Source organism: Bos grunniens, chromosome 4 (assembly GCF_055505025.1).
Source record: "Bos grunniens cultivar Pamir isolate PY7600 chromosome 4, Bosgru_T2T1.0, whole genome shotgun sequence".
NCBI lineage: Eukaryota > Metazoa > Chordata > Mammalia > Artiodactyla > Bovidae > Bos > Bos grunniens.
The window spans coordinates 31,040,791-31,184,969 of NC_141168.1; the positions used below are offsets into that span (position 1 = coordinate 31,040,791).

Consider the following 144,179-nt stretch of genomic DNA (forward strand, 5'->3'; position numbering starts at 1 on the left):
AACACCCAAAAAAGATGTCCTTTTCATTATAGGGAACTGGAATGCAAAAGTAGGAAGTCGAGAAACACCTGGAGTAACAGGCAAATTTGGCCTTGGAATACGGAATGAAGCAGGGCAAAGGCCAGTAGAGTTTTGCCAAGAGAACGCACTGGTCATAGAAAACAACCTCTTCCAACAACACAAGAGAAGACTCTACACATGGACATCACCAGATGGTCAACAGAAAAATCAGATTGATTATATTCTTTGCAGCCAAAGATGGAGAAGCTCTATACGGTCAGCAAAAACAAGACCGGGAACTGACTGTGGCTCAGATCATGAGCTCCTTATTGCCAAATTCAGACTTAAATTGAAGAAAGTAGGGGAAACCACTAGACCATTCAGGTATGACCTAAATCAAATCCCTTATGATTATACAGTGGAAGTGAGAAATAGATTTAAGGGCCTAGATCTGATAGATAGAGTGCCTGATGAACTATGGACAGAGGTTCGTAACATTGTACAGGAGACAGGGATCAAGACCACCCCCATGGAAAAGAAATGCAAAAAAGCCAAATGGCTGTCTGGGGAGGCCTTACAAATAGCTGTGAAAAGAATAGAAGCGAAAAGCAAAGGAGAAAAGGAAAAATATAAGCATCTGAATGCAGAGTTCCAAAGAATAGCAAGAAGAGATACGAAAGCCTTCCTCTGTGATCAATGCAAAGACATAGAGGAAAACAACAGAATGGGAAAAACCAGAGATCTCTTCAAGAAAATTAGAGATACCAAAGGAACATTTCATGCAAAGATGGGCTCGATAAAGGACAGAAAAGGTATGGACCTAATAGAAGCAGAAGATATTAAGAAGAGGTGGCAAGAATACACAGAAGAACTGTATAAAAAAAGATCTTCATGACCAAGATAATCACGATGGTGTGATCACTGACCTAGAGCCAGACATCCTGGAATGTGAAGTCAAGTGGGCCTTAGAAAGCATCACTACGAACAAAGCTAGTGGAGGTGATGGAATTCCAGATGAGCTTTTTCAAATCCTGAAAGATGATGCTGTGAAAGTGCTGCACTCAATATGCCAGCAAAGTTGGAAAACTCAGCAGTGGCCACAGGACTGGAAAAGGTCAGTTTTCATTCCAATCCCAAAGAAAGGCAATCCCAAAGAGTGCTCAAACTACCCCACAATTGCACTCATCTCACTCGCTACTAAAGTAATGCTCAAAATTCTCCAAGCCAGGCTTCAGCAATACATGAACCATGAACTTCCAGATGTTCAAGCTGGTTTTAGAAAAGGCAGAGGAACCAGAGACCACATTGCCAACATCCACTGGATCATGGAAAAAGCAAGAGAGTTTCAGAAAAACATCTACTTCTGCTTTATTGACTATGGCAAAGCCTTTGACTGTGTGGATCACAATAAACTGTGGAAAATTCTTCAAGAGATGGGAATACCAGACCACCTGACCTGCCTCTTGAGAAACCTACATGCAGGTCAGGAAGCAACAGTTAGAACTGGACATGGAACAACAGACTGGTTCCAAATAGGAAAAGGAGTACATCAAGGCTGTATACTGTCACCCTACTTATTTAACTTATATGCAGAGTACATCATGAGAAACACTGGGATGGAAGAAGCACAAGCTGGAATCAAGATTTCGGGGAGAAATATCAATAACCTCAGATATGCAGATGACACCACCCTCACGGCAGAAAGTGAAGAGGAACTAAAAAGCCTCTTGATGAAAGTGAAAGAAGAGAGTGAAAATGTTGGCTTAAAGCTCAACATTCAGAAAATGAAGATGATGGAATCTGGTCCCATTACTTCATGGGAAATAGATGGGGAAACAGTGGAAACAGTGTCAGACTTTATTTTTTGGGCTCCAAAATCACTGCAGATGGTGATTGCAGCCATGAAATTAAAAGACGCTTACTCCTTGGAAGGAAAGTTATGACCAACCTAGATAGCATACTCAAAAGCAGAGACATTACTTTGCCAACAAAAGTCTGTCTAATTAAGACTATGGTTTTTCCAGTGGTCATGTATGGATGTGAGAGTTGGACTGTGAAGAAAGCTGAGCACCAAAGAATTGATGCTTTTGATCTATGGTGTTGGAGAAGACTCTTGAGAGTCCCTTGGAGTGCAAGGAGACCCAACCAGTCCATTCTAAAGGAGATCAGCCCCAGGTGTTCTTTGGAAGGAATGATGCTAAAGCTGAAACTCCCAATACTTTGGCCACCTCATGCAAAGAGTTGAGTCATTGGAAAAGACTCTGATGCTGGGAGGGATTGGGGGCAGGAGGAGAAGGGGACGACAGAGGATGAGATGGCTGGATGGCATCACTGACTCGATGGACGTGAGTCTGAGTGAACTCTGAGAGTTGGTGATGGACAGGGAGGCCTGGCGTGCTGTGATTCATGGGGTCACAAAGAGTCAGACACGACTGAGCGACTGAACTGAACTGAACATTGTAGATTTTATACCAAAACTTCCTTTTTTGCACCTTTAAAAATTATAACTTGAAATAGTTGTTACATTGATTGTTAGTCTTAGTGTAGCTTTTTATAATGCTTCAGTAAAAGTAGAAAAACAATAATGGATTGTTTTGGCATTATATGAGCTCATTGCCCTATCTAGTTGATTCAGTCTCTTTTTTCCTCCTCTTATTATCTTAAATTATACTGTATTTCATATTCAGGTTTTTTTTTTATTTGTAGGACAAACTAATTGCTAATGTGAGGAAGAAAAGTGTAGGATCTTGAGCCAGACCCATCCCCAACTCAGCCTCTAACTGGGAGGTTATGAAGAACAAGATTAGAAGTTGCTTGAATATGTGTAGGGAGCATTTGGGTCCTAGAGTAATTGGGAACAATCACAACAAAAAAAGAAGTTTTGTACACGTCTCTTAGATATCTTCATCATAGTAGAATATGGACATTCATAGACTTTAACAGGAAAGGAAAAAAGAAAACTTTAAAAGTTTCTGTTGATAGAGGGTAAAAGAAAAACTAAGAACGTGTGGTAGTGTTACCAAAGTTAAATTTGGCTGCTCATGGCTCAAGAATCTGATACTGAGAGCCCAATATTGGGTAAAAGGAAAGAGCATTATTGAGGAAGTTGTCAACCCCAAGGAGAAGGTTGACTCATGGACCAAAGAACTGAGTCCTTACTCCCCATGGTTTGCTTGGAGATTATACAGGGGAAAGAGAAAAAAGAGCTACATGCTCGTGAGAAGGTTTCAGGGTATATGCTCAGTTCATGAACATCCATTTGTTTGGCTGGTGATGAGATAAGCAGGAGTCAACATCATCAACTCCTGGTTCCAAATGGTCTGTGGGTCTACATGCTTGTGGGCAGCATGTTTGTGGGCAAACTCGTCTGATGGGAGTTGGGTTTTAGTATCTGCAAAACAGTTCAAAAGATATGGTGCAGAATGTTTTATATAGCCCTTATAAAAAAACTGTCTTTGACTTTGTTTAATGGCTAAACTATCATTATTTAGTCTTGTTTGACAGTTTTCCTTTGTTTCTGAATTTTCTCATTTATCTGATTAAATTTATTATTTGGCTAAAGTTTTGTTTTTTTTTTTTTTACAGACAAGAGGCAAGTGGAGGACATGATGGGGGAGGGCCTGTCCCAGAGAGGCCCCATAAGGCCTTGTGCAGTTACAGTAGCAAGATGAAAATACTGTTTTTAAAAGTATTTAGTAAGAAAGACTAAAAAGTATCCTTTTGGCTTAGCAACAAAGAAATCTTCAGTTATCTGGAATGACAATTTAAATGTAATACGGTAAATTAGGGTGAAATGGAATGATGGAAGCCAGAGGCAAGGAAAGAAAAATTTTTTTTCCCTTAACATTTGTTCATTCAACAAATATTCAGCACCTACAATGCGCCAGACATTGGTCACAATTGGTCACATTGGTCACAATAGCAAACAATTCTCCTTGCCTGTAGTAAGCTTAGGCTGTGGATGAAGGTGTATAAATGTCAATTGCAAATGTAAAAAATAAAATAAAATAAGCAGAAACCTCAATTAAATAGAGTTGGATTGGATACAATTAGAATTACCATTAGATACAATGACATATTATTCTCCATAGTCAAACTGACCTTTCAAAACAGTCCTTGTGTTCTAAACTTTTCCAACATATACCTGATTTATATAACTTTATTGTTGAGTAAATTGTCTTGGGGTTTATGGAGATGAACAATTATGTTTGTATTAAGATTTGGTGGGAGTGATAGGTGGACATATCTATATGTCAATAAGGACTAATCATCTCTCTCATTTTTTGTATATAGGAAATTGATAACTATACTGTTTGAACCCCAGAGTGTTTTACTCCACTTTCAAAAAGATCAATTTGGTACTTTTCCCCATTTTTTTTAATTGAAAGTAAGATTTTTTTTTTCTCATTTTAGGGCAAAGGATAACTTGAAGGACTAACTAAAAAGATAGTTTAGATGGTGTATATTTTTAAAACTAAGAACATGTATACAGATTCTGTGTTACCAAGTTTATATGTGACAGTTGAAAAAAAATTCCCCTGTTATGATCATGGTGTTAAAATTTGGGGCTTTAGTAAACTTGGAGAACCAATAGTCATAAGATCAGTGGATAGTTTCACTCCCAAAGAAATGAATTGCTCCTATGTATTTCCCTGTAGGACCCAATATTAAATCCTGTCTCAGTCCTATATATTTATAAGGACGCTATAAGACGACCACCAAGGCTTTGGGCTATGCTAAACAGAAAGCCTATGAAAATATCTTCTTTAAACTTTTTTTTTCTTTCCAATAAGTTCACATTTGGATAAGTTAAAAAAGATAGTAATTACCTTTATGTTTCCAGAACACTATAACTTGGGTGATTGTTAATTAAGTTAGATATTGGGGAAAAAAATAGAGTTGGGAGACTAGAAAAGTGAGATCTCACACCCTGCTGACCTCAACAGGAAGAAGACAGACTTCCCTTTCCTGGCAAAGATATTTGATACAAATGAACTTACAAAACAGAGACTCACAGATTTAAAGAATGAACTTGTGGTTGCAGGGAGGATGATGGAGGGAAGGGATAGGTAGAGAGTTTGGGATGAAGTACACACTGATGAAAGTGAAAGAGGAGAGTGAAAAAGTTGGGTTAAAGCTCAACATTCAGAAAATGAAGATCATAGCATCACTTCATGGGAAATAGATGGGGAAACAGTGGAAACAGTGTCAGACTTTATTTTGGGGCCTTCAAAATCACTGCAGACCGCGATTGCAGCTATGAAATTAAAAGACGCTTACTCCTTGGAAGAAAAGTTATAACTTTTAGATAGCATATTGAACCTAGATAGCATATTGAAAAGCAGAGACATTACATTGCCTACACAGGTCATCTAGTCAAGGCTATGGTTTTCCAGTGGTCATGTATGGATGTGAGAGTTGGACTGTGAAGAAGGCTGAGTGCCCAAGAATTGATGCTTTTGATCTGTGGTGTTGGAGAAGACTCTTGAGAGTCCCTTGGACTGCAAGGAGATCCAACCAGTCCATTCTAAAAATCAGTCCTGGGTGTTCTTTGGAAGGAATGATGCTAAAACTGAAACTCCAGTACTTTGGCGACCTTATGCGAAGAGTTGACTCATTGGAAAAGACTCTGATGTTGGGAGGGATTGGGGGCAGGAGGAGAAGGGGACGACAGAGGATGAGATGGCTGGATGGCATCACTGACTCAATGGACGTGTGTTTGAGTGAACTCCGGGAGTTGGTGATGGACAGGGAGGCCTGGCGTGCTGTGATTCATGGGGTTGCAAAGAGTCGGACATGACTGAGTGACTGAACTGAACTGAAATGGACACACTGCTATATTTCAAACAGATAACCAACAAGGACATGTTGTATAGCACATGGAACTGCTCAACGTTATGTGAAGCCTGGATAGGAAAGGAGTTTGGGGGTGAACAGATAGGTATATACGTATGGCTGAGTCCCTTCACTGTTCACCTGAAACTAATCACAACATGGTTTATTAATTGACTATACTCCAATATAAAATAAGGTTAAAAGAAGACTCAATGAAAAGCCATGAACTCTTTGCTTATTAAAACTCTCCCACCTCTCTTTCCCCCTCTATACCAGCTTTCTTCTTCCCTTTCTAGTCCTTTTCTTGCATGTTTCCCCATGGTTGCAAACCTTGAGTTGCCACGTTCTACTAATCCCAAATAAACACATCCTTGTTGGAGAATTATCTGGTAGTCTTACTTGTTTCAGATCAACACAGAGAATAAGAAGGAAAAGTTGAAAATAGGTTGAGAAAAGATGTGTAATTGACCCCTTGGATAGTTTTCCTCAAATAACCAGCTGCAGAGCTCAAATTGTTATCACAATATGAATACACAATATGAATACACAATATGAATACAGGGATGGGAGTGAAAGGGAAGATGGACTAACACATGTGCTTTCTGCAAAAAAAAATTTTTTTTTCTTCAAATATGTTAGCTATTTCTTCCTGCAAATATATATGTACAGCAGATGTTTCAGTCCAAATAGCATTGGAAATATTTATGTGAATATTTATTTCATTCTAGTTTTGCACTGGGTGGTTTCACTTAAATGATTGGAGGGCAAAATCAAAAATAAGCAGAATATTCACATTTAACAGCATCTCATTAATTACGGTGGCTCAGTGGTAAAGAACTCAAATGCCAATGCAGGGGAGGCAGGTTTGATCTCCGGGAGGGGAAGATTTCCCCGGCAAAGGAAACGGGCAACCCACTCTAATATTCTTTCCTGGGAAATCCGACAGACAGAGGAGCCTGGCCAGCTACACATGGGGTCGCAAAAGAGTCTGACAAGACTTAGCAACTAAACAGCTCATTAATTACAGCATAAAATCATAGTCCTATAAATCATTGAAGTGGTTAATCAAATCTGAAAAGTAGCATTCCTTCTTGCTAGATTTATTTCACTGTAAAAACTGCGTTAGAGCTCTTGCCTTTAGGGGAAGACAACTGGGAACTAAAATAAGGGCCCTGTCCCCAGGAGCTTCCAAATCTACCAAACCCGCCTAGGTCTGCGAAAGGCTCTTCATTGGTTATTGGATTTAGGAAATGCGTAGCACCGCCTCTCCTCCCTCTGCCACCCGCTGGAGAGACTGCTCGAAATTGGCGGGAGCCGCCCTAAGTGGATCCGCGGGAATTCGGGGCGCGGGAGTAGTACAGCCGCCACCCTCCCTGCCACGCGCTGGATCCTCTCTAGGTATTCCGGGAAACTTTCAGCGCATTTTAGGCCTAGACACCATCTCACAGTTCGTCCTCCAAAGGCCCGAGAACCAGCCGCTCGTATGCCCTAGCGGTCGTGTACGCATGCGTGGGACTGGGTTGCTGCCGTGCGTGTGACGTCACGAGCGCGCCCGCCCGAATGCTTCCTAGTTTTTCTTTTAAGAGAGCGGGTCAGTCAATTTCCAAGTAAGTTTGGAGATCTTGACGTGGTTACGAGGTGAGTCGGGACCTGAACCGGTATTATGAAGAGCCTGGTTTAGTTTAGATCAACATTTGGAGGAGTTATTGCAGGGAAAATCTTCATATTTGTCTTTCTCGTGAGCTTACTTGTGTCGAGTATTTTAGCGTTTTGTGAGCAGCTGACTTCAGTTAATCCATGTCTCTGCCCTCAGACGGTCATCTGGCTTGAAGAAGCTTGGTGCGCACACACTAAAACTAAATATCGATACTAGTGCGTGTCCCAGGCAATAAGTTTGGGGAAAAAAAAGAATCTGAAAATGCGCAAGTTAACAGCAGTTCAGTGGTTTCTTTCGACTGCATAGGGGCTGGAGGGAGGAAGCAACATATATTTTGGAGTCATAAACTTTTGGGGCACAGTTTACTTACACAATGTTACAACTGCCAAAGGGATTTAAAAACAAGCGCAAAACTTTTCAGCCTCCTTTCGCTTCCTCAATAGTTTGTACATTTTAAAGCACAGTGGTAAAGGCGGTTGTTAGTGCCCTTTTCACAGATCCTAAAGCTGAATTATACAAGTAGTTCTTAAAATACAAGACTAATAGAAAATGGTTAAGTTTGAATGCTTTAGGAGGATGTGTGTATTGATCATCTAATAAAATTACAGAATAATTCACCCATCCTTCTTCTCCCCCAACAGTGATGACTAACTAAAAAGGAAAAGCAAATCAAAGACGCTTAAAGCAAATTATTTACATTTTGGATAAAATACTGGTTTTTGTGTTTTCAGCAGTAAGTTATCAACTTCCCTAACTGAATTTGCTTTCCATCACACTATGAAGCAGATCTGATATGCCACTTGAATTAATAAAAGAAGTCAATGGAGTGCCTGAAGTTGATCTGCTAAATAAATTACACAAAGTGGATATCAGATCCCTACAGCCTGGTAGTGATTATGACAAGAAATATATCCAGGTAAGAACTGACACAACTCAGAATAGTTACTGTTTGTTTTCTGAAGTTGGATTGTCAAGTGCCTTGGAGTGGTTTTTATTTGAACTTATCCTGATGTGAGCAACTGAACTTCTTGGATGCAGAGGTCAATAGTTTTTCTCAAATTAGGGAAATTATTGAGTAATGTTTCTTGGATTTTTTTTTTCTTGCGTATTATTACTCTTCTTTTTCTGGATGTCACTTACATGTATGGTTGCATGTTGGGTTCTTTGATATTGTCCTTCTGGTCTGTCAGGTACTGTTTGTCTTTCTTCAGTACTGTTTTGTGTTTTTGCTGAGGATTTCAGATTGTGGAATTTCTATTGATTTTGTCTTTTAAGTTGCTGAACTTTTTTGGGGGTTATAGCCAATATTTTTTATGCATATTCAGTGAATTTTTAAATTTTAGTTGTTGTGTATTTAATTTTGGGTCAAAGTTAAGAATGATGGGAAGCAGGTAAAGGGCTTACTGACAAAATGTGTCATATAGTAAAAGAGAAATGATGTCACTTTTCAGTTTTACCCTGTAATCAATATTCTTCATGTAGACATTTGTTATCTTTCATTTTTTTTTGTTTTCCATTTTCCTGATATTTTCTGTCATATGAAATAAAGTTCTATGTATTACAGCTGGTCTTCTCTACTTCATTGTATTTAAATTCCTAATCAAATGTTGTGGGGTTTTTTGTTTGTTTTTTTGTTTTTCAAATGTTTTTTATTATTTGCAAACTCACTTCACATTTGGTTGATTAGGATGATGCTTCTTGCATCAGTTCAGTTCAGTCGCTCAGTTGTGTCCTACTCTTTGCAACCCCATGAAGCCAGGCCTCCCTGTCCATCACCAACTCCCGGAGTTCACCCAAACTCATGTCCATCGAGTCAGTGATGCCATCCAGCCATCTCATCCTCTGTCGTCCTGCCCCCAATCCCTCCCAGCATCAGAGTCTTTTCCAATGAGTCAGTTCTTCACATGAGGTGGCCAAAGTATTGGAGTTTCAGCTTTAGCATCATTCCTTCCAAAGAACACCCAAATGGGCTGGTTGGATCTCCTTGCTGTCCAAGGGACTCTCAAGAGTCTTCTCCAACACCACAGTTCAAAAGCATCAGTTCTTTGGCGTTCAGCTTTCTTCACAGTCCAACTCTCACATCCATACATGACCACTGGGAAAACTATAGCCTTGATTACAGACCTTTGTTGGCAAAATAATGTCTCTGCTTTTGAATATGCTATCTAGGTTGGTCATAACTTTTCTTCCAAGGAGTAAGCATCTTTTAATTTCATGGCTGCAGTCACCATCTACAGTGATTTTGGAGCCCCCGAAAGTTAAATCTGCCAGTGTTTCCAGTGTTTCCCCATCTTCTTGCATACTTGTGTTTATTAATAAAATGATTTGATTAATTTTCTTTCTGATGGATCATTAATATTATTACTGTGCTGTACCTAACTTCATCATTCTTATTTTGGGTGTTTGGTATAGAAGAATTTAAGTGAAATATTTTTAAAATTCTAGCATTTTTATTGGTGTTATTAAGATAAACCCTTTTAGATATAAATGAAACGTCAGTTTGAATTCTTACATTCCTTTTTCTAACCTGCACATGTCTTCAGGTATCTCAACATTTCTTGAATTTTATTAAATGCATTTTGCTATGAAATTCACTGGTTTTTAGTATATATAGGTCTGTGAGTTTTGACAGATGTATAAAAATGTGTAACTGCAACCATAATCAAGCTGTAGAACAGGCTTTCACTCCCCCCAAATTTTATAGTCAGCTGCTACCTTAATTTCAATCCATGGCGACCACTTTTGACCAGTTTTCTCAGGTTATATAGTATTTTTTGCCTTTCAAGAATGCCATGTAAATTGAATCTTACAGTGTGTAGAGTCACACACGACTGAGTAGAGTCCTCAGTCGGACATGACTGAGCAACTGAACTGAACTGTATGTAGCTTCTTTCTTTTAAAGTATCAATATTATATGTTACACGTATCAGTATGTAGCCTTTTGATTGTGGCTTCTTTTTACTCCTTGCAGTTCTTCAAGTTGTTACATTTATCAATAGTATTACATTTTATTGATTGCTGGAATTCCACCATAGTCTGTTTATAACATTCCCCAGTGTAGCAGTACTTGGATTCTTTCCAGTATTTTGTAATGATGAATAAAGTAGCCTTAAAAACTTATTCTAATTTTAATTATGTTATTACAGTCTCTTGGATTTACATGTAACTACTTTTCTTTCACTTCAGGGAAAACTCTCACTTATCTCTTCTTTAATTTGTGGTGAAAATAGAAGAGCTGTTTTAAAGATTGGACTTCAAGGTAAATGACAAGACCATTTCTGCTTAACTTTTTGCTTATAATCTAGAAATGGGTAACATTATGTATACATACACATGTACCCTGGAGAAGGCAATGGCACCCCACTCCAGTACTCTTGCCTGGAAAATCCTATGGATGGAGGAGCCTGGTAGGCTGCAGTCCATGGGGTCGCTAAGAGTTGGACATGACTGAGCGACTTCATTTTCACTTTTCACTTTCATGCATTGAAGAAGGAAATGGCAACCCACTCCAGTGTTCTTGCCTGGAGAATCTCAGGGACGGGGGAGCCTGGTGGGCTGTGGTCTGTGGGGTCGCACAGAGTCAGACACGACTGAAGTGACTTAGCAGCATTAACAGCACACATATACCCACAAAAATCATTTTTAGTATGAACATCTATGGAGTGAAAATTTATTCTTTTACTCTAGCATCAAATATATGGATTGAAAAGTTATTATTTTCCTCTCTTAATCTTTTTCTTCAAAGTCTGTCCACTCCCCACTCCCCCATTGCTTCTGTTTTGCTTCAGATTCCTTTAATATCCTACCCAGATATTACAATGGCTAACTCATCTCCTTATTTTCTAGTTTCATTAATGTGACTCAAACAGCAAATTGTAAGATAATGCTATTTTCAGCATGTTATTTCTTTCCTAGGTGTTACGTGAGCTAATTCTTCTCCCTAGTAACCCTTAAATAATCTTGGTAAGAGTTTAGAATACTTGGAGACCAAAGTAAATCTATTCTGAAGTCTGAAATTAGTTGAATGAATGAAGAATGGCCTACAGCAGGGAATGGGAAATAAACTTTGAAGTATATTTCCAAAACTATTGGAAACCATATACATAACGGACACTGTTCTAGGTACAGCAATGTAGCTAGCAATATAACAATGACCAAAACAAAGTTCTTGCATTCATGGAGTTTACATTGTAGGGGAAGAAATAAATTCAGCAAATAATTGTACAAGGTAATAATTTACAGAAATTTGGTTTGAAGAAAAATAGAGCAGGGTGTGGTGGCGTGCCTGATGTATTATCCTTTTATATATTCCTAGGTTTGATTTGCTAATGTTTTGTTAAGAATTTTTGCATTTAAATTTATGAAAAATATGGTAGGAGTCTGTCTTTTCCTGTAGTGATTTTGATTGGTTTTGATGTTGGGGTAATGCTATCCTTAGTGAAGAGTTGTTTATGGTCCCTCCTTTCCTATTTTCTGGAAGACTTTACCTGGAATTGTTTGTTTCTTCCTTAAATGTTTATAGAATTCACTGGTGAAACCACTTGTATATGGAGATTTTTTCATTTGAAAGATTTAATTCTAAGTTCAGTCCCTTTAATTGACATAGGGCTATTGAAATTATCTCTTTCTTTCTTGAGCAAGCATTGGTAGATTGTGTTTCTAAAGGAATTTATCCAGGTCATCTTGGTTGTCAGTATGTTAGTGTAAAGTCATTCATGAAATACTTTTTATATGCTTTTATTGTTGGTAGGATCTATAATGATGTTGTATTTCATTGATTTGATAATTCATGACTTCTGTCTCTCTCTCTTCTTTTTTCCTGATCATTTTGGCTGGAGATTTATTGATTTTTAAAATCAGCTTTTGTTTTAATTGATTTTGATTTTTCTGTTTTCCTATTTTCACTAACGTTTCTTTTCTGTTAACCTGCTGTTAACTTCAGTCATTGTATTGTTAGCTTCTAATATTGTATTTTTCAACTCTTTAAGTTCCTGTTTAGTTTTTTTCATGTCTCTCAGTTCTCCTCACCTATTGTCTTCTACTTTTTTGAACACGCAGTTTTAATAACTGTTTCAAAATCTTCTATGTCAATGCTTTTATCACTGTTATTTCTGAGTTATTTTCTATTGATCCCCCCCAGCTCTCCACCCTGTTTCCTCCCTACCCCAGTTCTTATGTATTTTTCCTTTCTACATTGTTGGTACTTTTTTTAACTGAATGCTGGACATTGAGAATTTTATATTATCAAATATTGGATTTATTTGTAATTCTTTAAATATTATTTGTCTTCATTTTGGAATACTGTAAATTCTCTTGGAATCAATTTGATTAACTTTGTTAGGATGGGTCTAGAGCAGCGTTTATGTCGGGACTAATTTGCCCTGATAACCAAGGAAGTGCCCTTCTGACAAGTTTACCACGTGCTTTGTGTATGAGGATTCCACTCTGGAGCCAGAGCAGTTCACAGCACTGTGTGAGTCTCAGAATTATTCTGCCTCTTTCTTTCAAGTGGTTCTAATTCCTGTCTGGGATTCTTTCCTCCTGTGCTTTTGGAGATCAGTACTCAGCCAAAGACCCCAAGGCACTCATCTCCAGAGCACTTGTCTACGCTGCTGTCTTCTTTCAGCAACATGTCGCACAAATTCTATCCACTTTGCTGTCCTCAAATCTGAATTCAGTGAGGCTGCTGGGCTTCCTTTAGATTTTACCTCCATTTTCTGTTGCCTGGAATCTCCAGGAAATAAACTAGGGCTCTGGCTTTGCTTTCCTTCCCAAAGAGAATAGTTTCCTGCACTTCCTGTTGTCCAGCGTCTGCAAACTGTTGTTTATATATATAGTTGTTGTTTTTGTTAGTTTTCTCATTTCTTTAAGGACAGAACAAATCCAGTTCCCATTACTTTGTCATGGCCAGAAATAGACATCTGACAGGGCATTTACTATACTAAAGAAGTAAGTTATATCTTGATTAGAAGCCATTGTATTTTTATTTTTGAGAACATTAGTGTTTCAATTTATGTATCTACTTATTTTGAGGAATTGGATGACAGAAGTAAGTGAAAGGAGGTTATAGGCAGATGTGTGATAGTTTTTTCATTGCTGGTGATAAAGTAGCAGATTCAAGAGTTACAAGTTACACTGCAAGTTTTGGAAAGATGTTTCATGTACTTCATAGATACATGAACGTCTGAGATGAGAGCAGTTGGAGTAATTGAATGTTTGAAAGCTGATATTAATGAGACCTCTCTCAGATGTTACAGTAATTGAATCTTAGCATTTGGCTTTGCTTCAGTGATTCTAGGAGGTGACCTCTGGAGAACAAAGATTATGGAGAGTCTTCCCCAAAGCCAAGAATTTCCAAATGAGATTCTTCGTAGCATATCTGTTTCTTCTTTTCCAAATAATTCTTATTGTCAAAATCACAAAAAGCTCAGTTTTTACACACACACTGCTCTTTTACTCTTCAATGTATGGGTGCTACAGAGAACTCACTTGTTTAGGTTAAAACTTAAAGTTCTAATAATTATATATTACCAGAAGTTCAGTAAAAATAAAAGTATTTGGAGAGTGATGTTATACAGTATAAAAATTGAATTATTTTTATTTAGTTCTTATTCAGTATCTTCTTCAGTTCTTTTGATGGTAACCATGGGAAAGTAAATTGAAAGTGATCATTATGTGATGTTAATGTGGTATTTACAGAAATTTGTAAAGCATATTATAGTTGAAACTGTTATAATTTTGGTTTTAATGCCTAGTAGCATTCTGTACATTATTTTGGCAGTTCTTAAGGTGACAGAGTAAACTAAAAGTGAATTATAAGCATTTTAATTACTCTTCTTCATGATTTTATTTTGAAGTAACTATAGGTTTTAGAATTTAGTTGTCAGCAATTTTTTTGTGTCTATAAAAGTTCTGTATCTGAAGTGTTTTTCTGTGTGTGTTTCTCTATAGAACAAGATAATTCGAATTCAGAGATCAGCAAGATCAATATATTATTTTTTGGAAGCTTAGCCAAGGACTGTGCTAAAGTTTTCTATGAAGGGGTAAAATATTTTTATATTACTTTATCTCTTTAGAAATAGAATTATTGATCATGCTATATGTATCCTACAAGCCATTTTTTAGAAATTCATTATAGATTTGCAGATGTATGAAAAATTATACTTTTTTAAAAAGCAACATCCTTAAAATTGAACACTCCAAAGAGATTAGTGTAACTTATCATTGACAGAAAAAGGGACAATTTTTCCTCTCACTTAAGTTTAATTTTCAGTATTCAATAGACTGTCTTAAAGATGGGTACATTTTTTCTTACTTAAAAATAATCCTTACTAACTAAAAAATAATATGAGCTAAAGTCTATATGAGTATGTCTATAATATTTTCTATAATTATTATAAAATAAATGCCTGCTAAAATCCCCAACAAGATGATACCAAACCAAACCCAGCAGCATATTAAAAGGAGAGTAAACACCATGACCAAAGGGATTTATCCCAGAAATTATGTTTGGTTCAACGTAAGAAAATCATTATACTACATTATATTACATTGTAATAGCATCACTGACTAGATGGATATGAATTTGGGCAAACCCCAGGACATAGTGGAGGACAGAGAAGCCTGAGTGCTGTAGTCCATGGGGTCTCAGAATTGGACAAATTTAGCTACTGAACACCAACAAAATACATCACATTAATAATAGAACAAAGGGGTAAAAAACACAAATAATTATCTTAATTGATGCAGGAAAGGTATTTGAAAAATTCTACATACTTTTGTAGTCAGAACACTCAGAAAAATCGAAGGGAACATCGTAACATAATAAAAGTCAATTATGAAAAACCTATAGCTAATATACTCAATAGTGAAAGACTGAAAGCTTTCCTCATAAGGCAGGAACGTGAAAAGGATGCTTGCTTTCACCACTGCTATTCAGCCTTGTACTAGAACTTCTAGCCAGAGTAATCAAATAAGAAGAAAAGAAAAGACATCTAATTTGTAAAAGAAGAAGTAAAATTATCTCTCTTCTCAGAGTAGGAAGTCAAGACATACGTGGAATAACAGGCGAGTTTGGCTTTGGAGTACAAAATGAAGCGGGGCAAAGGCTAACAAGAGTTTGGCCAAGACAATGCACTGGTCATAGCAAACACCCTCTTCCAGTACACGAGAGATGACTCTACACGTGGACATCACCAGATGGTTAATACCGAAATCAGATTGAATATATTCTTTGCAGCTGAAGATGGAGAAGCTCTGTACAGTCAGCGAAAGCAAGACCGGGAGCTAACTGTGGCTCAGATCATGAACTCCTTATTGCAAAATTCAGACTTAAATTGAAGAAAGTAGGCCATTCAGGTATGACCTAAATCAAATCCCTTATGATTAAACAGTGAAAGTGACAAATAGATTCAAGGGATTAGACCTGATAGAGTGCCTGAAGAAATATGGACAGAAGTTTGTAACATTGTACAGGAGGTGGTGACCAAAACCATTTCTGAGAAAAAGAAATGCAAAAAAGGCAAAATGATTATCTGAGCAGACCTTACAAATAGCTGAGAAAAGAAGAGAAGTGAAAGAAAAAGGAGAAAAGGAAAGATATACCTATCTGAATGCAGAGTTCCAAAGACTAGCCAGGAGAAATAAGAAAGCCTTCTTAAGTGAACAATGCAAAGAAATAGAGGAAAACAATAGAAACCAGTAGACTAGATCAATTTTCATTCCAATCCCAAAAAGGGGCAATGCCACCAATGTTCAAACTACTGCACAATTGCACTCCTTTCACATGCTGTCAAAGTAATGCTCAAAATCCTTCAAGCTATGCTTTAACAGTAAGTACATGAACGAAGAACTTTCCGATGTTCAAGCTGGATTTAGAAAAGGCTGAGGAACCAGAGATCAAATTGCCAACATCCATTGGATCATAGAAAAAGCAAGGATATTCCAGAAAAACAGCTGCTTCATTGACTGTGCTAAAGCCTTTGATTGTGTGGATCACAACAAACTGGAAAATTCTTAAAGAGAGGAGAAAACCAGATCACTTCACCTGCCTCCTGAGAAATCTTTATGCAGGTCAATAATCAATAGTTAGAACCAGAAGTGGAACAACAAACTGGTTCCAAATTGGGAAAGGAGTATGTTAAGGCTGTATATTGTCACCCTGTTTAGTTAACTTCTGTTACATCATGTGAAATGCCAGGCTGGATGAAGCACAAGCTGGAATCAAGATTACCATGAGAAATATCAGTAACCTCAGATATGCAGATGACACCACTCTAATGGCAGAAAGCGAAGAGGAACTAAAGAACATTTTGATGGAGGTGAAAGAGGAGAGTGAAAAAGCTGGATTAAAACTAAATATTCAAAAAATGAAGACCATGACATCTGGTCCCATCATTTCATGGCAAATAGAATGGGGAAGCAATGGAAACAGTGACTGACTTTATTTTCTTGGGCTTGAAAATTACTGCAGACACTGACTGCAGCGATGAAATTAAAAAAGATGCTTGCTCCTTGGAGTAAAAGCTATGACAAACCTAGACAGCATATTAAAAAACAGAGACATCACTTTGCTGACAAAGGTCCATATAATCAAAGCTATGGTTTTTCACTAGTCATGTATGGATGTGAGAATTGGACCATAAAGAAGGCTGAGCGCTGAAGAATTGATGCTTTAAAACTGTGGTGCTGGAGAAGACTCTTGAGAGTCCTTTGAACAGCAAGGAGATCACACCAATCAATCCTATAGGAAATCAACTCTGAATATTGATTGCAAGGATTGATGCTGAAGCTTCAGTACTTCAGCTACCTGATGTGAAGAGCCAACTAATTGGAAAAGACCCTGATGCTGGGAAAGATTGAGGGCAAGAGAAGAGGGTGATAGAGGATAAGATGGTTGTATGGCATCCTTGACTCAATGAACATGAGCTTGAGCAAACTCAGGGAGAAAATGAAGAATAGGGAAGCCTGGCGTGCTGCAGTCTATGGGGTCACAGAAACGACTGAGCAACTGAACAAGTCTTCTCAGATGACCTGATCCAATATATATAAAATCTTTAAAAATCCAAAAAAAAAAAGCTGAGAGGGCTAATATATATGAATTTAGAAATGTCGTAGGGTACAAGATAGACACACCAAAAACAGTTCTACCATCCAATAGATGTGTTTGCTATGCTGTAAATGTTCTAGATCTGTGTTCTCAATATGGTAGCTACTTATCTTATTTGGCCAATGTGCACTTAAAATATGGCTTGAGGAACTGAACTTTGTATCATTTTAATTAAATAGCCACATATGGTTAGTTTTTACTGTATTGGACAGCACATCTACAGAAATTAACCACTCTGGTGTATAATACAGATTTTTTTTCTGCATGTGTATTAAAATGATTTAAAATTGTTTTTTAATAAGAATCATATGACATCTTTGATGTTAATTAGTGATCCTCTGGATATTTGCAGAACCGGTTTTGGCAATTAACTAATATTGAAGCATATAGCTATAAAAATTACTGAGTCATAGATGTCTCCTGATAAATTGTTTAGTATTAGAAAGTACTTCTAAAATGATGCTACAGAAATATTAGATATATGGTTGATTTATGGTTGTTACTAACAAGTAAATGATACAGGGAAAAACAATGCAAAACAACAAAGTCAGATGAGATTGTCTGTACTCTGTCTCTTTTTTCATTTACATTCATTTAGGTTCAGTAAACATTTATTAAGGGCTGACATTTTGCTTGACTTTGTGCTAGGCTCTAAAGAAACCAAAATGAATAAGACACAGTGCTTGACCTTATGGTGTCCACTCTCTCTGGTCTATTGGAAATCATTTAATGGTGGTGACTATAATAGAACTGGAGTAGCAACCTCAATAAACTGAGGATGAATCTGCCTGGAGGATTTGGGGAAAAGCATCAAACAGTAGGCACAGAGTTTTTAGTGGAACATTTTCTCTGTTAGTCTTTAAATTTTTTATTATGAAAAATTTCAAACATATGTATAAGTGGTAAGAATTGAATAATGACTGTCCATATTCTGAACATCTAACTTCAGTAGTAATCAGTATTTAGGCTCTTATTTCATCCATTTCATCTACTCATTTTACTGCCACAGATTATTTTGAGGCAAATAGCAGGAGTTATATAATTTAAACCCTTAAAATTTCAGCATATAAAAGAGAAAGCGTCCTTAAATTATGTATATATGTATATGTATGTATGTGTTTATGTGTATACACAAATGAATACATACACAATATAATTATACTACTGAAATGTTAACATCAGCTTTTATAAATCATGACATCATCAGCGCAGTCATGTATACACACACACACACACACACACACACACATCTGTGTATATTTCTCTTTTCCTATGTATTTGTATACATGCATAAGCACAATTTCATCATTATGCCTACAATAATTTATATATATATAATATCAAGTCTGTTCCAGTTTCCCTGATTATCTCCCATATTATTTTTCAATTTATTTTCTTCTACCAGGAAGAGATTTAAGGTAGAGGAATCAGTGAGAGCTTAACAGTAATTCAGAAACTGTAAAGACGAAAACTAATAAGGCACTTGTTGACTTGACATAGAATTGATTAGTTGTATATGTGTTTTGTGTTTGGAGTTTGGAGACTGACGTGAGAAAACATTGCTACTATTTGTGTCAGAGAATGTTTTGCCTATGTTCTCTTCTTGCTAAGTTTCTGTGAAGAAGTGGTAAATCAGTTAATTTTTTTCCTTAATTTTTAATTGGAACAAAAAAAAGAATGTAGTCATTTATTATTTCCTCAGTGAACAGCTGTTATTCAATCAGTGGTGTATCTTAAAATCTTACTTTAAAACTTGAGGAAAGCAAATAGTTGCCATGCAGTTCATGTTATAAATCTCCTAGGATAGTTCATTAGGCTGTTTCTCTCACAATAGTAACCAGAGTGACTTTTGATGCAATTTAAAAATGTTTGATTGTGATACAGTTTTAACAGTTGGTATACTGTGAAGTTCTGGAGGCAGGTATACTAAAAAAAAAAATGTACTACCTGACAGCCTTATCAGGAAAGTGGACTAGGAAATAAAAGTTTATAAAGCTAGTGTATGACACACACAATCAAATCTGCTTGAGGTTGTTTAGTTAGGGTAAAAATCAGTATCTCTGTATAGCTATTTTAATGAGGCACTTCTATGAGTGGCTCCAGTAAAGGCCTGTTACTGTTATTCCTTATTATTATTCTTGCCCTTAAAGGCATGACTTTATTTCAGCTTTGTTTAAATAATTAATATTTATGATGACAATTCTGAATTACTAAGAATTCAGTGTTTCATAAAGACACCAAATCATGTCTTTTTTTAAGAAAGATATTCTTCAGAAATGATGAGAGGGAGGGAGAGAGGGGAATGAAAGTGAGAATACTTAGTAGGTGTTTAACAGGGAAAGTTTCACTCCCATCACTTACTCCCATTATTAGATAATACCACTGCTATGCCATTTTTTTGGTATCCTTCCAGTGTTATGTATATATGTATACTTACATATGTATGTGTATATATATGTATATGTAAACTCATATATGTGCGTTATCAAATGACATCATACTATCCATGTTTTGTAAATTGCTTTATTTCACAACATATCTTGAACATCTTAGAGAAGTGTTTTAAAAAATACATGGTATTGAATATTAGGGATCTATTTGCTTATATTTTAAATACATTTTTATCTTTATCTTTAAAATTCTTATATTTATTCTTGTTTGAAAAGCAATATAAAAAGTTTATAATAAAATAAATTAGCATGTGTGCATTCTATAAAACATGTGTGATATATTAGATATTAGTATTTTTCCTAACTGATACGAAAGGTGTTTTCTGCTATTGAAATATATTTTAAGTAGGTATTCATTAAAATATGATAGAACTACACAACTAATTCGGAGAAGGCAATGGCACCCCCCTCCAGTACTCTTGCCTGGAAAATCCCATGGATGGAGGAGCCTGGAAGGCTGCAGTCCATGGGGTTGCTGAGGGTCAGACATGACTTCACTTTCACTTTTCACTTTCATGCGTTGGAGAAGGAAATGGCAACCCACTCCAGTGTTCTTGCCTGGAGAATCCCAGGGATGGGGCATCCTGGTGGGCTGCCGTCTATGGGGTCGCAGAGAGCTGGACACGACTGAAGTGATTCAGCAGTGGTAGCATGCAACTAATTAGTACTTGTCTGGTAACAGGCTATTGATAATGGTAAGTCAAAGTTTCTCCTTTTTAAAATATAATGGTGAGAAGACTGAGGTCACAATTTAGTTTAAATTCTTTCTGCATTTAAAATCATGAATGCTCATCATCTAAGAGGTCTAATTAGGCTATTTATTTTAGAGTTTTTTGTGTCTAGGGTAAAGATTGTTGCAAATCAAAGGTAAAACTTTTTGCATAAAAGGATGAACTTTATACTACAGTTCTTATACCATTCTTCGTCACTTGTTTTCTTAAGCTTAGCTCTGTGTTTAAGTACAGCAGTCCTAAAACATCTTTGCTAGATTAATGGCACATTTTGCAAGAGTACGAATGCTCTGATTGAAACTCCATTCATCTGAGGCTTTTTTTTCAGTTTTAGCTTCCGTTTAAAGAAAGTTTTAACATTAATATGTAGATATAAAATACAACTTTTTCAAAGTACTTAAAAATTTTTTTTCAAAGATCTTACCACAAAACTGACAAAATTATAGACGTTTGTTAATATATTTTTTTCCCACCCCTGTAAGATTTAGTTTTGAAAGGGCAGGTAGAATAGTACCTGGAAATCAGAGATCTGGATTCTTGTCTTGTTCTACAATAATTAGCTGTATGTGACCACAGACTGCTCATTTATCCTCTCTGGCCCTTATTTTCTTATCTGAAAAGTGAAGATATACTTGATTATATGATCTCTAAGGTCCTTTGCAATTCTAAAATGCCAGGTTTCTATGAAGTAAGTTTTGTGGTAGTTGTATAGTTTATGTTAAGATTTAATGGAGGTTTATTTTGTATAATATGTGTGTATGTTTCATGTGTATATTCATATGTTTCAGTGTTCATTGAGTTGTCTGAAGATTTGTTGAATGTTTTTTGTCTTCTGTGCTTGATGTCTGAAAAATCTTAACTGATAAAGACAGTTATGAACCTTGCCATCATGCAGTAATTTTCAGTGGAGAAAAGTGGAATTAAACAACTATTATGTAATTAATTATTTTATCCAGATGTGATGTGTACTGAGAAGATTGAGTAACAGAATAAGAAAAATCTCAGGAAGAATGAGCACAGGGGTACTAGGAGAGTAGATCATCCCTGCATGAGGACCCTGGAATGCTAAGGAATTATGGGAAGGCAGAATTCCATAGTTAGTCACACAAAATATGACTGTTGGACTGTGGTGGGGGTATCATATCATAAAACGATTTGAGACCACTTAAAGATTTTGGTTTTCATGCTAATATTGCATGTATTACTTCCAATTATGTCCTTGGTGTTACACAATACAATAGATGCTAGTAATACCCATGAAATACATTTCTTATATTAGAGAAATATTTTCTGTCAGTCACTGTACTATCAGTGATATCAGGTGCCTGACTTTTCCCTGTACCCTTTGACTCTTTAGCAGTGTTCTAAGGTGTAATAACCTAACAATATTTGCAAATTCCATATAGTAAAAATTACTTTAGTGCTTGGTAAAGTCAGATAAATTTTTCTTTTTGGATTATCAGTTGCTTCATATTTTCTCTGCCCTTTTCCTGCTCAGTCATGAGAAATTTTAATGTATTATCCATTAAAATTAGCAAATTAATATACTAGTTTTGTGATTTACATTTTTGATATCTATTGATTTGCTTCCTATTGCACCACTGATTGTGTTCATCATTAGGAAATATTAGCATGTAAAAACCATGTTTGTTTATATGCAAGTAAGTTGCCTGATTTTTTTTTTCTTTTTAATTGTTCACTTTTAAAGAACACTTATGTTAAAAAGATGTGTCCTGATTTCATTATCTCAGAGACTAATTTGTGGTAGAAATATTTCTTTTGGCTAAAAATTGTTTAGTGACAAGGACTCAGTCTAAGGCACTGTAACAAAAGGGAAATGACCCCTTTGTGATTCCTGAGTATTCTGAGTTAGTTCAAAGATGTCATTTCATGTTTTTTCACTTTTATAACATTGATGCAAAGATAGCGATTAAAACCTTATCATTTTTAGTAGCACGGTTATGCTTCTCAGGCTGATTTCCTATTTCTGGTTTCAGTAGACTGAGATAGGCACCCACTCTGATATATCAGAATATTTAGTCTCACTACTAAACTGTGTATTTCCCATTCTTGTTTGAATGGCTTCAGTATGCTCGTCTCAGAAACTTAGAACAATGTATATTAAATCTCATTTTCAACTTAGTCTAGTGAATGTTTATACAAACTGAAACAGCCTATTATATGTTTATCTTTCTTATCCTCTGTGTATTTGAATTAATTTGAGAGCCATTATGATTAATAAATCATTAAATATGAATCCTAGGCCACTTATTTTTCTCTTTGTGAAGTTCAATATTTCTTTTTTTACCAGTACTGATTAATTTATTCAGCACATATTTATTGACCACTGATTATGAACAGCAGCTTCCACCAGTCACTTGTATGAGACACCCATATGGATAAGACATTCTTTGTCCCAAGGATCTGACAGAGTTTTAAGGGCAGTAAAAATATTAAGAAAGTTTATAAATAACACAGAATATAAAAAATATTAAAATGATGTATAGGAGAGTTTAGAAGAAGGAAGAATTATTTTTCCTTCTCCCTTCTTTGGGGTACAATCTAAGATAAACCTCACAGGGAAGAAACATTTACAGCCTAGATTTTCAAAGATAGTTAGGATCAGATATGTGCAGAAGAGAAAAATGCTATTTATTATTAGTGGGGGCTCAGAATATTCCAAAAAGATATGTGGAAAAGCACTAGATATTTAAGAGAATATGATTTATGTAGTATTGAATGGCAGTATCTGGAGATAAAACAGGCAAATTCAGTTAAGATGAGATCACCCAGCCCCTTCAGTGCAATTTATATGTGTAAATTAAACACAAATTCATGTTTATAGGGCTTCCCGGGTGGCTCAGCAGTAAAGAATCTGTCTGCAATTCAGAAGATGTGGGTTTGATCCTGGGAGGATCTCCTGAAAGAGGGAATGGCAACCCGCTCCAGTATCTTGCCTGGAGAATCCCATGGACAGAGGAGATTGGTGTGTTACAGTCCATGGGTCGTAAAGAGTCTGACACGACTAAAGCGACTGAACACATGACACACACATTTATAATATAAATATATATATACATATTGGGGAGGGATAAATTGGGAGATTGGGATGGACATATACACATTACTGTATGTAAAATAGATAACTATAAGGACCTACTGTATAGCACAGCACTACTCAGCACTCTCTAATGTGATATATGGCAAAATAGTCCAAAAAGAGGGGATATATGTATATGTATAACAGATGAACTTTGCTGTACACTTGAAACTAACACATTGTAAATCAACTATACTCCAATGAAAATTAAAAGTAAAATTAAAAAAGGTATAATAAATTAGACATGTTATTTTTCCTTTCTTAGATTATTTTTGGTTATTTCCATTTTGTTGATTATATGCTAAAGGAAAAGTTGTAACTTTTTTGAGTTGTGTTGCTAATGTTAAAATAGAACACACTTGGAAAAAGTTTTATTATGAATACGGAGAAGGCAATGGCACCCCACTCCAGTACTCTTGCCTGGAAAATCCCATGGACGGAGAAGCCTGGTAGGCTGCAGTCCATGAGGTCACGAAGAGTCGGACACGACTGAGCGACTTCACTTTTACTTTTCACTTTTCATGCATTGGAGAAGGAAATGGCAACCCACTCCTGTGTTCTTGCCTGGAGAATCCCAGGGACAGAGGAGCCTGGTGGGCTGCCATCTATGGGGTCACACAGAGTCAGACACGAATGAAGCGACTTAGCAGTAGCAGTGTGTCCTGCTTTTAGTAATTTGTCTCTTTATTTAAAATTTTTTGCCATTGTAAAAGAAATATTTGTTATTCTGTAAAAGTTTAGTTTACCCAGAAAAATAGAAAAATGTGCATCTCTACCCCTAACATTTTCATTTAGTATATATCTTTATGTTTAAGACATTTTAAAGTAAAATAGAAAATAACATGAGATAGGTTATTTTTTGCATTTTGAAGAGAATATAGAACTGACAAACCAGTGACTTCCCTACTTCTGTTTATTTTCTTGTGTTTGATTAAACAACTTCACATCTTTGACTAAAATATTAAGTTTTCATTTAAATCAGAGTATACTGTTCTTAGGTACATTGGAAAGAATTTCATATTTTTTAGTTATAAAAGTAATTTATTCCTGAAGGAACCTTTAGAGCTCCCTAAAACAGGATAATGGGAAATCTTCAGTGGGAAGGAAAATTTTCTCCCATTTAACTATAGCATTAGCAGCACAGACACAATTATGTTTGCAGTCTCACCTGAAGAAAATAAGATGGAGAAATTTGCACAGCTAAAATATCTAGATAGAGCCAGAGATTTTAGAAAGACATTTTATGATCCTTCCTTTGATTCATGGATAGTTTATGGAGGGCCTACTTTGTGCCAAGCCCTCTAAATACAAAGCAGAATAAGACACCGCTTTGTCTTCAAGGTGCTCATGGCCCAGTTAATGGATCTAAATAGAGAATCCTGGGAATTGACACTATACTCTTGCAAATAAAAAATCAGTAATGCAGAAGACTTCTTTTTGGTAGAGATTAAAATTATTGAAGGAAATTGCCTAATGCTCAAGGATTTCTATATATCTTAAGGTTTTGGTGTTAAAATTAGAAGAGTAAGGTAAGAAAATATATACATATATTTTTATAATAGAGCAAGACAAAATTCATTAAATATGGATGTTCCACTATTTGGGAAATAAAACAGGGAGATTTAACTAAAAAACGAGATAGGAATAAATCTAGATTGACTTATTACTATTATAAACCTGAGTGGAAAGAAAATATCTTTGTTCTTATTAGTATATAAATGGAAGTTTCTTATTAATGTCTTCTACCTTGTATCTTTATACAGGTTTGTTTTATAACAGTATGGAGTTTTTGCACTAATGACATGTGCTTCTCCATGCAGTCTCTCTTGCGATTTAGTTTCATTTAATATCCATTCTTAGTACTGTTGGCTCATCACTATCTCTTCATTGTGTTTATTTATGTAAGTTTATGCACATAAAGTGAGATAAACATTCATTTTTGTTGCTCTATTTGATAAATAAAAATCTCTACGTGATTTAATTAGTGTTTTCCTGGTCCGTTAAGAGAGGCATTGTACTTGTCTATACCTACATTACGGATACCCGTTTTTGTAGGAGATGGTATTCTAAATCTTAGAGTCAGAAAACATTAAGTAAGTTTAGGGAAACATGTTTTCCATTTTACAGAAATGATTTCCTCTTTTACATAGTAATAAAAATCAAAATCTATGTGGCTTTCAGAATTATGTTATATTGATGGTTTTAAATTATTTTATTCTATATAGGACACCATTGCAGTGGCTGGATTTGTTGTTTTGTCAGCATCTTCATCTCCAAGCAGAGATGGTAAACATTGCTTATTTTTGAAAGCATCTGAGAACTTCAAATCAACTGTTTATGTAAGTGTGCAACTTTTTTAGTCTAATCATTTTATGATTTTAATGAGCTAAAGTGATAGAATAGAAGTATTTCTGTACATCTGCAGATAAACTATTTTGTCTGACTGAATTATTATAATTAAATATTTTAAGTTTAGAAAATAGAAATCCTTTTCTTAGCTTTATGTTTAGAATGACGCCATTCTAAACATTAGAATGACGCCATTTCTAAACATGAGAATGACGCCGTTTCTAAACATGAGAATGACGTCATTTCTAAGCATGAGAATGACGTCATTTCTAAACATGAGAATGATGTCATTTCTAAACATAATATCCCTTAAAGATAAGTAATTTGTTAATGAAATTCTTAAAACTTCACAGGCACTTTAAACCTGATCCTATTCTTTGCAATTGTACTGTCATCCTCTTTTGATGGTCTGCTTGATTTTGCCTTAAATTAATCAGATGCCCCTTTTTAGATAAAACTGATTTCCTCCTGTTATTGTTATTCAGTCGCTAAATCTTGTCCAACTCTTTGCGACCCTATGGACTGTAGCACTCCAGTCTCCTCCTTTCTCTAGTGTCTCCCAGAGTTTGCCCCTTTCTTTTGCCTTCAATCTTTCCCAGAATCAAGATCTTTTCCAATGAGTTTCCTGATCTTCACATCAGGTGATTACAGCTTCAGTATCAACTTTTCCAATGAATATTCAGGGTTGATTTCCTTTAGGATTACCTGGTTTGATGTCCTTGCTATCCAAGGGACTCTGGACAGTCTTCTCCAGCACCACAGTTCAAAATCATCAATTCTTTGGTGCTCAACCTTTTTTATGGTCTAATTCTCACATCCATATATGACTGCTGGTAAAACCATAGCTTTGACTGAACAGACCTCTGTTGGCAAAGTGATGTCTCTGCTTTTTAATACACTATCTAGGTTTGTCATAGCTTTCCTTCCAAGGAGCAAGCATCTTTTAATTTTGTGGCTACAGTCACCATCCGCAGTGATTTTGTAGCCCAAGAAAATAAGATCTGTCACTACTTCCACTTTTTCCCCTTCTATTAGATTGGTTCAAAAGTAATTGCAGTTTTGGACTGTGAATTTTAAATCATAATAACTAGACTCAAACACATCTTTATTAATCAAAATAGGAATAATTACAATCAACATATTTTTGCCAATAAGAAATAAGTCTCTTTATTCCTGTAGCATAAAAATCTGTGCTTCAGGATTCAGTGAACTCTTGGAAAGCATTTTCTGCTTCCTGCTCATTGTGGAAGCGTTTTCCTGCAAAAAATTGTTGAGATGCTTGAAGAAGTGGTAGTCAGTTGGATATGGCAGATGAGACAAAGCTTCATAGCTTTGTTTGTTGTTGAACAACAACATTGTGGAAGCGTTTTCCTGCAAAAAGTTGCCGAGATGCTTGAAGAAGTGGTAGTCAGTTGGATATGGCAGATGAGGCAAAGCTTCATAGCTTTGTTTTGTTTGTTGAACAAACAAAAGTTTGTTCAACTTTTGAAGTGTTGGTGCAGTCAGGTATTGTGGAGAAGAATTGGAACCTTTCTGTTGAGCAGCACTGGCTGTAGGCTTTGCAGTTTTTCATGCATCTCATGGATTGGCTGAACATACTTCTCAGTTGTAATGGTTTTGCTGGGATTCAGAAAGCTGTAGTGGATCAGACCAGCAGCAGACCACCAGTGACCACGACCTTTTTTTGGTGCAAGTTTGGCTGTGGTAAGTGCTTTGGAGTTTCTTGGTCCAATCACAGAGCTGCTCATCACCGGTCGTCATATAAAATCCACTTTTCATTACACATCACAAACCAGTTAAAACATGGTTCATTGTTATTTTGTCAAATAAGAGAAAATGACACTTCAAAACAATGATCTTTTTGATTTTTCATTCAGCTCATGAGGCACCCCTTATTGATCTTTTTCACCTTTCCAATTTACTTCAAAGGCCAAATGACTAGCATGAACAACATTGAGTTCTTTGACAACTTCTTGTGTAGTTATAAGAGGATCAGCTTCTATGATTGCTCTCAGTTGTCAACTTCTGACCACTAGCCTCTATGCTTCTCATCTTCAAGGCTCTTGTCTCCTTTGCAAAACTTATTGAACCACTGCTAACATATTGCACTGTATGTTAGCAGTTAGCAGTTCCTATGCCAAATGTGTTGTTGATGTTGAAAGTTGTCTCCTCTGTTTTGTGACCCATTTTGAACTCGAATAAAAAAGTTGCTTGAATTTTGCTTTTTGTCTAACATTATTTCTATATTCTAAAATAAATATAAATACCAAATAATAAGTCATTAGCAAAACCACAGTTAAAAATGCACATTAAAATGATGTATGACATAAACACATTTATTTAATAACGTATTCCAGTATCAAACAGCAAAATTCAGCAATGCAAAACTGCAATTACTTTTGCACCAACCTAATATTTGCCATCAAGTGATGGGACCAGATGCCATGATCTTAGTTTTTTGAATTTTGAGTTTCAATCTAGCTTTTTCACTTTTCACTTTTATCCTTACCTAGCGGCAATGGCACCCCACTCCAGTTCTCTTGCCTGTAAAATCCCATGGATGGAGGAGCCTGGTAGGCTGCAGTCCATGGGGTCGCTAAGAGACGGACACAACTGAGTGACTTCACTTTCACTTTTCACTTTCATGCATTGGAGAAGGAAATGGCAACCCACTCCAGTGTTCTTGCCTGGAGAATCCCAGGGATGGAGGAGCCTGGTGGGCTGCCATCTATGGGGTCACACAGAGTTGGACATGACTGAAGCGACTTAGCAGCAGCAGCAGGAGCAGGGCTTTAGTTTCTCTTTGCTTTCTGCCACTAGAGTGGTATCATCTGCATGTCTGAGGTTGTTGATATTTCTCCTGGTTGATATTTCCTCCTGTTTCTTTTTTTTTTTTTTTTTTTCTGTAGGTTGTCTTTTCATTTTTTTATGGTTTCCTTAGATGGGCAAAAGCTTATAAGATTGATTAGGTCCCATTTGTTTATTTTTGTTTTTATTTCTATTACCTTGGAAGATCCTTCGGGGTCTTGTCTTTGGTCTGAGATCCTTGAGCTTTGGTCCATAGCCTTCCATCTTGGACAGGTGCCAGCCCCTTGCCTGACACATGTGAGTGCCCAGTAGATGGTAAATGATTGGCTAAGTACTTATAATTTGCAACCATGTTGCAGAAGACACCAGAGTAAGCAGAGTGCAGTTTTTCCTTTGGTTTCAGTTTTCCCTCTGAGATCCATAGTGGTTTATGTACAAAATCTCCTGGTCAGTGTCTCTTATTTTTTTTTTTTTTTCTTTTTTTTGCCATTCTCCCAAATCTTCCCACCCTCTCCCTCTCCCACAGAGTCCATAAGCCTGTTCTATACATCAGTATCTCTTTTGCTGTCTCGTATACAGGGTTATCGTTACTCAAAAATATCGTTACAAAAAAAATAAACTCAAAATGGATTGAAGATCTCAACGTAAGACCAGAAACTATAAAACTCCTAGAGGAGAACATAGGCAAAACACTCTCTGACATACATCACAGCAGGATCCTCTATGACCCACCTCCCAGAATATTGGAAATAAAAGCAAAAATAAATAAATGGGACCTAATTAAACTTAAAAGCTTCTGCACATCAAAGGAAACTATTAGCAAGGTGAAAAGACAGCCTTCAGAAGGGGAGAAAATAATAGCAAATGAAGCAACTGACAAACAACTAATCTCAAAAATATACAAGCAACTCCTACAGCTCAACTCCAGAAAAATAAATGACCCAATCAAAAAATGGGCCAAAGATCTAAATAGACATTTCTCCAAAGAAGACATACAGATGGCTAACAAACACATGAAAAGATGCTCAACATCACTCATTATCAGAGAAATGCAAATCAAAACCACTATGAGATACCATTTCACACCAGTCAGAATGGCTGCGATCCAAAAGTCTACAAATAATAAATGCTGGAGAGGGTGTGGAGAAAAGGGAACCCTCTTACACTGTTGGTGGGAATGCAAACTAGTACAGCCACTATGGAGAACAGTGTGGAGATTCCTTAAAAAACTGGAAATAGAACTGCCTTATGGCCCAGCAATCCCACTGCTGGGCATACACACTGAGGAAACCAGAAGGGAAAGAGACACGTGTACCCCAATGTTCATCGTAGCACTGTTTATAATAGCCAGGACATGGAAGCAACCTAGATGTCCATCAGCAGATGAATGGATAAGAAAAAAGTGGTACATATACACAATGGAGTATTACTCAGCCATTAAAAAGAATACATTTGAATCAATTCTAATGAGGTGGATGAAACTGGAGCCTATTATACAGAGTGAAGTAAGCCAGAAGGAAAAACACCAATACAGTATACTAACGCATATATATGGAATTTAGAAAGATGGTAACGATAACCCTGTTTCATTCTTTATGATCATCCTCTCCCTCTCTCTTTACCCCCCACCCCATACATACACACACACACACAAAGGTGTTCATCCTCTCCCTCTCTCTTCACCGCCCCCCCGCCCCCACTGCCACCACCATACACACACACATACACACACACGCACAGTTGAAGACTACCTGTTTGGTCAAGGCTGTCAGGCAGAGAGGCAAAATTGGGTCAAGCCATGTGCCTGCAGGCCAACATCTACCTGTTTTGTTGTATTCTGTTTATCTGAACAGGGCATTATATAGACCAGTGTGGTCGTATGATATTAAAATTAATGAATTTAAACTGAAGCTTAGCTTAGACAATTTTGTAACTGTCACTGTGCATTTGTAAGCTTTATGCCATTCTAGTGAACTTTAATATTTTAAATTAAGATTGTAGGTTTAATACAGTAAACATCTGTAATCACATTGCACATGTTTGGATACAAATAAATCCTCTTGTTTTTTTCAGGTTTATGTTAAATCTGTAAGAGATTGTTCTACAGAATCAATGTCTTTGGTAAGATGATGTTCATTTTAATTTAGAAATGTACACCCTCCCACAAACACATACCTATATATACATACAAATATGTATTCAGGCAACTTTATAGCTAGCTATAAAGTTTGAAATAGTATCAGTACAATGGGAAAACATAATCTCTGCTTTTTTAATACACAATGATATTACATTTTAGTTATATATTTGCATAATAATTAATATTTGGTTTGTCTATTACCTGGAATATTTGCATATATTTTTGCAAAAGTTATGTATATAAGAAAATTAAAGTGGAAAAAAAGTTTTACTGTGTGAAGACACTAGGATTTTTGCTACTTCTAAATCTTAAGCAGTCATTTCTTTTGCTTTTCATCAGCTTATGTTTAAAACTGATTATTATGCACTAAACTGTGATTTGATAAATTATGTAATTTTCAGTAAAGAAGTTTTTTACACTTGTGACATATTTTGCTTTTCTTTTACAATCATTTTTCAATATTTAAAAAATATTGTTATCTCATAGCAATGAAAAGGTTCCCATTTTTTCAAGTAAACTACTTGTAGCTGAGTGAAACTAGAATGAAGGTAATATGTTGATAAAGTTTAATATAAAGTTTATGTTCTACCTGTTCTTAAACCTTTACTTTCTATTGGACAGAGTTCGTCAGCTTTGTTTCTAGTTAACAGTAACTTCAGGGTATAGGTTTTAAATTGTGAATACTACCATAATAGTATAATATAAATTTGTTATTTAGGGAAACAATAACCAATAAGAGGATTATACTTTTTTAAAAATATCAATTAACTCTGATATTACTATTTTTAAAATTGTTATAAATAGGTCAAGTTCAAATATTTGATTCATCCATGCACCTGTAAATAAGGCAGAAGTAAATGAAAGCCTCTGAACTTAGGAAAAATGGTTTTTCAGGAAGCTCAGGTATTCTGAAATATTAGCATATAATTTAGCTGCTATACACACATATACATATGTTTTACTTACATTGAGAACCAAATTACTGTCAAGAAGTTTATTGCTAGTTGTGAATTAACAAGTATATTATTTGGAAGACCATAATGGTTAGGGTCTTTGAGCTGTGCTGGCCTTCCTCTTCATCTCTACATTAAGGAGATGTTTCTTAAGATAATTTATTTGATCCAGTTGTTTTGGGAGCTGAGCTCCTCTCAGGTCTTCCTGTCCTATATGCTGACCATTATTTTTCTTTCATTTTTTTTATCATGGTTTGATGAGATTTCTAAGCTAGCTCTGTCCTTCTTGTGTTTGACCTGAGCCTTCTTGAAAAAACCAATTCATTTTGATTAGATTTAAAAAATTGTAACTGTTAGTATGATAGGTAACCTTATTTCAGTTGGGAGTGAGATTGGTGGGTGACAGAGCCAAGTGACTGAGCCCTTTTCAGGATTGTTTGACTAATAGTGTTTGTAATTTCCTCAGTTCTGTCTTGCCGCAGCAAAAATTTGAAGCAATGGACGGACAAGTGTTATTACAGCTCAGTGTTACTGCTTGGTTACAGCTCAGTTTTATTTGGCAAACAAAGGAAAATACATCCTCGAGGCATGAGGGCGGGCCAACCCAAAAGAAGCACAGAGAAGAGAGAGAGAGTCTCAATTTTGGCTCCTCATTTTATTTGTTTTTCTTTTCTCCTCCCCCTGAACCTGCCCTATGTAAATTGGGCTAGCCAGGAGGGCTGTTTGTTTCACCTGAGGTTCTCACTCCACTCCTCAGGCCTTCCTTTGTTCTATTTTTCTGGGCTTTTTCCTTTCTTTCTCAGTTAGCCACCACCATTCTGGACTCTGTTTTCCTATTCTAACTACCTAACATTCCTCCCTCAAGAGACTCAAGATGGGAGGCCCAATTCTTTGGGAATAGGGGCGTTGAGGTCTCTCTGGCTACTTCCTGATGAACTGGGATGGGGAGGGGCATTGGGCCTCCCCCTCTTGCTAGTCTCAAGCCTCAGAGTCCTTATAGCAGTGTCCATCTAAGGGTGAGTGATATTTTCAGTGGTCGGCTCTAGTTTTATGTATCCTTGTTGAACTGGCACTGAATGTTGTAGCTTGTTGACCTGGGCAGAGACAAAACGGGTTAGACAATTGATACTACATGGAGCAATCATAAGCACCATCAATATGGTGATAACAATGATTAATACGGGTATTAGCCAACTCCAAATTTCCCATCACCAGGAGAAGGATCCCCCAAAGAGAGATTGTAGTGACCCCTAGAATTCTCCTGCTCATTCTTTGAGATCCTGTAGGATCTGAATTTTTTTTTTGAGGACTGTAAGACTTTCTTTAACTTCAGTTCAGTTCACTCACTCAGTCGTGTCCGACACTTTGCGACCTCATGAATCACGGCACGCCAGGCCTCCCTGTCCATCACCAACTCCCAGAGTTCACTCAAACACATGTCCATCGAGTCAGTGATGCCATCGTCATCTGTCGACCCCTTCTCCTCCTGCCCCTAATCCCTTCCAGCATCAGGGTCTTTCCAATGAGTCAACTCTTCGCATGAGGTGGCCGAAGTATTGGAGTTTCAGCCTCAGCATCAGTCCTTCCAGTGAACATCCAAAACTGATCTCCTTTAGGATGGACTGGTTGGATCTCCTTGCAGTCCAAGGACTCTCAAGAGTCTCCCCCAACACCACAGTTCAAAAGCATCAATTCTTTGGTGCTCAGCTTTCTTCACAGTCCAATTCTCACATCCGTACATGACCACTGGAAAAACCATAGCCTTGACTAGATGGACCTTTGTTGGCAAAGTAATATCTCTTCTTCTCAATATACTATCTAGGTTGGTCATAACTTTGCTTCCAAGGAGTAAGCGTCTTTTAATTTCATGGTTACAATCACCATCTGCAGTGATTTTGGACTCCAAAAACATAAAGTCTGACACTATTCCCACTGTTTCCCATCTATTCCCCATCACTATGAAGTGATGGGACCAGATGCCATGATCTTAGTTTTCTGAATGTTGAGCTTTAAGCCAACTTTTTCACTCTCCTCTTTCACTTTCATCAAGAGGCTTTTTAGTTCCTCTTCACTTTCTGCCATAAAGGTGGTATCATCTGCATATCTGAGGTTATTGATATTTCTCCCAGCAATCTTGATTCCAGCTTGTGCTTATTCCAGCCCAGCGTTTTCTCATGATGTACTCTGCATAGAAGTTAAATAAGCAGGGTGACAATATGCAGCCTTGACGTACTCCTTTTCCTATTTGGAACCAGTCTGTTGTTCCATGTCCAGTTCTAACTGTTGCTTCCTGATCTGCATATAGGTTTCTCAAGAGGCAGGTCAGCTGGTCTGGTATTCCCATCTCTTTCAGAATTTTCCACAGTTTATTGTGATCCACACAGTCGAAGGCTTTGGCATAGTCAATAAAGCAGAAATAGATGTTTTTCTCGAACTCTTTTGCTTTTTCAGTGATCCAGCAGATGTTGGCAATTTGATCTCTGGTTGCTCTGCCTTTTCTAAAACCAGCTTGAGCATCTGGAAGTTCATGGTTCATGCATTGCTGAAGCCTGGCTTGGAGAATTTTGAGCATTACTTTATTATCTTACCTGGAGGTATTTACCCAGAAACAACATGTCTCATTCAAGATGACTCAAGCCCCTCCTTGTTCAGGGATCAGGAGATCTATCTCATGTCTATTTTGGAGTACAGCCCCTGCCAAGCTGTGTTTGCTCTTTAGAACTGTTCTGAGAAACCTTATCCCCGGAAACTTAATTTTGGGGGTGTTCATTGGTATGACACTCATCTGTAGTCCTGAATAGGTGTCTGAGATCTCCCAGGGGCTCACAGGTATACTGAGTGTCCTCTTCTGTTTTTTTCCACGGCTTGACTCATGAGTAGTGAATCCAGGAGTCGTGTCTGAGTACCTTGACTGCTGCTGGGGTAGAAAGTATTACAGCGTAGGGGCCCTTCCATGTGGGCTGGAGTTGAGCTTTTCAGACCCATCATTGCAGACTTTAATCAGGACTTGAGTCCCTGGAGCATATAATGGTAGCTGTTTAGAATCTTTTGGGCCCTAGTTGACACCCCACAAGTGTATATCTTGTTGGAAGTACACAATGGCCATGGTATAAAACTGGAAGGTCTGAGCCTCTGAACCTAGGAAGAGGTGACTGACATAAACAAAAGGTCTCCCATATAGCATCTCATGAGGACTAAGACCAACCTGTTCCTTAGGGGCATTACAGATGTGGAGGAGAGCTATTGGTAAAGCCACCTTCCATCCCAGGGAGGTCTCCTAGGTTATTGTTTTATTGCTGATTTTAAGAAATGGTTTACCTAACCCCTGTAAATCACTTCCCCTTTTATTTCCAAACTTATGTACAGTTATTTCATATATTTTCTTCTTTTATTACCATTTTAATGTCTTTGTATCATTTATATTCAAATTTGTCTTTATTTAGGCCTTAGTAAAATCTTCATAGCAGTATAAGAAAAACAAATATATGCCATAAGTTTTGAAGTGATTCTAGTTAAGGTTAAAAACTAGAACTAAAATCTCTTAAACTGCTTTTTTTTTTAAAGTTGTATACAGATTGCAACATTAATAATCAAAGATATTTATAAGAAAAACTAGTTTATACAGTAACCTTCATAAGCTGTGCATTTCCCTTTTTTTTTAAGCCATCTCTTTTTAGACACAAAGAAATAGATGCAGATCAATTTATTAACTTACAAATTGATCATAACATGATTCTAAAATCTAAATAAATACTTAATAATATTGATATATTCACTGTCTTTCTTTAGGCTCCAGCCACACATTATGTATATACACCCCTGAATCAACTTAAAGGTGGCATGATTGTGAATGTCTATGGTGTCGTGAAGTTCTTTAAACCTCCGTACTTAAGCAGAGGAACTGGTAGGTATTGGGTGAAGATTTTAATGGACTGAATCTGCTTTATTGGTTTCAACACAGCTCCTTTGGTACTCTAAGCCTAACAGGCTCAATTCTGATTTGTCATTGTCAAACAATACTGATGCAGATTTTTTTGGCCAGTTTTATTTATAAAATATGTGTTGTCTTTAGGTTCTAAAGAATAAAGAAATTAAAAGGATGCTAAACAGTAACATGACAGATATGAAAGTATATATGAAAGAATAAGATAGAAAAAGTAAATATATAGCCAATTACAGAATACTGTAATACTGTAATGATGATTTGTAAATCATTTTAATTCTGGTATAGAAGTTAAATAACAAATGTATAAAAAAGGACCACCTGTAAATACATGTTAGTGGGTACACAATATAAAAGGATAACATTGTAATGTTGTAATGTCAGTGATATAGAGTATGTGTTGGGAAGAGTAAAAGTGTAGCGTTTTTATGTGTGATAGTTTATTTTTTATCAGCTTGAGACAGTTTTAACTGTAAAATGTCTTATGTAAATTTTGAGTTAACCAAAAAGAAAATATCTATGGATGGTACTCAAAAGAAAATGGGAAAGGAATCAGACCTTATCTAATGACAAAAAAAAAAAAAAAATCAATGAAATACAAAGGAAGATCATAAGAGGAAACAGGGATCAAAAGAGCTACAAGTCAGAAAAGAATTAGCAAAATGGCAAGAGTAAGTTCTTCTTTAAATGTAAAAGGGTTAAACGCCCTATTCAAAAGACTTGGGTTGTTTTTAAAGTTAATTGAAAAGATATAACCTATTCTTAGCAGTGGCCACAGGACTGGAAAAGGTCAGTTTTCATTCCAATCCCAAAGAAAGGCAATGCCAAAGAATTCTCAAACTACCACACAATTGCACTCATCTCACACTCTAGTAAAGTAATGCTCAAATTCTCCAAGCCAGGCTTCAGCAATGCATGAACCATGAACTTCCAGATGTTCAAGCTGGTGTTAGAAAAGGCAGAGCAACCAGAGATCAAATTGCCAACATCCACTGGATCAAAATAGGAAAAGGAGTACCTCAAGGCTATATATTGTCACCCTGCTTATTTAACTTATATGCAGAGTACACCATGAGAAACACTGGGCTGAAATAAGCACAAGCTGGAATCAAGATTGCTGGGAGAAATATCAATAACCTCAGATATGCAGATGACACCACCCTTATGGCAGAAAGCAAAGAAGAACTAAAGAGCCTCTTGATGAAAGTGAAAGAGGAGAGTGAAAATGTTGGCGTAAAGCTCAACATTCAGAAAACGAAGATCATGGCATCTGGTCCCATCACTTCATGGGAAATAGATGGGGAAACAGTGGAAACAGTGTCAGACTTTATTTTTTTGGATTCCAAAATCACTGCAGATGGTGATTGTAGCCATGAAATTAAAAGACGCTTACTCCTTGGAAGGAAAGTTATGACCAACCTAGACAGCATATTAAAAAAGCAGAGACATTACTTTGCCAACAAAAGTCTGTCTAATCAAGGCTATGGTTTTTCCAGTGGTCATGTATGGGTGTGAGAGTTGGACTATGAAGAAAGCTGAGCACCAAAGAATTGATGCTTTTGAACTGTGGTGTTGGAGAAGACTCTTGAGAGTCCTTTGGACTGCAAGGACATCCAACCAGTCCATCCTAAAGGAGATCAGTCCTGGGTGTTCATTGGAAGGACTGATGTTGAAGCTGAAACTCCAGTGCTTTGGCTACCTGATGCAAAGAGCTGACTCATTTGATAAAAACCGTAATGCTGGGAAAGATTGAGGGCAGGAAGAGAAGGGGACAACAGAGGATGAGATGGTTGGATGGCATCACCGACTCAATGGATATGGGTTTGAGTGGAATCCAGGAGTTAGTGATGGACAGGGAGGCCTGGCGTGCTGCGGTTCATGGGGTTGCAAAGAATCAAACACGACTGAGGAACTGAACTGAACTGAATCTATTCTATATAAAAGTGCAAACTTTTAAACAGACTAATGTAAAATAATGTGTTCAAAAAGCCTGAATTTCAGTTTTCTGAGAGTTAATGTATTTAACAGACAGTGCACTTTCATCTTGGTTTAATTCAGTTCAGCATTAAATTTCACATTTATTATTCTGTTAAGTCTAATTTTAAACAACAGTTTGTAAAACGCATCATTGTTTTATGTGTTATTAATAAAAGCTATACTTTACTGTCAGTTTTAAGATGTAGCCATATTTTAAGATGTAAAAATATGAAACGGGTAGTAGTAAGGAAACATTTTCTTTATATACTGTGTGTCTGCTAACTGCTGTGGCTCAAGCTGAGAACACTAAGATGTTCCTAGTGAGTTAATATTCTTTAAAGATTTAATTTATTAAATTGTTGTTCAGTCACTAAGTTGTATCTGACTCTTTTGTGACTCCATGGACTGTAGTCTGCCAGGCTCCTCTGTTCATGGGATTTCCTAGGTGAGAATACTGGGGTGGGTTTCCATTTCCTCCTCAGGGGACCTTCCTGACCCAAGGATCGAACCCATGTCTCCTGCATTGTAGACAGATTCTTTACTGAGCTACCTGGGAAGCCCTAATTAAATTACATATGTAAATTTTATTATGAAATGGCCTCTAAGTTTACTCCTTGCTTTGTTGGATGGAGGAAAATTTTATTTTCATGTGGTCCAAATATTTTGTTAATGTGTAGGTACAACTTAGTTTATGTGAAAATGATTATGTGAAGCCTATTAAATCTAGAGATAAGAAGTTTTGAAATAGAAGGTAACTAAATTTGAAGAGCCCAAAGGGATGTTTTATTGAAAACCCTGATTTCTGTTGTTTTAGCAGGAGGGGAAAAAAACCCTAAGGTTGAAGCAGAGAAATTTTTGTTTGAATTTCTCAAATATTTTCATTCAACTTTACCTTTTTGCAAAGTACATTCCATACCCCATCATACCATTCAAAATACACATACATACTTTCACTTTTGTAGTTTCTTCTCATTGAATTTTCCCCCCTGAATTTTACATTGCTCATTCTGAGAATTCTGTTACTGTGATCCTCTTCCGATGGTGAGTGTTATCCCGCTGGCTTTCATTGGCCTGCCAAATGTAGGAATAAGCGACATATTGGTAATAATGTTCCTCTAACTTGGTACAAGATATAATTTTAAAATTTTTTTGCACTTGGTGTGTTGCAATTGCTTATCATTAAAAGTTTACAGTAAATTAATCAGCAAGTATATTATGTTAAAAAATAACATGAAATGAAATTAGAAAATAAAAAGTTAGCTGTTTTTAAAACAGCTGTGATGACTCAACATTAATTTTATATAGCATAATCATTTTCTTCTGACAGTGTTATTAATTCACGTGTATATAATGAAAGCACTGGGAAACTATATAATAATATGTTTATTATATATTCTATGCATCTTATATGTCTCTCGGATATCCAGTCCCTATATTTCTGTTTCTTCTGAGATACTAAGTTAAAATGAATGTCATCAATTTTTTCTGAATATATTCATTGAAACTCTAAAATATGTCTGAAGATATAGGGTGATATCTTTACAAGCAAGATAATAGCAAGATAGTAGCATTTGCAAACTATCTGTCTTTTCATTTTAGTTACACTTACATTTTTATTTCTGTTTGATAGAGTTCATCCTTCAACATGCTGCAGGAGAGTCAGACAGAAAGCTCTGATTTTTGTGTTCAGGAAAGGATCACCTTCATTAGTATTACCACTGAGAAGTACTAGAATAAATGTACAGGAATAACCCACAGCTGTGCCTCTTTTGTATGATATAAAGCAACCTTATTTCACAAATACATGGCTACAACCTAAATATTACATCTTAATGTACAAAATTGTTATGTGGAGGAAAGTTACTTTTATGCAACTCAAACTTAGGTAGGTGGAAAAAAATTCTATATCATCAGCCAGAATTTTTCATTAAAATTCACTTTATAAATGTTCAATTCAGTGCATTAGAGGCAATTTGGTGCAATTTTGCATCCTTACTACTTGGCTGGAACTTTTCTTGAAGACTTTCCTCCTCTGTGATAATGATTACACATGACCTGTGGCACATTGCCATCTTGTTTTAAAGCATTGCACAAGCTTTATTTCCTAAGCTTTGTATTCAGTCTCAGGGCAGTTGCAGCTTTTGCAGAAGTCTTATCAATCCTGTGTTAAAAGGACTACAGATACTCAGTCTCTTACTCATTTGTGATAAGATGTCATGAAAACCAAGAATATATCAGGGATAATGAGAACAACATGTATTAAAAGATCATTGTATCATCAAAATTGATTTTGATAATCACTCATTGGGGTACATGATATGGCCTCTTTCATGTAGGAATACAAGGTAATTGTCACCTTCTTGGGATTTTGAGATTTGTAGCAGTTAGCTCCTGTGAAAGCCTTAAAGTTACTTTCACTTTACAGAGCTGGATTTAGAGAGCTAGGTATGCGGTGTTTCATCTTGTACAGATAACATTGGGCATATTTTCTTAGATAACACGTGTAAAGGAATTTATTTTTAGCTTTGTCTCAGATTTTAAGAAATAGCTTAATACTTACTTTAAACTTGAGACACCTTTACTCTGTTCTTACTGTCTGTTCTTACTAAGTAAGGTGGATGGAGGCAGGCCATAAATCATTTCCATCCAGACCTGTTAACAGTGTATAGTGATGCTTCCTTGGTTAATATAATCCCCGCTCACAGAGCAAATGGGATGAGTAGGGAGAACTCTTGTTTGTGCTTATTCTTCCTAATATTTGAGCCCAGAGGAAGGGAGAGAATAGTCAGAGTATTCATATCATCTGTTTTTATTGTTTACCTCTCCTTTTTCCATTCTCTCTCCACCTTTGAGGCCCTAGAGGTCTCAGCCTTTTTGTGCCGTGTGGTATGGCCCATCACCTATGGCTTGCAAGCTTTCCTCAGGAATGCTTTATGTTGTGAAATTATTTTCATACCTCACCTTCCATCAAAAATTCTCAATATCAGAAAAAAACATCTTGGTTAAACTGACCAGTTTTGGATGTTACAGTGTTTCTAGAAGTGGACTTCTTGTATTCAATTTCTTAGAAAAAGGACACCTGTTGCAGCTCCTTCCTGAGCAGTATAATCAAATTACTAACATTGTATCTACAACATTGGATTTCTGAGAGCTCCTATCTATTTTACTTACTTCTGGTTTTTAGGTTAGAGTACTAGGATATAGAACCCCAGGACTTTATCTTTTCCTGTTTTGTTAAATGTTCTAGCTAACTCTGGATTACTAGTTTTGGTTTTGTAAAAATGCTGTTTTCACTTATGAAAATGTCTTAACCACTTTTGTATTAATGTCATGTCGCATAATTTTTTGAATATTTTTGTTTTGCATGAGTAATATTGGTTGCCTATTAATGATGATATAGCTAGTATCTTTTAATTTCACAAAGTATAATAATAAATTCCCACATTTTCTACATTTAAATGATTGAAAAAGCATTTATTAAATACTGAATGATTAATGACTCTTTGTTACTCCATATAATCCAGGAGCTTTTCTGATTCATCAAAGATGAAAACATCAGGTGTAACATAAATTGTGTATAATATTTAATTATATTTTTAATTTTTTACAATTGATAATGCATCTTTAGACATTTGACTGTTTTGTAGTCTTCAACCTTTATGTTATGAAAGTATGATGACAGCTCTGTAGAACCTGCTCTAGAAAAACACATATACATGTGTAAAGACTTAAACATACAATATCAAAGATTCATTCCCTGCTTCCTTTGAGCTTCAGATTGGAAACTCCTGATCTGTGATATGTTTAGACTCACTTATCTGAATATTCAGTTAATATCAAAGCTACAGCATATGTATTGGTTTAATATATGGCATTTAAAACAAAATAAATATATAGGTTTTTTTTTTCAGTTCACTCGTTTGCATTTATTCAACAAACATTGACAACTTTCTATGTGCCAGGTGTTATATTAGACATGAGACATTCAAAGATTTATGTAATTGTTTTCCACCCTCAAGAAATTAAAATTTACAGTTTATACAGATAATCATTACAATACAATAATTATAATTATTCACGATTTCACTTTGGTTTTAGTCTTTCCCCAATTTGTAAAATTCTAGTTGTCTATTTTATTGTTGAAAATGGACAGAATCATCATTGTGAAACATACTAAACTTTTTGAATGTGTATTTTAAAGCTGAATAGTGGATTTACCTTTTCTATGAGATGAAGGTTGTGGGCAGGCATGGAGTTTTCCATTTCTTTCAAGCTAAAGCATTATGTCTAGTTGAGTGAGTTGAGACTTCTCAATTGCTTGGCTATCTTACTTTCATGATGGGAGGGCAGCCAGAGCACAGCTAGTCATCACTTATCTCTTTAAGGATTTGGAAAGAAGAGCTAAGCCTCTCTTCACTGTTTTCAGGCTATTCTGTCTATGCCAGTAGGAAATATTTAGGTTTCCACTTGGAGAGTGAAGGTGAAGAAAGATCTTTCTTATTCTGTCACTGAACCTTTGTATGGATTGCTTTCTTATATTCAAGATGACTTCTTTGAGGTTTGTGGCATCGCCTCTTTCCTGTCCATATCCTAGGAATATGTCTCTCAGAACCTTTTCCTCTAAAAAATTATTAGCCCACTTACTATGTTTCATGAGTTTATAGTTTTAATTACTTCAGTGAATAATAATATCAGTGTTTTCTCATTCTTTGATGAAACTTGTGGTACATTCTTTTATTCATTCAATTAGAAAATGTCTTTGCTAGCTTGCATAGCATTATACTATAGTTAGTTGTTGTCTAAAGACGGAGACTAATAGGTTGTTGTCCATAGATAAAATAACTCTCAGAGAGTTTATAAGTGAGAGAGATCCAAAGGTAATCAGCTAGTTAATACAAGGCACAGTTGTATTATGCTGCGATTAAAGGAATAAACAAGGTGCTTTTAGAGTGGGAATGCAGAGATAAATGCTAACGGAGAAAAGTTTCTAGCAGATGTAGCCCTTTGAGCTGAACTTTAAAGGATATTGGATTTTGATAGAAGAGGAAGAAGAGGTAACATTCCAGACTTTGAAAATAGCAGCAACAGTTGTCAGCTTTATAATGAAAATGTGTACTTAGTGCTGAAACAGTCGACTTAAATATAATTTGAAGCAATAGAATGTCAGCAGTATATTGATGCATACTTTTATGCTCTTGTAGCGGGCTTTTTTAGGGATTGTTATTAAGGACCTATGATACACTGTGTGATACACTCCTTGTTTATATTCTTGAATAAAATTTAAAAAAAATTTTGTATTTAATTTATGGTTTTCATATGTGGTAAAACTGGCTTGTTCAGATTGTATTGGTTATATATACAGTCAACATCTTTATATGCTAGAACTGTCATGTATCAATCATTGGCAGTTGGTCTTTGCAAGGTTATTCAGAATTATTACAAATATATTTTAAGTGGACTTCCCTATAGCTCAGATGGTAAAGAATCTGCCTGCAATACAACAGACCCAGGTTTGATCCTTGGGTCAGGAAGATCCCGTGGAGAAGGAAATGGCAACCCACTCCATATTCTTGCCTGGAGAATCCCATGGACAGAGGAGTCTGGTGGGATGCAGTCCATGGGGTCACAAAGAGTCGGACACAACTAAGGGACTAACACACACTCATATTTTAAGTGGCTGTCAATGCAATACTTCATTATATTATATAATATATAATGTATTATATTATATATCCATCACAGGTCTAATGGATTCTATTAATATTGGGCTCACAAAAATTACTTCTAAGTTACAAAAAACTTTGATTTCTATCTGCATTTTTAAGATTTTCTTCTACTTCAGTATATTACTTTCCCTCCCAACTTCACATACATCAGTTAAGAAAATAAAAATATATTCTCTTTCATATTTTTCAGTTTGGTTGTCCTTTTTCAGTGATTTCTGGCAGCTTCTTACTCTTTTTCATCATATATGTTATAGATGATTTCCCCAGCATTTTAGTTTTGTGCTGATAGTTTTTGAAATATAAATGTTTATAGTGCTTGTGGAGTCATAATTTGTTTGTTTGGAGAGTCTTACCCATAGAAGATCTGCAAAAAGATTTTTTTCTTTAAAATTATTTTATAATTTTTAAAACTGGATGTATTGCCTCGAATTTTATTTTGTATGTAGTGTGCAATGATCTCACTTTTTGTTGATAACTGTCTTGTTTCAAAATCATCTATTAAATATTATGATGTGTGTAAGTCATGTATATTATCTGTACCTCCATATAAGGATCTGTGGAAGAACAGCTAACAGAGAGCTTGGGGTGAATTCTCTTCTCCCAGTGTATGATCTGCAATAGGTCTCCTCAAAAAAGAGGACTATTCAGATGTTGCCCAATTTTTAATCATTGGGCAGAGTATTTACTACAGTCTCTACATGAGTTTTTTATGCCACTGCACTCCTCATCTTCAAGGCTTTTGTCTCCTTTGCAAAACTTCTTGAACCACCATTGCACTGTATGTTCATTAGCAGTTCCTAGGCCACATGTGTTGTTGTCGTTGCCAGTTGTCTCCACTGCTTTACAACCCATTTGAACTTGAATAAGAAAATTACTCAAATTTGCTTTTTGTCTAACATCATTTCCATAGTCTAAAATAAATATGCAATAAGCAGCAAGTAATAAGTCAACCCAGTCAGTCCTACATGAAAGCAACCCTAAATACTCATTGGAAGGACTGATGCTGAAGCTGAAGCTCCAATACTTTGACTACCTGATGAGAAGAGCTGACTCATTGGAAAAGACCCTGATGCTGGGAAAGATTGAGGGCAGGAAGAGAAGAGGGCAACAAAGGATAAGAGGGTTAGATAGCATCACTGACTCAATGTACATGAATTTGAGCAAACTCTGGGGGATGGTGAGGGATAAGGAAGCCTGTCATGCTGTAGTCCATGGGGTCGGAAAGAGTTGGACATGAGTTAGCAACTGAACAACAATAGTAAGTCAGCAAAAAAAACATAAAGGGAGAAATGTGCATTAAAATGATGTATAATATATAACCATATTTATTTAAAAATGTATTCCAGTATCAAACAACAAAATTCAGTAAAGTAAAACTGTGATTACTTTTGCACCAAACTAATATTTTTATGCCTTTATGTTCACTTCATATAGAGAGCCTCACTTTGCTTCTGGTTTCTTTCACTTAGCATAATGATTTTAAGGCTCCATGTTATAGCATGTATTAGTAGTTTATTCCTTTTTATTGATGAATATCAATATACTTTTATAGTTATTTTAAAAGTCATTCTTTTTATTTTATCTACCTTATTTTAAGCACAAACTCTGGAAAGATAAAGAACACTGCTAGTTTTAATATAAATCCTTAAACCTAGCATACTATCTATGACCTGTGGTTGCTTAATACCTAGAGTAAAACATAAGAGGAAAATGCCCCCAGGTGTAATTCTAGAATAACATTTATAAACTTGTCGAGTGTCTGTCTACCTACCTACTTACTTTCCTGTCTAATCTGTGTGTATGTGCACACATGTATTTTGAACCTGTATCTCTATCACACTGTTTATGCTTTCTTCTCTTCCTGCTTCCCATGGTCTTTTCCAATATTATAAAAACATGAGTGGAAATTATAACTTCATACCAGCATGGTTAAAGAGTGCTGTTATGTATTATATAGAAAGTATCCTTGTAAACAGATAAGGTTGTAGCATACAGTATCACCTGAGTTCAGTGATTTGCCTTCATGGCTTTTACTTTAGTGATTCAATAATAAACTTTCATACAAATAGAAAACTGTTGGGGAAATACTGATTGGTTTAAAAGCAATGCTGCTCTAGTATTGATAATAGATAAAAGATGGTAAAGCAGCTTTCATGGAGGAATTTTTTGTGGATTATATAATTTATGCATGCATGCATGCTTCTTTGATTAAAGACCTTGCTTAGATGAACTACCAGCTTTTCCTTATAATATAACTCCAAGGCAATTTACACTTAATCATACTGAGGAAATTAGGTGAATTGCTTAAGATTGCAGACTATAGGGCTTAATTTATCATTTGTTACCTTTTCTAGACTTATATCAAGTTACATGAAGTATTACCTAAGTGTTAAAGTAGTTAAAACACTTTCTCAGTTTAAACATGAAGTCTTACTGAAGCATTAAAGTAGTTAAAATCAATCCTTTATCAAAAGTTTAAATATGTGTTTTAGAGGTTATTTGGGGGTTCCGGGTGGCTCAGTGGTAAGAAAATTTGCCTGCCACTGCAAGGGACACCAAAGATGCGGCTGTGATCCCTGGGTCAGGAGGATCCCCTGGAGGAGGAAATGGCAACCCACTCCAGTATTCTTGCCTATAGAATCCCATGGATAGAGGAGTCTGCTGGCAACAGTCTGTGGGATCACAAAGAGGCAGACAGAAATGAGCACACACATGTACACATACACAGACATTATATTAATATTTAGAGAAACTAAGAAAGAATAGTGAATTATTAAATGTTGTTCTACTCTCCGTACTTTCTCTACTGGTATTAGCTTTCAAGAAAATAAACTTAAATTACCTTTGTTTTTCATACTTTTCATGGGGTTCTCAAGGCAAGAATACTAAAGTGGTTTGCCATTCCCTTCTCCAGTGGACCAGAAAGACTAGAGATCTCTTCAAGAAAATTAGAGATACCAAGGGAACATCTCATGCAAAGATGGGCACAATAAAAGACAGAAATAGTAGGGACCTAAGAGAAGCAGAAGATATTAAAAAGAGATGGCAAGAATACACAGAAGAACTGTACAAAAAAGATCTTCACGACCCAGATAATCATGATGATATGATCACTCACCTAGAGCCAGACATCCTGGAATGTGAAGTCAAGTGGGCCTTAGGAAGCATCACTACGAACAAAGCTAATAGAGGTGACGGAATTCCAGTTGAGCTATTTCAGATCCTGAAAGATGACACTGTGAAAGTGCTGCACTCAATATGTCAGCAAATTTGGAAAACTCGGCAGTGGCCACAGGACTGCAAAAGGTCAGTTTTCATTCCAATCCCAAAGAAAGGCAATGCCAAAGAGTGCTCAAACTAACACACAATTGCACTCATCTCACACGCTGGTAAAGTAATGCTCAAAATACTCCAAGCCAGGCTTCAGCAATATGTGAACCGTGAATTTCCAGATGTTCAAGCTGGTTTTAGAAAATGCAGAGGAACTAGAGATCAAATTGCCAACATCCGCTGGATCATCGAAAAAGCAAGAGAGTTCCAGAAAAACATCTCTTTCTGCTTTATTGACTATGCCAAAGCCTTTGACTGTGTGGATCAGAATAAACTGGAAAATTCTTCAAGAGATGGGAATGCCAGACCAGCTGACCTGCCTCTTGAGAAACCTATATGCAGGTCAGGTAGCAACAGTTAGAACTGGACATGGAACAACAGACTGGTTCCAAATAGGAAAAGGAATACATCAAGGCTGTACATTGTCACCCTGCTTATTTAACTTACATGCAGAGTACCTCATGAGAAATGCTGGGCTGGAATAAGCACAAGCTGGAATCAAGATTGCCGGGAGAAAAATCAATAACCTCAGATATGCAGATGACACCATGGCAGAAAGTGAACAGGAACTAAAAAGCCTCTTGATGAAAGTGAAAGAGGAGAGTGAAAAAGTTGGTTTAAAACTCATTATTCAGAAAAGGAAGATCATGGCATCTGGTCCCATCACTTCATGGCAAATAGATGGGGAAACAGTGTCAGACTTTATTTTTCTGGGCTCCAAAATCACTGCAGATGGTGATTGCAGCCATGAAATTAAAAGAGGCTTACTCCTTGGAAGGAAAGTTATGACCAACCTAGACAGCATATTCAAAAGCAGAGACATTACTTTTCCAACAAAAGTCCGTCTAATCAAGGCTATGGTTTTTCCTAAGAGTTGGACTATAAAGAAAGCTGTGCCTCCTGGCCTCCGGGTGCCGCCCCGCCGTACCCTTTCCCCGGGGGGGGGGGGGGGGGGGAGCGGGGCGGGGGACGCGGGGGGCCTGGGGGCCGGGGCGGAAGGGGGGCCGGCGGCGCGTGCCTGTCACGGCTGTCACACGCGTCCGAGCACGTGTCCGTTCCCTCTGCCCCAGCCGATGGGGGGGAGGGAGGACGGCACGCGGGCGTCCACGTGGCCCTTGCGCTCTCCCCTTCTTCAAAAACAAAGAAAAGAAAAAATTTTTTTAAAAAAGAAAGCTGAGCACCGAAGAATTGATGCTTTTAAACTGTGGTGTTGGAGAAGACTCTTGAGAGTCCCCTGGACTGCAAGGAGATCCAACCAGTCCATCCTAAAGATCAGTTCTGGGTGTTCATTGGAAGGACTGATGCTGAAGCTGAAACTCTAATACTTTGGCCACCTGATGCGAAGAGCTGACTCATTTGAAAAGACCCTGATGCTGGGAAAGATTGAGGGCAGGAAGAGAAGGGGATGACAGAGGATGAGATGGTTGGATGGCATCACTGACTCAATGGATATGGGTTTGGGTGGACTCCAGGAGTGGGTGATAAACAGGGAGGGCAGGCGTGCTGCGGTTCATGGGGTGGCAAAGAGTCGGACAGGACTGAGCGACTGAACTGAACTGAACCTTTGTTTTGTAACTGTGTTATTAAAATACAACGTTCTAGGTTGATTGTGACTTAACACTTTTTTTTTTTTCCATTGGGAGTCAAAAATGAGGCATGGGGAAAATAACTATTTTTATTATTTTAGGTAGTCATTATTGAAGGATTATTTAGTTGGTGAAAAACTTGTTTGATAGTTTGCCCTGTTACTATTTGTTAAAATGAGTAGCTTGGTTTCCAGTTATATCAGGAATCTAATGGTAATTTTTGAAAGAACCTGAAAGCTGTTTAATATTTCATTTGTATTGCTACTCTATTGTTCTTCAGGGCAAATTATTGGACAGATTTTTTTTTAATGCCTCCTATTTCTTGGATCTGAAGTTTTGTTTCTTACATAACTGTATACATATCTAAACACCAAAATATATAAAATTTTAGTTTGAAACTCCTCATTATTTTTGTAGATAACCTTAGGAGAGTCTGAGAACTTCCTCATGTTTAGTTATGCTCTTCTCGGGAGCTTGTTTTGTAGCCAGTAGATGATATTTTGAAGAACATTGGCCGCGGTGCAGGAGACCCAGGTTTGGGAAGATTCCCTGATGAAGGGCTTGGCAACCCATTCCAGTATTCTTGTCTGGAGGATTTCATGTACAGAGGAGCCTGGTGGGCTACAGTCCATAGGATTGCAAAAAGTCAGACAGAACTAAAATGACTTACCACACATGGATATATTAACGTTACTTTTTGAATGTATAGATTAAGTTTGAGAGCAAAGTTGTTTTTGAAACAAAACACATTCTGCTGAAATGTATAACTTCTACCCAAATGGCTTAAAAATAGATTGTTTTTCAAGTTTCTTCATAAACTTCCAACTTTCTGAGAGTTGTATGATAACCTCACCTTCCCATCTCCTCTTTGAGTGAAAACACATACAAAAAAATTGTTTTTTGGTTAAAAAATGAGAAGCATTTTTTTTAAGAAGTTTGGAATAGGAAAACTAATAAAAATTAACTTATGCCTTGGATTATTTCTTATAATTTTTTATACTTTTAGTTTTTTACTTTTAGAAATTTGAAATTTTGCTTTACTTGGAAAACAGTATCAGGACTTCATAGAATTTGTGTGTATACCTAGAGGTTATTACCAGTGAAAACCAGTGAATATTATTTTTAGGGTGGAGTGATAAACCAAATACATATTCTCTGCAGAAATATCATGATAAGAAAGTTCATATTTTATGCTAAATATTTGAAAGATTTGTCATTGAATGCATTATATAAATTAGATTTAAGCAAAAGGTTAATGGTACCATGTACCAGCAACAGAATAAGAACTTAGAAGTACACATGAATTTCTGTTACCACTAAAAACAGTTTTGATCATTTAATTATAAACAGTGTATATACCCCAATCCCTACCAAAAGCTCAACAGCTGTCCATCAGTTTTTAGCAGACTCTTCAGGCTTCTCTTAACTCCTCTCAATTTCCCAGTTCATATGATACTTTTGAGAAACTGGTATCATCACCCACAATCACCTTCTATAACTGAAATAAGATTCATGTAGCATTATAGATAAGAAAACACTTCAAATTGAGAAAAGAAGAAAGATCAAAACTATGGTTTATTGATTTGTTTATTATCTTCCATAATACTGTCGAACTATTTTCTTTCATTCTTGGTACTTTTGAGATAAGTTTATTAATACCTTTTAATTTCTGATATACCTAATTCAGGATTTTTTGAGAATTTAACAGGTCAAAAGATTCTATAAAGGTGTTCTAGTCAAACAGCTAATGAAAATACTGTTATATGGGTAATATTTAATTTAAAAAAGTACTTGTTTTCCTCAGCATTTTAATAAAAATATTTAAATATACAGAATATTTGAAGGAATTATGCAATGAACACCCATATATACTGACCATTGTTGATGACTCCAATAGTTAATTTCTTTTTTGATCCATTTCAGAGTAAGTTGAAGATATCAGTACACATTATCCCTAAATATTTTAGGATGTACGTCACTAACTATCAACTAGAGTTCAGTGTTTATATGCAGTTCTTTTTTTGTGGGGGGAATCTGTTACATGCAATGAAATGTATGAGGGTTTTGTTCATGTTGATCCACTTAAATCCATTGTATGTAGTACAAGTTTATGACTATGTTTTTGTCTATCCATAATAATATAAAATCAAATACTGTAATACTATTGGATATTCAAAAAATGAAAAGCTTTATCACTTATTGCTAGAAAATACTCATTTGTATAGGAAATACTAAAAAAAAGGTCTATAAACTTTAAAGAAGATGGAAGAAGATAAACTTTAAAGAAGATAAAGAAGATGGAAACTGAATCTTAGACTTTTCTGATGGTCTAGGTTGCTAGTTACTTTTATTATTAGGGACAAGTAATAAGGTTACATATGTCACTGGATTTTAGTTCACCTGGTTGTTTCAAAGTTTATTTTGGTTGTTTTTGTTGTTCAGTTGCCCAGCCATGTCTGACTCTTTGTGACCCATGGACTGTAGCATGCCAGGGCTCCCTGTCCCTCACCATCTCACGGAGTTTGCCCAAGTGCATGTCCATTGCATCAGTGATGCTATCCAGCCATCTCATCCTCTGACACCCTCTTCTACCCTCAGTCTTTCCCAGCATTAGAGACTTTTCCAATGAGTTGGCTGTTTGCATCAGATGACCAAAATACTGGAGCTTCAGCTACAGCATCAGTCTTTCCAATGAGTATTCATTTGATTTCCTTTAAGAATGATTGGTTTGATCTCCTTGCTGTTAAGGAACTCTTAGGAGTCTTCTCCAGCACCACAGTTCCAAGGCATTGGTTCTTTGGCGCTTTGCCTTCTTTACAGTCCAGCTGTCACACACATACATGACCACTGGGAAGACCATAGCCTTGACTATATGGACCTTTGTCAGTAGAGTAGTATCTCTGCTTTTCAACACACTGTCTAGGTTATTTTGGTTACTTAGTTTTATAGTTTATGTAAGTTTGGAATATTCTTCAATGTGTCAGTTGCCCCATACTCATTTTATGGACACATAAGGACAGCCTTTTGACATCCCTTTTGGAGGATTAGGAGAAGTCAGCGTAGCAATTTGTTTGATATCAGGAAGCATCAAAATGAAATTTTACTTTTTTGATTTTAATTTTAAATTGTTCTCTTGTAAGTAACAACAAAGAAGGAGATAAGAAGGCAAAAAAAGAAGAGACAAAAGTGTAAAACAGTGGATAGACAGGAGATAGGTAGATAATGGAGAGGTGGGAACTGCTAAAGAGAATATCTCAAGACAACAGTGAACTGCAGTCCTGAAAAGGTGTCTGCCTCTTCATCAAGTGAGTCTGTAAGTTCTCCATTTTCTCAGTAATACTTCCCTTAAAATAACTTGCAGATCTAATCTGCGTACACTTTTAGCAAAGAATTTTCAGTGGGAGAAACACCAATTCTGTGAAACATTCTATGAAAAAGTGGTAAATTTTGCATACTGTATCTGGCTCTTGAGGTTCACGATGCATTATTAGCATGTTATCACCTCTGAAAAGTTTTAAGAAAGGAATCTGTTTAACTTTATTTTTAGCATATTTTACTTGGAATTACTTGAACATAGAACCCTTTTTAATGTACTCTGATTTTTGTTTGCTGAAACTTGTTCTGTGGAGTCAAGTTTAGAGATTAGCAACTAGGAAGGGATAGGGCCAATTCGTATTTTTTTGCAATTTTTAAAAATTTATTTATTTTTAATTAGAGGATAATTGGTTTACAATATTTCATTGGTTTCTGCTGTACATTAGCATGAATCAGCCATAAGTATACATCTGTATCTTTGCAGTTTGATTATGATAGAATTGCAAGGGCCTCATCTCTGTAGTTTTCTATATAAAATGTAGTACTTTGTGAATTTTCACTTTCAAAGAGTATAATATTGTTGATGCCCTAAATCAGTGATTTTTCATTTTTTGTTCTAAAAATTATCAAGATCTCAAGGAGCTTCTATTTTTATGGGTCATAGTTACAGATATTTAAACATACTGGAAATTAAAAGTGAAAGACTAAACATTTAATAATTCATTTAAACCAAAAATAGTCTATTACATGTAAACATAAATAACATTTTTAATGAAAAATATATTTTCCAAAAACATGGAGTGTGGTATTGTTTCACATTTTTTGAAAGTATTTTTATCTTTAACACATAATAAAAGTAGCAGGATTCTCTTATCTCTTTAGCAGTTCTATATTATCTTCAACATTTTAGTATTTGAATATTTTCTGCCTTATAGCTTCTCAGAAACTCTTTGTGTTCCAAATGATATTTCACTTGAGAACCAGATTATCTTGTTAACTATAAGATATTTCTCTGTGGATGCTTGATTGATGCATATCTAAAAGCCACTAATTGAAATTCCAGTGGAAATTCAAATTGGAATTATTTTGCAATCTCTTACATCTGTACTTTTCTTTTCATGTACCAACTGCAGTCAGTTTGACGTTGTATATTGGCAGTGTCTTTAGGTTCTTTGTTAAGGCAGATTCTAAGATTATATCTGAGTTCATTAGATAAGAATGTTACAATTTATTAACAGTAAGAGACATGCTGCTATTGCTGCTGCTGCTACCACCACCATCACCACCACTGACCAGCTCTTATATATACCATTTAGCCATGTTCTAGGTGCAGTTTTAAGCACTTTACATGTGATTACATATTTAATTTTAGCAATCATACGAGGTGAATACTAATTTCCCCCATTTTTCAAATATGGAAATTGAGGCATAAAGAGGCTAAATGATTTTCAGTGTCTGCAGTAAGCTTCAGTTCAGTTCAGTTCAGTCGCTCAGCCATGTCCGACTCTTTGCGACCCCATGAATCGCAGCACGCCAGGCCTCCCTGTCCGTCACCATCTCCCGGAGTTCACTCAGACTCATGTCCATCGAGTCAGTGATGCCATCCAGCCATCTCATCCTCTGTCGTCCCCTTCTCCTCCTGCCCCCAATCCCTCCCAGCATCAGAGTCTTTTCCAATGAGTCAACTCTTCGCATGAGGTGGCCAAAGTACCGGAGTTTCAGCTTCAGCATCATTCCCTCCAAAGAAATCCCAGGGCTGATCTCCTTCAGAATGGACTGATTGGATCTCCTTGCAGTCCAAGGGACTCTCAAGAGTCTTCTCCAACACCACAGTTCAGAGGGAGAATTTTTACAAGTACCATATATTCACTGTAGGTGGTACTTCCCAGGTGGCGCTAGTGGTAATGAATTGCCTCCCAACGCCGGAGAGACATTGCCCGAGACTTGGGTTCAATCTCTGAGTCAGGAAGATCCCTTGGAGTAGGACATGGCACCCCTCTCCAGTATGCCTACCTGGAAAATCCATGGGCAGAGAAGCTTGGCAGGCTACAGTCCATGGTGCTGCAAAGAGTCAGACTCAACAACTGAACACACAATGACATGCATTAATTTAGTAAAGATGGTTGGTCAACTACTATGTAGTATAGAATTTGTGAACTGTGAAGACTTAATACTAAATCTGGAAGCCTATTGTCTGTGTTTTCTGGTTAAAGAATGTCTGCTTCTGGCGTGCTTTAGAAATCCTCTAAATTAATATTCTGAAAAATATTTGCTGTGTTCACATGTCATTCATTACACAATAAATATATGTGATCTATTTCAAGACACATTGGGTGTCTTCCCACAGCTAAGTCCTTATTTAAATAAGAAACTGTCTTAACCTACCTCTTATCTAATTTGACAATGAGCAAAGTGTTTCCACTCCCCCATTGAACCCTGTTCAGTTCAGTTCAGTCGCTCAGTCGTGTCCGACTCTTTGCTCTCACAACTGGGAACTGGTGATCCAGAACTGACCAGCCCTAATGCCCCTGCTCAATTTCTGCTCCTATTAGTAGAACTGTATTCTCTCAAGACTTGTGTTCTTGCAGTTTTGTTCCCAAATCTCTTTGTACTCTTTTTCCTTGTTATTCTGACTAAGTAATTTCATTAAATCTTATGGAGACAGATGAATATGAATGTGAAAAGACTGTTTTTTGTGTGTTTTTTTGAAAGTTGAATGCTTTGGAAAGATAATAAACAGGCAGTGGGCTGGATGTGGCTGTGGACCATCATTTGCCAGCTCCTAATTTATAATGCTGTGCTCTCTTCTTTTTCTTCTAACCACTCAAAATACCTCTCTATGTAGCCTCACATTTAACCATATATCTTCTTTTATTGCCTTTGTCTCTTCACTAGGATTTAACTCTTGTTCAACTACCTCAGAAGATGCTCTTTTTTGTTTTCTTTTAACTTATGAGTCAAAAAATAATTGTTGCAAAGAATGTAAAAATAAGTTCAAGCATCATCATAATGAATTTTTATAGACTTTTTCTATGTTTGTGAGGTCTGTTTCTGGAGTAAATTTATAGGTGAAGGAAGTTTCATTATAATGAATGATATGTTAATTCTTTAGTAATGAATTCTTTAATAGATGCATGAAATTGTAGATAATATAGAGTTGATACAGTATAATTTTTCCTATTTAGAAAAACTCTCAAGCCTCTATCACAGTTTTAAGCATAATATTTTACTTTCTTTGAAATTACTGTTTATGTTTGAAAAACATGTAATATGGAGACAGTACAGTGTTCTGGTTAAATACAGAAACACAGGAATCAGTTATGCTAAGCTACATGTGACTTTCATACTTGGATATCTTACCTAGACCTTTTAAAAAACTTAAGTTTTCTTGTTTGTTAATTTTAGTACACAACTATCTAAAAATTCAGGGAGACAATGCGTATAAATTGCTTAGCAGAAACCTGGTATTTAGTAAGCCCTCAGTAGTTGCTGACTGCTAAGTAACATAATTCCCAACCCCCTCCTCCCCCCCCCCCCCCACCATTTTTAGGCTTGGGAATAAGATACCTTGCATAACATAGGTACTGTGGTTTGGTTTTGTTTTCTGTCTGAAAAGTCAAATACATTCAGTTCGGTTCAATTGCTCAGTCGTGTCTGACTTTGGGACCCCATAAACCGCAGCACGCCAGGCCTCCCTGTCCTTCACCAACTCCCAGAGTCCACCCAAACTCATGTCCATCGAGTCGGTGATGCCATCCAACCATCTCATCCTCTGTCGTCCCCTTTTCCTGCCCTCAATCTTTCCCAGCATCAGGGTCTTTTCAAATGAGTCAGCTCTTCTCATCAGGTGGCCAAAGTATTGGAGTTTCAGCTTCAACATCAAATACATTATTCCATTTCATAAATTAATTTGGAATGTTGACATTTTATTTTGTACATTATTATTATTATTTGATAACTCAAACTATATTTAGGACTATAAATATCTTTTACCAAAGTATATATCCTTTAATGTTAAACATAATTTCAGACTCTGGTTAAGCTTCAGTCATGGTTTGAAATTTATCTTTAGGTCTCATTTTTTGAACTCCAAAGCTGGATGTGAAATGTATGAAAAATTTTGTTTTCACCACTTTTCTGAAATATGAATGCTTATTTTACTGCTCACCAAGGATCCAGGGCCATCTTAAGCCTGTCTGTTTATCCAGTGTCAAGCTTAAATGTCAGTTTCCAGTTATTCTAGAAAGTGTCATCTGGATCATTAGTTCTGCGGTTATTGTGATGAATCATTATGTATACAGAGTATAAACTCTATACACTAGCAAATATTCGCATATAAAATAACACACAAACTGAGATCACAGCATTAGTGTTAAGATGTAAGTCAATGTAAGGAAAATGTAAACTTCATAAGAGAAGGTTCCATGCCCTATTCATTTAGTAGTCTTCCTGACTAGTACATATATATACCTAGCATTAGGTAGACACTCAATAAAATTCAGATTAGCTTATGTACTAAAATTTTTTAAAAACTGGATTGGAAAATAGCAGAGACCCAAGTAGAGTTCCTTGCTGCTGAAATACAAACTACTAACCACCACTGAAATATTCAGCGTTCTGTGGTGGTGGAGGGAATTCCTAAGGAGGTTTATGTTCTAGAGAGCTTTGTCATTCGCCTATAGTTAGTATCTATGGTGATTCTACTGTTGCATAATATTTAGATGCTTACTGAGCTAAGTCTTATATGCTTACAGATGTCAGTATTTTATCACTGTATATATGTAGTATAGGGTCTTTTTTTGGGGTTTTTTTTTTTGCTTTCAAGGAAGACTTTGCTCTATAGAAAGATTCTCTTTTTTCTCTGTTAATAAAATCTTATTTTTATAAAAGGATTTGAGCACTAGGTAGATCTATTTGGCTTAAACTTGTGAAAAGCCATTGGTAGTACTTCCAATGAAAGAAAGAAAGGAAAGAACAGGGACTTGGCATGTGATAGCTCGTGTGTGAAGTGCACAGGTGTGCAATGTCTAAGGAGATGCCTTTTTCATCCACATGGAGTCACTTAGATGAAAACACAGCTGTGTAGATTTCAGGCCAAGTTCTGCTGCCACTTGGGAATGCCCTCTGCTACGTAAATCTATAGCAGCTTGTGGAGCCATTCCTTTTACCCTCTTAGAATTCTGAGCATGTATCAACAACACAACCTTTGTGTTGTTCTTTGGGCAGTCCCGAGGTCACTTCTTTCTTTCTGGCAGTCCATTCCTACCTAACTCCAAACCTGACACAGACACTTCAAGGGGAGTGGGGAGGAGGAAGGACCTAGAGAAGGAATGTGTGCATCGCAGGTGTCACATGTACAAGTGTCCCTGTTTCTGAAGGTTTGGATAGAAAGTTGTTCAATCACTAAGTCGTGTCCAACTGTTTGTGACCCCATGGACTGCAGCACACCAGGCTTCCCTGTCCTTCACTATCTCCTGGATATCTCACTGTCTCTTGCTCATACTCCTGTCCATTGAACCATTCAACCATCTCATCCTTTGTTGACCCCTTCTCCTCCTGCCCTCAGTTTCCCAGCATCACAGTCTTTTCCAGTGAGTCAGCTCTTTACATCCAGTGACCAAGCATTGGATAGAAAGGCCAGAAAGTAAATGTGTGCCAAGACTGCTACTCTCTTGGGCTCAGTAAAGTTCCTCTTAAAGCTAGTTAGGTTGTAGAGTATTTCTATTTGAGAAAGAGGAGTCTTTTTCTAATTTGCACAAAGATACTACAAAAGCTAATGGGACCCTATATTAGACCCTCTAGACAATGGGTCTTCACACTGTTTTTCTCAGAGTGCCATATGGAGTCCTTTGCAACCTATCAAGTTATCTATGGGAAGGCTGCATTTTCCAGGAAAAACAAAAACCTAAGGCAGTTTTCAATATTCTGAAATTTAGGTTAAGCCTGATTTTTTTTTTAACCACACCCCAGTTTTGCTTTGTTTTTCAGTTATTCCACTCTTCAGTATCATGTATATGCCACAAAGACTGGGCTCTGTCAGTTCATCCTGGCTAACATTTAGATTCAACTACTGTTATTTATGCCTGCTAAATTTGCAGTTTTGTTGATGTATTGTATTCCCAGTTTACAAAAGAGGCTCATTGTGAAGCATTTAAAATGAGAGGAGTAATTTAGAATCACTGCAACTTAAAATAACACTATAAGTACTAGTAGTAACTAGTTCTCTGATATAAATATGAAATGTGAGTTTGTGTATTCTAGTACAAATACATCTGTGATACGTGATTTTGCAGAAGCTGTCAGGAAACAAAAATATAAAGATACCGAGTTTGATCTTTGTGTACCTGAATTAGATTTCATTAGAGTAGTGATCTCTTTGCCCTTATGTTTTGTCTGTCATGAAATTACATGAAACTTAAAACCTTCAGATCATTTGTGTTTTATTCAAAGTACATTACTCATTATCCATAGAATCTAATGTGCTGTTGCCTGTCTTTGCATTCAGCTTCTGCTTCATCTAATAATGGTTAAAGGAATTCTATCGATTTTCTTCTCTATGGCCATTAGCAGAAAATTTCAGTTCTGAATTCTTAACTGAATTCTTAAAGCAGAAGAAGAAATTCCAAAGATCATTTTCAAACTTGTTTTTTTATATCGTCTTGAAAGGTGTTATAACACATCGAGCAGTGCATGCACCAGGGATGACTCTTTACACTCTTGCATCTTTCTCCTAAGCAAGTCTCTCATTTTCCCATTTTAATATTAATTTAGTCTTTTTTAAGCATAGGTAGGAATAATGATGAAATAATAGGAGAATGAAATTGAAAAAATATTTCAAGATAAAGGAAAATACATGATTAAAAATTCCGTAATAGATCTTAGATTTATAAAAGGGTAAAAAAGAGCCATATGGTCATCACAAGCAAGAATATGTTTTATTCTATTAAAAAAGAATGTGTTTTATTCTATTAAAAAATAAGTGAATTTACCTTTAATCTTTGGAAGACTGCTAAGAGAAAAAATGTCACGAAATAACACTCCTTATAAATAGTTAAAACTACTGACAAAGGAAACTCCAAAACTAAAAACCGGGTCCAATAGACCCTCTACATCAAGAGATGAGGATATAATGTATTTTCACTGTTTTTGAAGGTGCTTGTTAAGGTTTTGTTTTTAAAGTTTTTTATGTTCTCTGAGTTAATTATTGTCCCCTCCTCACAGAATCAGGTTTCTGTTTTCCCTCTTTCCCTCCAGTCCTGTCTCCCCACTTTCCCATTCCTGCCCCTTTCTCCGTACTCCTCTGTTCTCTTCCATCTCCTTCTCCCTTCCCCCTCCTGGTGTTCTTCCTCCTTTTCTTCTGTTTTTGTTCTGTGTCTTATTTTTACATTTACAAACGTAGGTATCATTTATTTTAGATTTTTGACATTTGTTTTAGACATTTTAGACAGTTGTTTCCTTTGCTTTGTATATGAAGAGTTTGTTTTTTCAACATGATCTCTTTTTTAAACAAGAAATCTTATAATGTTCACACTTCTAATAAGAGACAAATCTTATAATAGGAAACAAATAGTACTCACACCGGGCACATTGAAAGTGTCAGTTTAAGGTGGGTGGGAGGACAGCTTTCTATCTGGTTATAGACCTCCTAAAGTGATAATGCAGAGGGTTTATTCTGGGTACTAACATCCTCATCAGAAGCCTTACCACTTCTTGGTCTATCAGTGAAACTTCCTTGGAAAGCAGTCTGTGTTCCACGAAGAGGTGCAGTTAGAGACTGAGATATCCCACCTGCCTACCTGAAATCATCTTCAAGGGAAGGTTAAGATGGGTGATCATTGAAGCAGTTGTTCCATGTGTAAACTTTGCATTAGCCCCAATTTTAGCTGTTTTTCACTGTCTCCCTTAATCCTAAAGGCTCCCGTCTTTGCTGTAGCTGCTTCAGAGTATTTTCTGTTTGCATCCTCTCTGTCCATCTGATCCCTTAACCATTTACTTTCCAAACTTCCTGAAATAATGTTGATATCTTTTTTCCATCTCCTTCACGCTTCTCTCCTCACCTCTCCTCTCCCTTCACTGTTTTGGGTTTATCTTTTCCTCTGTCTGTACTGAGTATAGTATTGAGAAGGAAGGAAATCAACACATATTCTCAGTGTTCATTTTTCTGAAACATGTACTTTAAATGATAACATCTATTATAGTTTTTGCTACCACCAGTTTGAAGTTACTTGTTTTTCATGGCAGCCCAACTATCATTAAATTTGGTTAGTTCTTTTTTGCCAGTTTAAATTGTATAAAATACCCCTCTTGTTCTCATGTGTAACCTTTTGTAAGTATTAATAGCAGATCATCGCTTTTCCTTTTAATTTGGTATTATATAGTTTTCTATGAATTGTTCATTTGAATTTCATATTCAGTGTAAATCCCTGGGGTTTATAACCAGTTTTTACAGTGTCTTTTTGCAATATGTTCACTCTTAATCATATTAACTGCAAATATCTTCTGGTATTTTTTGTTTGTTTTTACTCTAAATTTAATTGTGTTTATAAATATGTTATTTAAATATTTTATCTGTTTTACAGTTTATAAATTTGAGGTAATAAAAATGTTATTTTACCTCCAGACAATTTACATTAAGTAGGGTTTTTATTTTTGTTTTATTAAACTTTCTAAAATGAATTTTTGTGAAACATTTTTGCAAAATAATTTGGCAGTGCGTTTCAAGAGAGAAGAAAATTTCTCTATGTTTTGATCCTGTTCTTAGAAGACTAAAGGGAGGAATAAAGTTTGATGTTTTGAACTCAGTATTAATACTTTCTTATTTTATTAGATGCTTTGAAATACGAAAAGTCAAGTAAAATATTTTTGTGTTTTCCAGATTATTGCTCAGTTGTAACAATTGTGGACCAGACAAATGTAAAGCTAACCTGCCTGTTCTTTAGTGGAAATTATGAAGCCCTTCCAATGATTTATAAAAATGGAGATATCGTTCGCTTTCACAGGCTGAAGGTATAACTCATACTGTTTAGAACTTACATTTGTTTGAAGAGAACTCAATGTTGCTCACTGAAACTATTTAACACTAATTAATGTGATTGCTTTGTTAGAACGTGACTTCAGGCATTTCAAGAGATAAGAAGAAATGTAAATAAGATCAGACTTCAAATGATTTATATTAGGAAACCTCTTCATTTGAACAAACTACCTGACCTCCGTATACGGAAGTGTTAGCTGCTGCGATTCAGACTAGCTGCATTTCGTGCAAGAATTTTAGTAAAAAGGCAAAACTATTAGATAGTATGTGATTTTTTAATAATCAGCTTTTCAGTACTTAAATATTTTCAGTCTCTTAAGTTTTAAACATTCTAGTCCCTTGCTGTTTTGCTCTTGTTACATGAGTTTCCATGCAACTCCTTCACTATCTTTGTTGTCTTTTCTTCTAATGTTTCGGTTTGTCTGTGGTTCTTGTGATCACTGATGCTCATAAATGAGTGAGGTACTCCGGGGGTATTCTATCAGTGGTCTTAGATATGGTGGGAAATAACTCTCTTGCTCTATTAATGCCTTTCCCCTGAGGACAGAAGAATAGTGGAGAACATTTGGTTAAAGAGAACTGGAAAGATTATTATTATAACACTATATTATAGGCTTATACACATTTCCAAAAAAAAAAATAGCTGATTCTCACACATTGCTGTTTCCTATAGTACAGTTGACTTTTGAACAGCACAGTTTTAAACTTCACAGGTCCACTTACGCACAGATTCTTTTCAGTAGTAAACAAGATTCCATGGTTAGTTGAATCCATGGATGCTGAAATGAGGATAGAGGTCTGCTAAGCTAAGTCGCTTCAGTCGTGTCTGACTCTGTGCGACCCCAGAGACGGCAGCCCACCAGGCTCCCCCACCCCTGGGATTCTCCAGGCAAGAACACTGGAGTGGGTTGCCATTTCTGTCTCCAATAGAGGGCTGACTGTAAGTTAAAAGAGGATTTTTAGTTACATGGATGGTTGGTGCCCTTAACCTCACTGTTCATGGAAAACTATATTTATAATTCTTGTCTGTTGTTTAATTGAAGTGGAATATACATCTCTCTTTCCACAGTATTAGCATGCTCATGTATCTAGCACTGTAGAAACTTCCATTGTACCCTCACCTAGGGTTGCCATTCACACTCTCCCCACCCTTAGCAGTAAATAATCTCATAACTTCTCACATTTATTAGTTTCTCTATATTTGTTCTTTATATAAAAAGAATACACTATTAGTCTTTTTTTTTTTTTTTGGAACATTTGATTTCTGCTGCTTTGATTCAACTGTACTATTGCATATAGTTTTACTTTCTTCATTTTCACTGCTAAATGGTATACCATTGTTAGAACACACTAGAATTTATATATTTATTCCGTTAGTTCATGACTTAGTTCAAACAACTAACATGACTGTTAGTTGTTTAAGTAGTTTTCAGTTTGGGCTATTATGCTGCTATAGACAGTCTACTACATATATTTTACTGAATATGTATAATTTTATAACATATACACATTTACATATGTAGTTATAATGTATATTATATAATATGCATTTCAGTTGATTGCATATCAAGGATTGTAGTTCCTAAGTTCAAGGCTGTGCACATATTTGCTTTAGTTTATAGCTAAACTGGGCTTCCCTGGTAGCTCAGACGATAAAGTATCTGCCTACAGCGCGAGAGACCTAGGTTCGATCCCTGGGTCGGGAAGATACCCTGGAGAAGGAAATGGCAACCAACTCCAGTACTCTTGCCTAGAAAATCCCATGGACTGAGGAGCCTGGTAGGCTACAGTCCATGGGGTCGCAAAGAGTCGGACACCACTGAGCGACTTCACTTCACTTCACTTCGTAGCTAAACTATGTATTTAATTTTCCAGAGTGATTTTTACCACTTAAACTCTCTTAGTGATACAGAAGAATTCTAGTTGTTCCACATTTTCACCAGCAGTTGATATTTTCCATTTTTCTGAATTCAACCATTCTGTTGCATTTGTATTAGTATCTTATTGTGATTTTAACTTGAATTTCCCTGAAAAATTAAGAAACTGAGAACCTTAAAAAATGTGTGTGTCTTCTCAAGTATGAAGTGTCCATTTGAGTCTTTGGCTCATTTTTTATAGGATTTTAAAATCCATTTCTTAATGATTTGTGAAAGCTCTTTATATATTTAGGCTCTACAGATTTTTTTGTCAGGTATATGAATTGTGAATATTTTTTCACTCTATAGTGCCTATTTACCCTCTTAATGGTGTCTTTGGATGAACAAAAGTTCTTTATTTTAATATAATCTACTTTATTAACTTTTATTTTATGGTCAATACTTTTGTAATTTCTTGTTTAAGAACTCTTTGTCTACTCATTTTATGAAGATAGCTTCTAAGTTTTCCTCGAAGTCATTACAATTTTGTTGTTTCATATTTAGATCTGGAATTTCCTTTTCCTACAATGTCTTTGACAAATTTTGAAATTAAAGTTTTTCTGCCTCATGAAAACAGGAAATGGGCCCTTCTTTATCAATTCTGAAAGAGTTTATGCAAGATTACTAGGTTTTTCCTTACTTAACTGCTTGGAATAATGCACTGGTAAAGCTATCCGAGCTTGATGATTTCTTTGTTGATAGATTATATTAATGAATTAAGATTTCTTTAAGATGAATGAGTTTTTTTTTATTCTTTCTATCAGTTTTGATGTATTTAATTTTTAGAAAAAATTACTTCATTCAAATTGTTGACTTTATTGGTATAAATTTGGTCATATGTTACTCATCTTTTAGCTGTTTGGTGGATTTGTAATGATAAATCCTTTTTTGCAGTCTTAATATTATAATTTGTATTTCATTTCTTTTTTTCCAAATCAACCATTTTTTAGGGTTATTATTTTTGTTAATCTCTTCAGAGAACTAGTTTTTAGCTTTGATTTTCTCTATTATATGTTTCTATTTCTCTTACCTTTGACTGTGTTTCCCTTCTACTTTCCTTGGATTTGAGATAATATTCTTTGTGGTAGCTTCTTGAGATAGAAGCCTAAATTTCTGATTTTTAACCATTATTCCTTTGTAAAATATTCACTTATTTCTATAAATTTTTATCTATGTACTGATTTAGTTATATCAAACAAGTTTTAACACATCACAGTTTAAGCATCCATCAGTTGACTACATTTTTCCAATTTTCCATAAATACATAAATATATTTATTAATATCAGACAGTATTACAGGAGACTTAAAAGGCATTTCATAAGTTCAAAAGGATTATTTTATGATGATGTAACAGTCATGTTACATGTGCACCTAATAACTGAGCCTCAAAATTCAGAAAGCCAATGTTTTTAAGGCTTATCTGAGTTCTCTCAGTCAGACTGATGAAACCTTAGTTTCAGCTCCGTTTTATCCACTTCAGACTCTTATATTTTGAGTATTCTAGTTTTCCCTACAATATTCATAAGTAACTATTTCTTATTATCCTTTTTCTTTTTATAAATTATATCTTTAAAAAAGCTAATGATTGTCTTGTTAGTAAAAGTGCACCGATAGTATTAGGGGAGCTACCACCTAGCTCTTTAAAAAATAAAAATAAATTTTGCATAGTATTTTACAGTTTACATGGTACTTAAGGATTTTGATATAGCCCAGTAGATTTTTATCATTTCATGCGCTAGTTATTTAAAAATAATGTCCTCTAATAACTGTATTGGCAAAATTTTATAGTCTCCTGTTCCCAGTTCCTGGGTTCTACATCAGTAACCTGTTTGTTCTGTTTTCTACATTGCCACTTTCTTAGATCCAAGTATATAAAAAGGAGACTCAAGGTATCACCAGCTCTGGCTTTGCATCTTTGACATTTGAGGGAACTTTGGGGGCTCCTATCATTCCTCGTACTGCAAGCAAGTGTTTTAACTTCACTGCTGAGGACCAGAAAATGGTAGAAGCTTTACGTATTTGGGCATCGACTCATATTTCACCTTCTTCAATATTAGTCAAATTGTGTGATGTCCAGCCAATGCAGTATTTTGACCTGACTTGCCAGCTCTTGGGCAAAGCTGAAGTGGATGGAGCATCATTTCTTCTAAAGGTGGGTGTTTTTAAGTACTTAAAATTGTAAGTTAGCATGACCTCGAAGCCTAAAAAGACCTTATATTTCAGCATTCTGATGGAATAAATAAGCAGCTATGTATTAATAACTTAAAATCTAACCTTTTTAATGATCCTGTATTCCCATGTGTCTTTATTCTTGAACTTTCCTTCTTCATCCTAAACTTTTAGAGAAAAATAGTATTATCAGTTCTATATTTTAAATATAGTATACTTTATGCTGTTTATATATTTCTTATTTTAGTACTGGTAAAAAGAGTTGTTTCCTCTTGCTATTTTTAAACTACATTTCGAAAAATGTGTAGTTTTGTTACTCCATGTGGATGTAGCCTTTCTTCTCACTTATCTGCTTTCTTTGTTTGTTGACATTGGGTTCTCTTCTGGGTTATTTCACTACCTGCTTCACGGGTAGATCATAGATGGTTTTGAAGTGTTTATTTTTCTTGTATTTTGTTTTGTTTTTAAATCCACAGGATTAAAAAGGTGGCCTAAGACCCATCTAATCTTTGTTTATACCTATTCCAGTTTATTTATGAATAGCTTCTGGAGAGGTCAGTTGTCTGATATTATCTTCACTGAACCCTGCCAAGGCAGGATGCTGTTAAACAAACACTACTTCAGCCCTGCTTCTGTGGTTCTTTCTTAGCTTCCTATTCTTTGCGGTGATGGAATGCAATGGGAAGTGGAATTCAGTGGCATTGGGCAGGTATTGGGTTGTAGCATTATTATCAGTTGTATCATGCCCATATTAAAAAAAAATAGCGAAGATAGAAATGATTGAATAAAATAAGAAGTTTCTGAAGTTGAAAATAGCACATATTTATATATATGTGAAATAATCTAAGAAAGTAAATGTGTGCTATAAAAAAGGGTGAATGAGTTAAATCTGACAAAACTGAAGCTAAAGCAACATAAAATCATCCAAACAAAATGAGAAGGTATTTTAAGTCAACTAATCATACTTTATGCCCCAAGTGACTTACTTAACAAATGAGCATTTGTTAATCATCAAACACTTCTAATGATAATGAATCTGCTGTGCACAGAAGTATTCTCCATCTTTTGACTGCTGTGTTGTTAGTACGCAATTCTGAGGTAAAACCTACCACCTTTTAGCTGACATAGCTGAATCTGCATTTTCTCTCTAAAGCAAGAAATCATGCATGCATCCCATTTTTATCGATAGCCTTTTCAGATAAGTAGAAACAACTTTCATGTAGAGATTATTTTAAAATATAGCATTCAGCTATGAATATAAGAAATTATTTTAGTAAGATTTCCTTGAGGACAATTTGAAAGAAATCTCAGAAGTCTCTCTATACGTCTCAACAACTCTTTTCATAAATCTATTTTATACTAATAATTTAGAATGTGAGAAAATGCCTTTAAGGGAATATTTCTCCATATATTTCTTACAGTGACAAAAATCAGAAAAAAACTTGGGTTCTAGCAATAGAGAATTTTGTGAATTATTTATGTATTATGGAATACTGTAATGACTAAAATGACATTGCAGACATAAACTTACTAAGATAGAAATTCACAATATTCTCTTTAGTGATTAATGCACCTTCATTTATATACTTAAAAATGTTTCCTATACATAGCAAAAATATATTGAGATGAATATATAGCAATATTTTACTCATTTCATGTACAGGAAGTCAGATTTTAATACTTTTTTTTCTGAAGTTGATTTTCCTATCCCAAACTAGAACTATATATTTTTTAAATTTTATTTTGAAAACAAAAGAAGCCAGATCTTACTCCAAATGAGTTCTGGTCACCATAGAATATAGCATAATTATTTCTCCTCTTAACTGAGATATGATACTAATATCAGTCTCCTTATTAGTAACTATAAATATTATAAACTATTATAAATATTATAAAATAGTAAACTATTCACTTTATTCTAGTAGACATGATTCCCTTATATAGTGCTGTTTGTTAAAAGAAATTAATTTTAATTATAGGTTATTAAGACTATAATGTTAATAAGAATAGGTTAAAGGCTATGTCTGGAGGTATACTCAAAGACAAAATTTAGAGCCTTAAATGTCTTCATAAACAAAGAAAGAAAAAAGGCATAGCATATTAGAATAATCTTTCATGTCAAGAAATTGAAAAAGTAACAAACATAACTGTAGAAAGTACAAGGTAGTATTTTAATAAGGTATTTAATTTTGGAGTAGGTAATTTTAGCATTGCCCAGAAATTTAAAATATTTTTTTAAACAGTACATAGTAAAAAAGTTTCTCTCCTTGCCATCCTCTCTTGTTCCCATGTTGCTAATAATATAATAATAAAAATAACATTAGCATTTCAAATTGACAAAGAAAGATTGTTAAATGGTGATTGTTATCTATTTGGAAAAAAGATCTGTATATAATATGCAAATTCCTAACACATTGAGTTTTGATGCAAGATTGCAAAAGTTCCAGAATTTCAAAGCAAAGTCTGATTTACACTCTACTCTCAGTCCCTCCTTCAAAAGACTCATGAATTGGTCTGCTCAAAAACATGTACACACAATGAAAGAACAAATTCCAAGTGAAGATAAGTGTCTGGGACATAATGTTACTACTTCCAACGTTATTGTCTTGGTTCTTTTAGTAACAGAGCTAGTGACACAAACTCAAGATACTTTAACACCTAGCACTGGTACCAGCATTATTCAGTACTTCCTCTGTAAGCTGACCTTAGCAGACACTTGTATGGAAATGTGGTCTTTTCCAAACAACCCCATCAGAAAATAGGCAGAAAACCTAAAATGATATTTCTCCAAAGAAGACATGAAAATGGCCAAAATGCACATGAAAAGATGCTCAATATCACTTTATTAGAGAAACACAAATCAGAACTACAATGAGTTATCAAAACTGGTCAAAATGGCCATTGTTAAAAAGTCTACAAATAACAAATGCTGGAGAGCATAGGGAGAAAGGGAAGCTTCCGACACTGTTGGTGGGAATGTAAATTGGTGCAGCCACTGTGGAGAACAGTGTGAAAGTTCCTTAAAAAACTAAAAATAGAGTTACCATATGATCTACCAGTCCTGTTCCTGGGCATGTATATAGAAAAGGCAAAAACTAATTTGAAAAGATATGTCCAGTTTTCATAGCACTATTTACAATACCCAAGACATGGAAGCAGCCTAAATATCTATGAACAGATGAATGAATAAAGAAGATATACCATTTTTATGCACGCACGCACACACACACACACAATAGAATATTATTTACCCAAAAAAAGAATGAAATAGTGCCATTTGCAGCAACATGGGTGGACCTAGACATTATGGTACTAAGTAAAGAGAAGGACAGACGTCATATGATATCACTTATTATTGGAATCTTAAAAAATAAAACAAATGAACTTATTTACAAAACAGAAATAGACTTAAAAACATAGAAAACAAATTTACAGTTACCAAAAGGGAAAGGACAAGGGGAGGAATAAATTAGGCATTTGGAATTAATAGATACACACTAATGCTAATGCTATGCTAATGCTAAGTCGCTTCAGTCGTGTCCAACTCTGTGTGACCCCATAGACGGCAGCCCACCAGGCTCCTCTGTCCCTGGGATTCTCCAGGCAAGAATACTGGAGTGGGTTGCCATTTCCTTCTCCAATGCATGAAAGAGAAAAATGAAAGTGAAGTCGCTCAGTCGTGCCCGACTCTTAGTGACCCCATGGACTGCGGCCTACCAGGCTCCTCTGTCCATGGATTTTCCAGGCAAAAGTACTGGAGTGGGGTGCCATTGCCTTCTCCGAGATACACACTACTATATATAAAATAAACAATAAGGACCTGTGTATAGCACAGAGAACTGTATTCAATATCTTGTAATAACCTATAATGGAAAAGAATACGAAAAAGTTAACGTGTATGTATGTGTGTGCTCACACATGTGTAACTGATTGCACACATGTGTAACTGATCACACGCATGTGTGACTGAATCACTGTTGTACACCTGAAACTAATACATTGTAAATCAGCTCTACATCAACTGAAAAAAAAAAAAAAATAACAGTTAAAAAAAGAAATGTGTTTTCTACTTAAGTAGCTTGTTTTCTGTAGTACAACCCAACTTCGGACATGCAGGGCCATTCCCACCTCTCATTAAAAGTCTTTTGCGATGCCTTTTTAGCATAATAAAGCATCAGTCATCTCTACCAACTTAGCACAGCACAAGCTAGTTCAAGTCTTAAGGATGGGATAGTGCATGCTTGTCCTGTGCTCCTTTCCTATCTCTATCTCAAGGTAACTTAAACAGCAATCCAACATACCTTTCCCTTTTCAAGGACCCATGATTGTCATTCACTTGTGTTCATTACATCTAATATAAGATTGCTTGAAAAACTGCCCAGCAGTAAAGTAAGAAATGAAAAGCAGAGTAGAAAAAGGTAAAAAGGAAAAGACATATATATTATAAATACACAAAAGAAAAAATAATAAAATTCAGCAATGTGTTAATCATTTTTCTAAGCTCACAGTTTGAATTTTTTTACTTATATTTTATTCATTGCCTATACATATGTAGTCCTTGTACAATCAGGAAAAAATATAGATCCTATTTAAACCTTAGCAGATATTTGGGGGAATATATTTAATTACTTTTAAACTATATTACCAGCAAATAAACCTCTTTTAGCCTCCACAGTTTTATAAAAAGATCATTAAAGTTTTGTTCTGCGTCTTGTGCAGGTATGGGATGGCACCAGGACCCCATTCCCATCTTGGAGAGTCTTAATGCAGGACCTTGCTCTTGAAGGTGATTTAAGTCGCATCCATCAGCTGCAGAATCTGACAGCAGACATTTTAGTCTATGATAACCATGTTCAAGTGGCTAAATCTCTAAAGGTGATGTTACATTGCAAACTTGTTTGTCTTTTGTGTTTTTATTAATTTTAGGGTAAATCACATGGTAGGTAGTATTTGAGGTCTAGAAATTAATTCCAAATTTATTTTTTCTTTAATTTCTAATTTGTAAAATGCATGTTTAAAATAAATTATTAGATGATACATTAAAATTATAATGGCTTGAACAACTTTTTAAAATTTAAGAGCATTTCTGAATATCTTCAAGCTGTGCCCAAATTTGCTATGAAAATAAGAAAGAAAAATTTTATCCTGTAATAAAATTTGCTGAAACTGATGGAGGATGTATGAAATATTTGTAAACTTAAAAAATGCTAAGCTTTTTTAATCGGTTTGATAAAATCCAGTCTTTAACTTTGTACTCATTGATCTAAGAAATTGTTAATCTACCTCTAAAATATATTATAAATTGTTTGTGTGTATCATGCATTTTATTAGAATTTGCTCAGTTTTTGAGATAAAATTTTCTAGGTAAAAGCATCCTGCTTAATTATGGCACTTCTTGTTTATTAATAACATTTTAAGAAATATTTTTCTTCATTTTACTATATTTTATGTTTGCAAGTATCCTTTCTTGCCAAGAAGAGTATCATTAATAATAGCAATCATAATAGTAACATTTATGAAGCACTTCATATGTATTTAGCACTGTCTCATGCAGTAGGTACTATCATTTCTGTTTACAAATGAGAAAACTGAGGCACTCAGAGGTTAAGCCCAAGATTTCACAGCCACTTGGGTGAAGCATGTATCTGAATGTACAGTGTCTGCTTCCAGAGCTAATCCTCTTAAGCAGTATAAAGAAATGATTTTCTTTATTGCAAATAAAGCTTCCATCCTACCTTGAAGAAGTTATACAGCCAACTTAATAGGAAGAAAATAGTGAAAGTGAATTGCAATTTTTTTAGATATGAATTTTAGTGCCTAATTTCTTTTTTGCAAATAAATGTTCTTGAAGAGGAAGTATTTCCACTTTCATACTATGTTACAAATAAGCCCACCCAACTCAATAAATTAGGTTCAAATCCAGATCAAGGAAGGTGATAAGTGCACTTTTTTTCCTTTGTGAGTGTGTTCATACTTCGTCAGAAAATTGACCGTTGAAGGTATCTTTTGATGCTTTTCCCTGATTTTATCTGCATTGATTAGTTTCAAAAATAAATGTAATGATAAAGCCAGTTCTAAAATCTTTTTAAGATACAGGTAGAGTTCTTTTACAAATGAAAAAATTTACATTTTAGATTGGACTTTTACCGTTTAATTCCCTTCCCTGTCTCTGTGCTGCTTCTGTAGGTCGTTCTGTTCCTCTCTCTTGTCCGAGTCCTGAACAGTACCTACCACAATGCTTTCCATATTGTAAGAGTGAAGTAAATACTATCTTCTGATGAATGAATCAATCAGTAAGCCCCCTGAAATTAAAAAAAATATTTTTCATCTCCCTTTTCGCTGCTTTATCTCACCCACTAGAGGGTGCTCTGAGCACACATAATTAAGAAAATGTAGGCAATTAATTTTTCTCTAAAGATATCATGACATATTTATCTGTAATGTTATAGAAAAATGGAAATAATTTTATCTGTATAAAAATAATATAACTGTAGGCTTTTATTTCGTACAGTGACAGCATATTTTATTTGTTCTGAGGTAAACTCCAACCATTTCATACTAAATTAAGAAATCCCGAGTCGAATGATACTGATAGCCAATGAATTCTTATCAGCACTTGAAGAAAACTGGTTAAAGTTGCATATCTATAATGAAATGCATGGAATGCATGTATTTTTGTTGAGTAGGAACAGGAAAAATGTGGTTTTTATTTTATTTAATAAAGAACAATTAAGGCAGTTATAAAGTATGATATAATTGAATTCTCTGTACATTTTACAGCTTAAGTTTTTTAGCTGTAATGTTTTTAACATTTTTCTGAAAATTTGCTTTTTAAGTAAGATTTCACATTCCCTAAACATTTAATACACACACACATAATGACATTTGAAACATTTTGTCTATAAACAAAAGCAGGGTATTTTCAATCCCCAGGCTTATTCTGACACAATTTAAAAATAATTATAAAATATACCTAGTTAGTATGTTTGGCATTCAGTGACCCAAGAACTCTAGTTTGATTATTTTCAGACATATACAGGTTATTAAAAATGTTAAACCTAAAGGGAAAGTTTTGAAAGTTTATAGGGAATATTTAAATTATTTAAAAAGGAATAATAATTTCTTAATAGCTAGTTTGTTTGCTTTTTTTGTTTATGTATTAAAATGGACTTTTATAACAACATTTAGACATATGTTTTATAATTTTGGGATTATGATTCCCTCACCTGTATTTTTGGAATCTTACCACATTAACAACAAGACTATTTATTATGTATTTGTGTATTTTAACAGCACATCGGGCATATTTTATAGTATATTTAGCAAGCTTAAAAAAATACAATGCTGCCTCCAGAAGGAATTTCTGGAAATAGCAACTTGTCGTTTTTATAGCCTATGTATATATAAATTCTCTCTTGATCTTTAAAATATTATTTTGTTTAATTATGAAATGCAGTAGTAGAGACAAATGAACATCCATGTGTCTGTCACCCAAACTTAATATTTATAAATGTTTTGCACACTTATTTTAGGTATTTTTAACTTTAAGAAATGAAACTCTGTGTGTGGAACCTCCTTTGTACTTCTGCCTATCCTAATTTTTTGCTTCCCAATATCCTTTTTTATTTATCCTAACATTTAGGTATGTACAACCATTTTTAGTATGCTTTTATTTTATGAATTTTTTCTGAAAAATGCATATAGTTATTTATCATTCTATAAATTGCTTTTCTCCTTTGGCATTATATTTCTAAGATTTATCCATGATCATACATGTGTCTCCATTAATACCAGCCTGTCTTAATTTTTATACCTTTATTTTTAAATGAAACTTCATAGGTTAAGCCCTCACTCCCAGTTCAATCTTCAAAACTAACTTAACTGTTCACTTTCAGATCAATTTTTACAGTTGCAGGAAAGGCACTGGGGATTTTGACAGAAATTGCATTAATTTTAGAGAGTAATTAATTAGGAAATTATCATTATATTTTGAAACTTTTCACTTCTGGATATGGTATCTTTCACCTGGGTCTGGCCTTAAGTGCTTTGTAGATTACATACAAATACTGTTCTAATATATTGAGTATATTAAAAAGAATTATAGAATAATAAATGTTCAAAAAGAATGAGATAGAAGTGCATAAATAGAAATAAATTTTATATTTTCTTTTTACTTTACTTTGGAGACCATGAGGAAAATCAATTTGTTATCCTTTTTTTCTTTTTCCTTTTGTGTTTTTCTTCTTGAGTTTATTTTCCCTGCTCCCCTGCTGTTCTGTCAGTGTTAGAAGTCAGGGAAGAAAAGAATAAATGCTTTACCTATTTATAAAACGTGTGATTATTTGGGAAAAGTATCCTTGAGAATGAAGAAGTAGCTCAAGGAGTATGGATTTCCCCCTCCTTTTCTTTCCCCCACTGTTTCTCTCCTATCAAATCCAGAGTGATGACAAGAAATACAATGAACTGAGACAATAATAAGCAGAGGTGGGAAATTGATTTATAATAAATGTGATTTAGGTTATACAGCTTCTTCCTTCAGTAGAAGTCAGTTTCTTTAATAATATTCTGTATGTGTCTCTTTTTAAGTCTTCTTAAGAGAATATCAAATACTGTATATTAAAGGTATTTTTAGGACTCAGTTCAGTCGCTCAGTCATGTCTGACTCTTTGTGATCTTGTGAACTGCAGCATGCCAGGCTTCCTTGTCCATAAGCAACTCCTGGAGCTGGATCAAACTCATTTCCATAGAATCGGTGATGCCATCAAACCGTCTCATCCTCTGTCATCCCCTTTTCCTCCTGCCTTCAATCTTTCCCAGCATGAGAGTCTTTTCAAATAAGTCAGTTCTTGGCATCAGATGGCCAAAGTACTGTAGCTTCAGCTAGAGCATCAGTCCTTCCAATGAATATTCAGGACTGATTTCCTTTAGGATGGACTGGTTTGATCTCGTAACAGTCCAAGGGACTCTCAAGAGACTTCTCCACATCACAGTTCAAAAGCATCCATTCTTCAGCATTCAGCTTTCTTACATGACTACTGGAAAAACCATAGTTTTGACTAGATGGACCTTTATTGGCAAACTAATGTCTCTGCTTTTTAATATGCTGTCTAGGTTGGTCATAGCTTTTCTTGCAAGGAACAAGCGTCTTTTAATTTCATGGCTGCAGTCACCATCTGCAGTGATTTTGGAACCCCAAATAATAAAGTCTGTCACTATTTCCATTGTTTCCTCATCTATTTGCCCATGAAGTAGTGGCACAGGGTGCCGTGATCTTAGTTTTCTGAATGTTGAGTTTTAAGTCAACTTTTTCACCATCCTCTTTCACTTTCATCAAGAGGCTCTTAAGTTCTTCGCTTTCTGCCATAAGGGTATCATCTGCATATCTGAGGTTATTGATATTTCTCCTGGTAATCTTCATTTCAGTTTATGCTTCATCCAGTCCAGCATTTCGCATGTAGTACTCTACATATAAGTTAAATAAGCAGGGTGACAAGATATAGCCTTGACAGATTCCTTTCCCTATTTGGAACCAGTCTGTTGTTCCATGTCCAGTTCTAACTGTTGCTTCTTGACCTGCATACAGATTTCTCAAGAGTCAGGTCAGGTGGTCTGGTATTCCCATCTATTTTAGAATTTTCCACAGTTTATTGTGATCCACACAGTCAAAGGCTTTGGCATAATCAATAAAGCAGAAGTAGATGTTTTTCTAGAACTCTCTTGCTTTTTCCATGATCCAGCGGTTGTTGTCAATTTGATCTCTGGTTCCTCTGCCTTTTCTAAATCCAGCTTGAACATCTGGAAGTTCACAGTTTATGTACTGTTGAAGCATGGCTTGGAGAATTTTTAGCATTACTTTGCTAGCATGTGAGATGAGTGCAGTTGTGCAGTAGTTTGAGCATTCTTTGGCATTGCCTTCCTTTGGGATTAGAATGAAAACTACCATTTTCAGTCTTGTGGCCACTGCTGAGTTTTCCAAATTTGCTGGCATATTGAGTGCAGCACTTTCATAGCATCATCTTTCAGGATTTGAAATAGTTCAACTGGAATTCCATCACTTCCATTAGCTTTGTTTGTAGTCATGCTTCCTAAGGCCCACTTGACTTCACATTCCAGGTTGTCTGGCTCTAGTCCAGTGATCACACCATCATGGTTATCTGTGTCATGAAGATCCTTTTTGTACAGTTCTTCTGTGTATTCTTGCCACCTCTTCTTAATATCTTCTGCTTCTGTTAGGTCCATACCATTTCTGTCCTTTATTGAGTCCATCTTTGCATGAAATGTTCCCTTGGTATCTCTAGTTTTCTTGAAGAGATCTCTAGTCTTTCCCATTCTATTATTTCCCTCTATTTCTTTGCATTGATCACTGAGGAGGGCATTCTTATCTCTCCTTGCTATTCTTTGTAACTCTGCATTCAGATGGGTGTATCTTTCCTTTTCTCCTTTGCCGTTAGCTTCTCTTCTTTTCTCAGCTATTTGTAAAGCTTCCTCAGACAACCATTTTGCCTTTTTGCATTTCTTTTTATTGGGGATGGTCTTGATCACTGCCTCTTATACAGTGTCACGAACCTCCATCCATAGTTCTTCAAGCAGTCTATCAGATCTAATCCTGGGAATCTGTTTCTCACTGCCACTGTATAATCATAAGGGATTTGATTTAGGTTATACCTGAATGGTCTAGTGGTTTTCCCTACTTTGTTCAATTTAAGTCTGAATTTGCCAATAAGAAGTTCATAATCTGAGCCACAGTCAGCTCCCGGTCTTGTTTTTGCTGACTGTATAGAGGTTCTCCATCTTTGGCTGCAAAGGATGTATCTTGATTTTGGTGTTGACCATCTGGTGATATCAGTGTGTAGAGTCTTCTCTTGTGTTGTTGGAAGAGGGTGTTTGCTAAGACCAGTGTGTTCTCTTGGCAAAATTCTGTTAGCCTTTGTCCTGCTTCGTTTTGTACTCCAAGGCCAAATTTCCCTGTTATTCCAGTTATCTCTTGACTTCCTACTTATGCATTTCAGTCCCCTATAATGAAAAGGACATCTTTTTGGGGTGTTAGTTCTAGAAGGTCTTGTAGGTCTTAATAGAACCATTCAACTTCAGCTTCTTCAGCATTACTAGTTGGGGCATAGACTTGGATTACTGTGATATTGAATGGTTTGCCTTAAAAACAAACAGAGGTCATTCTGTTGTTTTTGAGATTGCATCAAAGTATTACATTTCAGAGTCTTTTGTTGACTCTAATGGCTATTCCATTTCTTCTAAGGCATTCTTGCCCACAGTAGTAGATATAATGGTCATCTGAGTTAAATTTTTAAGACTAAGTTTGGCACAACATCTAAAATTTACAATAGGACATTTAGTTCAAAAATATATTTGGTTTAATTCTACATTTGAACTCACAGAGTCTGTTTCACATTATGGTGTCCTGACAGAAATTGTTTTTACAAATGTTTTCTTTCCATCAAACTTGTGGAATGTGTGCTGCATTCAGAGTTGTTCAGTTGTATCAGACTCTTTGAGACCCCATGAACTGTAGCCCACCAGGCTTCTCTTTCCATGGGATTTCTCAGGCAAGAATACTGGAGTGGGTTCCCATTTCCTACTCCAGGAGATCTTCCCAACCCAGGGATTGAACCCCTGGCTCTTGCATCTCTTGAACTGGCAGGTGAATTCTTGTGGAATAGAGGAAGTTTATTATTTTGATATAATAACACATTTAAAACTATTCTAGTAGTCTCATAATGAGAGTGTTTTAGTGGTCATATTTAATTAAATGTTACCTGAAATTGGGCTTCCCAGTGGGCTTAATGGTAAAGAATCCACCTGGCAATGCAGGAGACATGAATTTGATCCCTGGTTAAGAAGATTCTCTGGAGTAGGAAATGGCAGCCCGCTCCATAATTCTTGCCTGAGAAATCCCATGGACAGATTAGCATGGTGGACTGCAGCCCGTGGAGTAGCAAAGAGTCAAACACAACTGAGTGGGCCAGCTATCAGTGATGTATCTTAAATTAGCTAAAGCAGGTTATTTTCAACAACCTAATCTAATAGGGGGCTTGAATTTGATTTAGGTAATAGGTTTCTCAGCTACTATATTTTACTAAAGCTAAGACTCAATCGTATTTCATGTCTTAATATCCCCAAAATGAAAATGTGCCTTTAGATTTGAAAAAAATGCATAATACGTATCTATACATGCATATGTATGTATACATACACACATTTTGGTTTCTATATGGTGTCCTTGGGGCTGATATTGAGTATACATCAGTGTAGCATACCAGTTCCCTTTCTGATGGGTCAACACCCCTGGTTATTGGTCTGTACCCCATATTAGTTGTTAAATATTGAATCAGAGATTTTTTTTTTTCATTTTCTCCATTTTCTAAATAACAAACCATCTGCTTTTAGGTTGGAAGCTTCCTTAGAATTTATAGCCTCCATACCAAACTTCAGTCAGTCAGTTCAGAGAACCTGGCAACGTCTTTAGCCCTAGAGTTTCATCTTCATGGAGGCACAAGTTATGGTCGGGGAATCAGAGTCTTGCCTGAAAATAACTCCGATGTGGATCAGCTGAAAAAGTAAGCCTATTATATACCTATCCAGAAATTGTAAATAAGGTATTAATTAAGCTGATTTCTAAGAAAATGTAGTTCTGAGGTGAGGAGAGGGAATCTAATGCTGCTATTGCTAAGTCGCTTCAGTCGTGTCCGACTCTGTGCGACCCCAGAGATAGCAGCCCACCAGGCTCCCCCGTCCCTGGGATTCTCCAGGCAAGAACACTGGAGTGGGTTGCCATTTCCTTCTCCAATGCGTGAAAGTGAAAAGTGAAAGTGAAGTCGCTCAGTCGTGTCCAACTCCTAGTGACCGCATGGACTGCAGCCCACCAGGCTCCTCCATCCATGGGATTTTCCAGGCAAGAGTACTGAAGTGGGGTGCTGTTGCCTTCTCTGGGGAATCTAATGAGTCCCTTGTAATTGATTCTTAGAGCCTTTTGTGCCATTATCCATTTTTTAAAAATAGCTGAACCAAATGAAACAAATCAAGTGATCGTGAGTTCAAATAGCTAAACAGTAGCAGAGCTGAGTTTATAGTCCTTAGTTTTCTAACATTTACTTATATTCTTTCCTACCTTTACTCTTTGCACTTTATGTTCTACCATTTTTCACCTTCTCTAAGTATGGAAACAAACAGTGGAAACTGGAGCTTAGCTAAAGTTTGGAAAACTTGATATATATATACCTAGAATGCCAAATGTACTTGGTCCTCCATGGAAAAAATACTGCCTTTCTAAAGTATGTATACCTAAGAAAATAGGTAGCAGAATTATTTCATGGTGTCATATTTTTAAAACTTTCAGGTGTGCCCAGAAAGTGAGTAGTACCTTAAATCCTGCTACACTTGTACTTCCCTTTTCCATGAAGTATTCCTGTTAGTCATTGTGTGTAGAAACTCTTTGACCTATACTCTGGGGAAATAAAAAGTCTTCTGCATATTTTCAAAGAGATATACAAAATATCCTGTTCAGTAAATTGAAATGACATAACTATTTTCTGTTTTAACATATTTAAATCAAGATGACTTTAACATCAATGAAATTAGCTATTTTAATAACCTTATATCAGTTTTCCTACTTTATTTCTTAGATTGCAGAATATAGCCATATAGTATTTCATTGCTTGAGTCTAGAGTGAGATTGTTCTTAGAATGACATGTATTATATACCCAGCTTATTTGTAATATTTCATGATCCCACTATTTCACTTTTATCTTTCTAGACTTGGGTTTTTTAAATTTTAGAGTCTCTTGGAACCTCCTGATAATCTGATGAAAGCTATAGACCTACTGAAGAATGCGTACACACACAAAAACGCACACAGAATTTTCATGTAATTTCACTAAGCTCTTGGTTTCTATGGGTAAACTGACCATTATTTGACTGTGCTTTATGCAATTAAAAGTTGTATTCTTTCAATTATAGGATTTTAGAATCTGCACATTTGCCCCCCAACCAGAGTTTTGGTGGTGTATGTCAATCAGAGCAAGAGGACAGCTTTTCAAACATTTCAAGTAAGGACAGTTTTTTAATAAATTACCTAACTATAGTTGACTTATAATATTGTGTTAGTTTCAGGTGTACAGCTTTAGATTATTTTCCATTATAGGTTATTAACAAGATATTGAATATAGTTCCATGTGCTATACAGTAAATTCTGGTTATTTACCAGTTTTTATATATAGTGGTGTATATCCGTTAATTCCATACCCCTAATAACTAAGGGTGATTTTTGATGCTGCCAGTTTAGTTTCTGTTAAGTAAAATTACTACATCAACATAAATTCTCTTTTTTAATATCTCCCTATCTCCTTTTTTTTTGTTAAATTGATATTCATTATAAAGAAACATGCTAAACCTTTTTGTATCCTAATACAAAAAAACAGTACTCCTCCCCTAATTATGTAGTTACATTTTCAAATTGGAATGGTAAGGATTACTTGATTTGGGTTATATTAGTATTTATGTACATACATTTATGTGTGTGTATATATACCTACTGGGCTTCGCAGGTGACTCAGTGGTATAGAATCCACCTGCCAATACAGGAAATGCAGGAGACATGGGTTTAATTCTCGGGTCAGAAAGATCCCCTGGAGAAGGAAATGGCAACCCACTCCAGTATTCTTGCCTGAAAATATCCCATGGACAAAGGAGCCTAGTGGGATTGGAATGAAAACTGACCTTTTCCAGTCCTGTGGCCACTGCTCAGTTTTCCAGATATGCTGGCATATTGAGTGTAGCATTTTAACAGCATCATCTTTTAGGATTTGAAATAGCTCAGCTGGAATTCCATCACATCCGCTAGGTTTTTATGTAGTGGTGCTTCCTAAACAAATTCTAAAAGAGATGGGAATTCGAGACCCCCTGATCTGCCTCCTGAGAAATCTGTATGCATGTCAGGAAGCAACAGTTAGAAGTGGACATAGAACAACAGAATGGTTCCAAATTGAGAAAGGAGTACGTCAAGGCTGTAAATTGTCACCCTGCTTATTTAACTTATATGCAGAGTACATCATGCTAAATGCCAGGCTGACTGAAGCACAAGCTGAAACCAAGATTACTGGGAGAAATATCAATAACCTCAGATATGCAGATGACACCACTCTTATGGCAGAAAGTGAAGAAAATCTTAAGAGCCTCTTGATGAAAGTGAAAGAGGAAAGTGAAAAAGCTGTCTTAAAACTCAACATTCAGTAAATGAAGATCATGGTATCCAGTCCCATCACTTCATGTCAAATAGATGAGGAAACTGGAGAAACAATGACAGACTTTATTTTCTTGGGCTCCAAAATCACTGCAGATGGTGACTGCAGTCATGAAATTAAAAGATTCTTGCTCCTTGGAAGAAAAGCGATGACCAACCTCAGTGCAGTGCAGTTCAGTCACTCTGTCGTGTCCAACTCTTTGTGACCCCATGGATTTCAGCACGCCAGGCTTCCCTGTCCATCGCCAACTCCCAGAGTTTGCTTAAACTCATGTCCATAGAGTCGGTGATGCCATCCAACCATCTCATCCTCTGTCGTCCCCTTCTCCTCCTGCCTTCAATCTTTCCCAGCATCAGGCTCTTTTCAAATGAGTCAGTTCTTCGCATCAGGTGACCAAAGTATTGGAGTTTCAGCTTCAGCATCAGTCCCATCAATGAATATTCAGGACTCATTTCCTTTAGGATGGACTGGTTTGATCTCCTTGCAGTCCAAGGGACTCTCAAGAGTCTTCTCCAACACCACAGTTCAAAAGCATCAGTTCTTCTGTGCTCAGCTTTCTTTATAGTCCAACTCTCACATCCATACGTAACTACTGGAAAAACCATAGCTTTGACTAGATGAACATTTGTTAGCAAAGTAATGTCTCTGCTTTTTAATATGCTGTCTATGTTGGTCATAACTTTCCTTCCAAGGAGCAAGCGTCTTTTAATTTCATGGCTGCAGTCACCATCTGCAGTGATTTTGGAGCCCAAGAAAATAAAGTCTGTCACTGTTTCCACTGTTTCTCCATCTATTTGCCATGAAGTGATGGGACCAGATGCCATGGAGAGAAGACCAACCTAGACAGCATATTAAAAAGCAGAGAGATGATTTTGCCAACAGTGGTTCGTCTGGTCAAGGCTATGGTTTCACCAGTAGTCATGTATAGATGTGAGAGTTGGACCATAAAGAACTCTGAGCACTAAAGAATTGATGCTTTTGAACTGTGGTGTTAGAGAAATTCCTGAGAGTCCCTTGGACAACAAGAGATGAAACCAATAAATCCTAAAGGAAATCAGTCCCGAATACTCATTGGAGGATTGATGCTGAAGCTGAAGCTCCAATACTTTGGCCACCTGATGCAAAGAACTGACTCACTGAAAAAGACCCTGATGCTGAGAAAGATTGAAGGCAGAAGAAGGGGATGACAGAGGATGAGGTGGTTGGATGGCATCACTGACTTAATGAACATGAGTTTGAGCAAGCTCCAGGAGTTGATGATGGACAGGGAAGCCTAGTGTGCTGCAGTCCATGGGGTCACAAATAGTTTGACATGACTGAGCTACTGAACTGAGCTGAGGAGCCTGGCGGGCTATAGCCCATGATGTGGCAAAGAGTCCCACACAACTTTAGCTAATAAACAACAATAACAACAAAAATATATATACTTATTAAAAATCTGTATTCATTTCCCAGTCAACAATTTGCTTGTTATTTTCTAGCTGCTTTACTTCCAATAGCCCAAGTATTTTTTCATCATACATATCTTAAGAGTTCCCAGTTATATTGAGCTATTTAAGTACCTAATTATAAAATATTAGCAGATAATTGATGGTATATTTATATTATTATCTACCTGAATAGATGGCTATTCGAATATAAATTTTAAAAATTTACTCAATCTGTAATAATTTTTCCTTTACCATTTTGTCTCGGTATTTGCTTGTACATTTTGAGCTTTAAAGTCTATGTCATGTTTCTATCCCCTATGTTTTTTTTTTCCTACAACCTAACTTCTTCCCTGTGATTTAATGAATATTTATGCTCTATCTATATCAGTAATAATAAGCATTAAAATTAACATCTGTGACTTGAGAGGCACTAAATAAATGCTAACAGTCATTATTTAATCCTAACCGCACTCCTGTGAGGTTGCTATTATTCTTCCCTTTTGCAGAAAGGAAACTGAGGCTTTGAGTAATGGGGATCATATAATTTGCCCAACCTCTCTTACTATTAACTGATGGCAAAGTCAGTGCCATTCAAATGCTGGTGATTTGGTTATTTTGTCCATGTTTATTTCTTCATTTTATGTGCTTTAAAATTCTTAATATTTCCTAGCACCTTGATGACAGCATTTTAGCCTAATCTGTGACAACTTGAACCACCCATTATGAGGCCAATTTACTTCAGGTGCCAGTCATTTAGAGCCAGTATGATTTATAATTATACTTTTTGAAATCTCTTTTCTCCTAAAATGTTTTTCCAGTTATTTTCAAGTAACAGAAGTAGTATATACAACAGTATCAAGCTACGTAGCTTTTCCATGCCTTTATGCCCACTTGCTGAGGTAAAGGTAACAGTTGACTATGATTTCTTCAAACCATTCATGTTTATAAAAATATATATATAATTCTATATGAACATATATATCTTTTCCTCTGTTTAAAATTTTCACAAAAGTGAGACCTTAGTATAGTGGTTGCTTTCTTTAATGATAGATCATAGACCTCTTTCTGGGCTAATTCATATAACTCAAACTCATTCTTTTATTTTTTATTTTTTTTTTAAACTTTACATAATTGTATTAGTTTTGCCAAATATCAAAATGAACCCATCACAGGTATACATAGCTGCATTATGTTTTACGTCCATCTAATATAATGAATGCAGCCATTTTCTGTTTGATAGACAGGTGGTTTTCAGTTTCTTACTCTTACAAATAATGCTTTAATAAACATCCTTGAACAGTTGTACATTCAAGCTTATTTTTTCTCTAAAATAAACTCGTAAAGGTGGGGTTGAAGAATCAAAGAGTAAACACGTGTTATTTTCGTAGATGACACCAGATTATATGCCAAAATGTCATAGGATTCAAATGCAAATAGCATATCCCTTTCTTATACTGTCAGTGGTATTGCTTTAACAATATGTGTACTTTTTTCAGTTTGGCAGGTTTTAGGTATATTTAGTTTCCCTGAGTACTTGGAAACTTAAAAAATCTTATATTTATTGAACCTTTTTACTTCTTTGAATTGTCTGCTCTTACTCTTTACCTGATTTTCTGTTGGGCTTTTTTTCTTTTTTCTTGTCAGTTTGTGGGAGACTGTTTTAATACAGTTTTGCACATCTTTTCTCTTATTTTCTTATTATCTGTTTACTAATCAGGCTTTTGCATTGTTTCACTTCATGCAGAATGGCAGATATTAAGTAATCAGATTCTTTGAAATTATAGTTTGCCAGTTTAAGGTGTCCATGCAGGTTCTCTTACCATGGGTCTTTGTGCCATTTATTAGTGATGTTAAAGGACAAGTAATCCATATGTTTGTATATGATGTTTCATATAATAAATTATAAAAATGTAACATACTATTATATGTAATAGAATGTGGTAAGCTCATGTAAGTGCAAAATGTGAATACTTTTTTTTTAAGTCTTGAATTCTTCATTTTAGAAAGCATTACTAAAATGTATTGCTGTGATCACTATTTTTGCTCTTTGGTTTAAGTAAAATTATATTTTATGGCATTCATCAAGTCATCCTATTAAATTTAGTTAATTTATTATTTTATCTACCTATCCCTTATTTCCATCACAGTGTACTTTTTCAACATTAAAAAAACTTTCAAACATATAGAAAAGTTGAAACAGTTGTTCAGTCAACATTCATATTCCCACCATCAGTTTCTCCGTTAACCTTTTACTCTTTTTGCTGTGTCTTTTATCTTTTTTAATCCATCAATTCATTTTAGTTTTTGATGCATTTCAAAGTAATTTGCAGACGTAAGTACACCTTCTAAATACTTCAGTGAATGAATATCATTATCTACAGTTCAGTATTTGTTTAGGATTCTAAACAAATTTAAAATGTTTAGATTTTAAATTCCTTGCCATTTTCACTTAATTGATGGAATCCACTTGTCTCTATAATAAAGCCTATGCAATTTTGATTAAGATTGCATTGAATCTACAAATCAATTGGGAAGAATATCAGTTATTAACAATATTGAACTTTCCATTCCATGAACAAATGACATGAATCTATAAACAAATTTCTCCATTGACTTAGCTTTTCTTCAGTTTCTCTCAGTAATGTTTTATAGTTTTCATTGCCACATTGAGCTTTTAATGGATTTTAAAATATAATTCTCTCCTTTTTCCTAATAGGCTCTGGATCAGTATCATTATATGAAGTTGAAAGATGTCAACAACTATCAGCTACAAGTAAGACCATTTTCATCTTTGAAATTGAGACACAATAGTAAGCATAATGAAGTCTGTCTTTATATTTATCAGGGAACTCATCATTGGGCTTCCCTTGTGGCTCAGATGGTAAAGAATCCGCCTGCAATGTGGGAGACCTGGGTTCAATCCCTGGGTTGGGAAGATCCCTGGAGAAGGGAACGGCTACCCACTCCAGTATTCTGGCCTGGAGAATTCCATGGACTGTATGGTCCATGGGGTCTCAAAGAGTCAGACACGACTGAGCGATTTTCACTTAGCACTATCTAATATTGAGAGCGTATATCCATGAGAACAAAAACATACCCATATTTATCTTTTAATCCTCTACCTCATCCTAACTGGCATAAAATGGAACCCAGAAAGATATATGTTTTTAAATTGAGTGTATATATTTATATCATTTATCTATAAATTTTATAGATAAATTTAGACATATAAATAAAGACATATTTATAAAAATAAGCCCCACTGCATAGCAGAGAGTATAAAATATCTTATATAGTATTAGTTTTAATCAATCCACACTATGTATTTAGTGGTATACCCAAAAAGGAGCTCCTTAAAATATTCCCCCAAATTTTAATGTTAGCAATGATAATCAATTCATCAGATACCCATCTTCTGTTACTTCAGCTAAGGTGAAATAGAACAATTAAGAAAATATTTATATGCACAATATATTAAAATTCTGTAATATACTATTATAAAAACATAAGTTTTTCATAACTGGAGAAAGGATGTATAACTATGAAATGGCAGAGGGCTAGAAGAAAGAAGCTTATGGTATTGTATTAGATTTGGAGGTGTTAATATGCACTCATGGTGTTAGAGACAGATAAAGAAATAGATATATGTGTGTGTTTGTATATATGTATTCACTCATGTATATATTCATACACATGCAGGCTCATATGTGTAAGTATAGGTGTAAACATGTGCATATGTGCCCCAGCTCTGTTGATAAAAGGAAACGGAAACAATGACATCCAGTAGCAATGAGCACACCTAGTGTTCAGACTCTCGGAGAAGGCGATGGCACCCCACTCCAGTACTCTTGCCTGGAGAATCCCATGGACATAGGAGCCTGGTAGGCTGCAGTCCATGGGGTCGCGAAGAGTCACACACAACTGAGCGACTTTACTTTCACTTTTCATTTTCACGCATTGGAGAAGGAAATGGCAATCCACTCCACTGTTCTTGCCTGGAAAATCCCAGGGACGGCAGAGCCTGGTAGGCTGCCATCTATGGGTTTGCACAGAGTCGGACACGACTGAAGTGACTTAGCAGCAGCAGCTGCAGCAGCAGTGTTCAGATCTTAGTTTATAAATAATATCCCCAACCAGGGCTTCTTGGAGAAATAACATATTCCAGAATTGGGAAGGAGAATTGTAAGATGATTCTGGAACATCTTATTGTGCCATAAAGTAGAGAAGTCCCCAGGTTAATGGTGACAGGGTGTCAAATCTGGTACAATTTAAGTGTCAAAATTAAAATTACTAGTGATGAGATAGTACTGCTTGAGTAAAGTAGGAATCTATTAGTCCATATGGAGAGTAAAGAAAGAAGAAAACAAATAAATGAGGTTGAATAGAAAATTGTTATTTCAAATAGAATGGAAGCTGATAAACATAAAAGAAATAATCAAGTTAGGGAAAAAGTCACCATTTTTAATCATGATAATTTATTAAGTTGCCAATCATTGGTGGATCCTAAGCTAGCAGGATTCTAAACATTTGATGAAATTGGGATATTTATATTTTATCAAATGCTTTCTTATTAATTATGGAGGGGGAAATAATAAGGTTATAGTGGAGAAACCTACTGAACACCACCTTAATGAGCTGAGCAAAGTTCACATCCCCAGGAATGAAAACACTGACACCACGTGCCTCTTCGTGTGCTCTTCATGTGCTCTGAGGGCCACAGGATCACTTACATGGTAGTATTCCTACCAGCAATGCATAATTGGTGTCTGATCATGATAAAAACCAGACCCACCCAAATAAGCAGCCTCAAATTCTCAGTATATCAACGTCTTGAAAGACGAAGAAAATCTTAGGAACTATTCTACACCGAAGGACTCCAAAGAGACGGAAGAAATAAATGCAATGCATTGTTCAGGATTAGATCCTGGACCTGAAAATAAAATGCTGAATAGGAACACATGTATACCTGTGGCGGATTCATTTTGATATTTGGCAAAACTAATACAATTATGTAAAGTTTTAAAATAAAATAAAATTAAATTAAAAAAAAGGAGCATTATGGGGCTAGTTGGAGAAATTTGAACGTCTGTTGATTCAGTGATAATCATTGGTAAGTGTTTTGATGTTGAAAATTGCATTATATTAATGAAATTTCTTGTTCTTGTAAAATACACACGGAAGTAGTTAGGGGTTAAGGGGTATAATGTTTGGAAATAACTATCAAATGATTCATATATATATAAATATGTGAATATATGTATATGTGAATCATGTATCTGTAAGATTTATATATATACATATATATATAAACAGAGACATAGAAAATGACAGAGATGATGTGGCAAAATGTTACCAAGGTTGACAGTTAATACAACTTAGATTTTATTGTATATTTTTTTCATGGAGATTCTTATCATGAATATATTGATATCCTTATAGATTTATCTAACTTAATCCAAAAATTCTTCATAGTACTTACAGATCATCAATATTTGGAGAAAACCCCACTGTGTGCTATTTTGAAACAAAACGCTCCTCAACAATATCGTATCCGAGCAAAACTGAGATCATATAAGCCCAGAAGACTCTTTCAGTCTGTCAAACTTTATTGTCCAAAATGTCATTTACTGTAAGTATTTTCTGTAATAAAACCGAAGTTTTCATTTCATAAATTTGTGTATATATATTTTCTTATGTATAAGTTTAAGTCCTGGAAGTGAATCAGTTATGGTTTAAATCTATTGTATTTTGAAAGAATGGTAATCTTTTTAAGAAAAAACACTAATTCCTTAAAGATAAATCCTTTTGATATTTCTTCATAATAGTAAAAAAAAGTAGGTGCTATTTTTAGATCGGAAATTCAATTTAGTAGCTCTCATACATGCAAACAAGTAACAGACTATGAAAATATTTAAGCAGACTTTCTCATTTGTAACAAAAAAATCTTGAAAGTAAACCATTATTAACTAAAATTCTTAAATAGATAAGATTTCTGGTTAGTTGAAATTCCTAATTGTTACCTTGTTGGAAATATTCCTGTCCTGCTTAATAACTATAATACAGTAAACATAATTTAAATTTTTGTTAATAATTGAGGATTTCTCAGTTTCTGAAAATCTTTATTCTAAGCATCAATTTTTATATAAATGAGTAAGTATATAGAACATTAGAATATATATGTACTTATTATGGCTCAAGACATATTCTGAAAATTATTTTTAATCCCTCTTCCTCTATTTATGCAATTTGACTATCTTCTCTCTATGTATGTAACACTACATGTATATACATCGTCATTCGGACATGTTGTGTGTGTGCTCTGTGCACTAATATACATATGGTTTCCCCTCTGAAATGTAGGTATAGTACTGTTTGTGGAGATTTTTAATCATCAGATCTCCTTCTGTAAAACAAGGGATTGTTTTTTATCTATTTGGGCTTGAAATAATAGTTAGAATATGAGTATAGATTTTAGATCTTTAAGTATTATCAAATTATAGTTGGTAAAATTCTGTAAAATTATATAACTTTACCAAACAAAGCCACCCTGTATGATCCTTTTTTAAACAAATGAGGAAAACATTTCAGACAGGTTAAGAGGTTTGGGGCTTTCCTGGTAGTCCAGTGGTTAAGAATCTGCCTTGTAATGCAAGGGACACTGGTTCGACCCCTGGCCCGGGAGGTAGCCACATGCCTCAGGGCAGCTCGCCACATGCCTCAGGGCAGCTCGGCCTGTGTACCACAACTACTGAGCCTATACTCTGGAGCCCACAAGCCCCAAGTACTGAGCCCATGTACAACTACTGAAGCCTGTGCAGCTTAGAGCCTGTGTTCCTCAGCAAGAGAAGCCACCTCAGTGAGAAGCCCATAGTGAAGTGAAAGTTGCTCAGTTGTGTCCAACTCTTTGTGACCCATGGACTATACAGTCTATGGAATTCTGCAGGCCAGAATACTGGAGTGAGTATCCGTTCCCTTCTCCAGGGGATCTTCCTAACTCAGGGATCAAACCCAGGTCTCCCTCATTGCAGGCGGATTCTTTACCAGGTGAGCCATGAGGCAATCTCCTGAGAAGCCCATGTACTCCAACAAAGAGTAGCCCCTACTCCCCACAACTAGAGAAAGCCCATGTGCAGCAACAAAGACCAATCATAGCTGTAAAATTAGATAAATATTAAATACAACACAAAAAAGTAGAACATTTAGTAAGGTTAAAGAGATTTTACCTAAAGTTACACACTTGATTGGTGACAGAACCAAGAAAGGAAATAGACCTTTTGATTCCAGATTATGTAATTTCTACTGTATCATATTTTGCCATATGATTTAAAAAAATATATTCTAGATTAAAAGGAATCAAAATAAATACTGGTCTATAAAATAGGTACCCTATGAAAGTGAAATTACTTAAATAATAAGTGAATGTTTAGCTGGAGTGAAGATAGGGTTCCTACGGGGAGGTTTCCATTCCTTACAGAGGAGAACAATTTGGTGAAGAAATAATTATACATAATCTTGGTATCACAGAGCCAGGCAAGGAAATTGCTGGTTGTTAATGTAATTATTATATGGATCTAATTAACCATGCTGCTGCTAAGTTACTTCAGTCCTGTCCGACTCTGTGCGACCCCATAGATGGCAGCCCACCAGGCTCTCCCATCCCTGGGATTCTCCAGGCAAGAACACTGGAGTGGGTTGCCATTTCCTTCTCCAATGCATGAAAGGGAAAAGTGAAAGTGAAGTTGCTCAGTCGTGTCCAACTCTTTGCGACCCCATGGACTGCAGCCCACCAGGCTCCTCCGTCCATGGGATTTTCCAGGCAAGAGTACTGGAGTGGGTGGCCATTGCCTTCTCCAAATTAACCATGAAATGTCATCAAATATCTTTCTATTGAATGCGTCCTTGAATCTGCAGAGTGAATTATCTCAATATTTTAAAATAAGTAGATGATTCATAAGCATATAAACGTTCTTTTAATTCGATAATTTGTTAAATTTGACTTTCTAAGCTTATACCAGTTGTTTTTGTGTTATTCCATTGTTGATGATTTTAGGCAAGAAGTGCCACATGAGATTGATTTGGATAAGATTTTGCAAGAGGGTACAAGCAAAACCCCAGATACCACGCTACAAAATACATCCTTATATAATTCAAAGGTCTGGACCACTAAAGATCAAGGAGAACGAAAAGTAGCTATTCATTTTGTGAAAAATAATGGTATTCTTCCACTTTCAAATGACTGTCTAATTTTGATAGAAGGTATGATGTTTTTACCGTTTTATTAACATACAGCTTTTTCTTCTGCCTTTCTCTGATTAATTATTGTTAAATTTATTTTAGGGGCAACCTTGAACATATAAAATCAAAATATTGTTGCTTTAAATTTTATATAATATATGTAACAGATTCAACTATATACGTACACATATACATATCTAAGTTTAACTGAATGACATTTTGAAATTATACATTAAACTTAAGTGTTTGCATTTGTTCATCTTGTTAGAGTCCTACATGCAATCTTAATGAGATCCAGTGTGATTTTTGAGCTGAATAATAATCAAGAAGCTGTTTATTATATATTGTTGCTGTTGACTTGGCCTCTGGATGTCACTCTTGTTTCATAAAAATACAGTGAAAGTCATCTATTGACAGCTAAATCAAGGAAGGAATCCTTAACTCAAGTAAAGATAACTTGACATACAGTATTTTAAAAGAATGAAGCTTTAAGTCAAATTTGTTTTTTCATTTCTTTTATACTTTTGTCTTATTTTTATCTAATATTTATATAACAATACATAATAAAAGAAGACCACCTCTAATTTGCAATAGAGAAAACTTTAGTTTCATTTTGTAAATGAACTGATCTTAATTACAATGGATGATGATCATTTTTATTACTGATGTTTTTCTGTTTATAAAAGTAATTCATAATCTTTTAAAAAATAATTATATATATATATGTATGTTTGAATACATATGTGTTTAAACATTGGTGGTGTGTTCATGAACATTTCTTGTTTTAATACATTATAGCGTATAGGAAACTATTCTAATTAATTTCTACATCTTAACTGATGTAATAATCACAATAATCCTGTGAAGTTGGTACTATTATAAGCTATTTTATACATGAGAAAACAACCACGGAATAGTGGTTCCCAGTATAGTGACTAGTGAAACTGAGTTACTTCCTGTTTCTTGACATAGTAACTCTGTGATAAACTTTATCTCCCCCTGGATGAAGTGTAATTATGGGGGCACAAAGAATTAAATAAATGTTACCCAGTTTCTCTCTAGGAAACTTATCGTAGTGTGCATATGCTTTAGTAGCATATGAAATTATCTGTTCCCCTACCCTCATCATTATGATATACTAGAGCTTTAAAAAACTTGGCCACTTTTATGAGTGAAATGTGACAACTTACAGTATTTTTACCTGTACCAGGAGATAGACATAAAACAAAGACACACACACACACACACAAATGGAGTAAGACTATTTATATGCCCTAAAAATAAAATAAAGCCATGATCCTATCAGACTGTATTAGAACTGTCCTTGTAGAGCCAAGAGGATGACAAATACGCCTTCGGGTCCTTCTGTGCTTTGCTGCCTCCCACAGAATTCTGTTCTTAGCCAAGTTGGCCTTGAAGGTCCAAAGGAAGCTTAACAGAGAAGTCCCCGTAGCTCCTGCTTCTATCTTTAATTACCAGTTATCCCTCAAACTTTCAATCTCATCTCCTACCTCAATTCCCATCCCACCCTGTAGGTGTACTAAACTGCTGATACATCTTAAACCTAGTGTATTTCTCTGTACCTCTTTGCCAATCCATTGCCGCTTTCCTGGGAAATTCTGCTCTAATACTTCTTCAGAAGTAAATGCAGCAATTCTCCAGCAATTCACATATAATATTTAATGAACACCTACATGCATCAGGCATTTTTCTGATTCATCAGGCAGATTTGAGTCGTTCTTATTACATACCATATGAACTTCTAGTAGGGCATTTTCTTCTTATATTTGTGCCTTATCTGTCTGTTTATAGATTTGTTGTCTTTATTAGAATTTAAAAATTCCCTGAGGTCAGAATACATGTAATTTTAATCTATGTAACTTCAACACCTGGAGTAGTAAACCTGATGTGTAACTGACTTTGTTTGCAACCCTATGGACTGTAGCCAGCCAGGCTATTTTTATTTTACCGTATTTCTGAGTATTGTAACTCCAGGCCTAGGCTAGGATCTAACTGTAGTTAGATCCTGCTATTACAGGTCTGAGAAAAGAGGTATAGGAGCCGGGCAAGTTAAAACGCCACAAAACTTGCTGTTCTCACCAAGATTTATCCACTATTTTTGAATGACCACTCCTTGAATTGTTGCAAACCTTTGGTTGGTTTCTGTGCTTAGTCACTCAGTCGTGTCCAACTCTTTGTGACCGCATGGACTGATAGACACCAGGCTCCTCTGTGGTTGGAATTCTCCAGGCAAGAATACTGGAGTGGATTGCCATGCACTCCGCCTGGAGATCTTCCCAACCCAGGGATCGAACCCAGGTCTCCCACATTGCAGGCAGTTTCTTTACTGTAATTTCTAGAGTTCTGAAAAAGTTGAATTTGATAATTTTTGCCAACGTTCTTTTTGCTGTTATAGAGCTGTGTATTTTTGAATGTTCTTACTCCACTATGCCAGAAATACTTCCCCCTCACAATTGAATTTCAACATTATAAATTTTACACAAATTTTAGGAAATACACGAAACTATTTTTATAAATCATCTTCTCTTTCCCTGGAGAGGAAGAATTATCAGTCTAAGTGAAAGTATACCAGAAAAGGTACTGGTAGGTTTGAGTAATCAGAGATAAGGCTGCCTTCTAATAATGGTATGCCATTGAACATTCTATTTCTTCTCAGCCAACCTGATGGTTTTAGTGCCCTTCCTGTCATAACATTTGGGTGTGATGATTTTTCATAGGAAAAATGAATAAACCCTATACAGGAATTTCAATTACTTGAACTGTTCACATCTATATTTAAATTAAATGTTAAACTAAAAAGAACTGTGAACTTCCAGATGTTCAAGACAGTTTTAGAAAAGGCAGAGGAACCAGAGATCAAATTGCCAACATCCTCTGGATCATCAAAAAAACAAGAGAATTCCAGAAAAACATCTATTTCTGCTTTATTAACTATGCCAAAGCCATTGATTGTGAGGATCACAATAAACTGTAAAAGAGATGGGAATACCAGACAACCTGACCTGCCTCCTAAAGGAGATCAGTCCTGGGTGTTCATTGGAAGGCCTGATGTTGAAGCTAAAACTCCAATACTTTGGCCACCTGATGCGAAGAGCTGACTCATTTGAAAAGACCCTGATGCTGGGAAGATTGAGGGCAGGAGGAGAAGGGGACGACAGAGGATAAGATGGTTGGATGGCATCACCAACTCAATGGACATGGGTTTGGATAGACTCCAGCAGTTGGTAATGGATAGGGAGGCCTGGTGTGCTGCAGTTCATGGGGTTGCAAAGAGTTGGACACGACTGAGCAACTGAACTGAACTGACCTGCCTCTTGAGAAATCTGCGTACAGGTCAAGAAGCAACAGTTAGAACTGGACATGGAACAACAGACTGGTTCCAAATAGGGAAAGGAGTCTGTCAAGGCTGTATCTTGTCACCCTGCCTATTTAACTTATATGCAGAGTACATCATGAGAAATGCTGGGCTGGATGAAGCACAGGCTGAAATCAAGATTGCTGGGAGAAATATCAATAACCTCAGATATGCAGATGACACCACCCTTATGGCAGAAAGTGAAGAAGAACTAAAGAGCCTCTTGATGAAAGTGAAAGAGGAGAGTGAAAAAGTTGGTGTAAAGCTCAACATTCAGAAAACAAAGATCATGGCATCCGGTCCCATCACTTCATGGGAAATAGATGTGGAAACAGTGGCAGACTTTACTTTTGGGGGCTCCAAAATCACTGCAGATGGTGATACAGCCATGAAATTAAAAGACGCTTGCTCCTTGGAAGGAAAGTTATGACCAACATAGACAGCATATTAAAAAGCAGAGACATTACTTCACCAACAAAGGTCCCTCTAGTCAAGGCTATGGTTTTTCCAGTAGTCATGTATGGATGTGAGAGTTGGACTATAAAGAATGCTGTGTGCCGAAGAATTGATGCTTTTCAACTGTGGTGTTGGAGAAGACTCTTGAGAGTCCCTTGGACTGCAAGGAGATCCAATAAGTCCATCCTAACGGAGATCAGCCCTGAGTGTTCATTGGAAGGACTGATGCTGAAACTGAAACTCCAATACTTTGGCCACCTGATGCGAAGAGCTGACTCATTTGAAAAGACCCTGATGCTGGGAAAGATTGAGGGCAGGAGGAGAAGGGGACAACAGAGGATAAGATGGTTGGATGGCATCACCAACTCAGTGGACATGAGTTTGAGTGAACTCCTGGAGTTGGTGATGGACAGGGAGGCCTGGCGTGCTGCAGTCTATGGGGTCGCAAAGAGTCAGACACGACTGAGGGACTGAACTGAACTGAAAACTGAAAAGATTCATTTCAAACTCAAGACTAAATTTGCCTAGACATTAGTAGTATATAGAAAACTTAATGGGAATCCCATCATTTTTTTCATTCTCAAATTTACCTCTTTTTAGGTCATTTGAACCAAAGTGTTCCAGGCATAAAGAGCAATTTGTATACATTTTAAAAGATGATGGTTCATATTTCACAAACCTTTTATTTGCTCATATCTGAGCATTTTTTCTCAGTGGTTTCTTTAATCAGTGAATAGGATCCTAAGTTTACAAATTGCTATTTTTAACAATAAATGTATAAGTGTGTTAAATTCATGGCATTTGTTGTCTTTCTGTCAATCCTTTTAGTATTTTACTGCCTTTAAGGTGTTGCACAGTTAATATCCCAGTTTGTCTACTTTATATTTGTACTATTTGAAGGGTTATTTGTTCCCTTTTAATAGGAGGTACACTCAGTGAAATCTGCAAACTCTCAGACAAGTTTCATAGTGTAATTCCTGTAAGATCTGGCCATGAAGACCTGGAAATCCTTGACCTTTCAGCTCCATTTCTTATACAAGGAAAAATACATCACTATGGGTATGTTTTCAATCATGGGAATTTTTAATTTTATTTATTTGTTTATTATTTTATCCCAGTTGTTACTATATTCAGTGGACAGTGATTGAGTATCAGTTTATAGGTGATAGATTTTTTTGGTATGTGTCTTTTCTTTGAATAGCATGAATATTGAGTGTCTGTACTCTGCTAGGTTTAAGGCTGCCCTAAAGGCAATGGCACCCCACTCCAGTACTCTTGCCTAGAAAATCCTATGGACGGAGGATCCTGGTAGGCTGCAGTCCATGGGGTCGCTGAGGGTCGGACACAACTGAGCGACTTCACTTTCACTTTTCACTTTCATGCATTGGAGAAGGAAATGGCAACCCACTCCAGTGTTCTTGCCTGGAGAATCCCAGGGATTGGGGAGCCTGGTGGGCTGCCATCTCTGGGGTCGAACAGAGTCGGACACGACTGAAGTGACTTAGCAGCAGCAGCAAAGGCTAATATTCATTTGCTTTCTAAAAATTTAGATGCTTGTTACAGAGAAAGTTCAGAGCTGCATCCTAGTAAAAGGTAAGTAATTGAATTCCAGAATTTCTGTGCCACAGAGTTATAAATGAGTTGCCAGTGAGAAGGTAAAAGATATCAAAATACATTAGGAGCTACTTACTAGGTTTGGAAAGAGGCAGTGTAGGTAATATCTGTGTTTCCACCTGATCAAACAGTCAAAGGGTTCTGCTTTGTGAAGCCTTGGGTTATAGAATATTTTCTGCTTTATTGGAAAATGCCAGATTGTTTTTCCAGTGATTATGGTCCAGTCGTGCATGTGTGCGTGCTAAGTTGTTTCAGTTGTGGCTGACCATTTGCGACTCTATGGACTACAGCCCTCCAGATTCCTCTGTCTATGGAATTCTCCAGGCAAGAATACTGGAGTGGATTGCCATATGGTTGAATCAGCAATGTGTAAAAATTTGTTTACCTCGGATTCTCTTTGACACTTAGCTCTTGGTATTAGTCTGACTTGTGATTTTGATAGACTGATGAGCATCAAGTAGTAGCTGTTGTCTTTGTGAGTTTAAACATCTCTCATGTTTATTGGCTATTTAGGTTTTCTCTTCTGTGAATTCCATATACACATTTTTCACTTGTTTTTCCTATTGAATTATTGGTCCCTATTTTGGTTCTTGTGTGTGTTTGTGCCATATGCTTACTCACTCAATTGTGTTTAACTCTGTGACCCCCATGGACTGTAGCCTGCCAGACTCCTCTGTCCATAGGGATTCTCCAGGCAAGAATACTAGAGTGGGTTGCCATGCCCTCCTCCAAGGGATCTTCCCAATCCAGGGATCGAACCCATGTCTCCTGCATTGCAGGCGGATTCTGTACTGTCTGAGTCATCAGGGAAGTCCTGTGTGTGTTTAGCTGATTGTAATAATTCTACAAAGAGATGTAGAAAGAATTTTTGCAAGCTTTTGTATGCAGTTACATGCATCTCATGAAACTTCTAGTCCGCCCTATACTTTTTTAACTCTATGGTTATTTTTATTTTACAGATTTTTCCAATATTAATATAGTCATATTTACCAAAATGTTTGACAAGACCTTAAAGTTTTTATAAAACTTTACTTAGATTTCTGGATATGATACTTTTTTAATAGAACTGAAACTACTGCTTCAGTTTTTTAGCAGTTGCACATCTCTTAAGAATTTGTTTGTCCTTGAATCTATTTTAGTAATGAAAGTTTTCTAGAATAGTATTTCATTTGTTTTTCAGGTTTAAATTTATTGACATAAAATTATTCATAGTGCTTAAGTCTTCTTTTTGTCTCTTCTTGAATTCACTTTATATTATTTGCAACTTTTTAACCCTTGGCCTTTTTTGCCAAAGCAACTAGCTTTTGTTTTTGTTGATGGTCTGTATTTTGTTTATTATTGTTCTTTACTTTTTTCCTTTACTTTCTGTAGGTTAGTACTCCATTTATGTAATGTTTTAAATTGAATGTTTGCCTCACTTAATTCATTGTTTTTTAGTATACGTTTAAATATTTATATTGAAGTCTATAATTTTCCCCAGAGAAAATAGCCATAGCTTTAACCGAAGGTTTGATAGATACTATTTTTCTTGTCATTTCTAAATGTTTCACAATTTCCATTATGATTTCTTTGGCCCATGAATTATTTCACTGTATGTTTAAAATTTTTTACACACTCATTTTATGTGCTACATTCTTATTTATATTTTAGTTAATTACTTTTTAACCAAATAACTTGATGTATTTCATAATGATTCATCTTTGCTTTATCAAGGAATATGTTTGTTCATAATTTGTACATACTACATAGATTTTTAAAAGAATGTGTATTTTCTAACAGTTGTGTTTAACGTTTAGTAGTGTTTAGTTATGTCCATTAGACAAGCTTATTAATTGTATCCAAACCTTCTTTCCTTTGTGATTTTAACTATATAGTACCTTCTTAGAGGCTGTGGTTAATGTCCTCTGTGATTGTGGGTTTGTGGCGTTTTATTCTGTCAATGTGTACTTTATAAGTTTTGAGTCTTTTTTGCTTATTCATTCAGGTTCAGCATTTCATCTTCTTGGTGAATTCAGTGTACTATATATCCTTATGTAATAACTTCATCTATAATCATGATTTTTTGCTGTAATGTTTATTTTTTTTCATATTCTTATAACTGTATCAGCATTTTTGGTTGGTAATTGCATATTGTACCTTATTCTCATCCCATTGCTTTTATATTTCTTTGTTATTATATTTTAGTAGGTCTCATAAATAAATACCAATAGATTTTAGTTGTTTTTTGTAGATGATTTTAAAATAAGTTAATTACTGAAACATCTAGGTTTTATTTCTACACTATATTTCATGTTGTTTCACACTTGGTGGTGGTGGCAGTGGTTTAGTTGCTAAGTCATGTCCAACTCTTGTGACTCTATGGACTGTAGCCCGCCAGGCTCCTCTGTCCATGAGATTCTCCAGGCAAGAATACTGGAGTGGGTTGCCATTTCCTTCTCCACGCTTACCATAGTATTGTTGTTTCCCTTCTCACCCTTTTTTGTTACTACTTTATTTTTTTTCTCCAGTCATCTATTGGATTAATTTATTAAAATGTTCTTATTTTTCTCCTTTTTCCTCTTTCATTACTTTGGAAGTAATGAATTCTCTTACTTATGCTTGTTACTCTAATTTTTAATTTGTATACTTACTTTATCAATGTCTAAAGTTTAGTGTTAGAGCCATTTTTAAAGGTAACTCACCCAGTTAGCTTTTTCTGTTAAAGAAAACACTTCAGTGTATTTGAAGAGTGAAAGGAGATAATATTTAATATAGTTATCCTCTGTTCCTCCCTAGATTGCAAATGAAAAGTATTCTTCATGAACCTTTTAAATGTTAATTTTATATTTTTATCCAAGTGTATTTTCTTATCAACATCTCCTGAATATTAATATGTATAATAAAAAGTCAGTTCAGTTCAGTTCAGGTCAGTTCAGTCGCTCAGTCGTGTCCAACTTTTTGTGACACCATGAATCGCAGTACGCCAGGCCTCCCTGTCCGTCACCAACTCCTGGAGTTCACTCAAACGCATGTCCATGGAGTCGGTGATGCCATTCAGCCATCTCATCCTCTGTCGTCCCCTTCTCCTCCTGCCCCCAATCCCTCCTAGCATCAGAGTCTTTTCCAATGAATCAACTCTTTGCATGAGGTGGCCAAAGTACTGGAGTTTCAGCTTTGGCATCATTCCTTCCAAAGAAATCCCAGGGCTCCTTGCAGTCCAAGGGACTCTCAAGAGTCTTCTCCAACACCACAGTTCAAAAGCATCAATTCTTCGGCGCTCAGCCTTCTTAACAGTCCAACTCTCACATCCATACATGACCACTGGAAAAACCATAGCCCTGACTAGATGGACCTTAGTTGGCAAAGTAATGTCTCTGCTTTTGAATATGCTATCTCCTATTGGCTGTATTTATAAATTTAAGGTCTTAGGTATTACATATTATTCTCAGAGCCATAAATCGAAAGAGTCTTTAGAGTTTTTCACTTTACCAAATAAGGAAATTAGCCAAATTAATTAACATCCTGCACCTGGAACCTTTCTCATTGTCAGCTTAGCAATGTATATTCTGACTGTACTATCTTTTTTGATTGCTTGTATTGTAAGAAGTTTATTAAAGTACAGAAATTGCAGTGCTCTTTTGTTTAATAATATACTTTTTAAATTGTGTGTGCTCGCACAGCAAAGATTTATAATAATTAAATGAGTTATAATAATTACTTATAATAAATTATTTTTTCTTTTATTGATTTCAGATGTAAACACTGCTCTAGTTTGAGACCAATAAAAAATCTAAATTCCCTGGTTAATAAAACATCGTGGATTCCTTCTTCTGTGGCAGAAGGTTAGCTAAATTTCTATGTCCTATAATTGTAACCATCTTTGTATAGGATAGTCTCACTCATATTTCAGTATTTGTGGATATTTTAAAATCAGAATAAAGGTTATGCTAAAGTTTAGTTTTTCGTAAGCAGAACCATTCACAGTGATCATAATAAAAATTTAAATATTTAAAAAACCTGAAAATGTACTTTTAAGAATCTGCCAGTATTTTTCAGTTACTACATTTTAATTTTCAGTAATTTAGCATTAATCATAAATACAACCTGTGAAAAATCTCTGCAGTTTATGGTATCTTGGGTTTGAAAAGAATTTTAGAGCTAGCTATTACAACTTTTTACCCAATACAAGTCTTTAGCTGGAATACTAAGAGTCTTTTTATATCACACCATTAACTATGGTCATCCAACCTTGGCTTAAAACTCCCCAGCGACTGGGGACCCATTTACATTGCTAAGTCACTTCAGTCGTGTACAACTCTGTGCAACCCCACGGACAGCAGCCCATCAGGCTCCTCTGTCCACAGGATTTACATTGTAAGGTAACAAATCTCTTACTTTTTAGATGCAGTACTTAACAGTGGGGCAAAATCTGCTTACTTGCAATTTCAACATGGGCCACATTTTGTCTACTATTAATAGAATTAGAGTCCACGTGTTCCCTCTTCTATAAAATCAGTAGACTGCATTTGAAGGTAATCTGTCAAGTATTCATTAAGTCCTTATTTCTCCAAGCAGGTGCCCACACTTCCTTTGGTACTTTCCCATGTTTCTTACTGCTTTATTTCTCCTCTTCAATAAGCATTCCATTTTACCCATGTTCTTCTCAAAGTTTGGTACTCAAAGCTAGAAATAGGGCTGCAGATGTTGGCCAATTTGGAATATGGAGAAAACCTTTATTCCCTAAAATTGGACAGTGCTCCTGCTTGCCTGAAAATTTTATTGTGTAGATATTGGTTTGTATTCTTGGTTTTGTTTTCTTTCTCTTTTAATCTAGCTATATGATACTACTAACTTCTATTTTGTTTGTGGTCCAGTTAAAGTCCAGGTTAACTTCTGCATGAGTTTCTTGCTGTGTACTTCACGCTTGGCCTCGTCATCCTGTACTGAACATAGTTCTGGGTTTGCTTATTGGTCCCTTAGAGTAGGTTTTATGTTCATCCTTCTTGGTTTTAGCCCACAGTCTGTTGAGGACTTTTGAATCTTTAAAATCAGTTCCTCTATATTAACAATTTCTCTCATGTCTCTATGCCCTAATTTATTTTTCTTACTTGCCCCCTTTATTAGTCATATTTGAATATGAATCCCACAGATGGAAGACAATATTCCATTATATAAGCATTTTGAATGTCTTTCATTTATAGACACAAAGTAAGATATTCATTGTAACCTAAACATTTTCATATGATTTAGTATCATTTTAATTTCTTCCTTTTTCCTCATCTTAACCAAATTATGAAATCTCAGATTCTGGCATCATTCAACCAGATGCTATCCTTTAAAAAATAAGTGATCTCTGTGCTTAAAATCCAAAGGATAGAGACAGGTTACAAATCCTAACCATTGAACTGTATGCTGTTTTTTGTAAGAACATTCTGGCATTTAAATTTTCTCTTTCATAAGGTAGCATTCATTGAATTGCCTTTCTTGAATTCATTTTTATATTTTCTATGAACATCGACTCATTTTAAAGATAATGCTATATCAATATTTAGTTTTTTAAAAATATACTGGGACTTCTCTGATGGTCCAGTGGTTAAGAGTCCACCTGCCAATACAAGGACGTGGGTTCCATCCCTCGTCTGGGAAGATCCCACATGCTGCAGAGCAGCTAAGCCCTTGCACCCCAGTTACTGAGCCCATACTCTAGAGCCTGTGCTCCGCAACAAGAGAAGCCACCACAGTGAGAAGCCCCTGCAGTGCAATGGAGAGTATCCCCTGCTTGCCACTCACAACTGGGAAAAGCTCTCATGCAGCAAGAAGACCCAGTGCAGCCAAAACATAAATTTTTGAAAATAAAATTAACAAAAAAAGATACCATTGCTCTTGAGTCATTGTCTCTATACAGGTATAGTGTAATATTCCAAAATTACCCTTCTGAAATGAGCTTAACATATTAGTATTCAGGAACAAAAAGGAGTACCTTTTGTTTTTTTTTTTTTTAGTCTCTTGATTTATTTTAGTAAACAAGATTAACAGGAACATAATATCCCAAAACAACTTTTTTCTTTACTTTTATTAAAAGGCGTAGTGGGACTTCTTGGTGGTCCAGTGGTTGTGAGACTCCATGCTTTTACTGGAGGGAGCACAGTGTGGTCAAAGAAAAAAGACATAGATTCATATGGTTTCAACTTTTTTCCTTCATTAGCACTGGGCATTGTTCCCCTCCAACAAGTGTTTGTGATGACATTTACTCTTGATGATGGAACGGGAGTATTGGAAGCTTACCTCATGGATTCTGTAAGTAACAGAGATAGTGAAGATATTTCTAAAATAGTACTTTTTTGAATTTTAATATATTTATTCATGCCTACCTTATTACCGAGAACATTTAAGGCAACTCAGAAGAATAAATAAAACACAAGCACATAAATCTTAAATTATGTATGTATTTACTCTCTTGATTTGACACTATAATCTTAATATATGAATAGTGAGAAATTGAAAAATAAGAATTTAAGGAAAGACTCCTCCATACCATGCTGAAGTTCTACTCCAAGAAAGGCAGAGGTGTGGCCATACCCTCAGGCAATATCTATTAGCATTTCACTGGGCTTTTTAAGTCTCCAACATTTCATATTAGAAAGAATGAAATTACTTTTATGGGGAGATCCTTTGTATTATGTGAAGCTTGGTAGCTATCCACAAGACCACCTTTATTTCTAACAATTTGAAGTTGAGGGGTTCCCAAGACCAAGACCTTTACCTCTGACATCAATCAAAAGTACAAAGGTCTCCATGACCACTCTTTTACTAGAAAGATTCACAGAACTTACTGTGTGCCATTATGGTCACTGTTAACAATTTATTATGGCTAAAGGGTATAGGTTAAAATCATCAAGGGAAGCGGTGCATAAATGAATCCAGGAAAGTTTCAAACATGGAGCTCCCATTTGTTCTCTTCCTGTGGAGTCGTGGACAGTGTTACTTTCCTGGTAATGACATGTAGCAGTACACATGAGGTGTTGCCAACCAGGGAAGCCCAAAGGAGCCGTAGTATCCAGTTTTTATTGGCGCTTCATCAGGTAGTCATTGGCTGCCCATGTGACTTATCTCAGTCTTCGGCCCCTCCAATGGTCAAGTTAAAACCACATGCTCCAAACTTTCTACCCTAAATCACAATGTTAGGGTGACCCAAGTTCCCCAGGCAAATGCAGACACGCCTGTGAGGCATGATGTCCCAAGGTTTTAGAGATTACCTCTCAGAAACTGAGAGCAAAGGCCAATGAGGTTAAATTTTTTACAACACACATTGAGAAAAATCTGGGATAAAGAGGAGGACAGCTTTTCTTCTGCCTAAGCAGTTTATCCATTTGTTAAATATTTAATGAGCACCTGTGCTATGCCAAGTGCTATTCTTTGTGATAGGAATGTGGCAATGAGTAAAGCAAGCAAACTCCTTTCACTCCTGGATCTTACAAATAGTAGAGGAGAAAAAAGTTAAATAAATATATAGTATATATTATACTCTTTTAAACTTGACACTTAGACATTGTAGGTGCTTAGTCTATGTGCTGTCAAGAGAATAGAAAACTTCACTGTGTTCTGCTCATTACTTTTATCATTTGTCAAAACAATTTAACTTGATTTTATATGTATCTCAAAGCTGTCTTTAGATTAAAGTAATGAATTAGATTTTAGAGTTTAGCACTCCAGTTTACGAATTCTCCAATATAAATAGAGTAAAATAGTATAGATGATTTTAATTAGATAATATTCAAATACTTTCACATTGATTATAATTTCTGATCATTTCCTTGTTTCTTCATGTTTTTCTTAAGGAAAATTTCTTCCAGATTCCAGCATCAGAAGTCTTAAACAACGATAATCTTCAGCACAGTATGGAAATGATCATGGATATGTTTTGTCCTCCAGGAGCAAAAATTGGTAGGCAGTAATATTTGTTAATGCCGTTCATTCTTTTTCTTGAAATAATACTTAGCTTATGGCTAATCTCTGGACTTTTAGAGGTTAAAAAGTTTTGAAATCTGAATCCAAATAAATTTATAAAGTAGTGATTGATGAGACTGTATGACCTACCTACTGATGAAGGCTGTGGCAAGGATAAGACAGGTATGAATCGTAATTCCTGAAATGAAAAAAAGATTTTTTATATATTTTGAAATGTATCAGGGGGAGGCAGTTTCGATCGCAAACACATTTGATAAGCTGCTTGTGCATGCAAACAGTTGAAATTAAGCCAACAGGGACGAAATTTTGACAAACATTTCCTATAAAAAACTCACTTAGCCAGTTCACTGATGAATTGTTTATTCAATATTAACTAATTTCAGATTTTATAAGTTTTTATTTTAGTAAATATTTTGCTAGCTTTTGTTGTTTTCTGTATAATATTTGATTCACCAGCCAGTCTTCAAGTCAGATTCCATTGATTACACCTACTTCCTTTTGTGGCCGTTATTTCTCTTTGCCTTAAATGTGCAGATCTAAATCATTTTAAAGCAATTTGACTTCTTCTAACAATTTTTCATCAGTAACAGATTCTACCAGCAGCAAATTTAGCTGTTGTCAGTTTAACTTTTATAGTTTGTCTTAAATCAGGTTTTATTTTCCCCTGGTCAGTCTTTGCATTTTATAACAATTCCAAAGAGAGAGTTTTTGTACATCCATAACTAAGTCTAACTTACATACTTTTATTTGATGTCAGTTTTCATATTTATTGGCTGTTTGGATTCTTTTGGATAGATATTTGAAAATAAAACACTCATGTCAAAAACCATAGATGTGATAGGTTTTTGATACATACCGCCAGATGGCTTTTCAAGAGCATTTTCCCTATTCATGGTTCTACCGACAGCGTGGGAGAAGCCTGTCTTGCTTGACCCTTGCCAATAGTTAGGATAATACTAAGTGTCTTTCCAATTCAAACTTGAAGAAATGTTACCAGACTATTCTAGAAGCTATATATAGATTCAATGTGGTCATGACCAAAGCTTGGAAATGGCACCTGTGGCTGCCATATTGCCTGGACAGAGTACCTGGTACCTGACAGGGCTTTCAGCTAGACAGATGTAAAGGGGAGCTGGTTTTCTTCACAGTCAACCAAGAAAAACAAAACAGGGGAGATCAGTAAGCACTCAGCAGAAAAAAAAAAAAGAAGAAAAGTCCCCACCAGGGACTTCCCTGGTTGTCCAGTGGCTGAGAATCTGCCTTCCAATGCAGGAGACACGTGTTCAGTCCCCGGCTCAGGAAGATCCCGCATGCCACGAGGCAGCTAAGCCTGTGTGCTTGTAACCACTGAGCCTGCACTTTAGAGGCTTCTGTGGCTCAACTGCTGAAGCCCGCGTGCTCTAGAGCCTGTGCTCTGCAACAAGAGAAGCCACCATAATGAGAAGCCCATGCACTGCAAAGAAGAGTAGCTCCCGCTCTAACTAGAGAAGAAAGCCCAAGTAGCAGCAAAGACCCAACACAGCCAAAAAATAAAATTTAAAAAAGTTGGGAATGATTTAGATTCCTACCTGTGATATCAAATATTTTGAAAACCCTACATTGTTACTTTTTCTTGTTATTTGGGAAAAATTCAAATTAGTCAGAATTGCTGCAAAACAGTAACATGAAGCCACCATGTATTTGAAAGAACAGATGATGTTAAATTTGGTGAGTGCATTTATTTACTTCTCAAGCTAAATTAAATATGTTAATTTTACTAGTTAAGTGTTATGCTTAGGTACATCTTTCAGAGTTATTTGTTTAGTTTGAATGATTCAATATCACTTCTTTTTTTGATTTGTAGATGCATATCCATGGCTGGAATTCTTCATCAGGTCATATAATGTCACAAGTGGAAAGGAGCAGCAGATATGCTATCAGATTTTTGATACTACAATTGCAGATGATGTTATCTAATTTTGACATTCAGCTTAGAGCATATGAAATATTGTAATTTTAGAAAACATTACCATTTTCTATGAGATTGCTATAAAACACATGAAACATCTAATTCTGTCGTTTATTTTCCATTTTAGCCAGTTTTTTTTGTTTGTTTGCTTTTTTTGACCAATAGGCATTGTGTTATCTTAATGCCCTCTTGTAAGTTCAAAATGTTCCTGTTGCTCAGAATCTCCAATATGATAGCTGTGAGGGGTATAAAAGAGAGACATCAAATAAATAAGGACTGTGTTTTCACTTACTCTCGACTCTTCTCCTTTCAGAGAAGCTATTTTGCTACCCTGACCTAACAGTTGGAGTAGGAAATGGCAACCCACTCCAGTATTCTTGCCTGCAAAATTTTGTAGACAAAGGAGCTTGGGGGACTGCAGTCCATGGGGTCACAAAGAGTTGGAACTGACTGAGCTGCTGAGCACAGGCACCCTAAAAATGCTCCCCCTGTTGGTATTTCCATGTGTCACCCACTGATTTCTCTGCCATCTACCATCCCGGTTGAACTGCTCTTTTCTGAAGAAAAAGCATCAGCATTACATCAGCCATGTGGATGATTTTAGCAAGCCTATGGGCTTAGGAAATGTCCTCACCTTAAACCTTCAACTTTTACTGAATGCAAGGATTTGATTTGTTTCATTTTTGTACAAAGGGATCTGCTTAAACAAGTACTCCTGGAAGAAGTGCTTTTCTGCGTGAGCTACAGTGTGCTTGAAGAGTGATTCGCTTTAAGTGAAAGTAGTGGAATTGCTTTCCTCAGGTGCTGATTATGACCCGTTGAGGATAACTCCATTTTTTCAGAATCATGTGCTTTGATTGCTTGTTTCTCTACATGATACTAGAAGTTATTCCATTCCTTCTCAATCTAATCAAGCAGTTAAATTTGCAGTGTTCGTGGCTTACTTGTATTAACCTTTTTGTTAGGATCTTATGTAAAATATACTTCTATTTCAGGTTGAACATTGAGAGAAAAATTAACTCAGTATGATAGTCTGCTTTTTACCTGATGATATTTGTCAAATTTAAAATCATGAGTATTCAGTTTTATACAAATACTTGTATATATTTGTATATATGTACAAATTTTTGTATGTTATTTGCTAACAACTGAGAGATACAGATCTGCCTAGTTCAGTATTAATAAAGAATAAATAAATATATAATTTCAACTGTTTTTATTTATTTGCCCTATGTTGAGCTGAGGCATGATTGGAAGTGAAGAGTCAAAGCAGATGTATCAATATAACAGATATTTAGGACTGTCCATGCACCAAGTACCATACTAAGTAAGTACTTAACTTGTATTTTGAACTTCTCTGGTGGCTCAGATGGTAAAGAATCTGCCTGCAATGCAGAAAATCCAGGTTTGATCCCTGGGTCAGGAAGATCTCCCAGAGAAGGGAATGGCTACCCACTTCAGTATTCTTGCCTGGAGAATTCCATGGACAGAGGAGCCTGTTGTGCTACAGTCATGGGGTCACAAAGAGTCAGACAGACTGAGTAACTAATATGTATTTTAGTTTCAGGTAACCCATTTTCCTGATAAGAAAACTGAGACTTGACAAGCTGACTTGCCTAAATGCATACAATTATTAAGTGTCAGTCAGCACTTGAATTCACACCGTCTCTGCTCAGAGGCTACACTGCTAATAACCACTCCAGGATTCTGGAGCAAAAGTTAGCATGGGATTTTTCTGCAAGTGAGTTCTCTTAAATATCTGAAGTAACATTGGAGATAGGTTAAAAGAGGAGTCAGTGATGTGTTCTCTTACACTAACTAAAAGGTTTTTCACACGTTATTGACAAAAAGGGATTGGATATCTGATTTCCTCTGTTCACAATAACTCTAAATTAGAGTTCCTGAGTATATTAACACATCTCCCTGGCTAAATGCCCATCTCCCCATCACCAAATTGTCAGCATGTTCGAGACAGTGAAGGAGATTGATGCTGCTGTTTTGGATTCAAAACATTGAATCAAGAGTTTGAATCAATCAAACATTGGAGGAAGAAAGTGTTAAGAATCATACAGTTGAGTCGGTATGTTTCCGTGTTGGTGGTACGCCAGGGAGACAAGAATGAGAGAGGCATTTTCTCTTCCTTCGGGAAGCACCCAGTCTAGGGGAGTCGGGGTCAGAGGTGCAGTGGGTACCACACGTGTCAGCCTGGGCTGTCTTGTTAATAAAGTAACTCTTGCTATGCGTTTTTGCTTTATCTTTGTCCGTTTTGATAAACCCCAAGACTGTCATCATTTGTTTTCTAAATTGTCAGTTTTGAACAAAAAGAGTTTGTCAGGCACTAGTGTTTATCCAGTGATATATGTACCTTACCCTCATTGGGAGCCCTAAGTTTTAGAGGAGTTCCATTTCTGGAGCAACAACTAGTTCATTGTGCCCAGGTTGAAACCCTGTCCCTTTTGTGGTCCCTGTGAATCGTGGTAGGAACTTCCCACCAGACTTTAAATTACATAAACTTAAGAACGCAGTTTGTGTTCAGCCTCTTCCTTAGTTTCTAGTCTCCGTAACGTCCATTGTTTCAGACACTACTGGATCAACTCTTGAGGCCCCTGCCCTGTTGTGTATGAGGAAGAGAGTGCATGTCTTAGAAAATCTGAGGCAGTTGATCCTTCTTTATCTAGATGTGACGATAAAAAGTACCTGCTCACAGGCTGTTTCTGTGGCCACCCTCATACTGCCTTATTTGAAGGAATTATACCTGCCAAGGAGTGCATCATTCCCCACTTCTTTTTTCCTTGGTCATGTTGTTGCACATTAGGTATTGTTTCTAAATAAATAGAGAAATGTTGGTGTTGACAGTCTGGAAGGAGCTGAATATGTGTCTGACTACCTGGGAAAGCAGTTGCCACACAATACTGGCTGCTGGATTTTTGAATCCTGTACCCAAGCTTGAGGCTACCTTGGTGTCTCAGGAATAAAGAATTCCAGCAATGCAGGAGACACAGGTTCCATCCCTGAGTTAGGAAGATCCCCTGGAAAAGGAAATGGCTCTCACCTGGGAAATCCCATGGACAGAGGAGCCTTGAGAGCTACAGTCCAGGGGGTTGCAAGCGAGTCGGACTGGACTTAGCAACTAAACCACCATCCAAGCTACTTGCACTCACCGGACTGTACCAAAATCTTCCTCCCGCCTGCTTACCAGCTCACTGCCATTTTGTTTCCAAAGTCAAAGCATGCGTTTGTCACTAATTGTGACTCTCAATCCAGCCAACTCTCTTCTATATCTTCTGGAAACTTTCACTGGTACCTGGGAAAAACATTACTACATTATTTTGATTATTTTCAGTGTCTTGAATTTCTACCATGCATTTCATTGAGTTTTGCTTTTATCCAGCATTTTTAAAAAATGAAAGTACCATGTACTTGTAAAAATTTGAAACAGCATAAGCTATGTAAGTTTGTATTAATTGCTGGTTTAACTAGCACCCCAGAGGAAAACACTTTCAATAATTTGTTATATAATTTTCCAGACTGTTTTTCCTGAGAACAACTATGTGTATGTATATATATATATATATATATACATATTTAAAATAGCATCATGTTACAAATATATTTCTGCAACTTGCTTCTGTCACTTTGTAGACTTTTTGTCAGTACACATATAAGGGAGCTTCCTTGCTGGCTCAGGATGGTAAAGAATCTGCCTGCAATGCAAGAGACCTGGGTTTGATCCCTGAGTCAGGAAGATTCCCAGGAGAAGGGAATGGCTACCCACTCCAGTATTCTTGCCTGGAGAATTCCATGGATAGAAGAGCCTGGTGAGCTACATTCCATGGGGTTGCAAAGAGTTGGACACAGCTGAGTGACTAACACACACACATATAAGGAGAAACTTGTTTGTAATCACTCAGTAATGCTTTAGTGGGCAATTATTACTGTTTAGACTGTTTTATCTGGTATTGTTTTCCTTTTGGGCTTCCCTTATGGCTCAGCTGGTGAAGAATCTGCCTGCAATGTGGGAGACCTGGGTTTGATACCTGGGTTGGGATGATCCCCTGGAGAAGGGAAAGGCTACCCACTCCAGTATTCTGGAATTTTATTTAAAACTTTCATTAAAAGTTTTTTTAAAAGAATTTTCCCTTTAAATAAATCTGAGCTCCTGGGACATCATTTCACTCTTACCCCCTGGGGGTTTTCAAGTGATCAGAATTTTGAAAGCCTGTCCATATTTCCTAATACAGGTTAAGACTCTGCCATAGACATAGCTGCCTTGATATATTCTTCTATGCTTTTTTAAAGAACTCATTGAAAAAAAATTACGTTAATGTGAAAAAAGGAAAATGCCTCCTGTAGCGCTTTTCATTAGGAAATTCAGGCTCTTTGACGGCTATGATGAGTCACACTCAAGTTCTAGAGCATCATTTTAGGTGAAATGAAAAAAATTTCTTCCTGTGTTGGCCCCTCGGGGTCTCTCGATAGTGTCAAAGCCTCCCACTACTCTAGGAAAGGCAGAGTGATCTTTTTTCTCCACCCTCTGGTACTTGGAAATAATATCAGAACTCATCAGGGTGCTCAGGTATGTGAGATCATATCTTTTGGTAGTCAGGAAATGAATCAGTAGCACTCTGTATTATTGTTCCCTTCAGCGTTGTGATTTAAGCTGTTAGGAAATGTGAGATCACTTAGGATTTCAAAGTGATGATCGTCTTACAAGGAGATTAATGTCCCTTCCATTCAAGACTGCTTTTGATGGGTAGAAAAGCATTAGGCATCAATTACAATGATAAAGATAATGCATCAATGTGTAAGGGAGCATTCCCTCGGATATGCCGATTGGTGAAACATGGATAGTTCAGAGACTCCTCTACTATTTTTAGACCATAGCAACATCCTGATGAATGTCTGTCTTGTCTTCCCCTTGGAATCTAGGCCACAAAGTCACATTGGTATTCGTGTGTGCATGGGAGTGTATGCTCACGTTTATTCTCTGCTTTGAGTTCACTTTGCAGGGCACTGTGTTGGAATTTACTTGACAACCTTAACCCACGATGGCCAAAGCAAGACATTTTCAACTTGTGTGAAAATTTTCTTTTATTTCATCTATTCTACAGTACTTTGAAGATGTGGAGCATGTGTTTACTGAAAGCCTTATCATCTATTAATAAAATATTCCATCAAATATTGTTGCAGTTTCTAAATAGGTACCTTTTCATATATAACCCTGAAACCCTGGTATATACTTTTTTCGTTTTCCTGTACCTTCAGAATGATTTTTCCCTGCTGTGCAATATGGATTCCCAGATAAAGCCAATTTGTCTTTACATAAAACTATCCCTCAGCAGATTTTTGTCCTCCATTAGAGAGCAAAGTCTTTGTAGAATTTCCCTTGCCAAGTTTAGCTACCTCTTAAATGATTTTCTGTCCCAAGTTGCCATAAGTGTTAATAAGAAAAGTAATACATTTAAAAATCACAATTGCTGAAGTCAGGTGAAAACACCGCTTGTCATAGGTAGGCATAGTTGTGGTTTTATGGGGTCGGGTGGGAAGTACCATGGGCTTTCCTGTGGCTCAGACTTAAAGCCTGCAATGTGGGAGACCCAGGTTCAATCCCCGGGTTGAGAAGATCCCCTGGAGAAGGGAATGGCTACCCACTCCAGTATTCTTGCCTGGAAAATGCCATGGACAGAGAGTCCTGGTGGGCTACAGTCCATGGGGTTGCAAAGAGTTGGACACGACTGAGCGACTAACGCTTTCGCTTAGGAAGTCCTACGTGCTTACTCCCCATGGTTCTTAAATGTTAAACTTGCCCTTAAATTTTGGAATCATTAGCAAATACTTCTGCACAATGATCAAAGCTTAAATGGGGGTTAGATCAAGAATACAGAGTAGGCATTTAAAAGTCAGCTCACACATTTACATTCATTTATAATTCATATTGTGTTTATCCAAAGAGTTGGATGTGGTTTACAATAAAACAGAAACATGGGACACAGCCTTTGGAAATAGAGCAAAAAGACAAGAACTAAATAAAGAGAAGAGTGTTAAAACAATTCAAAATTCCAAACCTATGGGCTACTGCAGGTGTTGAACAATACTAATACACGAACATGTAACAGGTTATACAGTTCATAAGAATTACATCTTTTTTAGATACAACCTTTTATTAACCTCAATTTGAAGACAGGGTAGATTTTTAAACACATGAAACAACAATGATTTGGGGATTAATAGTACTTATTTTAAAACTTGATCCAGGATGGTGGGAGGTAAGCTCTGAAAATGAAAGAAATAGAATAAGGGAATTTTCCACTGGCTATCTACCTTTTGGTTCTTATATGAGGCACTTTTTTGTTTTTACTATTAATGATTAAAGTATTTCAAATATCTATGCATATTGAAGAATTTCTATATGCAAATGAATTAACACAGGGGAAAAAGTCAATTCCCTTCTGATATAAATATCACTGAGAAAATTAGCTTTTTACCTTTTTCTTTTTTAGTCGCAGGTAATGAAATGAAAGAGATGTCATGTGTTCAGTGTTTCATGTCAAGAAGAATGTGGGTTTTAATGAATCACAGTTCTTTGCTAGATAATATGCTCCCGTATTTCACCTTCAGTGTTCCAGGGAAGGAACTTACTTTAGTCATAAGTAAAAGAAGCTCCACACTGGTGCCCAACTGGGAATTTGCTGGGAAGAGTATTTTATCTTTATCAGATTTACTGAGCACTAGCTGCCCAAACAGGACTTCCCTGTAGCTCAAACAGTAAAGAACCTGCCTGCGATGCAGGAGACCAGCCTTTGATCCCTGGGTTGGGAAGTTCCTCTGGAGAAGGCAATCCACTCCAGTACTCTTGCCTGGAGAATCCCATAGACAGAGAAGCCTGGTGGGCCACAGTCTGTGGGGTTCCAAAGACTCAAAAACGACTGAGTGACTGACACGCACAGCTGCCCAAACGGGCTTCCCTGGTGGCTCAGTAGTAAAGAATCTCTCTGCAATCCAGGAGACCCAGGTTTGATTCTTGGGTTGGGAAGATCCCCTGGAGGAGGGCATGGCAACCCACTCTAGTACTCTTGCCTAGAGAATCCCATGAACAGAGGAGCCTGGTAGACTGCTGGCCATAGGGTCACACAGAGTCGGACATGACCGAAGCAGGTAAGCAGCAGCAGCAATGGCAGCAGCTGCCCCAAACAATCGATCTCTTCATCTTGATGCCTCTTTCATTCACAGCCCACATCCAGTCCATTTGAAAAATCATCATGGATTGCTCTTAAAAATTCATCCAGAATTTGACCACTTCTTAGTGCTTCCTCTGCTACCACACTGGCCATACAGCCATCTTCTCCTGCCTTGACTGCAGCCATATTCTCCAACTGGTCTTCCGGCTCCCTCAGTTTCCCCACATGGAATAGTCTCTGTTCAGCAACCTGACTGATTGATTAAAATGTAAGATGGATACCATCATTTTCCAGCATTTTCTAATGTCACACAGACTGAATTTACCATGGCCTTCCCCACCCAGTGTGATCCATTTCCTTACTACCTCTCTGATGTCTTTTACTATTTCATTTTTCCTCTCAACCTTCTCCAAACACTAGTTCCCTTGTTTGCACTTTGTAACTCGATGTTGTTACTTTATTCTGGACATTGTTGAACTCTTCCAGTTTCCATGGTTCATCCCGCCACATCCTCTGTGGCATAGAGACTTTATAGGAAGGTCCTCCCTGATCATGTAAAGACCCCTCTACTCCCTCAGGCTTCATCCCCCATTCCTGACTTGTTTTTCTCCATTGCACCTATCCACCTGACATCTTTTTTGTTAGTTCATACTCTGTTTCCCTTTCCCAACAAAACATGAACTCAGAAGCAAAACGTTTGATTTGTTCATTGCTGTTTACCTAGTGCCTAGAAGTTCCTGGCATGTAATCATTGCCTAGTAATATTCCTAGAACCAACAAAATATTTGAAACTCAAATCTGAGAATACTAGAATTCACTAGCACCTATGGTGATACTTGGAGAAGGAAATGGCAACCCACTCAGGCATTCTTACCTGGAAAATACCATGGACAGAGGAGCCTGGTAGGCTACAGTCCATGGAATTGCAAAGAGTTGGACACACCTGAGTAACCACTTTCTTTCACTTATGGTGATACTACCACTTAAACTGATTTCTGGCACCTAGAAATTTGCATTTAAAAATAAAACCTAGGGCAACTTTGATATAAAATGAACAAAGTTTCTGTAGGTCAGGCTCAGCAATTTGCATTTTTAGCAATCTCCCTTTCAGGTAAAAGATTCAGAACTATTATTTTACAAACTATTTAGAGTACAAGGTCTGTATCTCTTTGCTTCGTTTATTTTATCTGCCTGGTCTTGAAAGCATTTGAGTTGAAGCAACTTAAACCAGAATCTAAACCAGTCCGTGGGTTTTAGCCTTGACTTCATATTATAATCACCCAAGAGGGAGCTTTAGCAGCATCAAATCCTTGGGCTCTCCTCAGGACTGCGTAGATTCAGCCCCCATCTGCACCCCAATCTAGTTGTTGACCACAGACAAATTGGTTAGCCTCTCATGAAAACTGAGAATAGTGATAGTGCCCACCTCAGAAAACCATGGAGTGGGGAGAGGGCAGGAGACAGTGGATTAAATGAAAGGATAAATAAATAAATAGGTAAAACACTTAGAATCTGGCACATAGGAAATCTTCATAAAGGATTAGATATGATTGCTCAACTTTGATGACAAAAACTAAGCTTTATTGCTATTCCCTTTTTTAAAAAATGTGTTTATTCTTCTACTTACAATCCTTAACATCCAAGCAAGCTCTGCTGCAGTTGTGACAAAGAGAAAGAACTACACACTTGGGGTCATTCCAGCCCAGTCCAGTGTAGCTATTACAAAAATGGGAATGAGGTGAATATCACTGGGCCAGTGGACCAAAGACTCCTCTCCTAGGATGATTATCTTGGATAATTTCATGATTTCAAATCCCATTTTCTCAATATCTCACTTTTCCTTTTTTCCTTTTCTGTACTGTGCCACAGGTATACAGGACCTTAGTTCCCTGACCAGGGATCGAACCTGTGCCCCTGCAATGGAAGCACAAAGACTTAGCCATTGGACCATGAGGAAAATCCCTCAATATCTCATTTTTATTGTGAAAAATACAGACAAACAAAGAAATGCAAGTTAAACCTGGGCTTGTATGACTGATTTTTATTTTTAAATAGAGAATAGCTTGACTAAGTGACAAGAGGAGGACTCTGAACACTGCACAGTGTGCAGTCACTGGGAAAGGTGAAAAATATGCTATCTGATTAAAAAAACACAACTCTGAAACAATGGTGGGAAAGGAAGAAAGGAAAAATTGTATAATAATTTTATGGAAGATTTTTTGCAGTATAGTCAGTTTGAAAAAGTCTCTTCAGTTTCTGCATCTTAGACACTTAAACTACAAATAAAGCTATGGATTTCCCAATGCCTGTATCATTCAAAAATAGTAACATTTAATAAGTCTTTCACTAGCCATTATTTGTTTTTCAGAGAGTCATCAAGAAAGTTTCTTTTTAATATTGGATAGTATCTAATTTTGGAATGGGCTTATATAACTCCACATACCTGTCTCTTTTTCATGTAATGGAGCCTTGAACAAAGAATAATGATATAATACACTGCTAGTGTTGAATCCCTATAGTTTTAGCTGAATCTAAATGCAAATCAAAGTGCATTTTTTATACTGGTATATTTGGTGAGATATTTTAAATGCTTATTTTATGGTTGTACAGACTATAACTGACACCTCTTTGAAAGCACTGAATTTTCAATATTGAATCTGCAAAATTAGTTTCTACTCTCAGATCACACACACACACACACAAAAAGCATGTGATACATATCATAATTTATCTACCTCAGAAAATAAGACTTGGTTATTACAGATAGGACACATATTAGGTATTTAAAATTTGCTAAAACCTGGCTTCTGTGTATCTCTGTCTTTCTCACATAATACTTACTTATAGTAAGATAGTGGTAAAACCAATCTTTCAGAACTAGACCACACCTACAGGATCACGGCATTCTGCTATGGCTTCCTAGGTGGCCCTAGTGGCAAAGAATCTGCCTGCCAATGCAGGAGATGTAAGAGATGTGGGTTCAGTCCCTGGCTTGAGAAGATCCCCTGGACTAGGAAAGGGCAACCCGCTCCAGTATTCTTGCCTGGAAAATAAGGGAAGCCAACACCGCAAACATTCGTAACATGATTTTCCTAGATCCACTCTAAATAGATCAGTGTCTTTTTGGAAAGTTAAAATCCACTTCATATGTGCCCTAATCACTGACTCTTTACCAGAAATTCCTGTCTGTCTAAAGAATATCTTGTGAAAGGCTAAACCTCTTTTAGAAGAGCTTCAGTTCTTTGGTTTAAAGCTTTAGACCTTCATAAAAAGCAAAGAAGCCGGGAAAGAAGACAACACTTCATGTTGTTATAAATATTTAAAATTAGTATAAAATCTTCAGTGACATTTTATTTGAAATAGAGGACTGGACAGGGTTCCCTAGCACAGGAGTAAGAAGCCCACATCACACAACTCTGGGGATCACCTCTAAGGCATGGGCACCAATCAACTCTGGGCACCAGTCTCTAAGAAGTTTGCAGTACTAGAAGATGCAGTTGTTTACCCTGCCTCTCACCTACTGGGATTCAACAAACTGGGTATCCAGTCCTAGCCTTCACACTAATTCACTTAACTCCTCTGGACTCTCATCTTCATAGACCATTCGTTTCCGAGTTTTCATCACTGGTTAGTTTGTAAAGATTTTACCTGTGAAATTTCATCTATTAAATAAGAATTTGTTTCTTGTTTTTATTAAAAACAACACTAAATAAAAGTTTTTAGTCTGATTAATGTAACTAAGTGCTGTCTAACTAAATTCATATAATCCTGAACAAAGTTAAAGAATCAGAGCAGATTTCTCACGAGTCATTGTATGTTTTAAGCATTTTGAAAAGTTAAAAATGGTTTAAGAATCCCATTTTCTACCCATTGTTCCTTTAAAGTCCTCTATGCCTGCAATATGGAAGACCAAGGTTCAATTGCTAGGTCAGGAAGATCCCCTGGAGAACGAAATGGCAACCTACTTCAGTACTCTTGCCTGGAAAATCCCATGGACAGACGAGCCTGGTAGGTTATGGTCCATGGGGTCGCAAAGAGTGGGACACAACTAAGCGACTTCACTTTACTTTTCACTTTCACTTTCAATAGTTCAGAAGCCCAGATTGTAAACCGGTGAACCAGGATGATCTTTAAAATTCCTCCTAGTTCTGACATTTCTTTGATTTAATGAACCTTGGTTTCACTTTCACAATTGTTGTTGGTTTAGCCACTAAGTCATAGCCTAGTCTTTGTGACCCCATGGACTGTAGTAGCCAGCCAGGCTCTTCTGTCCATGGGCTTTTCCAGGCAAGAATACTGGAGTGGGTTGCTGTTTCCTTCTCCACGAGATCTTCTCAACCCTGGGATCAAACCCAGGTCTCCTGCATTGCAGGCAGATTCTTACATTTTTGCCAGAGACACTTACCTTTATTCACTTTCACAGTTCCTTTACTGTTGGGTTTCTTTCCTCTTCTAAAATGAAAATGTCTCTTTGGAATCTGAAAGATCTTTCTTGGAGAAGTTTAGATTGTCTGTGTTCATTTCAGTGTTTTAAGAAAGGGGAAAAATAATTACTTAGATCCTTCTTCATCTGATTGGAACTTTTTTACAATTAATTTCAATCTGTAACATTGAACACTAGTGTTCTGGCAAACCAAAATGGAGTCATTAATATTCTTTAAATGCCTGGCAGGTGATTTAGGAAATAGGTGTTATTTTAAATGGAAATTTACAGACTTAAAGAAATAATAGTGTACACTCAAATAACCCTTTACAATTTATAATGCATTTCCATAGAGTACAGACTGGCAGTATTGATTTGCCCTGGATACTCCTATGTTCTTTCTCCAACCTTGGAGTAATAATTGATTTGAATTTTTCTATTTGTAGAGAAAAGTCACAAATACGTTTCCATGCATGCAGTATGAATTAAATAGATGAAGGGATAAATATGCTTTTATAGCATTTATTTAACATCGACGTCTTTCCAGTTTTTTCTCTTTTATAAACTATGAAAAACTGAGAATGACAATAATGCCCCTAAAACACTATTTAGAAAAAGTGGGAACAACCATAGTGTCCCAAAATATACCAATTAGACAAATTATAAGTTATCCCCAACGCAGCCCTCAAATATGAGTTTTAGAAGAATATTTAAGAAAATACTTATATTTACTGTTATAGGTAAAAAGAAAGGTTTATGCTAACAATCTGACCCCATTTGAGTATGTGTATCTATACATTTATTCAATAAGCAAGCATATTCATGGGTATTTGTTCAGAGCAGTGATGAGAATTACAATACAGCTCTCAAAGACAGTTCCTTCCTTCAAAATCATATGCATGCCAACAACTACAGGTAGAACAAACCAGAATGCTAGCAGTTTGGATTTTTTTTTTTTTCTTGAACCTGACTGTGTTTTTCTGAATCCTATGAAGTTCATGCATCGACTCACATTCAAACTAAAGCTTAAACACATTTTTGTAATTTTACTCATTTTATGCTTAGATGAGGAAAAATTCTAGCAGAAAGAAAGCAGTCTCATTACATCATAGCAGTTATGAGAGTCTTCACAACATGTTACTACTCTCTGAAATAAGAAGGAAAAGTAATAAAAAGAAAAGAGCACACTATTTTCTGGTATTTTAATTTTGCAACCAAGAGAGGCATTCTTTAAAAATTTAGGGTGGAAGAAACATATTGTATTATTAATGCTTTGGCTATTCAAAATCTGTATAAAATCACTTAATTCAACATTATTTCAATAAAGTAGAACACTATGTATAATCTGTCATTTTTAATTATGCTCAAAATCCCATTTAAAGATCTCAGCAAAGAGTTTATCAATTTATAATTATCACTGGAAAAACTTTTTGATTCCACTAGGCTTCTAGACGCAATGCATAATTCAAGAAACCCCTTGCCGATTTTAAGTTAACATCATGTAAAATAAGTCTTCTACATTTTTCATAAGCTTCACATTAAGCAGAATTTATTATTTCTTATGCCCTTGATGAGAAGGTTAATTTTTGTTAGGACTTCATAGGACTTATATTAATTTGAATAGAAGTTCAAGTTAATATTAAAAGATTTGACAGGAGCTTTTGGCTGCTTTGTCAGTTGTAAATAGACCATGATTTCAATTATTAACTTTTGTTATAACCTTAAACAAATATCACAAGCATGTGACAGAGAAATTGAACCTGGGTCTCCTGCATTGCAGGCAGATGCTTTACCCTCTGAGCCACCAGGGAAGCAGAGAAAATAACAGTAAACTTAAAATAACCAAGGAAACTCACATTTCTGCTGTCAGTAGACCATTTAAGCCTTATTCCTAAAATTAAGGTAATTGATATATGTCATTGTCTTCACTTCAGTGATTTTACACAGTGATTACACAGTGATTTTACACATCTTCACACAATGATGTGCGTGCTGAGTTGCTCAGTCATGTCCAACTCTGTGCAACCCGATGGACTGTAGCCTGCCAGGCTCCTCTGTCTATGGGATTCTCCAGGCAAGAATACTGGAGTGGATTTCCATTCCGTTTTCCAGGGGATCTTCCTAAATCCAGGGATGGAACCCACATCTCCTGCATTCGTTGGTGGATTCTTTACCACTGAGTCACCTGGGAAGCTCTAGGATTTGATAGGCAGAAAATAATCCATTTGATAAATCTTTTCTACAATACTCAAAATTTTCTGTTTCACCCACTCTGAACAGATATGATTTGTGTCCTTTGGATTTCTTTATTCCTCCATCAGAAATTCATTTGCAATTGCTTTCCAAAAGGAGAAAGAGATGAGTTTGGGGCTTGTGAATGCTAAAGAATCTCACTGCACACATTACAAATACAAATACTTGCTTTCAACTTCAACAACTTAAAATCTTGACTTTGTTTCAGATGAATAACATTCGAGTATGAAGAAGAATGTCAGAATACTAACTGGTTTTTCTGTGTAGCTACTATCTATATCTCTTTAAAGATCTTCTGATCTCAGTCCTGAGTAAAAGGATCAGAAGTTCTATGAGATCAGTCTTGCATTAAATCCAAACCAAATTGTCCTTGTTCTTGTCCTGTCTTATCCTAATAGAACAAATAAGCTAAAAAATCCTGACTATTGGAAAGCCAGTATTTGTCTAAAAGTTAAAAACCATGAGTGAATGTTGATGGGTTTAGAAATCTATGATCTCATAATTTGTTTCTTTATTTAAGCTCTTATTAGATAATAAGTTTTCCTGGATAGTTTACCTGGTTTATTTAGGAGGGTGTTTTGTACATTCATTTAACATATATGCATGAATCTGCCATGTAACAATAATAATTCATAATCCATTGTACTTATCAAGAACAAATTGAATAACTCTATATGTGTGAGATTCTGAATAAGAATGGAAATATCTCGTGGGCAAGAAATGCCTTCATAACTGAGAAGTCAACTGGACTCAAATGTCTTACTGGTTTTGGTATTAATTTAGCACATGGATCTACCACAGAAGCCTACTTCATTGCATTGTATTTTTTTTTCAAGTTCAAGAATAAATATATTTGCCGTCTTTGAAGTATTACCTATCTTCTGTAGTGAATTTTATAAGAACTGAAGAAACTTTTGTGACATTTACCAGGGTATTTGCCTGTTATAAAACTATGTTAAAGTATTTTCATTAAGGCAAGCAGAAAGCTCAAGATCTTACAAATCTTCATTTTCTGATCTCAAATGCAAATACATTTGGCCTTTAAATTGTCTCCATAATTTAAATCAAAATAATGAAGATTATTTATAATTTTTAGGCCTCTAATAAAAACACACTGGGTTGGCCAAAAATTTTATTTGTTTTTTTTTTGTAAGATGTTATGGAAATTGCTGGCCAACCCAATAATTATTCCATAGTTTTATTCAAGCACTTTTATAATCTAATTATTTTTAAAAAATCTTTGATCTACCTAAAATTTATTTTGATGTAAGACATGAGATAAACTGCAACTTTCTCAATTTATTAGAATTTTGCCTCTAGCATATAAAAAACAAACCAAACCAAAACATAAGATCCTGTGTATTTTGTCAATAACTGAACTTTCCATTCTTTCCTATTGGTCTCTTATAATAAAGAATATCCTTTTCATAACCATAGTTAACATCATGACTAGTAAAGAATTATAGGAAGCATTTCCTTTATATTTAGGAAAATTAGAAGTATGCATTATGATTCTATAACTTCTTAAAGTTCTGGAGATCATGGCCAATGTATTAACTTATAAAGCAAACCCAGCAGTATAAATATAGGAAAAGAAAACATAAAATTTAAATATTTGCAAAAATCTTTATGACATTAGAAAAGCCTAGTGCTGAGAAACTAAACATTAGAATGAACCACAACAACTCAGCAAATAAGCAGAACAAAGTTTAATATTCTCAAATCATGAGTTTTCTTAAATATCAGTGAGACTAGATAAATGTTTTGAGATTATCATTGTTTTTTTCCAAGTTTTTCCTTTATCTCCCTGCCCTCCCCGCCACCCACCGCACCCCACCCCCGGCTCAGCTGGTCAATAATCTGCCTGCAATGTGGGAGACCTGTGTTCGATCCCTGGATTGGGAATATTCCCTAGAGAAGGGAAAGGCTACCCCTACTAGTATTCTGGCCTAGATAATCCCATGGACTGTACGGTCCACAGGGTCACAAAGAGTTAGACACTACTGAGCAACTTTCACTTACTGTATTTATTCAGAAACATTGACTGAGCAAGAAGCAAAAATGGCTTGTAATATGTTCTGACTTGCTTCTGTCCAGAGATTTTTGAGTAATAATACTTAGGAGAATGTGAAGGGTTTATTGGGAAGGTAAGATCAAATTGCCAACATCCGCTGGATCATGGAAAAAGCAAGAGAGTTCCAGAAGAACATCTATTTCTGCTTTATTGACTATGCCAAAGCCTTTGACTGTGTGGATCACAATAAACTGTGGAAAATTCTGAAAGAGATGGGAATACCAGACCACCTGACCTCCCTCTTGAGAAATCTGTATGTAGGTCAGGAAGCAACATTTAGAACTGGACATGGAACAACAGACTGGTTCCAAATAGGAAAAGGAGTACGTCAAGGCTGTATATTGTCACCCTGCTTATTTAACTTATATGCAGAGTACAACATGAGGAACGCTGGGCTGGAAGAAGCACAAGCTGGAATCAAGATCTCCAGGAGAAATATCAATAACCTCAGATAGATGACACCACCCTTATGGAAGAAAGTAAAGAGGAACTAAAAAGCCTCTTGATGAAAGTGAAAGAGGAGAGTGAAAAAGCTGGCTTAAAGCTCAACATTCGGAAAACGAAGATCATGGCATCCAGTCCCATCACTTCATGGGAAATAGATGGGGAAACAATGGAAACAGTGTCAGACTTTTATTTTGGGGGGCTCCAAAATCACTGCAGATGGTGACTGCAGCCATGAAATTAAAAGACGCTGACTCCTTGGAAGAAAAGTTATGACCAACCTAGATAGCATATTCAAAAGCAGAGACATTACTTTGCAATAAAGGTCAGTCTAGTCAAGGCTATGGTTTTTCCTGTGGTCATGTATGGATGTGAGAGTTGGACTGTGAAGAAGGCTGAGCACCGAAGAATTGATGCTTTTGAACTGTGGTGTTGGAGAAGACTCTTGAGAGTCCCTTGGACTGTAAGGAGATCCAACCAGTCCATTCTGAAGGAGATCAGCCCTGGGATTTCTTTGGAAGGAATGATGCTAAAGCTGAAACTCCAGTACTTTGGCCACCTCATGCAAAGAGTTGACTCATTGGAAAAGACTCTGATGCTAGGAGGGATTGGGGGCAGGAGGAGAAGGGGACGACAGAGGATGAGATGGCTGGATGGCATCACTGACTCGATGGAAGTGAGTCTCAGTGAACTCTGGGAGTTGGTGATGGACAAGGAGGCCTGGCGTGCTGCGATTCATGGAGTCACAAAGAGTTGGACACGACTGAGCGACTGAACTGAACTGAACTGAAAGGGGGAGTGTGGGGTGTGTGCAATTGTATCATTAAGTTAGTAGAAGTCTAGCTATAGAAAGTCATAGTCCATCTCCTTCCTCCTTTGTATGCATTATCCAATGCAGCTTAGGATGGGGCTTAAAGATAAATAAATATGTTACATCTGCTTCTGACATGGTGTGAAGCAGGCCAGCAGCTCATATTGCCTCCATAAGGCTAGTGTGAGCCTGGAGGACCAGGGGCTCTGAATTCTTTGCCTCCTTTTAGACTTGGTTCTGCCAAGCTCTCATGCACTGTTTTTGAAGACCCAAGAGAAGCTCTTCAAATAAGGTAAAGAATCCACCTGCAATGCAGGAGACTCAGGTTCAATCCTGGGTCTGAAAGATCCCCTAGAGAAAGAAATGGCAACCCACTCCAGTATTCTTGTCTGGTATATATCATGGACAGAGGAGCCTGGGGGGCTATAGTCCATGAGGTCACAAAAATTGGATACAGCTTAGAGACTAAACCATCACAGACTATCTCCAATGCAATATTAACTTAACTTTTATATTAAATTTTAAAAATCTTGTGCTTCTTAGAGTTAATATTTTGATCAAGGCTATATGTTTGTTAAAAATACAGATAAGTAAAGATGAGGCTTTCATGTCTTTATCATTTCTCATTAGTAGGTTTGAGTGGATGTAGGAGATTGTTTTTTCTTTTCTTCTTTATAACATCAAGTTTGGGATTTGGGTTAACTTGATAGTTATTAACAGTACTTACGTAGTATTACTACATTATGAACTCTCTGCAATATTTCTGCTGGCAGTCTTAGGTGAACATTTACAGAACATGCATCTGGAAGGCCATATCAGGTCACTAATTAAATCAGATAGTAATACTGTATCTTTTAGTATCTTCTGTGTAGCAAGCATGGGCTTCCAGGCAGCACAGTGATAAAAAATCTGCCTGCCAATGCAGGAGACGCCAGAGACTCAAGTTCAATCCCTGAGTTGGGAGGATCCCCTGGAGAAAAAAATGGCAACCTATTCCAGTGTTCTTGCCTGGAGAATTCCATGAACAGAAGAGCCTGGCAGGCTATAGTCCATGGGGTCCAAAGTGTCAGACATGATAGAGCATGCATGCATATAGCAGATTCTACAAAGAAACAAACGTTAATAACATACAATTTCATAATCTATTTAGGCAAACAGAGCATAACCTTTCAGGAAAAGATGACCGTGTTACATAACAGGGGTTCCAGTCTCCTCCAAGATTGGATTTGTTCAATTAAGCATTATTTTCTCTTCACTGATTCACTTAAAATGTTCTAGATTGCCCCTGGAAATTCTTTGTATTTAATTATAGCCACACAACTACTTTAACATGTAAAAATTGTATTCAAATATAAGGAGCATGCATATCTCAAGAAAATGGTCCTGCTTTTTTTTGCAATTTTAATCTCTTTTAATGACTAAGATAATCCACTTGGCTATAAATCAAAATTTTATGTTTGAAGCTACTTGAACTATAAATCATCTTTCTGTTTTTGATCTGGGTCTATTCCATCTATGACATGGAGTACTTGTGGTCTTATGGTTTTCTTCCTTGTATATATTTTGTGTGCATCTAGTTAAAGAATTCAATGTGAGATTAAGCACCACTTTAGTCGGAATCCTTTAAAAAATATCACCTCCTCTTTGGTGTGTATGTGTGTGTCTACATGGATTTTTATGGATACATTTTAAAAGGAATTCTTTAAATGAAAAGTTTAAAAAGACAGTGTTACTGCACCTTCAATCACAAGGCACAGTTGTTTAAAGCCTAAACAAAAATACTAAAGACACCACTATCAGTATTTAAAATCAGAAATTTAATGGAGGAAAATGGGTTGTTGGGTAATGGAAGAAGCTGAGAAGCTACCTAGAGGACAGTGGGGCTCTGCATAGCTTGTAGAGCTCCAAAGCTCTATAACCAACCCTGCCAGCATTGGCGAACTGAAGGACAAATGAGTAGGAGGTATGATGGGAACCCACGGTCTTGAGTTACTACATGAAGGCTGAAGCTAGTGGGCTTTTCTGGAAGGAGATGAAACCTTGAAAGTGTTGATAGCTACCACCAAAGGCAGAAAAGGGATACCTTGAGGTCTCCCTCCCTCCTGTCCTCTACTCTGCTGATGGTGCCTGAAGCCTGGGAAATACAGGTTCTAGAGCAGAACTGAGAAAAGCAAGGGCCAATGTGACACAAGAGGCACAGAGAGCAAGCGAGCCTTGTTGTTTTCAGAAGGAGGGATGGACTTGCTCTGAACTGCCTCTGCTATTGTTCTTGTCAGTCCCTTGCTGTCACTTCTCTCCTCCTGTGGGACAATGAAAGGGAGTCATGCAGCGGTGATGTCAGAGCTTGTATGGGGCTGAAATCAATGGCAATTGCCTCACTGACCCACTAATGCATCCTGCTGATCAAACCAAGTCACATGGAAAGTGATTCTTTTCCATAGCTTATTTTTGGCAAAATTATGACATTGCCACTTCTCTTTAGCAATAGTCACAGGGAATACTTTTGGACTACAGAGTAGTACAAATGATTTCCCTAATGAAGAAATTTATTTATTTATTCTCTTAGTAGTGGTTCTTCTATGAATAGCTTTACTTACATGTGACACACCAAAGTATTGAGCTAATAAAAGTGAAAATATAGACTAGTTAAATGATGCTGAGAATTAGGAATTTAAAACTTGGAGATCTGTCAAAGGAAAAAGTCAGTGACCCACTATTGTTGCACTCCTGCTGCTGCTGCTGCTAAGTCGCTTCAGTCGTGTCCAACTCTGTGTGACCCCATAGACGGCAGCCCATCAGGCTCCCCTGTCCCTGGGATTCTCCAGGCAAGAACACTGGAGTGGGTAGCTGTTCCCTTCTTCAGGGTGTCTCCCAACCCAGGGATTGAATCCATGTCCCCAGTGCATCACAGGTAGATTCTTTGTCATATGAGCCACCAGGGAAGCCCAAGTTTACTGGAGTGGGTAGTGTATCCCTTCTTCAGGGGATCTCCCTGACCCAGGAATTGAACCAGGGTCTCCTGCATTGCATAACTGACATAGAACATCATATATGTTTGGACTTCCCTGGTGGCTCAGAGGGTAAAGAATCTGCCTGCAATGCAGGAGACCTGGGTTTAATCCCTGGGTTGGGAAGATCCCCTGGAGGAGGGCATGGCAACCCACTCCAGTATTCTTTCCTGAAGAATCCCCATGGACAGAGGAACCTGGCGGGCAACCATGGAGTTGCAGAGTCAGACATGACTGAGCGACTAAGAGCAGCACAGCACATCCTATATGTTTAAGGTGTACAACACAATGATTTGATACATGTAGAATATGAAATGATTACCACAAGTTTAGTTAACATCCATTACTTCACATAGAAATGACAAATTCTTAATGAATAAACGAAGCCATTGGAGAATGCCCGAAAGTGGAATTTGCCCTTCTTTTTCACCCAAACTTTGTATAGCATAGGGCAGCAGGAACTCAAAGAGAGCTGTAGGATTTCGGGCTTGAATTTCAAGGGACAGAATCTGGAGCTGCCTAAAGGGCTAAGAATTTATTCCCAGTAAGGAGAGAGTTATGGAGGAAGAAGTACCACTGTAGGGTAAGGGAGTTAGAGAAGGCGAGGTTCTGAAAAAGAACGAGACTGGTACTTTACAGGAAGAGTTCACCATTAATGAGTCGAGAAGGGGCAGCAGTGAGTTTAGTGAGCTGCTGCACTAATCCTAGAAAAGAGTAAGTATATATAGGCATATATGTGGAAATCTACTGTCTTAAGGGGGCCTGTTCTTCTCCAAGGTTGTTCAGATTAGTTATCTCTTAAACGGCTGGGGCAAGGAATTCTGGAGATCAGCCAGAAGCTGGGATGGGCTGGGAGCTGGGAGTAATCAACTTTAATATCTATTTTTTTTCTTTGGGTGAGAGAGTTCTTGTTTTGCATAGAATGGTGGGGAGGACATGGAGGGAAGTTTTAACTCCAGGCTATTTTGAGCCGTGTAACTTCCTTCAACCACAATTAAATATAAACCTTCCTCAAACCCTTGGTGACTGCGTAAGTGTAAGGGAAAAATCCAAGGAACTCAGTGGAAGGCAATATCTTGGAAGTTCAAAAGGTCCAGTAGAGATTTTAGCTGCTTCCCACTATGAGGAAGACAAACATTTGGAGTGTGAGTCGTGGCAAGTTAAGTGGCTTGATAAATACCTTAGGTTTTCCACTGAAACCCCATGCTTTCAGGTTAAAAATTGTATCACAGAGATTTTCCCTATAGGTTTTTCCCCTAAGATATGAACCATCCAAAATGAATCCTACTCTAAGAATATGTAAAAGCGAGCCTTCATAAGTTCAAGGTGAGTAGTGCGTGTGCATGCATGTGTGCATGTTAATATAGTCAATACCTGATAGAAAAAAAAAACAAAACAATAGTTCTTAGAGAACGATTTAGAATCCAGCTTCTCACTGATGTATCGTCTACAATGTCTTGAGGGGATCTTCCCAACCCAGGGATAGAACCCAGGTCTCCTGCATTGCAGGTGGATTCTACCAGCTGAGCCACAAGGGAAGTCCAAGAATCCTGGAGTGGGTAGGCTATCCCTTCTCCAGGGGATCTTCCTGACCCAGGAATCAAACCAGGGTCTCCTGCATTGCAGGTGGAATCTTTACCAACTGAGCTATCAGGGAAGCCCTGAATATAACCAACATCACTAAATATGCACAATAAAATTATGACACTAGATCAAGAGGAAAATCTGTCAACAGAAATAGCCCAACAGACTCAGAGATGGATAAGATGTTGCAATGATTAGAAAACCCCTTTAAAACTACTTCTTTCAAAGTGTTCAAGGACTGAAAGTAGAAGACGGTCATGTTGAGTGAACATGAAGAGAATCTTGGCAGAGAAATGCAGAATATAAAACAGAACATAATGCAAATGCTAGAGCTGAAAATTAAAATATCTGAAATAAATATTTCACAGGATGGGATAAATAGTAGGTTAGAGATGGCAGAAAAAATAGTCAGCTGAATTCGAAGACAGATCAATAGAAATTATCCCATGCAAACAAAGAAAAAAAAATTAAAGACAAGGAACATACATTCAGACATATGTGGAATAATGTTAGGTTGTCTAACATACATATATTGAGAACCGTAGCTAACAAGAAAGAAAATGAGAAAGAATCTACATTAAAAATATGTCTGAAACTTCCCAAATTTAGTGAAAAACAGAAATTTCAGGTTTAAAAATCTCAAAGAATCCTGAGTAGGGTTAATACATATAAAACCTTAAGTTTACATATCATAATCAAGCTGATATAAAAAAATAATGAAAAAATCTTGAATGCAGCCATAAGTGCATATGCATGTGGTGAAATATTATATACAGGGGAACAATGATTCAAAGATGACTGATTTCTCATTAAAAATAGTGGAGACTAGAATAAAACATTTAAAGGACTGAAAGAAAATTCTCTCAGAATTCTATCTCCAGAAGGAACATATTTCAAAGAGAAAGGCAAGACAAAGACTTTTCAAATAAGTAAAAGCTAATAATTTGGGAGGGATTGGGGGCAGAAGGAGAAGGGGACGGCAGAGGATGAGATGACTGGATGGCACCGGGAGTTGGTGATGGACAGGGAGGCCTGGCGTGCTGCGATTCATGGGGTCGCAAAGAATCTGACACGACTGAGCGACTGAACTGAACTGAACTGAATAATTTGCCACCAGCAGACTTGCACTACAAAGAAGTGCTGAAGGATTTTCTTCAAGGTGAGGGGAAATAATGACTGGGGAACTCAGATCTTCAGGAAGGACTGAAGAGCAGAAAGAAAGACAAATAAATGGATACATGTAAAGGGATATCTTTTTTTCTTTTAACTTTTTAAAAGGACCACTGCCTTTTAATGAGATATTATATGGAAGACTATATTATAGGTTTTAAACTGTGTGTAAAATTGAAATGTGTTAATAATAGCCCAGAAGATGGGGGTAGACAGGATCATGCTCTAATTGTTGTTCAGTCACTCAGTTGTGCCCGACTCTTTGCTACCCCATGGCCTGCAGCGTGCCAGGCTTCCCTGCTGTTACTAGGCTCTAGTGTTTTACATCAAGTGAAAAAGTATTAACTCTAAATAGATGGTGATAATGGCACCCCACTCCAGTACTCTTGCCTGGAAAATCCCATGGATGGAGGAGCCTGGTGGGCTGCAGTCCATGGGGTCGCTGAGGGTCAGACATGACTGAGCGACTTCATTTTCACTTTTCACTTTCATGCATTGGAAGAGGAAATGGCAACCACTCCAGTGTTCTTGCCTGGAGAATCCCAGGGACGGGGGAGCCTGGTGGGCTGGCGTCTATGGGGTCGCACAGAGTAGGACACGACTGAAGTGACTTAGCAGCAGCAGCAGCAGCAGATGGTGATAAATTAAAGATGTATATGATAATTATATATAAATTACGGCTATAAAAACAGCACAGACGTGTAGCTAAAACCCAAGAAAATTTAAGATGGAATCTAATTAATATTAACTAACTCAAAAGGGGGAAAGAAAGAGATCATGCTTTTCATTCTATGTAAAATTTTAATAAAAACATAAGAAAAAATACAAACAAAATAAAAAAAATCTGGTGGATCTGAATATCACAAGCAGGATTCAGGAATTTATATTTGATAACACCCCCTCCCCACTAGTTACATGGCTCATCCATGTTTGAAACTACTGATGTAGATAGACCTTACCACCTTTCCCCTGGTTTTGAAGCACAAAACCTATCCCAAGGTCCTTAACTCCTTCCTACAGACACATCACTCAATCATAAGAGCAGCAGGAACCTCAGACTTGTCAGCTGGAAGAAGCAGGCTATGGCCTAATGGTCTGCAAGAACGATGTTATCAAAATGACAGCAGTTATGAAAGCCTTGGTGAGTTTAACAGCTTGCTCTTTCCTCTTTGATTCTTACATACCTCTTTCTAACTTTCATCTTCCCTCAATTTGTCTGCCTTTTTTGATGGAGAGAGAATTATCATAATGTGACACTTCCATTTTTGCAGGGAAGAGACCTGCAGGGGAACATCAATGTTTTTTGTCGACTCACACATTTATGGCCTGAGCAAGTATGGCACTGAGGTTTCAGGGACACAAGTCTATAGCACTTATTGTGTTTGTGTGAAGTCAAAACTGTGTGGGAGATGGACAGTCTGTCAGAAATGCTGGTCCTGTGGGGCCAGCAGTGCGTCATAAGGTGAGTCCTGATGGATGGGCTATAAATCTGTGTCTTATGCCTCTAGATGTCACTTTCCATCACACTGAGGCAGAAAAGGAAACTCTTCAGAAAATATTCTGATTTGAAATCAGAAAATTAATTTCCAGTGCTAATGTGTATGTGCTGAGTGTGGAGATTACATGTACAACTCTCAACCGGGATTTTTTAAAAGATGGAATTTTTGGATCATAAATTCCTATTTCATGTAATACAAAGCAAATTGTATAATCATTTTTGAAAATGCTCATTTACTTCCAATAGCCTTCTAGGATAGCAATAAGGTTCCATATGCCTAGGTATGTAGTCCCATAGAAATCCTCTAGTTTCTTAATATCCTGATTTAGGGTTATGTCCAGTGTTCTTGCCTGGAGAATCCCGGGGATGGGGGAGCCTGGTGGGCTGCCATCTATGGGGTCACACAGAGCTGGACATGACTGAAGCAACTTAGCAGCAGCAGCAGCAGCAGCTACTCAATTTAATTCTTCACCTGACTTTCTGAGTTGGGATTTTTTTCCATCAGTTCAGTTCAGTTCAGTCATTCGGTTGTGTCTAATTCTTTGTGATGCCATGGACAGCAGCATGCCAGGCTTCCCTGTCCATCACCAACTCCTGGAGCTTGCTCAAACTCATGTCCATCAAGTCAGTGATGTCATCCAACCATCTGTCATATCCTTTTTCCTATCACTCCATATTTATTGAGTAGCAGTGTTTAGGACTCTGTGCTAGACTGTGGAAATACTGTCTCTATCCTCACAACTCTCAATCCAATGAGAGATGCCCACAATTAAAGACAATTATAAGACGCCGTGCTCAATGCCACAATAGGGAAATAAGGACGTGCTCTTTCCTACAAGCACATGGGAAAGAGCATGTAGTTCAGACTTGGGATGTCAGAGGACACTTCTTGAGAGATGTCATCTCTAAGGTGAGACTTAAAGAATGATTAGGTTTAGGGGAGTAATGGGGAAAGAGGACGAGAACAGAAAACTGTTCCAGGAAGAAGAATCAGTTCAGGGAAAACCGTATAGGTAGAGAGAGCAAGGAGAATTTAGTTAACTTCCCCACAAAACTCAGGCTATCTGAAAGAAGAGGTGAGGTAAAATAAGAAGGTTAATTAGTGAGAGAAAGAGGCTTTTGAGGAAAGTAGATGCCAGATCATGGAGAATAATTAACATATTTAGGAACTTGTTGTAATGACTGGGAGTGATTACAGTGTTTTAAAAGGGAAATTAACAAATCGGCTTGGTCTGATTTGTATTGTGGAAAGATCACTCTGGCCACAGTGTAGAGAATGGGCTAGAGGGTAAGTCTGGAAGGATCAGGATCAGAAAAATTAGTGTGGTTATTGCTAGGTAATCCATATGAGGGGTAATGGTGACTTGAACTAAGGTGGTGACAATGTGATAGAGAGAAGAGTACAGACTCTTGACAGTTCAAGTGGCAGAATTGCAGGCATTGAAATATAAGAGAAGGGTCCTTGGAATCTAAACTGAATTATAAATGATGTGGATATCAGTAAGAGTTCATGGAAGTGTCTTCAAGAGAACTGAGATCACTGTGAAGTAAAATGATGTTAAGGGACAGTGACAGCACTGGAAGAGTGGCCATCTGTACACAGGGTGGGACTTTAAAGTTAAGATTTCAGAGGCGGAGAACTGTCAGGTAATGATAAAGACCAGGATGTGGCACTGGGAGCCAGTGACTGAAGGTGAGGGATGTGAAGCTCACTGGAGAGAAAGCCAAGGAGGCAGTAGGCATACCTCCTACTGGATGAGATTCACATATTAATAAATAAATGAAAATTAAGGCTGAGATGAAAATCACGAGTCAGACACTAAAGGCTTCAGTGAATGAGAGGGAGTTACCAGGAAGTCAGGAGGTGACAGAGGGAAGGAGTAGAGGCTAGTATACAACACAGTAAGTGAATCAGCTTGTATTTCTCAGGAGAAAAAAGTAGAGATTTTCCTTTAGTAACATTCTTTCCTATCATGCCAGATCTCCCAGACAGAAGCTGATGAGCACACTAGCTGCTCTTACTTCTTAGTTACGTCTCAATGACTCAAACCCTTCAACCCCAGCTAGCCTCTACTCACTCACCAATCACTCACTGGGTCTCATCATTTTGAGTCCCGGTTCTCCTGGTGTCTTACTCCAATGCTTCCCCTATTCTAATATTTACAACTCCTTGGAAATGTGTGCAAGTGTATGTCTTGCCTGTGTGTGTGTTATGCAGAAATGATGGTCATTCTACCCATACAGTCTTTGTGTTTCATTTTTGGCTCATAGAAATGATGATCCTTTGGGTCCAAAAGAGAAAAAAAAAATGAGTCATTGTCTGAGAGGTCAACTAAGTGTACAAAATCAAGAGTAACATAGGGAGGCTGTAGACAAAGACAGAGACATGAGCTCTAAAGACTGAGTTCAAGAGAAGGCAGAGAGTCATGAAGAGCATCGCTGAGAGGAGAGCAAGTCAATCTCTACCTTGTTCGAGATCAGCTGCTGATTTTGAGATTCTGGATTCTCAGGACTTCACTGGAGCCAGAATGAAGTCATGTCTGCAAGAATCACTCTTTCTGTGAATGGAGGGCATGGGAAAAATGAAGGTGGGATGGGAGGGAAAAATAGTTTTTATAGAAACAACCCTCATGAGGGCATCTCATTCCAACAATAACTGCCATAAAATGGGGAAGGCAGAGCCATTTACAAATGTCCAGACTGTGAGATCACTGAAAGCAAAAAGTATGTCTTATTATCTTTTCTTTGCCTTTAGGAGTTCCTACAATTTTATTATAATATTTGGAGGTGTGAATTCATTTATCATTTACTACTTGAGATTCATTGAGTTTTGAATCTAAATATTGATGTCCTTTAACAGTTCTGTAGAATCGTTAGCCATCATCTCTTCAAATATCTCTCGTATCCTATCTGGAATTTAAGTAGCTGCATAGTCCTTTTATTCTTACATGCTAGTTACTCTCGATTTCACTTTTTGGATAATTTCTTTTCTCTACAGACTCAATCATTCTCTCTTCAGCTGTGCAAATCTGCTGTAAAATCCTTTTACTGGGTTTCCTAACTCTGATGTTTGTCTTTTCCACTTATTAAAGTTTTATTTTTTAAAAAATTAAAATCAGGACTACTCAATTAAAATCTCCACGCCAGCTTTCTTCAGACAACAAAAATGGTGATGATTTGGACTGAAGCTCAGGCGAAAGCTTACTAATGGTTACAAATCCTCAAAGGAGGCATCAATTTCTAGACAGACAAGTTTCTTTGTTATCCTCTTCTAAAGAGAGGATTTATTTCTCATTCACCTTTACTCTGAGGGTTTCGTGTGCTGAAGTCCAAGCTATTTTCAGGCTTTAGTCTCTACCTCCTCCTGCCTGCTTACACCCCAGTCCTGTCATGGGGTTGTCAGAAACCACTGATAACAAAGCTAGTTTTGTCACTTACCTCTCAGAGTTCTTGCTTTTACCTCAGATTTGGACTCTCTATTGCTCCATTTGTGCCATACCTGCTAGGCATTTTTAAAGATTTTTTGCTGTTATATCTAGTATTTCTGTTGTTTCAGTAGGACGACCATTCAGGGCATCTGACTTGAAAGTCTTTGAGGTCACTGTTGAGAAGGAAGAAGTCAACTTTTGAGAGCAAAAAGACAGGAGGACCTTCTCAGACTCAAAGGGAAAAGCTACTGGGAGTCATAGAAGTGAGGACTGTTACACAGGCTTCTGAAGTCACTCAGGATGAGGTTGGAATCTAGTCTTTGATGAGAGTGGAGGTATGTTCAGGGACTAAGACAATGGTGGTCAGAAAAGGCTGGCCTCACTATGTTGAAATTCAACTATACTCCAATATAAAAATAAAAGAAAAGGCTGGCTTAGGTTAAGGAAACATGAAATGTGCCTTGCAGAAGACTGCCTTTTATATTATTATGGAGACAAAAATTGCTTCTCATCAGCAAGCGATCGAGAGACGTGATCTAGATAGAGATCTAAATTGAGTGCATTTTGTATAATTAAGTAAAATATGCTTCTTTTATTAAACATGAGAAAATATGATAATCATAATGAACATGAAAGCAAATTATACATTTGAATCTATGAATTTAATGTTTATTCCTTTTATTCCTTGGAAAGGAAAAGAGTTATAAAAGCAGAAAAACTGGAGCAAAAATTAAACTAATCATGGGAGGTAAAGTAAAATGGCAGTACTGCTTCAACTTTGTGGGAAAAAGGAGAGAGATAAAGGGAGTGGTTCAGGTTATAAAGGACAAAATAGGAAATGTGAATGATAAAAATAGAAGACGCGTGGTGAGTGGACACACGAAAAGATGCTCAACATCACTGATCATCAGGGAAATGCAGATCCAAACCACAGCGATATATCATCTCACACCTGTCAGAGTGGCTATTATCAAGAAGACAACAAACAAGTGTTGGCAAGACTATGGAGAAAAGGGAACCCTCATGCACTGTTAGTAGGAATGTAAGTTGGTGAAGAAGCTGAAGTTGAACAGTTCTATGAAGACCTACAAGACCTTCTAGAATTAACACCCAAAAAAGATGTCCTTTTCATTATAGGGGACTGGAATGCAAAAGTAGGAAGTCCAGAAATACCTGGAGTAACAGGAAAATTTGGCCTTGGAGTACAGAATGAAGCACGGCAAAGACTAATAGAGTTCTACCAAGAGAACACACTGGTCATAGCAAACACCCTCTTCCAAAAACACAAGAGAAGACTCTACACATGGACATCATCAGATGATCAACACCAAAATCAGACTGAGTATATTCTTTGCAGCCAAAGATGGAGAAGCTCTATACAGTCAGCAAAAACAAGACTGGGAGCTGACTATGGCTCAGATCATGAACTCCTTATTGCCAAATTCAGACTGAAATTGAAGAAAGTGGAGAAAACCACTAGACCATTCAGGTATGACCTAAATCAAATCTCTTAGACTATACAGTGGAAGTGAGAAATAGATTTAAAGGACTAGATCTGATAGACAGACTGCCTGATGAACTATGAATGGAGGTTCATGACATTGTACAGGAGACAGGAATCAAGACCATTCCCAAGAAAAAGAAATGCAAAAGGCAAAGTGGCTGTCTGAGGAGGCCTTACAAATAGCTTTGAAAAGAAGGGAAGTGAAAAGCAAAGAAGAAAAGGAAAGATATACCCATTTGAATGCAGAGTTCCAAAGAATAGCAAGGAGACACAAGAAAGCCTTCCTCAGTGATCAATGCAAAGAAATAGAGGGAAACAGTAGAATGGGAAAGGCTAGAGATCTCGTCAAGAAAATTAGAGATACCAAGGGAACATTTCATGCAAGATGGGCACAATAAAGGACAGAAATGGTAGGGACCTAACAGATGCAGAAGATATTAACAAGAGATGGCAAGAATACACAGAAGAACTGTACAAAAAAGATCTTCATGACCCAGGGAATCACGATGATGTGATCACTCACCTAGAGCCAGACATCCTGGAATGTGAAGTCAAGTGGGCCTTAGGAAGCATCTCTACGAACAAAGCTAGTGGAAGTGATGGAATACAAGTTGAGCTATTTCAAATCCTGAAAGATGACGCTGTGAAAGTGCTGCACTCAATATGCCAGCAAATTTGGAAAACTCAGTAGTGGCCACAAGACTAGAAAAGGTCAGTTTTCATTCCAATCCCAAAGAAAGACAATGCCAAAGAATGCTCCAACTACCACACAATCGCACTCATCTCACATGCTAGTAAAGTAATGCTCAAAATTCTCCAAGCCAGGCTTCAGCAATACGTGAACCATGAACTTTCAGATGTTCAAGCTTGTTTTAGAAAAGGCAGAGGAACCAGAGATCAAATTGCCAACATCCTCTGGATCATCAAAAAAACAAGAGAATTCCAGAAAAACATCTATTTCTGCTTTATTAACTATGCCAAAATCATTGATTGTGAGGATCACAATAAACTGTGGAAAATTCTGAAAGAGATGGGAATACCAGACCACCTGACCTGCCTCTTGGGAAACCTGTATGCAGTTCAGGAAGCAACAGTTAGAACTGGACAAGGAACAATAGACTGGTTCCAAATAGGAAAAGGAGTATGTCAAGGTTGTATATTGTCACCCTGCTTATTTAACTTACATGCAGAGTACATCATGAGAAAAGCTGGGCTGGAAGAAGCACAAGCTGGAGTCAAGAATGCCAGGAGAAATATCAATAACCTCAGATATGCAAATGACACCACCCTTATGGCAGAAAGTGAAGAAGAACTAGAGCCTCTTGAGGAAAGTGAAAGAGGAGAGTGAAAAAGTTGGCTTAAAGCTCAACATTCAGAAAACTAAGATCATGGCATCTGGTCCCATCACTTCATGGCAAATAGATGGGGAAACAGTGGCAGACTTAATTTTTGGGGGCTCCAGAATCACTACAGATGGTGACTGCAGCCATGAAATTAAAAGACACTTGCTCCTTGGAAGGAAAGTTATGACCAACCTAGACAGCATATTAAAAAGCAGAGACATTACTTTGCCAATGAAGGTCCATCTAGTCAAGGCTATGGTTTTTCCACTGGTCAGGTATGAATGTAAGGGTTGGACTATAAAGAATGCTGAGCACTGAAGAATTGATGCTTTTGAACTGTGGTGTTGGAGAAGACTCTTGAGAGTCCCTTGTACTTCAAGGAGATCCAACCAGTCCATCCTAAAGGGGATCAGTCCTGGGTGTTCACTGGAGGGACTGATGTTGAGGCTGAGACTCCAATACTTTGGCCACCTCATACAAAGAGCTGACTCATTTGAAAAGACCCTGACGCTGGGAAAGATTGAGGGCAAGAGGAGAAGGGGACGATGGAGGAAGAGATGGTTGGATGGCATCACCGACTCAATGAACATGGGTTTGGGTGAACTCTGGGAGTTGGTGATGGACGGGGAGGCCTGGCGTGCTATGGTTCATGGGGTCACAAAGAGTCAGACACAACTGAACGACTGAACTGAACTGAAGTTGGTATAATCACTATGGAAAACAATAGAGATGCACCTCAAAAAATTAAAAATAGAACTGCCATTTCCACAAAAGATATATGTACCCTTATGCTCACTGCAACATTATTTATAACAGCTCAGATATGGAAGCAACCTATGTAGCCATTGGTAGATGAACTGCAATGTGGGAGAAGCAGGAAACACAGGTTCGATTCCTGAGTCAAGAAAATCCCCTGGTAGAGGGCATGGCAACCCACTCCAGTATTCTTGCCTGGAGAATCCCATAAACAGACGAGCCTGGAAGTCTACAGTCCACAGAGTTGCCTGGAGTTGGACATGACAAGCAACTGAGCATGCACACACTAAGTAACTGTACACACAGTGGAATATTACTCAGCCATTAGAAAAACACTGAATCTTACCATTTGTGACAACATAGATGGATCTAAGAGGTATTATACTGAGTAAAATAAATCAGACAGAGAAAGACAAATAGTGTATGATATCACTTATATGTGGAATCTAAAGAACAAAACAAATCAAAAGGAAAACAAGACTCATGGATACAAGAATAAAAGGATGGTTGTCAGAGGGGAGGTGGCTGGGAAGGGGCAAAATAGAGGAGGAGCAGAGGTATAAACCTCCAGTTATAAAAATAATTAAGTCATGGAGATGGAATATACAGCAGAAGGAATATGGTCAATGATATTAAAAGTTCGTATCAGGGCACGTTATTAGTAGACTTACGATGGTGATCATTTCATAACGAATTCAAATGTCAACTTACTGTATAGCACACCTGAAACTAACATAATATTGTAAGTCAGCTATATTTCAATAAAACGAAAAAATATAGAAATAACAGGTAATGTCAAAGAGCAAAAATAAAAGGATAAATGTCAGCTAGTACATCAAGAAAGGAGACTAGGAAAAACACATGAAATAATGACACTTGAAAACCTGAGAAACTGCCTGAAGAAAAAAAACTAGTAGACCAAAGAAACGTATAGAGATGAGGAAAAGGAAATTAAAAAATGAAAAGAATTTAGAGGATAGGTAAAAAATGGAAATCCTGAGGAAGGAAAGCAAGTATAATCAGGAAGTGTGTTTGTCTGTGGCTTTTATTTTTTTATTTTTAATTTTTTTAAATTTTATTTTATTTTTAAACTTTACAATATTGTGTTAGTTTTGCCAAATATCGAACTGAATCTGCCACAGGTATACCTGCGTTCCCCATCCTGAACCCTCCTCCCTCCTCCCTCCCCATACCCTCCCTCTGGGTCGTCCCAGTGCACCAGCCCCAAGCATCCAGTACCGTGCATCGAACCTGGACTGGCGACTCATTTCATACATGATATTATACATGTTTCAATGCCATTCTCCCAAATCTCCCCACCCTCTCCCTCTCCCACAGAGTCCATAAGACTGATCTATACATTGGGGTCTCTTTTGCTATCTCGTACACAGGGTTATTGTTACCATCTTTCTAAATTCCATATATATGCGTTAGTATACTGTATTGGTGTTTTTCTTTCTGGCTTATTTCACTCTGTATAATAGGTTCCAGTTTCATCCATCTCATTAGAACTGATTCAAATGTATTCTTTTTAATGGCTGAGTAATACTCCATTGTGTATATGTACCACAGCTTTCTTATCCATTCATCTGCTGATGGGCATCTAGGTTGCTTCCATGTCCTGGCTATCCTAGTGGTTTTCCCTTGTCTGTGGTTTTTAAATTAATTGTGACAATGTTTATGCATGTCTCCAAACAACATGATTCCCAGAATTTGGGAGAACTTACTGATTATCCATCCACAGGAAATTTAAATGATTTTTTCTTAGTAGTAGTCTGGAACAAAATGGAAAGGAAGTGAGCAGTAATCTTCCCGTGGTCGTGAAACAAACTTTCATAAATAATATTTGCTTAGAATTTTTTAGTTTTTATAGGATTTGACCTCCTTCTTAAATATTTTAAACTGAATTTTTAAAAATAATCTTTTAAATAATATATGGAAAAAATTCCTTACTCTTTCAATAGATCTGCAAACAGGTATTGAGGACCCACTGTGTTTAGATCTCTAAATAGGCAGAACCCAGTCCAATTGTGACACACGATTACATATCAGACAAAAACATTTCATCCATTTATTTGAGAACAAATAAATGGGTAAGACAGTTATAATCTGATTCTTGCATTCATACAATGTACTTAAGCATAATTTGAAATATCTTCTAGGTGTGCAAATATACAAAAACATAATTACTTAGATGGTTTCCCTGAAGACATTTTCTAGTTTTGAAGGGCTTAAGGTTTACTTCATTAAAAATGTATGAGGATGAATAACATGGATGGACCTAGAGACTTCCATACTAAGTGAAGGAAGCCAGACAAAGACAAATATCAGATGATATCACTTATTTGTGGAATCTAAATAATAATAATACAAATGAACTTATTTATAAAACAGAAATAGACTCAGAGACATAGAAAACAAGTTTATGGTTACCAAAGTGGGAAAGGTGGGATGAGGGATAAATTAGGAGTTTGGCTTTAACAGATACACACTATTATATGCAAAATAGGTAAACAACAATGACATTCTATACAGCCCAGGGAATTACATTCAATATCTTATAGTAACCTATAATGGAAACAAATTGTGTGTGTGTGTGTGTGTGTGTGTGTGTGTGTGCCTGAATCATTTTGCTGTACACTTGAAGCTAACACAACATTGTAAATCAACTATACCTCAATTTAAAAACTGTAGAAGGATGGTCCCTTCAAAAGGGACTTAGATTTATGATGGCCACATTTCACAAGTCTAATTCCCTCTATGAAGATTGCTATTAAAATGACCAGTGGATTATTTAACCAGAAAAGAAAGAAACTCTTCACTAGTGCAGTTAAATACAGAACAGTGATAACCACTCTCTGCTGCTGCTGCTGCTAAGTCACTTCAGTCGTGTCTGACCCTGTGCGACCCCATAGATGGCAGCCCACCAGGCTCCCCCATCCCTGGGATTCTCTAGGCAAGAACACTGGAGTGGGTTGCCATTTCCTTCTCCAATGCATGAAAGTGAAAAGTGAAAGTGAAGTCTCTCAGTCGTGTCTGACTCTAGCGACCCCATGGACTGCAGCCTACCAGGCTCCTCTGTCCATGGGATTTTCCAGGCAAGAGTACTGGAGTGGGTTGCCATTGCCTTCTCCAATGCATGAAAGTGAAAAGTGAAAGTGAAGTCTCTCAGTCGTGTCCGACTCTAGCGACCCCATGGACTGCAGCCTACCAGGCTCCTCTGTCCATGGGATTTTCCAGGCAAGAGTACTGGAGTGGGGTGCCATTGCCTTCTCCAATCACTCTCTGCTGCTGCTGCTGCTGCTGCTGCTGCTAAGTCACTTCAGTCGTGTCCGACTCTGTGCGACCCCATAGAGGGCAGCCCACCAGGCTTCCCCGTCCCTGGGATTCTCCAGGCAAGAACACTGGAGTGGGTTGCCATTTCCTTCTCCAATGCATGAAAGTGAAAAGTGAAAGTGAAGTCTCTCAGTCATGTCCGACTCTAGCAACCCCATGGACTGCAGCCTACCAGGCTCCTCCGTCCATGGGATTTTCTAGGCAACAGTACTGGAGTGGGGTGCCATTGCCTTCTCCAAATCACTCTCTAGAAACTGAAATTTCTACTCCATGTAGAGCAAGTAGAAGAAGAAGGAAGGGTAAATTTCAAGGGCCATCTTACAGTAAAGAGTACCTGGGCATGAGTGGGTATCTCGAAGAAATCCTTGACGCTCACCATCTGGAGAGCCTGAGGCGTTACTTGGTGCTAAAGTCACAGTGAATACCATGCATCCTCCAGATTTAACGTGTCTTGGTTTATCCTGGACAGAACTTCCCATTGCCAATCAAAACAGAAAATATCACCTTCAAAGAAAAAGTCTGCACCTCTTCACTTCCTCCAGTCTGCTGAATCTCTTAACTGGTTGAGTAAATGCACAGTCTAGATTTATCCCTCTCTTCTTCCTCCAGTCCCAAAAGATTCAGAGACCTATATTGACATGGCATCTGGTCCCATCACCTCATGGGAAATAGATGAAGAAACTGGAAACAGTGGCAGACTTTATTTTGGGGGCTCCAAAATCACTGCAGATGGTGATTGCAGCCATGAAATTAAAAGACACTTACTCCTTGGAAGGAAAGTTATGACCAACCTAGATAGCATATTCAAAAGCAGAGACATTTACTTTGCCAACAAAAGTCTATCTAGTCAAGGCTATGGTTTTTCCACTGGTCATGTATGGATGTGAGAGTTGGACTGTGAAGAGAGCTGAGAACCGAAGAATTGATGCTTTTGAACTGTGGTGTTGGAGAAGACTCTTGAGAGTCCCTTGGAGATCAGTCCTGGGTGTTCTTTGGAAGGACTGATGCTGAAGCTGAAACTCCAATACTTTGGCCACCTGATGTGAAGAGTTGACTCATTGGAAAAGACTCTGATTCTGGTAAGGATTGGGGGCAGGAGAAGAAGGGGACGACAGAGGATGAGATGGCTGGATGGCATCGCCGACTCGATGGGCATGAGTTTGAGTGAATTCCGGAAGTTGGTGATGGACAGGGAGGCCTGGCGTGCTGCATTTCATGGGGTCACAAGGAGTCGGACAGGACTGAGCAACTGAACTGATAGCCCATTTCAAGCATAGACCATCCTTTAAAAGATGGAGTAAACAAGCACAAAAATGATAATTACCTGACTTATAAAAATACATTCCAATTATAAAAGAGTATTGAAAAAATATTTTCAATAAACTGTAGGAAATTTTAGAAAATTTTTTCCTGTTTTCTAAAAATAAATATGTACTACAATGGTTACAATTAGAAATAATATACAGAATATTTCCAGTGGAGCAACTGAATGATGCCCATTCAAGGTCATATACAACATTCATCTTTATTAATTGGCTCCTTCCTTGTTCTAAAACATATGTCAGCACTTGGAATCAAAGGTGTGGGCTTCAGTTTGGACTCTTTAAATTCTATCAGCTAAAATAAATAAATAAATAAATAAATTCTATCAGCTAAGTGTGCTCCAAAATGTTTAGCACCTCCATCTGTAAAAATGAAGAAAAGTATTTTAAGATATTTTGTGCTTAGAGTAGTTAATATGAAAATTAATGGATTGAACATATTAAAAATGCCTAATCTGTGAGAAATTCTAAATATAGTTTAGTTTCCCATCCTCTCTTTTCTCTTTGTTCTTTCCATTACCCCTTTTCCAAGTACTGGTTCATTTTTCTCCTCTACTTCATAGCTACATTTCTTTAATGTACATTTTTCCTTTGACATTCTGCATTTTCTAACACCCATTCCATTCTGTACTTCCTATCTTGTGAACCCAGGTCTCCTGCATTGCAGGCGGATTCTTTACCAGCTGAGCCACCAGGGAACCACCTGCTATCTTACTGAAGCCCTGTCATTCACTAAGTTAATCTCTGCCCATATCCACTTATTTTCTTTATTTCTCTTTTGATCTTCTCTTGTCTTTCACATCAAAAGGTAAAATTTTTTCTTCTCGAACTCTTTCTTGGCATCAAAGTTGCTATCCTGGACCTAACCTCCAACTTCAGTTCCACATAAAATTCATTAACCAGTAGTATATCCAGGAAATGGCAAAGGACTATGGGAGAAACATAGTTGATAGTAAATTTTTTGGTCTGAATTGTACAGTGTAGTGGTTAAGTGCATGGGATCTAGAGCTAAGACCTGGTTAAAAATCTAGCTTTACTATTTCCTTGAAATGTGAGCTTGGTCAAGTTGTTTCAGTTGCTTTACCTTAGTTTGCTTAAATTTTCTTGAAACCCTGAGGTTTAAAAGGAGATAATGAATATAATGCAATCAGCACAGTGCCTTGTACATAACAGCAGCTAATGTCTATGGAGCACTCAGTAAGTGTTAATTCAGATTAATTTGAGGGTCTTGCAAATGAATGATGAGAATTAAATAAAGAAGAATGATGAGTGACATTACTGAACATTAATTACTTTTGTGTTCATCTTTTAATCTTATAGTTTTCCAGAACAATTCCCTTCTACTATTCAGAAAATTGTAAAGTTCCTAATGAAAGTTGAACTTTCATGATTAAGATTCAGAAACAGTAGTACATTTTCAAATATTTATGAACTGAAAAAAAAAAAAGTTCTATCACAGAATGTTCGCTTACCTATACATATACTCACTTCAATTCTGCAGACAGGTCTAAAACCTCTAGAATGGCTCTTACAACAATGAATTTTGCTGGAAGAGGCAGGTGAAGTTTTGAATACAAGAATGTTTTCTTGTTTCCAGCATTTTGAACATTTATACTTTATAATTCAACTGTTATCAATAAGTGAAAATTATTTGCCAAGTATTAATTAAACTCTCTTGATCTTCAATATCTCTACCGGTAAGGTAGATCTTTCTCTTTTCTGTCATTTTCATTAGGAGGCTAAGGCTTTAAGTTTTAATACTTGGCAGTCGTTCATCTGTCAAAATTCATTTAAACTCATCCATAAACATGTCATTTGCATGTTGATTAACTGTCACAATTTCCTCTAAAACAATATCAGATTGGAACGGCACATAAATCACAACTGAACAGATTCCTATTAATTCCAAAGCCTCATGTGAAATAATTGATTTTCTGAAGAAAATTTGTAACCAATGTGCAAATTACACATTTTGTTTATACATGCGATCTATAGTTGGTGTTTTAATTATGCATTTGTTTATATGTAAAACCTGGATTTTACATATAAAATCAAGGACTATAAATATAAAAAAGATCTAGCCAGTCTAAAATGCAAACCTGATTGAATTCAACAGTTTGGCAGCGGGAAGCCATAAATGGCAATCCGGCGCAGTGCATTTTCTCCTGAAAGGCAGGCGAGGGCGCTCTTCCCCACAGTATTTTGGTTTAATCCTCCAGGAGCAAATCAGGTGTGAGAAGCCCGCCAAATCAGAGGCAACGCCCCAGACATTTAAGCAGCATCTTGGCGGAGTCCTGTTCGGAGACCTTGAAAAACTGAATTAGACCTGTCACAGCTGGGGGCGGGAGGACCTTTCTCAGTTTTGGTGAGGTTTTCAGAGATTCCAAATGGCTTTGGAGGAATACTGAAGTTACAGTGTCCACTAAGATATAAAAAAGGAGGATTTTCAACCCATTTAGTGCATCCTAGTGAATTCCCAGCCAGCAATCTTAAATGTGCTGAGGCCAAACTTTACTAACTGGATGAGTGCCTTCTAACCGGATTTCCCTGGGTAATGAAGGCAGCATTTACTCCTGAGGAAGGTTCTAGAGAGCTTCCCTGTCGGCCTGCCAATGCAGGAGACACAGGTTCCATCTCTGGGTAGGGAAGATCCCCTGAAGG

General features: G+C 36.6%; 1 protein-coding gene across 30 annotated transcripts; it reads left to right on the forward strand.

The window, feature by feature from the left end:
* The first annotated feature begins 7,074 nt into the window (after positions 1 to 7,074).
* Positions 7,075 to 106,590, forward strand: POT1 (protection of telomeres 1). 30 transcript variants are annotated; one of them, XM_086398378.1, is made up of 21 exons: positions 7,098 to 7,473; positions 8,279 to 8,408; positions 10,679 to 10,751; positions 14,444 to 14,535; positions 23,627 to 23,767; positions 26,107 to 26,220; positions 31,112 to 31,159; positions 35,921 to 36,035; positions 60,884 to 61,014; positions 64,818 to 65,108; positions 69,845 to 70,000; positions 77,528 to 77,697; positions 79,098 to 79,186; positions 84,527 to 84,583; positions 87,283 to 87,439; positions 89,861 to 90,066; positions 94,801 to 94,936; positions 99,224 to 99,312; positions 101,676 to 101,767; positions 103,309 to 103,414; positions 105,282 to 106,590. In XM_086398378.1, the coding sequence occupies exons 5-21, from the start codon at positions 23,714 to 23,716 to the stop codon at positions 105,392 to 105,394; spliced, it is 2,124 nt and encodes a 707-aa protein (XP_086254504.1). In that variant the 5' UTR covers positions 7,098 to 7,473; positions 8,279 to 8,408; positions 10,679 to 10,751; positions 14,444 to 14,535; positions 23,627 to 23,713; the 3' UTR covers positions 105,395 to 106,590. The 30 variants fall into 30 exon arrangements, with proteins under 30 accessions (XP_086254490.1, XP_086254504.1, XP_086254493.1 ...); XM_086398377.1 differs by having other exon boundaries at positions 7,348 to 7,473; positions 8,134 to 8,408; XM_086398381.1 differs by lacking the exon at positions 23,627 to 23,767 and adding an exon at positions 12,834 to 12,965 and having other exon boundaries at positions 7,413 to 7,473.
* Positions 106,591 to 144,179: the final 37,589 nt, after the last annotated feature.

Bases quoted from the DNA above. Each gene is read 5' to 3' on its own strand.
- POT1 (XM_086398364.1), top strand. From the start codon at position 8,286: ATGCCACTTGAATTAATAAAAGAAGTCAATGGAGTGCCTGAAGTTGAT. The intron at 31,160-35,920 runs GTAAGATGATGT...GTCTTTCTTTAG, and splicing joins CTACAGAATCAATGTCTTTG to GCTCCAGCCACACATTATGT. The intron at 90,067-94,800 runs GTATGATGTTTT...CCCTTTTAATAG, and splicing joins CTGTCTAATTTTGATAGAAG to GAGGTACACTCAGTGAAATC.